This window comes from Carassius gibelio, chromosome B10 (assembly GCF_023724105.1).
Source record: "Carassius gibelio isolate Cgi1373 ecotype wild population from Czech Republic chromosome B10, carGib1.2-hapl.c, whole genome shotgun sequence".
NCBI classification, from domain to species: domain Eukaryota; kingdom Metazoa; phylum Chordata; class Actinopteri; order Cypriniformes; family Cyprinidae; genus Carassius; species Carassius gibelio.
Genome location: NC_068405.1, coordinates 6,893,205 through 6,994,742, shown reverse-complemented (window position 1 = coordinate 6,994,742; position 101,538 = coordinate 6,893,205). Strand labels below are relative to the sequence as shown.

Genomic DNA, 101,538 nt, shown 5'->3' with positions numbered 1-101,538 from the left:
ATTGTCAATTTAAAAAGTGGTTTATTAATATACATTTTTATGTTTGAATTACTAAATCAATAAATTGATTCTTCATTTTATTTTTAAATGGCACTTTTGGCTTCCATACACAGTAGGCTACGTATCATCAGGTGAGTGGATGTTAAGAACTACAACTATCTCAAAAGTGTTAAGCTACTCCTTAAAAATACTATAATTTTAATGTAAAATGTGGTCTTGAATCTTACTCAGCAAGTGTCAAGTAATGTTCGACTCGTGAACGATTCATTCAATTCAATTTAAATTCAAGTTTATTTGTTTAATAGGTTTATTAGCACTTTTTACGACACAAATCATTCCAAAGCAACTTTACATAAAAATTAAGTTTCTACAATATTTAGTAGGAGCTTATAAGTGTGACTGTCAGGATATGACAGGATTTTTCAGAAAAAATTAATACAAGACGTAGTCAGCCAGACGATGAACATTATTAACAGCAATTATTATATGACGCAATCACACTTTTTGTTAGTTCTGTTTGTTGATTCAGGGTTAGCATCATCTGAGGTCCTCTGAGGGTTAGCATCATCTCTTCTCAGGTGTTCTGGATCCAGACTGGAGCTTGTGTAAATCCCGTGGCAAAACAGAGAAACAAATAAAGACATCATTAGCATAGCTGCTGTTCCAACAAAGTAATATTAATTTAACCCAAGTTAAAGAATAAGAATGCACATTTGATCAGATACAACTGCAGTCACAATTTAAGATATGCATTATTCGAATGCTTGGCGAAAGAGATGTGTTTTTAATCTAGATTTAAACAGAGAGAGTGTGTCTGATCCCCAAAGATAATTCTAATTCTATTCTTAAAAAAATCCAACTACCTTTCTAATCTTTTTGTATTCTATTTTTCTTTTCGTTTATTATGCAATTATATATATATATATATATATATATATATATATATATATATATATATATATATATAATGTGTGTATATGTGTAAAGACCTCTAACTAGCTTGCTCTATTCTTTTTTTTTATTCTATCCGTTTTCTTTTTCTTTTTTATATTATTTAAAATCCCATGCTACGTGCACTGTTAACCTAACTAAGACTTTTTATAGCACTTATATATCATTGCTCTTTTTGATTGCTGCCACTGTCTTCATCTGCAAGTCGCTTTGGATAAAAGCGTCTGCTAAATGAATAAATGTAAATAAATGTAAGGCTATTCCAGAGTTTGGGAGCCAAATGTGAGAAAGCTCTACCTCCTGTAGTGGACTTTGCTATCCTAGTAACTACCAAAAGTCCAGCTTTTTGTGACCTTAGGGAGCGTGATGGATCGATCCATCACGCTCCCTAAGGTCACAAAAAGCTGGACTTTTTGTCCAAAAAAAATTATTTTTCCCTTTTGTTCACTGAACAATTCATGTTGAATTAATGCCATTTTGGCTATTTTTCATTTCAACATGATTGTGTCATGTTAAACTGACTTAAAACTGTCACTCGTTGGTTTAACAATGTTTTCATTTTGAAAGAACATGTTTCAATCAAGTACCTCAAAATAAGTTTTACACTTCCCATCATGCTTTGCACAGGACTGGATATGGGGAGAGAAAATGTTGAAATAGTGTTATTTTATGCAGTTTTTAGTAAAATGTGATGAGACTTTTTCATGTCTAATGCTCTATTATGTGGGCATTTTAAAAGACTTCATATTGGTGCATTTTGTGCGAGCTACCATTGTGGTGAAGTGTGGAGCTTGTGGTTAGGTTGAGGACCTGGTTAAAAGAAAGTCTAAAATAATTAATAATAAAAAAAAGCAACTTTAATGAGAGTGCTAGTGCATGATGTACTTGCTAATGTTTTTATAACACTTTGGCTAAACTTGCATGGACAGTGGTTCTACATGATGTAAAATATTATCTCTACTCAGATATTTCATGAAGGATGAACTAAAGCAAACTGAGTAAACTCAACTTAAAGTAGACATGCCCTTATAACTTGATTTATTCATGTCCAAATAACATGGTACAAACATGTGGAACCACTGTCCATGAAAGAATCACTTTTTGAGTGTGGTAGAAGGCTAGTTAGGTACGCAGGAGCTAAACCATTTAGGGCCTTATAGGTAAGTAATGATAATTTGTAACTGATACAGAACTTAATAGGTAGCCAGTGCAGAGACTGTAGAATTGGGGTAATATGATCATTTTCTTGACCTGGTAAAGACTCTAGCTGCTGCATTTTGGACTAGCTGTAGCTTGTTTATAGAACAAGAAGCAGGACAACCACCTAGAAGTGCATTACAATAGTCCAGTCTAGAGGTCATAAATGCATGAACTAGCTTTTCTGCATCAGAAACAGATAACATGTTTCGTAGCTTGGCAATGTTTCGAAGATGGAAGAATGCAGTTGTTGTAACATGGGAAATATGATTTTCAAAAGACAAGTTGCTGTCTAATATAACACCCAGATTGACTGTAGAGGAAGTAACAGTACATCCGTCTAGTTGCAAACTGTAGTCTGCTAGATTCTGTGTCCAAAAATCAATATCTCAGTCTTAACTGAATTTAATAGGAGAAAATTATTGGTCATCCAATCTTTTACATTTTTAACACACTCTGTTAGCTTAGATAATTGGGAAGTTTCATCTGGTCTCGTTGAGATATATAGCGGAGTATCATCAGCATAATAGTGGAAGCTAATTCCGTATTTTCTAATAATATTACCAAGAGGCAACATGTACACTGAAAATTTGATTAAGTTGCAAGATCCTTTTTGGCCTTAAGATTATTTGAATAGAAACACATGTTTTACTATATAAATTGGATTGTACTCTGCTTTATGCAGTTGTAAATGTTAACATTCCTATCTTATGATTATTATTTTTAAAAGGGTCACGACTTGGATTTATTATTTTAATATGTTCCTAGAGGTTTAATTATAATGTAAAGAGTGTTTTTTTTTTTTTGCCTCCAAAAAATTATTTTCACCCCTCATACCTACCCTGTCTAAAGGGACCTGCTTTAAGGGGCGTGTCAGTAATCAGCCACTGTTATGATTGGCCAACATCATTGCATGGGACACAGTTTCAACGCCCCCTCCATATTACATGTGAGCGTTTTCAGTGTTCACAGCGTGATATAAAACAAAATTGTCTTTCCAGACGAAGCATTAATATGAAATCATTACCTTACGGTTTTTGAGACGGCTGCAGTCAGATCTAATACCGCTGCATCTTAAAACAATGTTCCTTTGTGAACCCTCCTTGACACCGTGCCTCATTTACAAAAACAAAATGCTCCGATCAAGCTTCTGACACGATCTGGGATGATTATAAATAAACGATCCACTTGTTCTTTAGGCTGGGATCCTTCTCATATCTGTAGACACAATAGAGCGATTTAAACCAAGTGAACTTAAGAGTTATAGGAAACACACAACTACAAAACGAGAAAGACTGTAGAATTACATTTGTAAAGTGTGTGATAGAACAACATGCCTTGCACAAGAATAGGACACAAGACCGCAGATCTGCTTCTTGCATGTGAAAGTACAAGTAGTTTCAGGCTATAATTTATTATAATTACTTTAAGACTTCCAATACAAACGAGACTCTCTTTGGTTTCACAATCCCATTAGATCTCTGTTCTGGCATTAACCCTGCGGCTTCTTTAGTGAAATGCTGTGTAAATATTTCTTGAGAAAGTACCTGCTGTTTCGACATCTTTGGCAAGTTTATATGCAACAAGCTCTTTTCTTGACATTGGACTTTGCATGTTAAAAAATAATATGAAATGGTAGATTTGTTTTACAATAATTTTTACTGAAATAAAAGTGAAGCACACCATATTTATTGCAAATAATATGTTTTATTAGACCAAATAAATAAATAAAAATGCATTAGCTGACAACAGTAGTGGTAATGGCTGGAGTAATCGGAGCCTACAGGAAAGAGAAAAAGAGTCATAAGATTAAATTATGAATTAATGTAAGAAAAAATTCTTAATTCTTTACAAAATGATTTTATCATTCCCAAGATCTATTATCATATTTTCCATGTGGAACACAAAAGGAGAGGTTTAGCAGAATGTCCAGGCTGCTCCTTTCCATACAATGAAATTTGTAGGAAAATAAAAAGATAAATGTTCCACACTTTTGGATAAATGGATTAGGCTATTATAGAAGTAAAAAAAAAAATATAATAATAATAATAATAATAATAATAATATTATATATATATATATATATATATATATATATATATATATATATATATATATATATATATATTTTTTTTTTTTTTTTTTTTTTTTTTGAAAAATAGAGATCAAAAAATGTATATTTACAAATTTAACTCACAAATCTTACCCTATTTTTTGTGAATGTTTATTTCTTTTGTACATTTCTCATTTATTTGTGGAGCATAATCTATTTATCAGGAATTAAACAACATAAAAAGAAAACTATTCTAATCCCATACAATTTACCGTCATTGTACTTTATGGAAAACAGCGGTGTAAACATTCTCTTTCTGTTCTCCAAAAGAATGTCATACATATAAATACACACACGTTACTAGTATAAGATTATAGGAACCTCATCGTACCTCATCAGGATCGTACAACTCATTAACAAAGTTTTGAGAGTAGGTTGTGCACTCTTCCACTTCAGTCACAAGTGTTTGTTTTTCTGTGGCCTCTTCCCTCGATGCTTGTGCCCTTCTGCAAATATAATGGGGGGGGGGGGTGAAATGCAGTTAGCAGAGTGCAGAGTAAGTGAAGCTATGATTTACAGAATGAACAGTGGAGTTGCTGTATACAGTATTAAGCAGAGTATGTACAGAATTTAAATAGAAATACAATGTAGGATTACATATCCATTATGAACTGCAGCAGCGTAAGGCAGTGGTAATAAATACAGTTGGTTGAGTGTACAACAGTATTGTTAAACAATATTCTATGCAAAATAACAGTAGTGCAATTATATTTTTATAGAAATAATGTACTGTGCTTTAGACCGTTACAGTGTAATAGCTTGAACAATGTGCAGTGAGTAGTGCATTACACACATACATACAGTATTGTTCAAAATATTAGCAGTACAATGTGACTAACCAGAATAATCAAGGTTTTTCGTATATTTTTTTATTGCTACGTGGCAAACAAGTTACCAGTAGGTTCAGTAGATTCTCAGAAAACAAATGAGACCCAGCATTCATGATATGCACGCTCTTAAGGCTGTGCAATTGGGCAATTAGTTGAATTAGTTGAAAGGGACGTGTTCAAAAAAATAGCAGTGTGGCATTCAATCACTGAGGTCATCAATTTTGTGAAGAAACAGGTGTGAATCAGGTGGCCCCTATTTAAGGATGAAGCCAACACTTGTTGAACATGCATTTGAAAGCTGAGGAAAATGGGTCGTTCAAGACATTGTTCAGAAGAACAGCGTACTTTGATTAAAAAGTTGATTAGAGAGGGGAAAACCTATAAAGAGGTGCAAAAAATGATAGGCTGTTCAGCTAAAATGATCTCCAATGCCTTAAAATGGAGAGCAAAACCAGAGAGACGTGGAAGAAAACGGAAGACAACCATCAAAATGGATAGAAGAATAACCAGAATGGCAAAGGCTCAGCCAATGATCACCTCCAGGATGATCAAAGACAGTCTGGAGTTACCTGTAAGTACTGTGACAGTTAGAAGACGTCTGTGTGAAGCTAATCTATTTTCAAGAATCCCCCGCAAAGTCCCTCTGTTAAAAAAAAGGCATGTGCAGAAGAGGTTACAATTTGCCAAAGAACACATCAACTGGCCTAAAGAGAAATGGAGGAACATTTTGTGGACTGATGAGAGTAAAATTGTTCTTTTTGGGTCCAAGGGCCACAGGCAGTTTGTGAGACGACCCCCAAACTCTGAATTCAAGCCACAGTACACAGTGAAGACAGTGAAGCATGGAGGTGCAAGCATCATGATATGGGCATGTTTCTCCTACTATGGTGTTGGGCCTATTTATCGCATACCAGGGATCATGGATCAGTTTGCATATGTTAAAATACTTGAAGAGGTCATGTTGCCCTATGCTGAAGAGGACATGCCCTTGAAATGGTTGTTTCAACAAGACAATGACCCAAAACACACTAGTAAACGGGCAAAGTCTTGGTTCCAAACCAACAAAATTAATGTTATGGAGTGGCCAGCCCAATCTCCAGACCTTAATCCAATTGAGAACTTGTGGGGTGATATCAAAAATGCTGTTTCTGAAGCAAAACCAAGAAATGTGAATGAATTGTGGAATGTTGTTAAAGAAATCATGGAGTGGAATAACAGCTGAGAGGTGCCACAAGTTGGTTGACTCCATGCCACACAGATGTCAAGCAGTTTTAAAAAACTGTGGTCATACAACTAAATATTAGTTTAGTGATTCACAGGATTGCTAAATCCCAGAAAAAAAAAATGTTTGTACAAAATAGTTTTGAGTTTGTACAGTCAAAGGTAGACACTGCTATTTTTTTGAACACACCCCTTTCAACTAATTGCCCAATTGCACAGCCTTAAGAGCGTGCATATCATGAATGCTGGGTCTTGTTTGTTTTCTGACAATCTACTGAACCTACTGGTAACTTGTTTGCCACGTAGCAATAAAAAATATACTAAAAACCTTGATTATTCTGGTTAGTCACATTGTACTGCTATTATTTTGAACAAAACTGTACATACATACATACATACATACATACATACATACATACATACACATACATATAAGTATGTGCTCAATAAAAATCCAGATCTATTATAATTAAGAAATGATGCACCTCCTCTTGAGGATGACGGCGGCTATCAGAGCCCCTCCGAAGAGAAAGGTGAGTGTGATGGCGAGCGCAGTGCTGCTGGAGGCGGCGTTCTGACACAGATCCCCGCTGTATCCCTCCTCACACTCACACACCGCCTCACCCTCCACACTCACACACGTCCCGTGACCGCTGCAGCGCTCCGCCTCACACGACTCACTGCCAACAGCAGAGTCCAGAGCAGGCAGACGGGCCGCTCCAGGTTTGATTCTCACACTGCCACCTGTCAACAAGCAGCACGTTACGGAGGAGTTCAAACAGCCGAGAAAAACACCGCAATAATCCACACGTCACGTCTTGTGAAGTGAAAAGCTGCCTAAGAAACAAATCCATCATGAAGATGTTTTCGACTTCAAATCTCCATCCAATATACTTCCTCCGGTGAGAAATTCATCTGGTCTCAAACAGGTGAGGAATATGCACAGTTTACAAGCCAAAACATTCCTAAACCGCTCTAAACATACATGTGGAAGAACAACAGGGGATGGAGTTTTCCACTGAAGGAAGCATTGTTGTATGTACTTTTACATTTTGTTTGAACATACATGTGTTAGCCGTGTACAAACCTGCTCCTTGCTTTTTTTTTTTATCCCAATAAATCATAAGCAATGACGAGCCGATCACAGAATCTGTAAAAATGACATCACATTTTACAAGCCCCGCCCACAACTGTTAACAGACACTGCTGTATTAGCAGAAAAAAAAAGGCTACAGCATATAAAAGCAGAATCCTAGGAAGAAATGTGTTAAATCTACAGAAGTTATTCAGTCCAGAGCAGTGAGGGATTTCTGCTTTTATTTGATTGTTTGGTTCATATTAACAGCATAGACAGCAGTAGGTATTGTATATTACGCTGCTTTCACCTAACACACAGACCGAATATAAAAATGGGATTTCTTTCCCAGCGGTTTACCTTCACAAACTCACTTTGTGTGTTTTTAACTTAAACTTGTGTGTATTTGACAGTTTAAGCGCAAAGAGACATGAAAGAGAACAGCCTGTTTCTGCTTCCACTCAAAATGATATAATAAGTGATCTCCGACACATTCTGGGGGACCTGATATAACATCTTGGCATAGTGATGGATTTGTTTTGTTTTTTTACAATCACTCAGCTTTTTGCTTCACAAGTCGTTGATGGACTGGAGTGCTTTGGATTGCATGTGGATTATGGTGATGTTTTTATCAGATGTTCAGATGCTCATTCTGATGGCACCCATTCACAGCAGAGGATCTATTGGTGAGCAAGACATGTAATGCTATGTACATTTCTCCAGATTTGATGAAGAAACAAACTCCTCTACATCTTGGATGACCTGAGAGTGAAGTACGTTTTCAGCATTTTCTTTATTTTTTTGGTGAACTGTTCTTTTAAGACACAAAAGGATCTGCTGGTCAGATAACATAAAAAAAAAAATTCTCCTTTCTCCTAGCAATGCCCAAGAAACCATCTAGAACACCTTTGCAACCAATAAGAACGCTCAAGCATCGCTTACTGGCTATGTACTAACAACTGCCTAGCAGTTACTCAGGACACATTAACACTGTTGCAGTGAGTCTTTAAACTAATCTATAATATTGCAAAATAGAAATCTGAGAACGACAGTCGTGCAGAAGAATGAAGAATCACTCACACTCCTCATCCGAGCCGTCCAGGCAGTCTGGGATCTGGTCACAGAACTTGGCCAGAGCGATGCACTTGAGGCCGTCTCTGCATGCTTTACTGCCCATGGGACACTTGAGGTTGGAAACACATTTGGTTTTGTTGACAGAGAGGTAGTCCTGTGCGCAGCGACACGAGCGTCCACCTGGATACGCCAGACACAGGTGACTGCAGCCCCCGTTGTTTTCAGAACAGACATTGGTCCCTGGTCAGGAAGAGAAAACCACTGTTATTCTCCCTTGTTCAGTTCACTCTGTCACAGAGATGCAACCGGTCTTCAGACTAACACACTGTGAAACATGGGGAATTTTTTTTATTTTATTTTATTTCATACTGAATGAATATATATGAAATATGTAAACCAATAATATTTGCTTATTTTATTAATTTTTTTATCTTATTCATAAATATAAAATAAGTGAAATAGAAATAATAAAAAAAAACATGCATACAAACATAGTATATGATAAAAATAAACACATGCATAGTTAAATTAGATCAAATTACAAGTAAAAGAAAATAGTTACAAACAAATGACTAAAAGGTTCAAATAAAAAGGTTGAGAGAAAAACAAAAAACAAATACTGTATATTAAATAAAAATGTATATATTTTATAAAAGAATTAACCAAATACAAAAGATTAAAATAAGATCAAATGAATGATATAGATAAACAAAACCTACAAAAAAAGGAACTATAAAAATACAATACATAAAAGCGAGAGAGATAACGAACAACAAAAAAAAATATAGAAAGTTTACATAGAATTATTATTATTTTTATTTAAATATAAAAGAAACAAATAAAAAAATTATAATAATCAGATTAACATTTAAATATTTTAATTCAATTATGTACCTATACCTTTTGTCAGACCAATGAATTTGTTGTTAATAGTAATAATAATAATTCTGCAATCACTTTGGTTTATTCATCAGACTGGAAAGGTAAGGCCAAATCAAACACACAGTGGGAAACAGTACTAGGTGCAGTGTACTTTGTGTAGGGTGCATTTTGGTAAATGTATTCGGTGATCTGGGGATTTCAAATATACAGGACATTCATGCACCAAAAACAACACGCATACTACCGTATTGTCCGGACTATAAGTCACACTTTTTTTTTTTCATAGTTTGGCTGGTCCTGTGACTTATAGTCAGGTGCGACTTATCAAAATTAATTTTACATGAACCGAGAGAAATGAACCAAGAGAAAACATTACCGTCTCCAGCCGCGAGAGGGCGCTCTATGCTGCTCAGTGCTCCTGTAGTCTACACTGAAAACAGAGCGCCCTCTAGCGGCGGGAGACGGTAATGTTTTCTCTTGGACTTATAGTCCAGTGCGACTTATATTCCGAAAAATACGGTACATACTGTACAAAACAGAGCAGTAAGAGTCAAGCTGAGGAGCGGCGAGTGAGTCCGTGCTGCACGGCTTCCCTCCACACACACACACACACACACCTTTCTGACTGGACCTGCTGTAGGCCTTCAGCTCAATGACATTAGCCTTCACCTCAAACCACATGTGTTTGGGCTGGAAACCATCCGTGTACCACACTTGAGCAGTACCTAAAAAAGATGAAGATCAAGTTTTAACTGATAGAATATTTTAAGGTTGAAAGACAGGAAGTTGATGGCTTCATGCCATTTAGCGGTTCTACACAAAACATCATTCAGTGGAAACTAGCTTTCTGGAGGTCTGAGATGGTTACCGTTGTCCAGAGTGATCCAGAAGAAGATGTTCTCAACACGAGCAAAAGACAGAATGAAGGCAGATCCGGTGCTGTACTCCTTATAATCAGAGCCGTCCATGTTAACAGAGCTAATCATTTCATTCCCTTGGATAAAAGAAAAGAAAAAAAATAAATCAGTTAGCATTATAGATTGGTTTGGAAGAGATCATTTTCACAACATTAGATAAGACATTAGATGTTCAACACACAAAAACTTTATCAAAAAAAAAAAAAGCAAAACGATTAGTTTACAAGTAAGAGTTAGCCTGATTTAACAAAGCTAGCTAAAGACCAAATATTAGTTTGTAGTCCTAGATCAACTTTCTCAGATGACAATAAACCGTATTAGTGTTTTTAATATTAATGATAATATTCATAAATGTGTATTTTTCAAGAAACAAAAACCGTTTTCCTAATAATAATAATGATACATTTTTATTTTTCAAATTAAATGCATTTTGTACAATAAATAAAAATACTACTACAAGTGTATTTCCCAAAATAAATGAATAAATGTACAAAATATAACATAAAATGTATTAGTGCTTTTATAAGAATAATTATTATTCCAAATAAATTAAATTGTATTTTATAATAAGAATAATAATATAAATAAAAAATACAACAAATATAGAAGACTATCTCCCAAACAAACAAAAATTTATATTTATTTTTATATATATATATATATATATATATATATATTTATTTTTATATATATATATATATATATATATATATATATATATATATATATATATATATATATATATATATATATATATATATATATATATATATATATATATATATATATATATATATATATATATATATATATATATATATATATATATATATATATATATATACACACATACACACACACACATATATACACACACACACACACACTAGTGTTTTAAATTTTTATATCATATATAATATAGATTATACTAGTACTAATAAGTGTTCTTGTTTTCTTAAAGTGTATAAAATTATATATTTTTGTTTTAATATTGGGACATCAATCTGTACCCAAATGTGGAAAGTGTAATTAAATGTTTGTTTTTAACGCACCAACATCTGCCCAATACAGCGTTGTTCCCTTCTCAGAAAAGGCGAGTGAAGCAGGCATCTTTGCTTTGCTCCACAGCAGCGTGCGATTGTTCCCGTCCATGTGAGCGCAGTCCACCTGAGGCAGAGTTTGGGCTGCCCTCCGTCTCACTGCGGTGAAGCACAGGCGGCCCGTGGGAGGGTGCAGGGCGATGGAGACCGTTCCCTCCAGCTCAGCTTGCAGCACCAGGCTGGTGTATTTCCCTCCAGGGGACGTGACGTACAGCTGGGGGCTCTTGACGCTGCTCCAGTAGAGGTTTCGGGTGACCCAGTCCACAGCCAGAGCGGTCAGCAGGTCTCCTTTGAGCTGAAGCAAGTGACCGATGGGTGTGAACCCAGAGCTGCTGAGTTTGAGCTGAGCTATAGATCCTCGTCCGGCGTCAGCTACAGAGACGGTGCGGTCCTTGAGGAGCAGATCGAAGTCTGAAGCTTGATTCACGGCCGGCAGAGTCAGAGCACGGTGCTCCGGCCACGTCTTCAGCCCCAATCCTGCCTGGAGGCTCTTAGTGAAGATCTGAGCGGGGGACAACGGCTTATCATTGAGGGGTTAGGAAAACTGAAGCTTAATCGATGGCATTTTGGAAAAAAAATTAAATAAAATCCTTAATTTATTATAAAATAATGGTTTAGAATTATACATTATACATTTTTACAGATTGGCCAAACTTCCATTCCAGGTGACTTAATGTAACCCATTTAATTTCTTATTTTTTTACAAATAAACTAAAAATGCTGTATAAATTAGAACTCCACTTTGCACTTTTTAAAATCATTTTTAAATCTATTTACCATTTTATTTTAGAAATTTATTCAATGAGAAAAAAGTTGAATGTTTTTTTCTCAATATAATTTAATTAGATTTAACAACAATTATATTATACATAATTTAGAAGTAGTTATATATATATATATATATATATATATACACATACATACACACACACACACACACACAACAATTATAAATGACACATTTAAACAAAAGAAAATATTAAATGATATACCATTACAAATAATTACATTTGACTATGGATAAATGTAATTAGATTTAAATTAATACGATTAAGACATTGTTTAATTTAATTCAACATTAATCATACATACCTTTATAAACAAAATGATTACATTTGTAATTCAAAATAATTCAAATTACACATTTATGTAATTAAAATGTTATAAACTGAATTATAATTTAATTAGATCATAGTTCATTTGTTAGTTGCCAATTTATAAATAAACAATTTTGGCTTTTGGTTAACTAGGCAATGTCAGCCAGAAAGGATGGAAAAACAAAATGAATTAAATATTCCACATTATTGATCAATTATGCACAGCAAGACTAGGAATGTGCATACAAGTAAATAAGGTCAATTTAGATTTCATGTTGAATTTAAAACCATCAAATACTTAAGAATATAATGCAGTGTGATGCCAAAGGTTTTACTCTGTAATCAGGAAAAGCCATTAAATGACAGTTCTGGAGTGGAGCACCTGTGTAATCATGGTCGGAGACAGCAGCATAAGGAAAGAGGAGGAGTCCACAGGTGTGGTGCAGGTGAAGCCGTCCGAGGCTAAGAGAAGCCCCGCCGGACAGCGACAGACCGCCCTGGGCCCCGGAGCCAGCAGACACACGTGAGAGCACCGGAGCGTCTCACACGGGCCGGACACATTGGGCTGCAAGAGCGCGTGCACAACCTAGAACAGGACGGGACGGGGAAACGATCAGGAACAGCAGATGTAGAAGACGACTGCGACGACATTCAGTAACGTGTACAGCATGTGTCCTCACTTTGAGGTCGAAGGGCTGTCCGGGTCTCTTGAGAAGAACTTTGCGGTTCTTGCCCGTCAGTTTATTGGCCCCTTGAACAGATCGTCTGTGCGTGTCGGACCAGTAGACCATGTCATTAAACACCGCCACAGAGAACAGACTGGGCATCTCCGACAGCTGCAGCAACTGAAAACACAAAAATGATTCAAAAACGTAAATGGATCCATTTATTGTTTGTGCCCTCTTGTCGCATTCTGTATTACCTTTATGTTTTCTCCATCCAGCGTCGCCGAGCCTATACACCGGAGCTTCTCGTCAGTCCAGTATAGTCTGTCAGTCAGTGTGTCCACCGTCACGCTGACTGGCCGCTCCAGACCGCGGCTGACCACCACCTTCCTGTCGGAGCCGTCCATGCCCGAGCGCTCGATCTGTGCCTGACCTCCGATCTCGGACCAGAACATTACCCTGCAGACAGCATCAGGAAACATTCATCTACATCCGTACTCCGAGACTCTAAACTCCTGTAAGTGGGGCTTCTTACCCCTTCTGAGGCAGCAGCACAAGCGAGCGAGGCTGATGCAAATCCTCTTCCACAACGATTACGTAGTTTTGCGCCTTTACAATACTGCTGGTCAATCTCACAGCTAGAATCTGCCCAGCAACACCGTCCACCCAGTAAAGGTTCCTTCCCATCCAGTCGACAGCAATGGAGTCTGACTTCACTCCTGAACGTGCAACATTATTTGGTTAGAGCAGGGATTTCCAAACCTTTTTTCTGGTAAGCCGAAGACTTTCTAAAATATATTTCCATATTTTTTTTTTCCAAATATATATTTTCATATTTTTTTTTACCTACATTCTAAAACCACTTCCAAAATGCATTTAACATCAAGCAAATGTTACTTCTAATTGAGGCCATACTTCACTCCACAATAAACCACCTTTACAATAATAATAATAAAAAAAAAGACTAACACACATTAGCGTAATATAAAATAATTGTATCTATGTTTATTTCTATGTATTTTTACCTTTGACGATCGTTCCAGTGTTGTCCTTTTCTCTGTGAAAGGCGTATTTGATGCTCTGGTCCTCCAGACTGACCCAGTACACCCTCTGCTCTCTCCGGTCGTAGTCCAGAGAGAAGATGGCCATCCGTCCCGGTGCGATCAGGGCTTGAATACTGGAGCTTCGCAGACCCACATTTAACAGCTCATACTGTTCAGAGATCAAAAGACTGGGTTCCTCTGCACACAGAAAACATGACTTAAATCATAAGAACAATGATATTAAGAGAGAAGAATAATAGTGAGAATATAAATACTATTGGATTGCAAGTAGATACGGTTTATGTACATTTTCAGCATCTCCTGTGTGCATCACCCATGTGTGCAGTTATTTTAATTCATTTTAAATATATTATTGTAACATTTCAGGTGAGACCATCCCTTAAAAAAGGCAAGCAAGTGTAATTGTGGTTGGTCACTTTCAAAAAAAGAAAAGAAAGTTACTGTACTTCCTGGTAATACTTGACAGGACACAGCAGCAAAGTGAATGAGATGTTGCAGTGATAATCAAAAGTTTGGCTATGCTAGGCTAGCTAGCTGCTTTAGACCGATACCTGCAGTCTTGCAGCTGCGCCCGTCCGGCTCCAGTATAAACTCAGGGTGGCACTGGCACAGGTAGGAGCCCAGTGTGTTGAGGCACTTGTGACTGCAGGCAGCAGGCTGAATCTCTTTACATTCATCTATGTCATCGCAGGTTAAACCGTCAGACTGAAGCCTGAAGCCAGTCTTACAGCCACATCTCTGGAAACACAAGAGGATGTTTGAACACACAGCTTTTTGCATTCCACTAAATCTTGCAAATTAAGGTTATGATAAAGCTTTTCTATAAAGCAATAAGTGAATGTTTAACTGCTCCGTGTGGAGTGTTGATGCAGTAGTGCTGGCATGATGGGCGGCTGGGACTGGAGCAGTTGTTCTTCAGACACCCCACACCCTCATCAGAGCCGTCTGCACAGTCAGACGCCCCGTTACACACCAGATCTGGCTCCACACACTCCCCACTTCCACACTGGAACAAGTGTGTCGGGCATTTCACTTGACCACCTACAAAACAAGCACATTAGTATTATTGAACAGATTCTAATACGGAGTTTAGAGCTGATTTCAGATGCCCACTCACATCCAGATTCATCGCTCTCATCTTTGCAGTCCTTTACGCCGTCACACCTCCATGTCATCGCAATGCATTGAGTTTTAGATGCACACGACCACTGGAACTCTCCACACTTCAGTGCAGTCACCTCGCAGTTCTACACGGGGAAAGAAGAGGGTGTATGGGGCAGATGGATACCTTGCAATCATGTGTAACCTTCGGAAAACATGTCTTCTTAGGACTACTTTGTTTGAAATACACTTGTTTTAGAGAAACTGCATTTAAAAAAAAAAAAAAAAAAAGCTACTAATTAACACAAACACCACCAAACAATACTCCACAGGCACCAAGCAAAACACCAATAACGAACCACAAACACCAAACAAAAATACCACAAACAAACCATTACACTGCAAAAACAATATACAAAAACACCAACACCACAAACACAACCCAAAAAAAGAAACACTAAACAAATCTCACATATGAAACAATGGCAAAAACAAAAACAAACAACAAAAGCAGTAGGTTCTCGTAGACCAGGATGACTGGATCAGTGTGGTTCCTCACCCTCTCATCAAACCCATCACTGCAGTCCTGTTCTCCATCACAGAGCCATTCTTTCAGCAGACACTCGTGTGTGTGGGGGCAGCGCTGCTCCATGGGACAGTGTGGGGGCTGAGGACAGCCCTTCTCATCCGAGTGATCACGACAGTCAGCGTGCCCATCACAGCGGAGAGCCAGCGCCACACACTGACCGTTACTGCACTGGAACCGCTCTCCAGAACAGAGCTCTACAACTGCAGGACGAACAAAGCCCATGTGTGAGTACAACCGTCCAAGCTGAACGAAGTATTAAAAAGATGACAATGTCCGATCTATTGATTCGAACCAGATGATTTCAATTTAAAAAGGTACACTTTAACCATCTCATCACCAGTGACAACAACAAGCCTTTTATCAGAGCCGACACCACTGACTGCAATGACTGACAACTATAACATTTGAAAGGATACTATGACAAAGCTATTGCTTGCTTTATTCAAACTGATTTTTCTTTTTCATGAATATATGGTTCATCTGAAGAATGAAAGCGGTGTCATACAACTGGAAAATCATGAGATATATCATCGTTAATCGACACTAGGGTTTGACGATACACTTGGCTCACGAGAGGAGACAAAATACAGATACTTGGTTCACTAGAACATGACATAACTGTTTAAATGACAATATTTGTCTCTTAATTACAAAAAGTAAAACAATGCAGTTGTATTTAGAAATATTTTAATCTAGGGCTGTACAATGATTATTTTGGTAATCCAGTAATCTACTGATTATTTTGACGACTGAGTAATCAGGTCTTTTTCTGTAACTAAAAAAAGTGAAACCAGGCTTCAGTATAACTATTTATATATAAACTAACAATGACTGACTGAAAATATCAAAACCAAGAAATTACATGATTGCACTGAATACTGTTAAAATACATTATGTTATTTGCGCGCATATAAATATATAATAAATAAATAAAATATGAACAAATAACTTAAAGGGGGGGTTCAATGGTGTTTCGTGTATTCGGAGTTGTTCACAGTGTTAAAGAGATGGATTGTCATGCTAAACAGTTATATGCTAAAAAAAAATAATTTAGAAGAATGACAATTTCTGTACTGAGAATCTTACTTCAGGGTTGGTACAAGTTTCGGCAGTTTTTTTTTTTCGATCGTGGATCTAATGACGTAGACGAGAATAGTCCTTATATGAGCATTTCTCCCAGAAAAGCACGCCTGCCCACACGTTAACCAGAGGAGAGTGATACTGCGCACATCAACGCGCTTCAAAATCGTCAGCAGTGCTGCATGGGATTTGTTCGAGAATGCCTCCAAATAAGTGCATTTTTGGATGTGAGGGAAAGTTTACCGTGTTCAGCTTCCCAAAGAACCTGATACATGAACCACTGCTGCCTGGAAAAACAAACTGCATCCACTGAGCGCATCATGTGCGTTTGTGTGTTCTGGTCATTTGAGTGACAAATGTTTTATAAACAAGGCCAAAGTCAACGCTGGATTTGCACATCGTTTGCTATTAAAACATGGAGCCGTCCCTGTGTAAGTACAATTGCATCAGATTTTTGTCTTTTGTTGGAAATCAGCACATAAGTGAATATATGTTAATGGGAACAACACCAAACATCAGTGTTATAGCTCCGCCCACCTCATGCCTCCAGGAGCTCGGCTTTTTCCAGAAAGAATCGAAAAGCTGTATTTTTCTTTTACAAATATGATAAAACTAAAGACTTTTTGGATATATGAAGGATGCAGTACTACTCTATAGGTACTCAAGATTAGGTGAAACAATGCATAATGTACTTAAAGGGTACATAACAAAAACATCTGCAGAGGGCGCCAACGGCCTGGTGACGTTTCACTTTACAGCACGATTAAACAAAATATATTTACATCCATCTAGTTTCAATATTTGGCCACATGCAGAAACTTATTTTGAAATTGTGATGTACAATTCATCGCATATTTAGACATGGGTTGATATATTATCTTGTGTTGGCAAAGGTTTATAAATGTTTTACATTACGAATCTAGTGAGTTAATGCACACTGTTTTTCCAGATAAACGTTAATTCAAATTCACAGCATATACAGAGGAAGAGTTTAGCCCCTTTCACACATACGGTCTTCACTGGTAAAGTTCATGTGTGAACAGGATCATTCATCAGGGCTGCGATTGGATACTATCATGCACGTCTCATGTTTATAAGAGCAAAACATTCTGAATGGCTAGTAAATGTTAGTCTGGTTGAGAGACTGAGTCAAATGTTTTTTCCGCAGCCCTGTGATCTAATACTCATCAACTCTGGGGTCTTTGAGACTGAACCCAGATCCGGATCCATTAATGTGCTACTATAAACACTTCCTGCCGTTGACCTACCACAGTTGTCTTCATCAGTGCCATCCGCACAGTCTCTCTCTCCGTCACAGAGGAAGGTCTCAGGAACGCAGCGGGTTTTATTGTCACACGGGTGCCTGCACTCCTCGGAGAGCTTCATGCAGTTGATTTCATCTGATCGGTCCTGACACTGAGGTGTGCCGTCACACACAAGCTTCAGGTCTATACACTTCTTGCCGTGAGCGCATTGGAACTGGCCTAGAAGGTTGAATAAATAATATATCTAAAAAAAAGTCCAGTTTAATTCCTCATCGAATAAGGATAAATTGTATTTCTACTGTACCTTTTTTACATTTACGCTCACAGTTCCTCTCATCAGACCCATCTTTGCAATCTTTCTCTCCATCACAAACATGGCTGTACAGGACACACTCTTTCCCATCACTACAAGGTTTGGATCCCAACGGACATTTCAGTGGTAATGCAGCACTCGCAGCCACACGACTAGTGTCTGAAGAAAAAAAAAGATTGGAAAGTTGCAATTAAACCTATATAGTTCACCAAAAATTGTAATCATACAACTCGTCTCATGTCACTCACTAAAAAAAAAAAAAAAAAGTTATAATACTACTACTAAAAGATATTTATGCATGCACAGGGACTTACAGCAGATGTTCTCATCTGAACCGTCTCTACAGTCTGGTTTTCGGTCACAGATCTGCTGACTCGTCAGGCAAACACTCTTCTGGTCACAAAGCAAAGCACAGGTGGGGCACTGTTTCTCATCTGAGCCGTCAGCACAGTGTGGATGACCGTCACACACCAGAGCGCTCTCGACACACTTCCGTCTGTCCTTGCACAGAAACTGGCCTGATTGGAGTACAGTGTCATCATTTCAACAATTCAGAATTTACTTATAAATATAACATTTAAGAAAAGGACAGATTCCATCTGTTACCTAGATCTGGACATGAATATATACAAGACTGCTCATCGGCTCCACTGGGACAGTCCGTCTTTCCATCACACAGTTGGGACGGTGAGATGCATTTTGAGGTTTCATGACAAAATACAGAAGGGCTCAAGCAGACTGGCTGGTCTGTGACAGATGGGCCAGTGATAGGAGCTACAAAACAAATCATTGAGTGAGTACAGTTAACTTTTTTTATATATAACTTTTTTTTCTGAAATGCATACCAAAAGATAAATAACAGGACACAGATACATAATTTTCATGTATTGATTCATCAGTATGTGGTTCTTTTTTTCTGAATTTCAAAAGTTTAACATTTACTTAGATCAAATTTACCTGAGCACTATATCAAACCATGCCATTTAACTACAGATAGTGTAAGTTTTAGGTGAACCAGTGGTTAAATATAGCCACATATCTATGAAATTATGCATAGAGAACCTCGAAAGAATGAACTCAGAAACACAAACATGCGCCCTCTGCACTCTGGGCACTCTTGTTTTTGGGAGGTGTTCATTTGCTCTGCCACAGTACTTTAGGATCGATATTTTCTCGTTCTGAAGGCTTCAAGTGCCAGTAAAACCAAGTAAAAATGCATATGTATATACAGCTGTAATTTTCGCTGCATTGCATGTAGGCGTTCTGCACATGCGCAGTGTGAAACACAGGACGCTATAACAGGAAGAAGCTCCAGCGTATCAACTACCAAAGTCGTCTCTGTTTATCGAGCTTGGCATGAATGTATTTGTTAGTAAACGGGGTAAAACCTTAAGCTTCTTCTGTGTTTTCGTTGCGGTGCTCGCCGCTGTTTTTTACTATCTTGAGAATTCAGAGATCGACGAGACTTTCCTAACCTGAATAATTTGTCCCACTGCGCATGCGTGAAATGCGTTAAAAAATTTGACGTAATTAACAAACAACTAATTAACGTTGTTAACGCGCTATTTTTGACAGCCCTAATATTAATATATATATATTATTTTTTTTATTTATAAAATAAACAAATATACAAACAAATATATATATATATAATATTGTACATTTTATTTTTATTTTCTTAAACAGAAAAGTTTAAAACTTAAGCTTTGCATTTAATTTCCATAATCAAGAAGTTAAAACACTTACCACAGTTGTCTTCGTCAGTGGCATCCACGCAGTCTTTCTCTCCGTCACAGAGGAAGCTCTCTGGGATGCAGCGAGTTTTATTATCACACTGATGTCTGCATTCGTGTGAGCGACTGAAACAGTCCAGTTCATCAGAGCGATCCTGACACTGAGGTGTGCCGTCACACACCTGCTTTCTGTCGATACACATCCTCCCATGAGCGCACTGGAACTGATCTACGAGGAAACATCGTCAGTGACACTCGCCTGAGTTACACCAGACAGTTATGTGTTCACTTCATGAGCTTTACCTGCTTTACACCGATATTCACAGCCGTGTTCATCTGATCCATCTTTACAGTCCATCTCTCCATCACACACATGACTGTACAGCACACACTCACGGCCGTCCTCACAGGGTTTAGAGCCCACACGACACTTTAATGCTGTGGAGACGGTTTCAGGAGCAGTGGTGGGACATCCCGTCTCATCTGAGCCGTCAGTGCAGTGAGAGCGACCGTCACACACCAGATCCCTCGCCACACACTTCCTCCTGTCCGCACACAGGAAGTCACCTATAAGAAAAAAATAAATAGAATTGTGTCTACACATGCTTTAATATAGCCATATTTTGAACAATTAAGGAATTGAACTGAGTACCTGCATTTGGACAATGGTCAAAGCAAAAGGTTTCATCATATCCATCAGGACAGTCTCTCTTCCCATCACAGAGACTGGTGTGAGGGATGCACAGCGACCCGTCACGACACAACACCGCAGGACTCTCACACTTCACCACCTCTGTGGGGTACCCTGAAGACCAAACCAGTAAAATTGATTAATTTCGTTAAATGTGTAAAATCAAAAATCACATGTAGCACAGAAGGAACGATTCCCACCGCAGTCAGATTCATCCGTGCCGTCCACACAGTCTTTCTCTCCGTCACACAGAAAGTTTTCTGGGATGCAGCGGGTTTTATTATCACAGCGATGGCTGCAGCTCTTGCTGCGAATGAAGCAGTCCCTCTCATCTGAAAAATCCTGACACTGCGGTTTGCCATCGCACACTAGTTTTGAGTCTATGCATTTCCTCCCATGGGCACACTGAAATTCCCCTGAGGAACAACAATACCACCAAGCCAGAGATGTGAAATCAGTAATCAGAACACATATTTTTGAAGAGAGACTTGGTAAAAACTAAGAAAGGTATAACTTCTCTGCCACTGAGATACAACTATTGTAAATTAATAAATAAATAAACATTAACATAGTTCGAAAACAAATATATATATAAAAACATACACACTATATACATGTACATATATACACATACATACATACAGACAAATACATATGAGAATACAGAAATAAGTACAAAAAAAAAACTGCTCAAACAACTAACACGATTATTATTAACTTAAACAAATTATCCTTTTGATTATAAAGGGTTTGTTTGTCTGTATAAAATGATCTCTGGCTAAACTACCTTCTTTACAATTAAAATCGCAGTCGCGTTCGTCTGATCCATCTTTACAGTCCATCTCTCCATCACACACATGACTGTACAGCACACACTCACGGCCGTCCGCACAGGGTTTAGAGCCCACACGACACTTTAACAGCACTGTGGTTGATGTTTTAGGTGCTGTAGTGGGACATCCCATCTCATCCGAACGGTCAAGGCAGTGAGAACGACCGTCACACACCAGATCCCTCGCCACACACTTTGTCCTGTCTTTACACATGAAATCACCTGGAAGAAAACGTAATTGCGAAGCTGTAAGACAGCAAGAACCTCATCCCAAGCAAAGAATGTTACCAGTAAAAAAAAAAAACGGTGTTCATTACTGCGATATGGGCAGTTGCGAAGACACGGTCTCTCATCAGAGCCATCAGGACAGTCTTTTCTCCCATCGCAGAGATATCGCTGCAGGATGCACAGAGATGTCCCTTGACAAGCCACGTATGGGCTTTTACAAGGTGATGGTGGAGTGGGCATAGCTTAAAAAAAAAAAAAAAAATTAAACTTGAAATTAATCTTCTAATCATTTTTTTTGATTCCATATGTAAAAGCAAACGTGTAATTTCTGATGCTTCTACAGCAAACTCACCACAGTCTGCCTCATCTGAGCCATCCCAGCAGTCCCTCATCCCGTTACAGACAAACACCTCTGGGATACAGCGGCTGTTCCCATCGCAGCGGATGCTGCAGCTCTTGGTGGGCTTCCAGCAGCCCGCTTCATCCGAATGATCAGGACACTGAGGAGTCCCATCACACACCTGCCGGAAGTCAATACACTTCTTCCCCTGAACACACTGAAACATCCCTGGAAACAGATAAGTGTAAGTCAAGACTCTTTAAACATCATATATTTATTATTTAGTGATATTCATAAAATACTAACATTCTGAAGGACATTCTAAAATTGTTGGTATTTGGATATTTTCCAACTCGATGGAATTATCCTTAAGTTTATAAAAAAAAACATTTAATTAAAAAGCAAAAGAATCTGTGACTATCATACACTGTGACTTTACATGAAATCTGGAGATTGGGTCTAAGGTTTGGAAGCTGGCATCTATTTGGCCAGATTGTAAATCGGTGCAAAAATCTGGGCAAAAGTTAGTGTATTCAAGCTTTTAGTCAAAATTGTTGAAAATGGGTCAGAGTTGAGATTGGGAAATCATGATTGCACCTGGATTGCACTGAAGTTCACATTGTTCTTCATCAGAGCCGTCCTTACAGTCCATCTCTCCATCACACACATGACTGTACAGCACACACTCACGGCCGTCCTCACAGGGTTTAGTCCCCACACGACACTTGAAGGGTGCAGTGGTGGTGGTTTTATCTGCTATGGTAGAACATCCCATCTCATCAGAACCATCAAGGCAGTGAGAACGACCGTCACAGACTAGAGATCCCTCAATACACTTCCTCCTGTCCTCACACAGAAAGTCACCTGTATGAACACAGCACAGTATATTAGGCACAAGTCATGACATATCTCTTTGGTATAATGACCTGCTGGAGGAGAACTAACAGGAGAGGGTAAAGAGGAGGAGAGAAAACTAGCAGGAGAGGGAACAAGTAGGAGAAGAACAATGGTTGAAGGAGAACTAGAGGATCGAGAAGGACAAAGAAGGTAAAGCAGGAGCAGGAGAAAGGGAAGAACAAACCTAAGGAGGAGGAAAGATCAAGGAGGAAGAAGAAGAGAAGAAAGAGTAGATAAACAACGAAGAAGAGAAAAATAAGGGTTGAAAAAAAAAAAAGCCCAAAATGAATAAGGTTAGGGTGAAGGGAAGAGGAAGAAAAGGAAAAGAAGAAAGGTGGTTTGCTGGTCTTTGCGCAAAATTAGTTTTGATAGTTTTAGAAAGGTTTTGAGCTATTTAGGGTGAGAGATGAACTAAACCAGACTAAACCAACCAAGGCTTAAACCACAAAAGCAGTTTTGCTTTTCTAGCTGAGAGAAGTTGACTTCTTTTACCTGGAGCAGCACATGCGTCTATACAAGAAGCTTCATCAGATCCATCGAGACAGTCTCTTGTGCCGTCACACATCTGGGCCGGAGACACACACACTGACGTCCCCGGACACAGGACCGAGGGACTCTCACAGCTGGTCTGAGCTGGTCTGGAAACAGCTGTCAACAAAACATGGAGCAGGTGGAACCGTACAAGGTTATTTACAGCTTTGGGTAATATTTCATTCTTCCACCAGACTATGTATTTGGAAAGTGGAGTATAACACTTATATTGAGCAAATGCTGGAACGTAACGAGCAACTAGTGATTGACTAATAAAGTCACACTTTTTGAAGTTTGGTCCAATCCCACTGTAGTCAATTCTGGTTCAGACCAAAGATCCAAAGGTGGCTAAATCAAGGATCCAAGGGAAGACTGGATAGAGGAGGGCTGTGAAACAGGAGGCAGGTGAAAGTGGGCCGAGGAGTCCACAGGGGTGTTGAAAGTAATAGGAGAAAGCATGAACTGGCCCACACATCCAAAGACTACCTTCTTTCTTTATCTAGACTTCTGCAGGGAACAGGTAGTTGTTGGTGGATCTCAAACAGCAGCTGATGTTCCCTCAAGATGTTGCAGCCACTACCCTGGAATTGGACATTGTTTCTGTGTCCGAATCTACGAAGCAGGTTGTGTTGATGAAGCTGACAGTCCTGTGGGAAGATTGTTTAGAGAGGAAGTTCTCCAAACAAACAGGACAGGCCAGCGATTGTTAGCAGGCTGGATGGAGGACTAAGGGTCTCCTAGTGGAGCTGGGACAAAGGATTTGCAACCCATTTGTTAGTCAGAGCCTTCAGAATTTGGGTATTGCAAGAGAGACATCTGCAGTACTAATGAAGTGGCATTGAGGGCATTACGTTTCTCTCCATCTAGACACAAACTGGGGTCACCTTGAGCGAGGTGCATGATGTTTAAAAGACCTGAAATGCCCAGAGATTTCAGGAACGTCACTGGACATGTGACGAGAAGAATCAGTAGGTGTACCCATACAATGTTGGTCAAAATATGAAAGAAAGACCACAAGCGACCTCAGTTTCTTTATATTGCCAACTTTGACCCTCTCTGTCAGTTTTTGTGCAGTGTTTTTCAACCATTTACACCCAGTCATGACATATTCTTAGATGAACTAATCATTCTGCATGATCAGGAGAGCTGTTGGCTTACCACAGTTTGCTTCATCAGTGCCATCGAGACAGTCCCTAATCCCATTGCAGATGAGGACTTCAGGAATACAGTGAGTGTCCCGGTCACAGCGCATGCTGCAGCTCCTTGAGGGTTTCCAGCATCCGGCTTCATCTGACTTATCCAGACACTGAGGAGTGCCATCACACACCTGATTCATTTCAATACACCTCCCAACAGAAGTGCACTGGAACTGCCCTGCGATGGAGGAACAAGGACACCGTGAGGTCAATGACTTGGATATAATGGCCAAAATGTTGATATGAAGGTTAGAGTACTGGGATTTGTCTAACCAGGTTGGCACTGACGACCACAGTCGCGTTCATCTGATCCATCTTTACAGTCCATCTCTCCATCACACACATGACTGAGCAGCACACACTCACGGCCGTCCTCACAGGGTTTAGAGCCCACACGACACTTTAATGGTGCCGGTTTTGAACTTCTAGCCACCAAGTAACATGCTACTTCATCAGAGCCGTCAAGGCAGTGAGAGCGGCCGTCACACACCAGATTCCCATCAACACACTTCCTTCGGTCCTTACACAGGAAGTCACCTGGCACAACATTACAGATGTCAGGGCTTTGCTTTTTCTTTGGAATAAAATATAATTAACACTGAAGATAAAGCAAAGATTTACCAGGTTTTGAACAAGTGTCTACACATGAAACTTCATCAGAACCATCCGGACAATCGATCTTTCCATCACACAATCGAGTGTGGGAAATGCACAGTGATGTTCCCGGACACATCATGGATGGACTTCTACAGACTGGAGGAGGAGGTTGCAAAGGAGGTTGTTCCTTGTTGCCTTTCAGTGTCACCAAATTTATATCCCCTCTTTTTATCTCAGCTGTGAACACAAATAGATCAGGCATGATTAAATAAAGGTTAAACACAGAACCACACACACAAAAAAAAACGTTCTACTCATTCCAGATGTAAAGATCATGCAATTGGTAACCTAATCATAACAGATCCTAAAGATCCTAAAGGTATAGCAGCAAAACAGAAGTTGCAATTGACCTATCAGTAAACTCATGCCCTTAAACGCAGATTAGCCAATGGCAAGGGGCTGTTTTAGGAGCCTTTATACAGTCTATGGTAATGGCAAAGATGTTGAAACAAATATTCACACAATCAGCTTTTCCACATGCCCCGATAATCAAACTTCTGTTTAGCATCTGCTCCATTTCTGCAGATCAGTTTTTGTGACTGTATTACTTAATCTATGGTTGCTTTGTTCTTAATCAGCAGCCACTTACACCACCTGCTGGTGAGCGACTGACAGCAGATGGAAATCATGCCTCTGTGCTCTACTGCTATTCCTAGAGCTCCCGGATGTGAAAGGGCGAATTATCTGCCGAATTTTAACCACTGAATTTGTGGAAGCTAATTTGGAAAGTGAAATAAAATGGACCGAAATTTGCCTGTCGAATATTATACATCATATTTTTAAACCGATTGGATATTTTGGAAGTGAATTCTGGAACATGAATATGAATTTATTTTTTAATTATGAAAAGGTGAGAGATATTTTTAATTGAAATATTCACAGCTTAAACAAACAAATGTTAAAATTTCAGGACCTAAAAATGCAAGCCCTGTAAATACAAGGCATTAAAATGCAAGTACTGTTAATGTAATGCATTATTTTTCAGTTAGTGCTTTTTTGTTTCAAAAGACATGTCATTATTTAACTTGGATAGTTAATATTTTCATCTGCTACAACTGAATGTTAATGTCATCTTGTGCTTCAACAAGGTGTCTCTGGCTAACATTAAAGTTAGGGAGTCCATGCTAACATACAAACCTATAGCTAACTGTTCTCTCGTCAAGTACAGTGGACGTCAAAAACACAAATGAAGGTCTACATTTCAGTGCCTCCATATTAAATTGGTTCAATGTAAATTAATTTAATCTCACTCTGCTGTACATCTTCCTACTAAGATGCAACAAGCAGTGCGAGAGGAAGCTGAAGAGGGGTAAGCGCGGAGGTATCCGGGCTAGGCTAACGGCTAACCCACACAAGCCATCTATCCCCACCATCATACTGGCTAACGTACGCTCGTTGGACAATAAACTGGACTACATTCGTTTACTTGCGCTCAACTGAGAGGACTGTAAGAGACTGTTGTGTTTGTGTTCACGGAAACATGGCTCAGCAACAGCGTTCCAGACTGCGCTATTCCGCTCGACAGCTGACGTGCTATCGTCGCGGGAGGAAAAACCCTCGCCAGAGGGCTTCATGTTTACATCAATGACACGTGGTGCCGCGATACTGTTGTGATCAGAAAACACTGCTCACCCCTGGTGGAGTTTATGATTATTAAGTGCCTGTTCTATCTGCCGAGGAAATATACTGCCCATTTTGGTGTACATTCCCCCGTTCAACATCATCAGCAACAGCAACGACGCACTAAATGAACTGTACCAGCACATCAGTGAGCAGCAGACAGCACACCCCAATGCTTTTCTCATTATAGCTGGGGATTTCCACCATGCTGTCTTAGAGTGTGTTTCCAAAAATACACCAACACATTAACTTTCCAACATGAGGTAATAACATTTTGGACTTTGTTTACACCACACACACAGACGAGCTTACAAAGCCCTCCCCCACCTCGGAGCCTCAGACCACTTCACTGTCATGCGAATGCCTGCATACAGACACGGAACATTGCCTTCAGAGCTGGAGATGAGGTGGCCCTGAGGACAGCCAGGCCCAACCTGTCCCACGGCATCAGAGAGGCTAAGAGACAGCACTCCAGGAGGATTGCTCACCAATTCAGCGACAGCAGAGACACTAGGAACCTGTGGCAGGGGATACAGACCATTACGGACTACAAGCCCCCAACACGGACCTGTGACAACAACATCACTCTGCTAAATGAGCTGAACACCTTCTTCGCTCGCTTTGAGCAACGAAAAAACAGCACCACTGCACAGAAGACTCCACCTCCTCCCAGCGACCAGGTGATGATGCTGACCCCAGACAGCGTGAGGAGATCCTTCAGCAGGATCAATGCACGCAAAGCTCCGGGTCCTGACAACATCCCTGGTCGTGTACTGAGAGACTGAACTCACTGATGTCTTCAAACATTTTCAACATCTCACTGAGTCGGGCTGTTGTTCCCACATGTTTTAAAACTACCACCATCATCTCAGTCCCGAAGAAGCCATCTCCATCCTGCTTCAATGACTACCGTCCTGTTGCACTTACCCCAATCCTCATGAAATGCTTTGAACGGCTAGTCATGCACCACATCAAGTCTGCCCTCCCCCCTCCCTGGACCCCTTCCAGTTTGCATATCGGTCCAACCGCTCGACCAATGATGATCTCCACTACCCTCCACTCAGCACTCACACATCTGGACAAAAGGAATCAAACGTCAGAATGCCGTTCATTGACTTTAGTTCAGGATTTTATTTACAAACTGATCCAACTGGGGCTCAACACTTCGCTGAGCAACCGGCTGTTGGACTTTCTGACGGGAAGACCTCAGGCAGAATGGGTCGGCAGCAACACATCCAGCACCATCACACTGAACACTGGGGACCCCCAAGGATGTGTGCTGAGCCCCCTCCTCTTCACTCTGCTGACCCATGACTGCATACCTTCACACAACTCCAACCTTTTTATTAAGTTTGCAGATGACATGACTGTGGTGGGTCTCATTAGCAACAAAGAGGAGACAAACTACAGGAGCGAGGTGAGCCACCTGACCGGGTGGTGCAGTGACATCACTCTCTCTCTGAACGTGGAGAAGATGAAGGAGATTGTTATAGACTTCAGGAGAGCACACACTCTGCACTTTCCTCTGACCATCAACGGTGCAACTGTGGAGAGAGTGAGCAGTACCAAGTTCCTGGGTGTGCACATCACAGAGGACCTCTCCTGGACTAAAAAGACAGCAGCACTGGCCAAGAAATCAAATCAGCATCTACTTCCTCCACAAACTGAGGAGAGCCAGAGCCCCACGCCCTATCATGTACACCTTCTACAGAGAGCATCCTTTTGAGCTGCATCATTGTGTGGTATGGCGCCTGCGACGCGTCCTGCCGAAAGACTCTGCAACGCATAGTGAGAGCAGTTGAGAAGATCATTGGTGTCTCTCTCCCCTCGGCATATTTTAGTCCCACTTGAATGCTTTTTGATGAGAGGTGGTCGCATGACCTATATTTATCAAAAACATCCTGGGACAAGGTTTTCAGAGTGACAGCTGTCATTGTAAGACAGTTGGCAACTCTTTATCTGAGTCAGCAACAGTAATTAAGGGGGCGGGGCTTAACGATAGGTCAATTATTTTACAAGAAACAAATAAAACTTAATCAGGGCTCCAAACTGCAACTAAAATGGTCTCATTTGCAAACAAATTACATTGTGAGTGAAGTTTTTGCTGAGGTTGTCACTTGCAACTAGGCCTATGTATTTGCGCATACAACTTAAACATTTGCATGTAATGCCCTTTTTCCTTATTGTTTTGTGATCGCATCATTTGCTATGTTCACATATTAAACAGATGATGCACATTAAAGTTTTAATAGGAGACGAAAAAAAAAAAGTCACTGCTGTGCAGCAGCACTGACACACACATGATAAACAGCTCAGCTGTGCAGCATGAGAGAGAGAGAGCGAGAGGGCGATCGAGCGAGGGAGAGAGGGAGAGAGAGAGAGAGAGAGGATCGAAGTGAGAATTATTTTACCCATCCCAGCTTTATATCGAAACAGTAAAGCATTTGTAGGTAAATTGTTCAAATGAGTGTACGGATTGAAAATTGAAGAAGAAGAAAAAAAAAATGACCTAACCAGAGATGCGAGTTTGAAACTAATGAAATGTGGAATTCTTGGGGAAACTTATTGGGAGACCTGTTTGTAATTCTGCTGGTGATGTTGGCGATTATTTCTCCTTTAAATACTCACTGACTGGGATAAATATGAAAATGCACTTACAACAATGTAAGTTATTTCTAGGATGATTTTCACAGTAACACTGCTGCACAATAATAATAAAAATAAAAAAAAACTCACAGCAGTTGTGTTCATCAGTGGCGTCCACGCAGTCTTTCTCTCCGTCACAGAGGAAGCTCTCTGGGATGCAGCGAGTTTTATTATCACACTGATGTCTGCATTCGTGTGAGCGACTGAAACAGTCCAGTTCATCAGAGCGATCCTGACACTGAGGTGTGCCGTCACACACCTGCTTTCTGTCGATACACATCCTCCCATGAGCGCACTGGAACTGATCTACGAGGAAACATCGTCAGTGACACTCGCCTGAGTTACACCAGACAGTTATGTGTTCACTTCATGAGCTTTACCTGCTTTACACCGATATTCACAGTCGCGTTCATCTGATCCATCTTTACAGTCCATCTCTCCATCACACACATGACTGTACAGCACACACTCACGGCCGTCCTCACAGGGTTTAGAGCCCACACGACACTTTAATGGTGCCGGTTTTGAACTTCTAGCCACCAAGTAACATGCTAATTCATCGGAGCCGTCAAGGCAGTGAGAGCGGCCGTCACACACCAGATTCCCATCAACACACTTCCTTCGGTCCTTACACAGGAAGTCACCTGGCACAACATTACAGATGTCAGGGCTTTGCTTTTTCTTTGGAATAAAATATCATTAACACTGAAGATAAAGCAAAGATTTACCAGGTTTTGAACAAGTGTCTACACACGAAACTTCATCAGAACCATCCGGACAATCTATCTTTCCATCACACAATCGAGTGTGGGAAATGCACAGTGATGTTCCCGGACACATCATGGATGGACTTCTACAGACTGGAGGAGGAGGTTGCAAACTTTGTTCCTTTTTGCCTTTCAGTGTCACCAAATTTATATCCCCTCTTTTAATCTCAGCTGTGAACACAAATAGATCAGGCATGATTAAATAAAGGTTAAACACAGAACCATAAATAAGACTGTGCTACTCATTCCACATGTAAAGAGGTCAGTCATAACGGAGTATATTTTTAAGACCAGCATTCAAATGACCTATTAAAAAAAAAAAAAGCTTTTTTTTTTTTTTTTTTAGCAGAATAAACCTCATTAAAACATTACAGGACTTCAGGTGAAAGGACATGGCCACTTTTAAAGGTACACCTGTAATTTTTTTGATGATACTTTCACCAGGTGTTGACAGATACTTGGGTTACTAGAACGTTACAGTATTTAATACTAGAAGAAATTAATGACAAAATATTTGTCTTAAATTACAAAAAGTAAAACAATGCGGTTGTATTTTGAAATTTTAAAGCTGCAGTCCGTAAGTTGCCGCTTTGTCGCCATCTATGTTTGAAAACCTGGAAATACAGTTCTTTGCAGAATTATATTACATGCATGATATACCAATAGTGATTTACTCTAATGATCGATTAGCTCCTATCACATCAAACCCTGCAAGTTATTATCATTGTTCTACTTTCTCAATTTATTAATGTTAACTACATCAGCATTGAGTGACCGAGTACAGTGTATATTAGCGTGTAGATTTACATTTCTGTACAGTCTAATCTCTAATTGTCCCATCATTTGAATTTCATTAAGAAATTATAACCCAGAAAGCAAACTGGGAAAAAAATGCTCCCATCGAAATTGCGTAAACCCAGTCTATCTGTAATCAGAAGCATATTTAAAACTGGAATATAAATCTAATTTACCTGCGTTTCATGTAATCTTTCTCCATTACAATCCGCCATCAAATTTTTTTTTTTTTACATTTAATTATCCCAGCTGCTTTGGGGATAGCCTATACTTAAACGATGCTCCACCTGCAGGATCCTCAAATGTGATAACCTTGTAGACGGGGCAACTTCATGTTTATAGACTTGACACAATGATGCAGTGCCATGCTCGAATTTCCCGCGAAATCCTCCCTGAACCACTCATATTAGAAAACATTATAATAATTTAACCATTGTGAATCGGCTAAAGATGATGGTTTTAAACACTGGCTGGTTATGTACTTGCTCAAATATCGATTTTGGATAATATTTAACCCAAAGGTCTTACTGACTGCAGCTTTAACTTATCTAGGGCAGCAACTAATGATTATTTTGGTAATCTAAAATATTTTCAGTAACAAAAATAGACCTAAGTGAAGGCTTTAGTATGACTTAATATTTTAAACTAACGATGAGGCAAATAAATAATTGGCTCAAATAAAATAAGTTAGTTATTATATGATAAACTTAAAATACATAAATGTAACATTCCTATACATAATATAAACTTATGTTTAAGTACATTCTGTATTATAACCATCACATGCAGAGGGCGCCAACGGTCTGGCAATCATATCATTCTTCTGGCGATGACGTGATTGCTCAGCTGTTTACAAATGCTCCACTTTTTAATTAGTTTTCCTATAAAAATATGCTTTAGAAAGACATCTGCAATTGGATACTCTTGTGTTTATAAGAGCAACAAATTCTGATTGGCTAGTGATATTAGTTTGGTTGAGAGTGAAAGCTGTGCTCCTCTCATATCATTGGTAGGTGAACTCATGGACTCGAAAGGGAAAAATACGTTTTTTGTTTTTAGATGTAGGATTTTTTTTTTTTTTTGTGCCGAGACCTTTAAGCCCCGTTTCACATATTCCAGAAAAATACCGTAGGAAACAATGTAAGTTATTTCTAGGATGATTTTCACAGTAACACTTCTGCACAATAATAATAATAATAATAATAAAAATAAAAAAACTCACAGCAGTTGTGTTCGTCAGTGGCATCCACGCAGTCTTTCTCTCCATCACAGAGGAAGCTCTCTGGGATGCAGCGAGTTTTATTATCACACTGATGTCTGCATTCGTGTGAGCGACTGAAACAGTCCAGTTCATCAGAGCGATCCTGACACTGAGGTGTGCCGTCACACACCTGCTTTCTGTCGATACACATCCTCCCATGAGCGCACTGGAACTGATCTACGAGAAACATCGTCAGTGACACTCGCCTGAGTTACACCAGACAGTTATGTGTTCACTTCATGAGCTTTACCTGCTTTACACCGATATTCACAGCCGTGTTCATCTGATCCATCTTTACAGTCCATCTCTCCATCACACACATGACTGTACAGCACACACTCACGGCCGTCCGCACAGGGTTTAGAGCCCACACGACACTTTAATGCTGTGGAGATGGTTTCAGGAGCAGTGGTGGGACATCCCGTCTCATCTGAGCCGTCAGTGCAGTGAGAGCGACCGTCACACACCAGATCCCTCGCCACACACTTCCTCCTGTCCGCACACAGGAAGTCACCTAGTGAAGCACAGGTTTAGATGCTAAAGATGTCAGCTATTTACCTCGTGTTTGCAAAGTAGTTTAATATTTAAAGTAGTTTACCAGGTTTTACACAAGTGTCAATGCATGAGCCTTCATCAGATCCATCAGGACAGTCTCTCCTCCCGTCACACAGCTGAGTCAGGGAAATGCACAACGACGCTCCAGGACACATGATAGATGGAGCTGTACAGACCGGAGGCAGAGACGCCACAAAACCTGAGCTTGCTTTGTTCACTGGAAACACATTTACGTCCCCTCTGTTAGTCTTCACTGTGCAGAGAAGAGACAAAGAGCATTGATCAGTAAATGTTAATGTAACAAGTGAATACAGTGTTGGCATTAGACAGCGCAAAAATAGGCATAAATTACTAGAGCAACAAAACCATCAGTTTAAAGTCAACATAAAACAGCACTCACTTGTAAAAAACCTGGAAATTGTTGTTTATAAAAACACATTTGTGCAGAAAATAATGTATTTATAAGGTGTAAAATTTAAATAAAATTTATTAAATAAAATGCATCTTTTATTACATGAAAAATAATGAAATTGTGTTTACCTGTGAAAGGAGTGAAATTATTGCTTTATGAAATTTACTTCTCAAGCCAAAACTCAGGAACTCACAGAAAACAGATACCATGCTGCCATGCAATAAAACTGATTTTTAAAAGCTCTTTAAGGAGTGTAAACAACACACATCTCTATGCTCATTTCTGACCCCCTCCCCCTCCTCTCCCATCCCTGCCTCAGAGTCTCACTCTTCTCCCCCAAAAGCAAGAATATCCATAAGCCATGTTATATCTTGTGAAAATGTTTTTTTCCACTTCATGTTTAGTATCATTTTAAAAGGTCTCTGTGCGATTGGTAAATTGGTCTCAATTTCACAGTAAGAAAGATTGAGGGGGGTGTGTCTTTGAGAAGGTTTAACTCCAGCCAGGTTTGACCCTGATGTGATCACGGGAACCTAAAGAAACCAAAAGGACTTATGGTTTTACAACTGCTTTGAAGATTTCTGTTGTCTGGTCTGAGTATTTAAGGGAAGTGACGACAGTACGGGGTGATTCTGTAGTCAGATCAGCCCATAGTGTGGAGTATATCTCATATGCTACATATTATGTGTCTTTCTGAAGTCAGGTATATTAGTATTTATTTAAAAACGTAATTGCGTTGAACACATTGTGCCCATAAGAGCACACTGTATAGTTGTTTGTGCTACTACCTGTGCACACCGACTAGTTAAGTTTATTCTCTAAAACACCCGAGTGCTTTGCTATACGTTTTAGACCATGTGTCTTAAATCAGAATAACTGTTACATGTGTGACTTATGTTAGATTTGTTTGTCTCCTGCGTGGATCACGTGGTCGTTCCCCGTATGGTTACAGTGTCTGTGCAGGAGCAAGGTTACCACATGGTTACAAAGCGATTCACAATTGCACTATCCTTTCTAAATCGGCTTCTAATCGTTTCGTTATGTAATTGATGCGATACAATTTTACCTCACTAATAATAAATTATCTGTCTGAAATTATTATGACTAGTAAACTGTGAGGAGCCTTTTGTTACCACAGATTTATGGCTAGGATAGATCAAACTGAAGGCTGGAGAATGATAGGAGCAGTAGGCACGTCATCGGAGACCTTCTGATTTCTGTCTGTCGCTGATGTTAGCAAGCTGTATGGGAAATGACTAAATAAACTACACTTTTGTCATAAGCAAGCAGTAGGCGGCATGCAAAACGTGTATTAGTCTAGCAACATCCTCTGACTAGCATCAGATTGGCGAGTTTGATCGTAAGATCCACGTGAAGCTAGCGTGAGACTGGCGGGTAGATCCTTACACCTGCATGTCGTGTAACACGTAACAATCTGTACCTTAGTGCAATCAGGACTGACAAATCCCACAGAAAGAGGAAAACTCACTCATCAAAAGGTGTTTGGAAAAACGATAAATTCAAATAGAATCTATAATCATAGATTAGGCAAAAACCTCAAAACTCATTAAAAATAAAAAAAAACTCCATATCTTCAAAAACTCACAGCAGTTGTGTTCATCAGTGGCGTCCACACAGTCTTTCTCTCCGTCACAGAGGAAGCTCTCTGGGATGCAGCGAGTTTTATTATCACACTGATGTCTGCATTCGTGTGAGCGACTGAAACAGTCCAGTTCATCAGAGCGATCCTGACACTGAGGTGTGCCGTCACACACCTGCTTTCTGTCGATACACATCCTCCCATGAGCGCACTGGAACTGATCTACGAGAAACATCGTCAGTGACACTCGCCTGAGTTACACCAGACAGTTATGTGTTCACTTCATGAGCTTTACCTGCTTTACACCGATATTCACAGCCGTGTTCATCTGATCCATCTTTACAGTCCATCTCTCCATCACACACATGACTGTACAGCACACACTCACGGCCGTCCGCACAGGGTTTAGAGCCCACACGACACTTTAATGCTGTGGAGACGGTTTCAGGAGCAGTGGTGGGACATCCCGTCTCATCTGAGCCGTCAGTGCAGTGAGAGCGACCGTCACACACCAGATCCCTCGCCACACACTTCCTCCTGTCCGCACACAGGAAGTCACCTGAAGGAACACGTCTCAAGCATTTAGAAAACTTGAAAGGAAAGTCATCGAGGATTCAAGCAACATTAAGTTTAACAAATGACTTTTACTAAAGGATTTGAGTGAACCATGCATGCATGCATATCAAAGTATACCTGGCTTTGCACACATGTGCACACACGAGGCTTCATCAGATCCATCCGGACAGTCTTTGTTCCCATCACACCACTGAGATCGGCTGATACAAACAGCTGATCCTTGACAAATGACTAGGGGACTTTTGCAAGTCACCTCGGTAGGACGCACATCTTCCGCTGTTGTATCTAAAAAGCATACAAAACTAAAAATAAATAAAGTGTAAAGACACAAAATAAATCCCAGTTGAACATTACAAACCTTGTTGGACTTCCCTAAGGGCTACAGATAAGCTAACAACTCCATTCTCTACCGCCACTCCAGAGACACGAGCTCGATCTTTGCGATTCCACACGGTCAGGATGTTATTGAACAAGGTCACCGTGTAGGGTTCATAAGCAGCCATGAGTGAGCCAGGAACGACCCAGTCTTTACCAGCAGAGTACCTTCTCATCTTCAGTAGACTCATAACCTGCAAGTCTGAAGCAAACAGCATCAATGAAAACCTGTAACGTGCAGACTAGCAGTTAACTCAGAAGGAAAAGCCACTAACAAGACTCCATGCTCCAAAGGAAGCCATTCGCTTTATGATCAAACACAACGCGGTCGACTCCATCCTCCTCGAAGCTGAAGGCAGTTTCGACATTTCCACCAATCAGACCCAGTTTCATCCTCATGACCTGCTTTCCCTCCAGCCAGTACAGCTTTCCTCTCTGCCAGTCCACAAAGAGGTCTAGGATTGCGGTTCTGGTTTGATACAGCTGTCTGGAGATACTCTGGTCGAGGGGGCCAATGGTAGAAACCCCAATGGAAAGTTCGTCACAGGCCAGCCAATACAGATTCCCAGTCCTCTGGTCAACTCTGACGATACAGGCTAGAGGAAGGGACACAAGCCAAGAAAGGTTTATAGTCTCAGTCTAGGCCATCTCCATGAAGTATTCAAAACAAATCCATCCACAATGCACTGAAGCAAAGTGTAAACTCAAATCAAACTCCAAGCCAGAAGCTGATTTTTTTTCCCCACAAGTACACAAACACCAAAGATTAGCCAATCCCTCATGAGCCCATGTTCTCTCAGTACATGACAAAATAAATAAAATACCAAAAAATACAAATGCAGTGTAATGATCAGGCGAAAGTAATACATTTTTCCTTACATCTACACATCCGAGTATACAAATCAGTTTTCACACATTTAATATATTTTTAAGGTAAATAAATGCTTTTACAAAGATCAAATTACATTATACAATCTGGTGCTAACATTGCAATGTCAAAGAAAATGTCATATATAATTTCTTTAAGTGCTTGAGAATGAAATCATTGTTACACTTTCTTCTCTTAGAAAACCGTAACAATTGCGACAAACTACTTTGAGAATTTAATTCTTTTAATAAGGCATTTTCCCCATTAGTAAATACATATGCACTTTTACAAAAAAAAAAAAAGCATATTTTTAGCTTAATTAAAAGAAAGACTACAGAACAAGAATAGGCTACATGTAAAAGTATGGTTTACGTAAACAATCAGAATTTCATTATTAATTCACTAGCTGATTCTTTGTAATTAATTTACCAGCAAAAAAAAAAAAAAAAAAAAAAAGACTGTACTTGTATGGAGTATGTTTCAAGGTTTTAGTTGAAATCGTAACATCATACCAGGTTTTAAAGTCAGGATGTACTCAGACAAGTCCTGAGACTGTATGTTAGTCTTCACGTGGCCCGTCCCATTAGACCACACCACACATCCTCTCCTCCAGTACATGTCAAACGACTGGATGTCTTCATCTGAAGTAAAGAGTTCAGTTTTCACAGGAGTCTCTCCTGCAAACTCCAAACTGTATACAGCTGTGGCTGTTGCATAGGCGACCTTAAAATCTGACAATGAGAAGAGATGAACTCATCATCTAGAGGCAGCTCATTTTGAACTAAAATGCTAAATATTGGATGCTAAACAAACGACACACTTTCACAAGCTCCCCAAGACATGGGCAGCGCTCCCTCAGGACACAGACAGGTGAATCCAGCAGGAGTTTTCTTGGACGGCAAACACAGCTGGCAGCCCGAGTCTTTACACGGAGCAAAACCTACATCACAAAACACAAAGCTTGGAGCCAGTGATGTGGGTGTAACCACTACGACCAAGTTCACAAAAAATAACTCACCTCTGGGCTGCTGAAGCACATGGTAGATGTTCAAGACAGGAAGCGAGGCTTTTAAGATGAAGCCATTTAGTGTGTCAGAAGATCTATTTTGAGGAGCCTGCCAGAGTTTTTTCTCATCAGCCAAGTAAAACCAGCCGTTAAACACAGCCAGGGTCTGAGCAGGACGTCCTTGAAAGAAATCCCAGAAGGTGAACCGTCCAGTGCCATCTGTCCTGATGCTCTCAATTGACTGGAATACCAATAATAATAAAAAATAAAAAAAACCCACTAAATATAAACACACAATCAATAAACTGAGGTTTTTGACGAAACACACCGCTTTGTAAACACTGATCCAATACAGCCGGCGCGCCGCCACATCCATCGTAAGACTCCTCGGGAGCTGTGCAGTGATGAAAACCAGTGTAGTCCGGTTCAGACCGTCCATCTCCACCCTCTCGATGGTCAGCTCGTCATTCGCTCCTTTATTAATCCAAAATATGAAACTACAGGGGGAAAAACAATCAGACATATAACTGTGCTCCTCAAATCTGTGCTTATACAGTCAAAATCAGTTTGTACCTCTCAGTTGGGCTGAGGACCATCTCTCTCGGGTCCATTTCTTTGGACATGACCGTCCCTACAGCACTGCCATCAGCTGCACCGGTGAGGATGGCTTTCTGGGTAACACTCGTCCAGTACAGCTGTCCAGTAAACCAGTCGATGGCTAGACTGTGCAAACCAGACTGCCCTAGCAAGGGGAGAAATAAAAATGCATACGGTTTAGGCCAACATTTTTAGACAGTTATGCATGCATGTAGCGCACAACTGACCTTTATAAAGAATCGTGCTCTTCCGGTTCAAAGCCTGGTAGATATTCCCATCTTTATCAGCCCAGTAGATGAAGTTTCTCTGGATATCGTAGGTCATGGCTATAGGTTCGCTCTCAATTGCAAAGAGCGGTTCATAGACTCTGGTCTTCACATTCACTAACCCAATCAACCCCTTCCTGGAGGTCAAGATCTTCGTCATGGCTCCTAGTAAAAACAGTTTGATGTTACTGAATGTGTGTATACTTGATATTAATAGTAAAATCTCAAAAAACATGCCATAAGTTACCTTGAGGTTCACAAGAGCCGTTTCCAAGAGCTTTGAAACCATTCTGGCACAGACACCGAAAAGAGCCGGGTGTGTTTGTGCACAAGTGCATGCAAGGTCCGAAAGACTGGGCACACTCATTGACATCTAGAATAATAAAATGAGCAAAAACACTTAAGTCAAACTGAAAACACTGCACTATATTTGGACTACCATTCATATCAAGTGGGAAATTAACATTAACAATAAGAGTATATTTGGAACTAAAAGTATATAGACTTAATTCATATCTTGTATCCTAGCTTAACATTACAATTATACACTTTTAAAAAGTAATTAAGTAGCAATACACCAAATGCAATGATGCACAATCATATGTAGAACAGAATATGGGGTTATTACATTTTCAAAACAAAACATTAAAATGCATTAGAATCATTTCCCAAATAAAACTTAAATTAATTTTTTTTTTAATATTCTATGGAAATTTTGTACATTTGAGGTGTGCAGATTTGGGCTACCTTAGAAACAAATATGGCCGTTTCGTTTTTTTGATCGAGTTATATGCTCTGCCTCAATCAAAAATCAAGAAAGATCCAGAACACATTGTAAGCAGTATTACCCAGTATTGTGCACATCTAGAGAATATTATATGCTGCATATTGCACAAATGATAAGACTGCACAGTTCAGAAAATATTCTGCTTGGAGGCAAAAAGTGCAGCTACTGTACCTTCACAATCAAGTCCATTTGCAGAAAGGGTCATCCCAGTGGGACAAGTGCACAAAGCTCCCCAAACCTGGTCAATGCAAGCATGACTACAGCCACCGTTCCCATTAAGACAACTTTTACCTAGGACATACAAGGATGAAACAAAAATAAATCAATCAAGCTAACCTTGCGCCGGTTTTATAAAACAACCTTTACCAAATAAGCCAAGTATTCTCAGTCAATTTGGTTTTAAAGTTAGACTAACTGAAATTAGACTGGCTTATTTGGTAAACTTGTTTTATGAACAGCCCCCTGTTGTCTACAGCAAAAAAAATAAATAAAAAAAATAATTAAAATAAAAACGAGGGTGTTTATGTACCACATGTAAGAGGCTCATCTCTCTTATCTGAACACTGAGCAACTCCGTCACACCTCTGTCTCGGGGTTAGACACGTGCCATCAGGACAGCGGAGGTTCATCTTCCCACAGGAAGCTAGAAACATGATCAGGCAAATACAACATGACTCTCAGACATCATCAATAAAAGGCTATGTGATATTCTAAATATCAACAGAAATACGTTAAATATAAATAATGTGTGTGTGTACAAGGTGCTGATGAACATTTTGTGTGAATCGAGTTTTGTAATGGAAGCTGTAATGGGAGTGTGACAAGGTTAGCCCAACTTTGTGTTTTATTTTTTAAACTTTGTTTAGGTTTAAAATGTTTTTTAATATCAACTAGGAGACTTCCTAGAGTTTGCTATAAATGGAACCAGGACAATAAAACTGTGCATTTACATGCACAATCATAATGCAATGTGTAAAAATGTGACATTTTTATCCATTTATCTGAATCTTTCCTTTTTTGCATTTTTGCCCGCTTTCATTTTTGGTAGAGCCCAGATAATTAGGTCATGCCTCTTGCATTTATTTTAAACAAGTGCTCCTACAAAAAGTCACAGGTTTATGCCAGTGCCAGTCATACATTGTTTAATGAGGGCTAGAGCATCTCACCACAGGTTTCTTCATCAGAGTTGTCACCGCAGTCGTTGACGTCATTGCAGAGAAGCTCTTGTGGGATGCAAATGTTGTTCTTGCACTTCCAGTCACCTGCCAGACACCCTAAACGCCTGCTGCAGTCCCACTCATCTGAAGCGTCGGGACACTGTGGACGCCCGTCACAAACACCCGACCCGATCACACACCCGGAGCCATCCGCACACTGCAAATCTCCAGGCTGACATACTAATGGCATAAAATATGATCGTTTATTTGTGTTCTACTTACATAGAAACAACCAGATGCAATCGGATCAATTCAACAAGTGAGCATAAAGCAGTGTTAATTTTGACACGAAATTTTAATTTAGTTTTAGTCTTAGTCTTTTGACTATAATTCTTTTTAGTTTTAGTCAAGTTTTAGTCATCTGATTTGTTTTAATTTTAGTCTTATTTTAGTCGACTAAAATTGCTTGGTATTTTAGTCGACTAAAATTGCTTGGTATTTTAGTCGACTAAAATAAGACTAAAATCAATAACAGATTTACTAGACAATTTTTTACAGCTGGTATAGGAAACAAACTTAACCAAAATATATAAAACACAAATTCAACTTTATTTCAACACAACTGTGTCTTTATTTCGATTCAAAAGCTTTTATGCAGCAACAAACACTTTCATGATAATGTAAACAATAACTAGCTGCCAATTGACCATCAATAAAAGAAAAATAACGTTAGGTCCAGGACCTTAAAGCTTACAGCTGAGCTGAACAATAAGTGCATACATTTAAAGTAAATATTTAATAAGTTGGCAGCTAGGTGGATAAAAAAAGTAACAAGATTTTATAAGGTATTCATTTGTCTAGCAATATTGTATCTTTTAAATACTACAATATTGCTAGATTTGTATGTATAATGATAGGATGTGAACATTCATGTTTCACATGACTAATATAGAAATATTTGTGATATTGTCAACAAGTAGAACATTATAAAATATACTAAACATTAGTATTAATCAAATGTATTTATCATGATATTACGTATTAGTATTGTGCTCGCATCTAATTTGAAGAAGGGGCTATTTTACAGTACTTTTCAGTTCGTAATATTTAATGCTACAACATCTACGCACTGCACTATTCCAATTTTGCTTAGCTCAATAAACAAAAGAACATCGTTGTGAAATTACATTTGAGAAAATGTCCGGGTGGCTCGTCTGTAAATGTCTTTTCAAATTGGTTGTGTTCTTGCCACGAATGAGCGCTCTGCGTGCTTTACACTTTGTTTTGTTTTGTTCGTCGTCAAACGTGAAGTGAGCTGTGGACATTTTGTCGCTCTTTTAGACAGTAGGGAATTTAAGCAACAGCTGCGAATGGAACGGCTACAGCGACCGGAAGTTTGCCGTCACACCGCTGTAGCCAAGAACGTAAAAGTCACTAAGCAACGGTAAAACAGAACAGCGCAACGCAGCATTAATTCATTTATTGAGATCCAAAAAAATATATAATTTAAAAAAGCAAGAGAAGGATTGCTTTTGGCGTTAAATGACAATCTTTTGTCAGAAGAGGAGTTTTTAATATTGTATGATGTAAATAAGTCTAAAAACATAACATTTATTTACCTAACCTCTCACGTTGTAGCGACTCTGGCAAATCAGCTGTTCTCCCGTAGTAGACCGTTAAATTAGAACGTCACAAAGTAGCAGTTAAATTCGCGCAGGCGCAATACAACGCCAGAATGGCGTTGCCGTTCCACCAGAGGCTGTTGCTTAAAGTCCCTCCCTATCACCTCTTCGAATGCCGACTTCCCGGGAGCTCATAAAAACTGAAAACCTTCGCTTCACGTCTCAATAAGTCAGGCTCTGATTGGTTCTCTTCTCTCATGCAGTCTGTTCTTTTTTGCCGGTTCTTTTGCTCATTCCTCGCATCTCTCCCGTCTGCTGATTTGATTTTCGTCACAGTCTATTTTCGTCTCGTCCTTTATTCGTTGACGATAATGTCAATCAATTTAGTCATAGTTTTAGTCTCCATCAGTGCCTTCTATTTTAGTTTTCGTTTCGTTTTCGTCGGCAAAAATATATTCGTGACGAAAATAATGACGAAAATATTTAGTCAACGAAATTAACACTGGCATAAAGACAGACAGGTTTTCAGGAGCAGGTGGTGTCGGATACATACCACAGTCCATCTCATCAGACCCATCCTGGCAGTCACTGACACCGTCACAGCGCCATCTGTGCGACACACACACTCCATCATCACACTGCCACTGATTTCTGCTGCAGCCTCCGTCGACACCTGAAAGAGCCACAGCTGTCACTCACTGCACAGGCTACTCACACATGTGCATTATATGAGCACTCTTTATACAATCTGGAGGAGCCAACTGAAAACGGGAAAAAATTGAAATGAACTAACACAATATAAAGATTTTAATTATTTATGGCCCATTAAATAGTTTTCTTCCTGCAATTATGATATTTAACGATTCATCGCTGACTTCTGAATTGAGGGAAAACTGGAGTCATTTCCAAGGCTGTGAAAGGCATGGTCTCGAAGGAGGTATAAACATTTAACACATGCTGTCTTTGAACAATAATGATTTAACCAGTAAACAATTATGAAACAACTTTATCCAATAAATATTGTAGTTAATAAAAGTAAAAACAGAAAACATGCAGTCTTCAGAGTCACGTGATCTTCAGAAATAATTATAACATACTGATTTGATGCTCAAGAAACATTTCTGATTATTATTGTTAATGTTGAAAACAGTTGTGCTGGTTTCATATATTTGTGGAAAGGTTGATCATTGAAAATCAAACTCTGGAACGTCATTGTTTCTTCTGAACGATAGACTACATGGTTTTATGATGTGAAGTTTACCTGATATTAATATGCTATAAGGAAAATGTCATATTAGAATTTCAGCTTAAAGGGAATAATTCATAAAGTATTCTGGTTTTCGTAAGACATACGAAACCAATCAACAGAACCACACACACAAACGATTTTGAAACTGGATCTTTCGCTCAAAACTGAGATGTAGCTTTGTGACAACTAGCCCCATGTTCTCCTTTATTTATTAGCAGCCTACTATTACGGTTATTTTATTCATTTATTTTAAGAATCGGACGGACCTTTTAAGGCGCATAAATATCACCGTCCGTCAGCTTCAATAAAAGCTTATAAAAGAAAATTACCTGACAGTAAGACAAACAACGCCGCGCAGGAGATTAAACGCCGCAGGTCCATCACACACCTGTTTGAGCCACGCGCGTCTGCGGACCAATCACAATCCTTTATAAGATCCCGCTGCGCGAGACCTGCTCAGTCATGACGTCATGAACACGTTTGTAAACATGTAAGTAAATATACATCGATCAAACGTTTGTAATAATAATAATAATAATAATAATAATAATAATAATAATAATAATATATATATATATATATATATATATATATATAATTTTTTTAACACGCTTATTTGCTCAAAATAGGCTACAGTAAAAAAAGAGTAGGCCTAATATTGTGAAATTAACTTCTTTCTATTTAAAATGTACTTCATTCATGTGATTGTAAAGATGAATTTTCAGCTTCAGAAATCATTTTAATATGCTAATTTGATGTTCCATTATCATCAATTATTATTGGTGCTCATTTGACCTATTAATAATGGTCTTATTATTATTGATGAAAACAGCTTTTGCTGCTTAATGTTTTTTTTTTTTTTTTAGGAAATTGTGATAAAAATGTATTTTAATGATTCTTTGATGAACAAAAAAAGTTAAAAATAAAAGCATTTATTTGTGTTTTGTAACATTATGTTTTACTGACAGTTTTAAATAATGTAACGCTTCATTGCTGAATAAAAGCCTCCATTTCAATATTAACATACCATTTGACAAAAAATTTTTCTTGGGACAGTAAGTAAATAAATACCGAATCTGTGCATATCGTCTATCATTACATCATCACTGCAATATAAAAAGGAAATGATCCGCTTAAAATGAGTCATTCATGGACAACATCACAAACTGCTGTCATTGTTTTACAAATAGTTTCGTTTAATAACTTTTACATAAAAACCCTTCCTAATATAAAATTGCTGGCAATGTCATACAATTTTCACACAATATTTTCGTTTAATTAACTAAATAATATTTATCGTGTTTAAATTGTGAACAATATGACCAGAGTTTGGCCTATTTTTCCAATGTCTTTTTTATGTAGCCTATATATGTCATAATAACATGAAAGTGCATAACACCTTTTGTATGTCTTTTTAATAAATAGCAAAACAGAAAAGCCTGAAACATACTGTACTCGTCCATTGACAGTGATTAATTGTCGGACAATAGCGCCATTTAGTGTCTTCAGCTGGTACTGCTTCGCCTGCTTCATGTTATCCCTGGGATATGACCGGGCTTTGTTTCACCATCAAATACATATTACATTAATTCGCCATCGTGAAAATATATGTAGCACAAACACTTGACGTAATTTTCCATAACCTGTCATGCACACTTCTTACTCTTTTTGCCTGTTGAAGGCATAAACACACTAAATTGTAAAACATTTCTGTGTGCAAGCTTAATATTTTTTTATAGCTGCTGTATTACTGCAAAAAAGCACAGGTGTTTATGCGGTAGTCTTATTTTTACGTGCTGAATGGCGGATGAACACACACAAACTCCACAATCTGATAGTAATGCTATGTAGAGGCAGTAACTCGCTCGCTGAGTCCCTCCCCGCTCGATTCCAGTCTATTATGTCAATAGATTGACAGCAGTATTGACAAACCACTGCCTCCTACCAGAACCTAAACATCACTGATTAGAAGACACCGTCTGATTAGCCAATAAAAATCAATTGTAGTTTGCATATTCAATTTTGATCGAGATCGGTTGTTTTATAAGCCAATCGACGGGAAGATTATTCATGACTGGCTTCTCATTCGACCAATAGAAAGCTAGAAGGCGGGGCTTATGCAGAGCCCGTATCGCGTTACGTGCATTAAGGTTAGGTTGCGCGCGCGCTGGAGGCCGTCGACTGCTGCTGTAATTCGGGTAGAGTGGGAAGGAAAATATTGTTTAAAATCGACTTTTAACTACTCGCGAAGAATCCGTTTCGCTCGGATTTTACGCTACTCCTTCCTTACAGAGAAAGCGGCTCGCTGAAAGGGTGAGTTGATGGGGTAAACGAGAAGATAACGGCTCGTAAACACGTTTGAAAGCTGTTTATTTTTCTGTCAAAGAAAGTAGCGCAGGCTGCTAACGTAGCGGTTTACACAAAATCAATGCTCACACACACTCACACACCGCGCACAAGCGGCCAGATCTCGGCTTTTCGTTCATGCACCGATGAAAGAGTTTGTAATGCAGCGACGAATGTGAATGTATTGATCTTAGGGTTTGTTGTATTGTAGGCAGAACGGGAAAGAGAGTCGGTTAGCGGCCCATGCAGCCATAACGAGCCCGCGATACACCATCAGACTGCTGGAGAAGGTAACAATGCGTTCATTAATCATTTGACAATCATTGTAAGCTTAAGTTACAGATCAGATGATGGTTAGGGTAAGCAAAGTTGATTTATATATATTATTAGAATGATACCAGCGGTTAAATATGGTGATATTTGTTTTGCCCATTTAGTTTGCTAAATATAAAATTGTTTTGCTGAGAGAATATTGGGATATATCTCACACCTGCCTCATTGGCTTCTATGTGTTTCTCAATTCAGTCTCTGGCTGTGTGTCAAAACTTTGAGAGCTGCCTACCTAGACAGCATTCTCGGGCATCTGAGTCGCGTTCATAAATGCTGCCACAGTCGAACATTCCAATACGGCGATTATGGGCGAAAAATGGTTCATTTTAAACCTTTCAAAAACGCATGTGGTGTTTAAATTCTGTGAACGTTCCAAGATACCCGGAAACGCTTGGGGTGTTCCAGAATCCACATCTGGATTTGAACGTTCTGTAAGGGTTTATGATGCCACGGAACTTTAAACGTTCCAATAATACAGGCCTTTCACCCACCCGAAATGATTTGAAGTCAACCGTTCAAATAACCGTTCAGGACCGAAATGATTCCAGTGTTCCATTTACTCTAAAATGCTTTGATCATTTGTTTTGAATCTTCCAAATGCGATGCGCTTGAAATCTGCTAATATTAAATCTGAATGTTCCAAATGTGCTTCTAATATGCAATAAACAATGTAAATTGTTCAAACTGGCATGTGATGTCCAAATTGCTGTCAAGGTTGAGAGGTCACTGGGATCCGTTTTTTATTTATTTATTCAAGTTCTGCATTCTTAAAATCAGAGATGGCAATATCGAATGGTCACCCCTTTTTATTTTATTTTTTATTTTATTTTATACATATGAACAGGCTACACAAAAGCAGAACTTCCTCTGATAGGTCAACATATAAAACACTTTTTTTTCTTTCTTTTTTTTTCTTCTCTCGGCTCTGGCTGGTAAGAAACTCTCACAGCTCAAAACTTCAGGACGCTGAGCCTATTAAATCTTTCCTTATGTCATCCATCTGCAACGCATCTTTTGGTCTGTTTTAAGAGAAAATTGTCATGATCATGCTGTCAAACATCTTCATTTTATCCTCAACTTAAGTGAATTACTTGAAGTAGCATTTCTAAGTATTTACAACAATCTTTTCTCATGGCCCATCGATTTCTTTGTAAGAAATGGCACTCCGAGTATGTTGTAAGCCTGACCAAAGTGATCAAGATGTTTTACTTCCACTTTTCTTATGCTCACAACATGGCAATATTCGACTGGTTTCTCTGAATGGGTTTTGTTGTTTTGTGAAACCTCTTTTTAAATGAAATTATAAATCCTTTTAAATGAAAGATGGCCTTCTGTGGTATTACCTTTTCCTTCTGTATAAAATGATCATTTCAGAGAAATCCCTCGTTTGGTGAATAGGTTTGAGTCACTACCAATATCTGAGTGACTGAGAACAATACCAGAGAAGCAGTTCTTGGTAAACAAGAAAAGTAATTTATACCTATCTTTACTATCCTTTATTTAAAGCTGAAATCTGATTTCTGCTCTACTATTGTTACCAGAACAAATTACAAAAATAAGGATGTTTTAAAACTTGTTTCCCAAAGACTTGCCCCTCTGTCATTGGTCAACAAACAGACATTCCTGACTCAAACTTACAGCATTGGTTACACTCATTTTGCTATGTCAGGTCACTAGAAATGAAGTCTTTGTCTTGGTATATAACTAAAATAAGTATTTACACTACTGGTTAAAAGTTAAGGGTCAGTATGATATTATTATTGAAAGAAATTAATACTTTGATTCAGAAAATATGCTTTCAATTAATCAAATGCGATGGTAAAAAGGTTAGAGATGTTCCCAAAATGTTTTTATTTTAAACTTTGAACTTTTTATTCAAGCTTTTGAAATGTTGCTGTTTTCACAAAAATATTAAGAATCACACTTTTTTTAAACAACTTTTTGTTCCTCAACATTACTAATAATCAGAAATGTTTCTTAAGCAGCACATCATCATATTAGAATGATTTTTGAACATCATGTTGACTGACGACTGGAGTAATGATGAGAATTCAGGAATAAATTACATTTTAAAATATTCCATATTATACCAATCCCAAACTGTATATAAAAACACATCAAAACTAAAAAAAAATAAAAATAATAATCAAACAGTGGTTCAGAGTTTAAGTAATTATTAGATAATAAAGCATCCAAATATGCAAACCCAAAAGCCCCCCCCCCCCCCAAAAACAAACAAACAAACAAAACAACAACAATACTACTAATAATAATAAATAAAAAAAATTGCCAGCCCAGTTGTACAATAGATTTAAAAAATACTACAAAGATGAATGAAAGAGTCAACAATAAACAGGATGTAGTTTGTATTTGACCAAGTCTGTCATTGGCTCGTCTTGATTTCTGCTTCTCTCCAATCAGGTAACTCCTCGCCTCCCCCCCATTCCTCTTCTGTTTGCTAAGCTCCTCTGTCCCCTGCCCCTCATAATCCGCCCAGAGACCCTCTTCCTAAAGACCAGTTAGGAACGTTGGGTCTGTTCCTCCCCATTTTCCCAGCCTCCATCTGTCTCTCTAACTCCACCTGCCCAGTAGGGGGCTGACCGCTTATTGGACTCCCCAAAAACATGTCCTCCATCTTGCCTTTTACTCCGCCCGTGGTGAAGCGTCTGCTGGGCTGGAAGAAGTCGGCCAGTGGTTCGAGCGGAGAGCAGAACGGCCAGGAGGAGAAATGGTGCGAGAAGGCGGTTAAAAGCCTGGTGAAGAAGCTGAAGAAGACGGGCCAGCTGGACGAGCTGGAGAAAGCCATCACCACACAGAACTGCAACACCAAGTGTGTCACCATTCCCAGGTACGCCAACACCAAAAGATCACTGCTGTCCTGCTTTCAGATCAGCGTCCTCTTACATTTGTCAGTCTAACACATTGAAATCAAAAACTTTGGGGAAAGAATGAAAATTGTTGTTTACTCATCCTTGTGTTGTTCAAGAAATAAGCTCTAAGAGAGAATCCGGTTTATTGTTAGAGTTTGCGTAACAATTAGTGGTCGACCGATGTGTCGCCAAGGCTGCAAATTTGACATTTGTGACCCTGGACCACAAAACTAGTTTTAAGTGTACATTTTAAACAAGCTGAATAAATAAGCTTTCCATTGATCTATGATACACCTATTTGAATATCTTGAAACTGAGGGTGCAAAAAAAATCTAAATATTGAGAAAATCGGTGATAAAATTGTCCAAATTAGTTCTTGGCTAATTCTTTTACCAAAAATGAAATGTTTATATATTTAGGGTAGGAAATGTACAAAATATCTTCATGGAACATGATCTTTACTTAATATTCTAAAGATTTTTGGAGTAAAAGAAAAATTGATAATTTTGACCCAAACAGTGTAATATTGACTTTTGTTGCAAATATTCCCCAGCGACTTTTGTGCTCCAGGTTCACATTTAATTATCGGCATCGTCCAATATTTATTTTCTGTTTGGAGGATATGTCTTTTATTTTGACATTGCTGTGAATGGTGCTCTTGTTCTCCGTCTTAATTCGTTTACGGTCTCTGTTTAACAGTTCTGACTAATAAATTATACTTGCACAGAGCAAAGTAAACGGAATACTTTGCTGCTATGACGTGTTAATGTCATATTTGCTGAAATTAACATATTTTTAAAAATATATATATATATATATATTTCAAGTAACAGTTACATTGTGAAATATACTATAATAGGATTGCAGAATCAACTAAATCTAAATAAATCACTTTATTTTACAAAAAGTGTATGATTTACACTATGAAAATGTGTTTTTTTTTTTATTATTAAATTATAGAATTTAGTAAGTAGCAGTGTTGGGGTAATGCATTCTGATATTGAGTTACTCCATTAAAAAGTAACTAGTTTTTATGTAAAGTATTGCATTGCGTTACTTTAGCATTACCTTTTGTTTCATGGGATGCCCTGCTTATTTGTTTTAACTAACAAAAAAACCCAAATGTTACATTTTTGGCAACTTTCTAACCAAAGTGAAATTAATAAGCTTCAGACCAAAACAAAGGAAGTGCCTCTGTATTAGTGAATAAATAGGAAAACAAAGTACCTTATTTGAAAAAGTAACTTGGAAATGTAAAAGGAATGTTACTTTACTAGTTACTTAAAATGTAATATTATGTAACTCGCAATTAATTGTAATGTTACCGCTAACACTGGTTAGTAGATGTCATGTAAATACATTTAATTTCTACAATTATACATGTGCTTTTGCTTTATTATTAATATATATATATATTTTTTTTTAATAACGTGTTTTTACTTTTGAAAAAACACGAGGATGAGTAAGTATTGACTTCCTTTAAGATGTGTAGAATTGCAAGCTAATGGACTTTTTGTTCATTTAAGTCTTAATCTAATTATAAAGCAAGTCCTCTAATGAATCCGAAAAACTTTTATTTGATTTTCGAAGTGACCTTAGCCGTATCATTGCGTGTGTTGCTCCGTGAGTGAAGGTGAAGGCATGACGCTGAGTTGCGTCTACCGTTGCCAAATATCAGCATTACTTCCCTTTGTTTCTTTAAGTGATTTCTGCTCCATCTGTCTTGACTTGAGTTAAGGTCATTCTGTGCAGCTTCACATCACCTCCATTCAGAGCTCACAGAGGCTTCTCATGCTGTATGAATGTCTGCGATATCAACCATCAGGCTGCTTTTATTCCATTTCTCATGACAAATGGTGGAGTATCAGCGCTGCTATTTTAGGGAGATGCTAAGAGGAGAGGATGATGGATGATGGCTCGTGTGCCCGAGCCACAACATATCAATAGATTGAAACCAGTATGGTACAGATACACAAGGGCTGGCTGATATGTCTAATACATTCAATCTGTTTGTCAGCCGTTTGGTGATATTTGAGAGAAATACATTTATTTGCAATGGAATTGCTTTAAAGCATTTACAAATGTATTGATGTACAGATGTACAGTAGGAGCTTAAAAAAAGTACCTTTTTTTATTGTAATAATGATTGAGCTTGATTATATATAGAGCCTGAATTTCAAAATAGATTTTTAGTAACCCTTATAATAAAGTCCCATTTATTAACATTAGTTGACTACATTTGTTAACGTGCTAACAATGAAAAATCATGTTTCATTTGTTAATTTTGATTTTAACAATCTATAAAAACCTGCATTTTTTAATGTGATGTACATACACAACAATGAATTACTGTATTTTTTTTTTTTTAAATAATAAATATACTAACAAATAAATTGCTCATTGTTAAATTCATTAAACGTATTAACTTTAACTTTTTTTTTTTTCGTAAAGTCCTTAGAGCATCCATATTTTGGCCTGTACAGACATTAAATGCACTTACAATTTGAAATGTCAATGCAGAAAAATAATAGTCAATAAATGCAAGCATTTTAATCAGTTTCAAGAATTCTAGTCACTTATTTATATATAAATCAGATTTAATAATGCTAGCGTAATAACACATCAATATTTGTAAACCTTCTATAAACCGTCCATTCCTAAGATACACCACAGCTATTTTTAATGTTTAGATCATCTAGCAGTATTGTAGAAGTCTAGTACGTTCTCATTTAATATGCAGCTTTATTTTGATGCGAGTTTCTAAACGGTCTTGAAAAGGGCATAAGCACATTTCCTGGGTTAATTTAGTGGGAAGGTGATGTTGAAATGGATAATGCTATGCAAGCTTGTTGTATTGGAAAACAGGCTTTATCCCTTTTCCTACAGAGATTTATTTCCACTGAGTTCTTGTTGGATCAATTTTACCATCTGAGATCCACAGAATCATTAGAAGTTTGTAATTTAACAAACCCTGGCCCAAATGTGCATCTCCCTCCACTGTTAGAAAAATTGTGCAATGGTTATTGTGAAAATTGTGCAATTGAATGCTTGATCAGGTTCACTTAGCAAAACCTCTTGGACTGTATGGCCTACCATAAATACAGGTTAAAATGACCTCCCTCCAGTTGAAATTTAATATTAAAATGATGACTTTTCTTTGCCAACTGGGACTTAGATGCAGAGCTCCGGTCAGAAATGTTTCATCCAGAGTGCTTTGTCTTCCCTTGAGAGTGGATTCAAAGGGTGGGAAACTTTGCTCCCAACATGTGTTTTCTGCTGCTAATCTATTCTCTAACCTTGGAGGCTTGTGGGAACGGCTGGATCCGTCATTGTGTTCGTCGCTTGTCATGTTTGGTAATGGCTCCCTGGCTGTCTTCTCCAGCCTCCCTCACATACCTGAGAACTAAACGGCTCAGCTAGACTATTTTGGGGTGTTTTCAATTTGACTGGTCGTTGTTTATGAAAGGTCATAACTTGTAAATGAAACGAAGATTGGTTTCAGATTTGTTCCGTTTTGCTGTAAATCGTGTTTAGTCAGACATCAGAATGAAACATTTTCTCCAGTGTTTTTTCAGTCTTGAGTGCATCGCACAGCATAATTTGGCCAGGGAAGACGTGTAGATCTTATTTAACGCCAGTGTAGTAGTAAGTGAGCTCCAGTGTTGTTTGGTTGCCAATATTTGTCAAAACATCTTAATGATTGAAATAAATTTTTATATTAGGTTGGAGTATTTTTTTTACATTAACGCGTTTAAATACATTCTACAGATTGGCCAATTTTCAATTCAAGTTAGTAGGGATGCACGGAAATTTTGGCCACCAAAAATTTATTACATTTTCGTTTTTGTCCCAAAGAGAAAAACGGCCGAAAATCTATGCTAATGTTATTTAATGTGCTATTTTATTGACCGGTTCAGTATCATGTAAAATTTAGGTAAAAAATGTAATAAAGAATCAGTTACTTGTTTTAATAATTATTGTTATTATATGGTTTTTTTTTTTGCTGTGTCCAGAATTGTTGGTTTCGGTCCAGAATTTTCGGTGTATCCCTATGATTTCTGTGAATGTACAAAGTTTGTTTGTAATTGGCTAGTACACCGTTTTTCATTTTGTTGTACTAGAGCTAAACGGATTCCTGTCTTTGTCGGGAAGTGAATCAGAGCTAAATATGAAATTGCCCTTAACCTCAGGACAAAAGTTGAAATTTGTTTTATTTATTTTTTACGTTAAGCTGTATTATAACTGTAGTGACTAGACTTTTTAAGGTGATGATTGCACAAGCAGCATTGAATGATTTATCATGTGCTTTTAAAATGCCATGTAGAGGCCAGTTTTTGTGCCAGAGTCATGATTAAACCACCCTGTTGCCCTCCCTAAGGGATATTTATCCAGTAATAGTACATCGCTGGCTCAATCAGTTGTGTGTAATCTCGAATGAAAATCAGGAGGTGCATTGTTCACTTGTTCTGTTTGGGAAATCAGTCTTGAAATCTTCCATACCGATCCAGCTGTATGCCGTGTGTCTAATTTGCTCAAAACGAACGCAATCAGAAGATTCCCGCATACGAACATCCAGAACTAAACCACACGAGCAAGCGTTAAATTTGAGCTGATGTCTAGTCCTTTTCATTACTTGTGACGTTTGCCTTGTTTAAAGGGAAAACAAACCCGTATCTGTCTCGACCTGACTTCCTGTTGGAGATCTCAGCAGGCCGTGCTATCAGCGCAGGTCTTTTGTGTAGAAGTGCTGATAGTGTGTCTGCAAGATGCCTTCAGTGAGTGTAAGAATGTGAAGAGGGTTTCTGGTGAGGACCGAGTCGACTGGCGCTGCGGCTTTTTTCAAGTCTATTGATTGTAACCTGAAGACTGTCTGGCTTTCCATGCTATAATTAAGACCCAGCTTTCATTGGGATTCATAAATGATGTTAGAGTTGAGGTTAATGTCCTTCTACCAATGTTTTCTTGATGAAAGCTCAGACCAGAATTTATTTGAAATGCTTGTTTTGTCCGTTAAGTGCTATGAATTAGTCTCTGTATTATGGGAAATAACAAAAATGCAAATCAATACTACTGAAATCAAGAGGAAGAGACTATCAGGTTAGCCATATAAATAAAAGGATACCAGTGTTATGAGTAGGCAAATCGTTTTACGTTGTGAATTAATGAAGCATTTCAGAATATCAAAATAAATAGCTTGTTCAGACGTCTTTCATTTGAATTAAGATGCTGGTCATTTGGCTCAGCCTGAAATGCGACACTCATTGACTTGGTCATTTGCAGGAATCATCCTGAGATTTGACAGAGACATATGGCTTCCTTTGTGAGGCTTTTTTTTTTTTTTTAAATCTGGCCTGGGGTCCATTTTGAAACTTAGAAACCTTTTCACTTTATTTTAAGACTAACTCATTGTCTTCATTAGCTAGTCACCTGGCGCACATAGAAGCCGGTGCTGTAAAAGAAAAGCCTTTTTGCTTTTATCTCGAGCCAAGTGTAGCTGGAGTGAGGGTAGATGGTGGCCAGCAGATGGACTCTCAGTGGTTTAGTGGGGATGGGGTCTTCACACACCAGGATACAAGGGTTAATACCCTCCAAAAGTGTGTCATCCGTCTGGGATGTGGATGCCCAGTCATGCTGGTGTGAGATCCGGGTCTGTCAACTAGATTTTGGGTATTTTATATTGCTAATATGAGCATCCGTCTTGTGCATATGATCAACTAATGGAAGTTGGTAATAATAATGAATAAACCAGTGCATTTTTGGTGCAATTTTGTTAAATTCTTCAAAATGTTGACTAAAATTGTCTAATATTGATGCTAATGGTTCATAATAGGTTTGTGAATTATCATTATCATGCTTGATTGCACAACTGATTGGCCATCTGCTCTATTGTTAATTTGAGGGTTAAAACTGAATCGGGTTTCTGGTGTGTGTGTGTGTGTGTGTGTGTGTTTTAAGACTATTGGGAATCTACTGGTGTTGAAACTGAAGTCCCCATCCCCCTAAAAGGGGTCATGTGAGTTTATCTAAACTCACTGTGGTTTCACTTCATTTAATGGTTTTCATATACATTCACTTTGTTCTTTTTCTTTTTTTTTCTTCCCCTCTTAATGCTGCCTGACATTTCACTTTTAGTATTGGAGCTTTTTTTTTTTTTTTGATGAATTTTTATTGTAGGTTTAATTGTGTATACTAACACTTGAAGTTAATCATTGAAACACGACATTTTAGGTTTTAGTGTAGAAACAAAATATAGAATTTATATAGCCATCATTTAATGGTTATCAGCCATACTATAATCTTCAGAAGAACTGGTCAGAATATATATTGGGTCATTGCTAGCAATTATACTGTTTAAGTAGATGTTAAATTATGTGTAAATACTCAAGTGAATTCTTTCTCTAGTGTCACCATGTGGAATTTAATAAGAAATAAATGGCTGCTTTTTTTAATGCTTTTAATGTTCTACAAATTGAACTCCTCACCTTTTAAAATGTCATTGGCATTTGTCGCTGACTGAAAGTGTCTATTGATCAAGTTCTCTGGGCGTCATGAAAACTTAATTTCCTGAAGGAATAAGTACATGCTGTACTCTGAGCAAGCTTCGCACAATATCTCGGGTGACCTCGTTACATCAGGGTCGGTCTCATTAACTTTTGACATCAGGTAGCAGTGAGTGTACAGGTCGAGGCTTAGCGATACATGCAGTGCTCACATAACCTGCTATAATGTTAATGTGCTCCTCAAGGGTTGTCTTTCTCACTCCTTTTGTCTCCTTAAGTTTTTTTTAATGTTGGTTAGGTTGATTTATAAATGCTCATTCTTATTGTTTGGGATGGCTGCTTTGCGTTTCAAGACACAAACACAACAAACTGTTCTTCAATTGTTAATTAGTTATGAAAATCATCATTTACTCGACCTCTTGTCATTCTAAGCCAGTAAGACTCTATTCATCTTCTAAAAACAAATGAAGACACTTAAGAAAAGCTGAGAGCTTTCTCTCCCTCTTTTGAATGTCCACACAACCAAAACTCTTATACTTCAAAAAGTTGAGTAAAACTTTATAAGAGTACCGGTAAGCCATATGAATTGAATAGTTTAAGGGGTCATTCACATATCGCATCTTTTGCGTGCGCAAGTTCGTTATTTCCAATGTAGGCACGCGGCATGCACGCTCATAATGGAAGCGACGCGGTCGCACCGCATTGAGTTGAAAACATCTCAACTTTTCAGAATGCTGCAAGCGCACCGCGGGTCATGTGACAAGAACTAACCAATCAAATCGATAGATATAATAGAACTAATCAGCTTCATTCTTTCCCGTAACAACGTTGAAAACTCAGCCAAGATGAAGGAACAGCTGTTCATAGCTGTATATTGATTGACATTTTGAAATAAAATTAGTAGTAAAGCTACTGCGAGCGATTTTTAGTGCTGCAAATCGATTTATCCTTTGCTGAAATTTACGCGTCTTCATGGAGAGCGTGTCATGGTTGCTTAACAACGGCAGGCGCCTCAGGAGCGCTTCTGCCCAAGCGCTTTGGAAAGAAGGAGAAAGCGGCGCGCCTAGCGTTTTCCACGCGTTTTTATGCTATGTGAATGGCCCCTAAGCAAGTTCTTGCGCATCAAGCAAGTTTGAGACTCTGTGTTTGCCATATTTGCTGTGCTCTTTATATGCGTTTTGATCAAGGTTGTAGTGGAATGGAGTTTAAATGTAATTACATTTGTTTTATTAATGTCTTCATTTGTGTTTAAAGATCATATGGGTTTGGAATATGACGTTTGGGCGATATGACGTTCAGTAAATGATATCTGGTCTAAGTGACATCAGGTAACTGCGTTAAAAGATTTTAAAGAGCCAATATACTGCATTAACACATTTTTAATAAACTAATAAAACTGTGTCAAACGGTAGTGAACAGCAGTTTAACAAAATATTTATTTTGCTTTAAAACAAAGTTCTGGTAACCTTGAGTAATCACTGTTTTAATAAATTTTTTTTAAAACAATAAAGTCCTTTTGAGACAAGTCGTATTACTCTGCGGCCATCTTTTGAAACACTTCTCAGCATTCACATGCAACTCGTATCTCTTTGAATTGGGAAACATCAAATTCTCCAAAACTATTCACTAAGCTTACGATTAAATTTCATATTTGAAATCACCAAAGAAATCTGACAACAACGGTGTCATAAATATTTATTTTGCACAAATAGCATTATAAAAAGCTTACTTTTCAGGCTAGATCAAGTTTATTAAGTAGATTAAGTAGGTTATCAGCTTTAAAATTCTCTCAAATTCACAACGTAATTCAAACAAATACGGTTTTGGCACTTCTTAATTTAGCGTGATCGACGTTGCTTTAGCGCCTCAGTTTAAGCGGCACATGAACTTATGGCTGCACCATAAATCGAAATGAAATTACGATTCGACAGAAGCTGAAATTGTCATGCGTATCTTTCAGTGAACCAGGGTTCTGTTATCAACAGTAAATCTCCATCCGAAGGCCAGAGGGCGCTCTCGCTCCGAAACTCCAAATACACCCCGCAGAAGAAACCCAGGAATAAACAGAAAATTCAACTGCTTTCATTATTAATTCAACATGACTAATAAATACACAACTAGGATAATATATGGCTTATCTGAGTTTCTTATTATAATTTTTTTTAATAAAAATGTTTGATAATGCAATGCTAATCGACATGGCCTTCATCTCGCTTAGAATACTATGAAATATGTTGCATGCCTTATTCTACGTAAGAAGCCACATCATCTCAATGAAGGATTTATTTCAAACACTCGACTGATGCTATGAAGTGAGTTTGGAGTAAAACATGTTATTAAAGGGATAGTTCACTGAAAAATTATGTCATTAATAACTCACCCTCATGTCGTTCCAAACCCGTAAGACATGATATAATAACAAGTTCATCTCAAGATATTTTAGATTTAGTCCGAGAGCTTTCTGTCCCTCCATTGAAAGTGTATGCACGGTATACTGTCCATGTCCAGAAAGGTAAGAAAGTTGGGTCATTTAGAATTGTTTTGAATCATCAAATACTTTTTGGTCCAAAAATTGCAAAAACTTTGACTTTATTCAGCATTGTCTTCTCTTCCGGGTCTGTTGTGAGATTTCAAAACACTGCAGTTTAGTGTTATCCGGTTTGCGAACGAATCATTGATGTAACCGGATCTTCTTTAACCAGTTCACCAAATCAAACATGAATCATTTAAAACTGTTTGTGTCTCCAAATACGCATTTATGCACAAAAGACTTAAGCTGTTAACTTTTTTTAATGTGGCTGACACTCCCTCTGAGTAAAACAAACCAATATCCCGGAGTAATTCGTTTACTCAAACAGTACACTGACTGAACTGCTGTAAAGAGAGAACTGAAGATGAACACGGAAAACGGTTCACCGGCTGTGTGTCAGTCTGCTTCACTCTGAATCACACACGCGCAGTATCATCAGCTCCTTGGATCTCGAATCGGATGCGTTTCTGAATGACAGAACCTAATGATGCTATGTAGACAGAGAAGAGAAGTGGTCCAAGAACTGAGCCCTGAGGCACCCCAGTAGTTAGATGTTGTGACTTGGACACCTCACCTCTCCAAAATACTTTAAAGGACCTCTCTGATAGGTAAGACTCAAACCATTGAAGTGTGGTTCCTGAGATGCCTTTTGCCAGTAGGGTTGATAGGAGGATCTGGTGGTTAACTGTGTCAAAAGCAGCGGACAGATCAAGCAGAATAAGTACTGAAGATTTGGATTCTGCTCTTGCCGGTTTTAGATCTTTCAACAACTGAGAGCAAGGCAGTCTCCACTTCTGTAGCCAGATTGGTTGCCGTCAAGGAGGTTGTTGTGTGTGAGAAATGTAGAGACTTGGTTGAACACGGCTCGTTCAAGTGTTTGCTAGTGATATGAGCTTGACTGATTGTGGTGTGGAAAATTGTGCACTGAGGTTTAATTTTATTAATGAAAAACATGGCAAAGTCGTCAGCTATTTAGAGTTGAAGCAGGAGGGGGAGGAGGAGGACAAAGAAGTGAGGAAAATGTTTTAAAAAGCACGCGAGAGTTAGACTAATTGTTAATTTTATGGTAGTATGTAATTTTAGCTGTGGAGACATTAGCAGAGAAAGAAGTTAGGAGTGACTGATAAACGTTAAGGTCAGTAGTATTTTTGGATTTTTGCCACACCCTTTCAGCAGCTCTAAGCTTAGAACGGTGTTTGTGTGGAACATCAGATAACCAAGGGGCAGAAGGGGTGTTACGGGCTGGCCTGGAAGACAAGGGGCAAACAGTGTCTAAACAAGATGTAAGCGTGGAGCAGAAAGTATCGGTAGCACTGTTAGCATCCAAAGATGCAAACAGTTTAGGGGAAGGAAGTGAAGATGGAAACCATTGCAGATAGCCGGGAGGGTGAAAGTGTGCATAGGTTTTGTTGAAAGATGACGTGTAGGGTGTAAGTGATGTGTCAGGGAGCATTTTGAGGTTAAGAGTGAGGAGGAAGTGATCCATGTGTGCAGTAGAGTAACCAGAACATGATCAGTAGAGCAATGTTGTGTATAAATAAGGTCCAGTTGGTTGCCTGATTTGTGAGTAGCAGTTGTTGATACTCAGTTGAGAATAAAAGAGGCAAGCAGAGAGTGGAAATCAGCAAACAGAGGTTTATCTAGGTGGATGTTGAAATCTCCAAGCATAACTAGGCGAGTACCATCCTGGGGAAAGGTTGAGAGCAACACATCTAATTCATACAAAAAGTTACCCAGTGGTCTTGGGGGTTGATAGACAACTAAAACATGTATTTTAAGAGGGTAGGTAACAGTAACTGAATGAGATTCAAAGGAGCTGTTGATACCCAAAGATGGTAAAGGATTACATTTCCAATCATTAGAGATGAGCAGACCAGTACCTCCACCTCTTCCAGTCAAACGGGGGGAGTGGGAAAATGATGAATTATTGGAGAGTGCTGCAGGTGTAGCAGTATCCTCTGGTTTGATCCAGGTCTCTGTTAGGGCCATGAGATTAATCTTTGAATGACTAATAATAGAAGTAATGAAATCGGCTTTGTTTACAGCAGACTGGCAATTCCAGAGACCAATAGAAAAAGAAAGTAGTGTATTATCAGATATAGGCAAAGTGTGCAGGTTGTTAAGATTGCGCTGCCTACATTGTGTGATGTGTTGTTTGCGAGTGGTAGTGATAGTAGGGATCTGGAAACACATAGTAAGATTTGGTTCTAAACAAAAAACAACTGAAACAGAAATGAAACCGAGAGAAGGAAAAAGATTAATCAAAACAATACTTATATTCCCTTTGGAACAACATGAGGGTGAGTTATTAATGACACTATTTTCATTTTTCGGTGAACTATCCCTTTTAAATGTGGTATTTTTCAAGTGCTTTCAAATGGAGCAGCATTTGCTACACAGAACTGTAGTTCACTAACAAGCTACACAAACAGCTTTCATTATCGCAGAATTTATCATATATTTCTCATTGCTACTATAGTATGATAAAACATGAATGAACATCAAAGGGTGTTTAAAATAAGAGCCTACACTACTTGATGAAATGTCTCATGTAACTGCTCATTCAGTGTTTCAAACTTGTAAACAACGCCACATAACATTTCCCTCTGAATAACCATCCTGCATAAATAAGTTCCTCAGTCAGCCAGAAAAAATAACTATAAAGTGGAGCTTTTTGCTAGGTTTGTGCTATATTCATATTTTTACTTAACCTGTTGTCCACATGATAAGTGAATGCAAGGAGCTAAAGCTATAATTCAACACCGCCTATATAATAGCATGTTACTAAAGAAGAAAACGGACTGGCTGTGTGAAAGACACGACATAATGTTTATTGAAGAGCCCAAACGACACCCAGATGATGCAGACATTATGGTCCATGACATTGGCAGAGATTCTCTGTTGTTTTTTATATCTGTGTATATAGCTCTCCAGTTGAAAAAGACATTTATCTCTTAAGTGAACCTTATTTCCCAGGGCATCTACAAGAAGAATTAAAATGCTGATAAGACATAAAACAGATGAGACACAAACACATGACCGTATGATTAAAAAAAAAAAAAAAAAACTTATTTTTGACATCTAAACAAATTATTTGATGCCTAATTTTGTTTCTTATAGGAGCCAAAGCATTAGTTTTTTTTTTCTTGTTACCTGTAGGAACATTCTTGCTTTTTTTTTTATATCAATGCATTTAGTTTTTTTTGCTTTGAGGCAATATTCTTAGACTTGAATTGGATTCCTGAGGCTGACTTTCTTTCTCCAGTAAGTGTACAGTACAGCAAAGCTGCATTTATATTCATTTGGTTATTGCCTGTGTATACAGGAAAAATACTTCTGTTGCCCATAGGCCCGCTGCTGCAGGAAAAATGTAAATGAGCAATTTAATAAGTGAAATCACCCAATCTCAGTATTTGGAAAGATATTTTCGAGTGCACTTGTGGTAAGAACAGGCCGCTGGTGGAGTCTGGCACGTGTTTCTGAGTCCCTTTTCAGAGACGGTTAAACCACAGGGGGCCAAAGCTTCATTCATCACATATCAAGTCTGTGCGAGTCGTGTTCCTGTCACGTCACCGTGTCTGTTTCTCATCCCATGTTTCTTTTTCAGAACTACTGAAGGTCTGTGTGCTTGTCTGATCGACTGATAGCCTTCTTTATCTTGAGTGTGATGTAGTCAAACGACAGTAGGTCATAGGCTCCTGTCCTGTGCTGCATGTTTAATGTTGATATCTGATGTGAAATCCAACCCCTGAATGAAACGTCTTTTTATAATGTTAATTGCCCTGTTCATCTCATAACACACCGCATGATGACCGGGGAAGAGATAATGCACTGTAACTAGAGCTGGGCGATGTAGCAGGAAATATTAGCAGATATTAGATATCGACGTAGCATAGAAATGTAAAAAATGACAGGAAACATAAATATTAATCAACTTTAGTGTAATAACTTAATAATTTAGTGTTCCTGTAGCTCAGGTGGTAGAGCATTGCGTTATCAAGCGCAAAGTTGGGGGTTCGAATCCCCGGGAACACATGATGGGTAATAATTGATAGTCTGAATGCACTGTAAGTCGCTTTGGATAAAAACGTCTGCTAAATGCATACATTTAAATTTAATGTAACTAAATTAGTTCTGTTAAAATAAACAAGGCATTGCTTTTTCACTAAATGAACGAGAAAACAATTTTGTACAATTGTCAGAGTAATAAATGACAATTTATCAAAATTTATTACAATGTTTCAGTAAATATGGGAACATTTGAGTACGAATCCGTTAATTTACATGAATTATCTGAGATGACTCATGGAAATGAATGTCTATTTTCCATTGCGAATATATTGTGAATGTTCAATATACATCGCCCAGCCCTATCTGTAACTTTAAATACAATTGTCAGTTTCTCTTCGGTTTTCTCATCTCACTGTTATATGTGAATTTTCCATTAAAGTGGCGTCTTTTATTCGAGGTGGGCCGCGTTGTTCGCCTACTTCAGGTGACCTGCGTGAAACATCTCAAATAAAAGAAACGATGCCCTTCGATTGTCCCGCCATGGTACTTCATCTTGGTATTTTTGAATGAATCATGCCCCATGTTTATCATTTTTTTTGTTTCCTTGTGTTTTTTTCTTTCTTTTTGTTTTTGTTTTTTTTACTTTCTGTGCACAGCAATTGCTCTGAAATTTGGGGACTGAGTACACCAAATACGATAGAACAGTGGGATACCTCAGGCCTTTACAGCTACCCTGACCAAACCAGGTGAATATCCTCTCCTGACACTGTGCCACACTCACCCCACGAGACACAGGTGGGGCTGAACGAGCACAGCGGGCTCCGGGGGCCTCCAAATAAACACTTTAATGTGCTTATAGTTGATGTAGAGTTAATGTCCTGAAGATGGACTTGTTTTGTTGTAGAGTTTTAATTCTAAATGTTACAATAGATTTAAAGCAGATGGATACATTTTCATAATTCCATACATTCCCTTCATTTAAAGCAAGTTTAAAACAGTGGTTCTCAACTGAATTTATAGAATTTTTTTTTTTTTTTTTGACCCAAACAAAATAATGCTGAATTTATGCAGAGGTGAACCGTTCATATTTGCATTCATATATACTAATGTTATATATATGCACTGAGCCAAAGTTTGGGGTCAGTAAGGTGTTTTGTTTATTTTTTATTTTTTTAAAGATTCCAACTAATGCTGCTATTCAGCAAGATTAGACATTTTATAATGTTAAAAAGGTTGTCTGTTTCTTATAAATGTTGTTCTTATGAACTTATGAATCAAAATATATTGAAAAAAAATCACTACAGAAAAAAATTCAAATATTGAGCAATATTTAAAGAATAGAAAAAAAATAGAAAACTGGTATTTAAAGTGTTAATTTTAAAGATTTGTTTTTAATTTAATGTTAAAAATGTATGTATTTATATATCGTAGATATATATAAAGGATTATTTACTTTATGTATTTATTTTTTTGTTTTTTGATGATCAAATAAATGAGGAATTAGTGAGCATAAGAAACTTATACAAACATAAAAAAAACCTGCTGACTCCAAACTTTTGACTGATGTCCTATATGTAACTTAAAATAATAGATTTGGATTGTATGTGCATTAAAATAAACATGAAACACTTTCCACATTGTTAAATGGATTGTTTTTCTTTGTCCCATGATGCATAGCACTCATTTTTGGGGTCACCAACCATTAGTTGAGAACCAGTGATTTTAAAACATTAGTATTCTGTTATTGTAGCTCTCATATGTTTTAATGATAATAGATGAATTGTGCATCTCTGTTGTTACGATGTGCTGTCTAATCTCACCATCTCCCCTCTTCCCTCCATCCATGCATGTCTTTCTCTGCTCATTTGGCACGCTCCCTCTCTTCCATTTCTCTCGCCCTCTCTCTGTGGACGCTCGGGTCAGATCTCTGGACGGCCGTCTGCAGGTGTCTCACCGCAAAGGTCTGCCTCATGTCATCTACTGCCGCCTGTGGCGATGGCCCGACCTGCACAGCCACCACGAGCTGCGCGCCATCGAGACCTGCGAGTACGCCTTCAACCTCAAGAAGGATGAAGTCTGCATCAACCCCTACCACTACCAGCGGGTGGAGACGCCAGGTATGGAAATCGGCAGCTGAATTGCCAAAAACAAATTTTGTCAATATGTATTATTTGAATGGAAATAGCTTTGCTTTTTCCTGTTGAGCGTTCATTCAATCATCTGAACATTGGCTCCTGTAGTTCTTCCTCCTGTCCTCGTGCCAAGACACACGGAGATCCTGACTGAGCTGCCTCCTCTGGACGACTACACCAACTCCATACCTGAAAACACCAACTTCCCAACAGGGATCGAGCCTCCTAACAATTATATACCAGGTAGGAACACACACAAAGACTGTATGTGTTATTGTCTAGTTCAAGAGTATTAACAAGTTGTTTGTGATTTTCTGTGTGTTCAGAAACTCCTCCACCGGGATACATCAGTGAGGATGGGGAGGCCAGCGACCAGCAGATGAATCAAAGTATGGACACAGGTACATTCCCACTGTGACACCACTACATGGGAATGATAGCCACGTGTGTTTGTACTTTAAATCCTGCTTTTACTGCAGTAGTTTGCTTTCTGTGCTCCAGTCAGATTTCCCCTAAATTATCTTCTGATTGAATACTACTTTATAAAGTGTTAGTTCACCCAAAAATGGAAATTCTGTAATGTCTCACAATCATGTCGCCTGCATCAGCAACACCAAGCATCGTGGTACTCTTGTGAACGGGCATCGAAGACTGGCACGGAAGAGATAATATTACGGTTGAACCACTAGTGTCACATGGTCTATTTTAACAATGTTCTTACTACCTTTCTGGGACTTGAAAGTATCAGTTGCATTGTTGTGTATGGAGGGTCAGAAAGTTTTTGGATTTCATCAAAAAATATCTTGATTTTGGTCTGAAGATGAGCAAATGTGGGTGAGTAATTAATGGCAGAATTTTCATTTTTGGGTCAACTATACCTTTAAAATAATGAACTTCTCTAATCTCCCTGGAAAGAACAACTGTTTTTTAGTACACCACACAACTTCACAAAATGTGAACAGTGTTTAGAAACTAGGCATCATACACTTGCCATCTTTGTTAATGTATAGAGGGGAAAGATTAACGACTGAGGACTTTCATGATGTTCCGATCACAACAACTCTTGCAAAAACATGCGCTTCATTGTTAGATGCATGACAAATGAAAACGTGTTCTGAAATCAGCTTAAAATATCAAATATGTTTGATCTCCTCTGACTGGTTTGATTTATAAAAAAATAAAATAAAATAAAATAAAATTAGGCTTCAGGCTATGATCTTGAGGTTATATTATGACAGTAATGCAACCTGAAGGAAGAAAAAGTTTAACTTGGGACCTTACAAGTTACAGATTTCTCTCTGATGATGCCATAATTACAAGTTTGTATTCGGATCTGCCTTGTCCAATCATAAACTAATGAAGAGAACCGACACCATGCCCTGCGTTGCTATTTTAGTTTTTTGTCTCATTACAGAAGAGAAGATCTGTCACTCTTTATTACACTGCAAAATTTTGTTTTCCAGGCTGTTGTGTCCAGAATTTCATTTCTACCAAGAATTTCCATTTTAATGCTTTTTGCTGCCATTCTTACTTAATTTAGTGTTCTGTTTGGAACCTTTAGGAATCATTTCTCAAATCACATGCATATTTTGAGTGAAAGAGGATAAAAAAAATGTGTATATAAATTTTATTTTTTATTTATTTTATTTTTTCAGGTTCTCCTGCGGAACTGTCGCCAAGCATACTCTCGCCCGTCAATCATGGCATGGGTAAGACCTTACCAACTGCTTTAACTCACTCTTAATACATCTTCAGAGACCTTACAATCTTAATAAATTAGTTTTACTACCATAGTCTGAGCTTGTCAGGTTGTTCTTACGTTTGTTCTTTTTCATCTTTCTTTCAGACCTTCAGCCAGTGACTTACTCGGAGCCTGCGTTTTGGTGCTCTATAGCTTACTATGAACTCAACCAGCGGGTCGGAGAAACATTCCACGCCTCTCAGCCATCCCTCACCGTGGACGGCTTCACAGACCCCTCCAACTCCGAGCGCTTCTGCCTGGGCCTGCTGTCCAACGTCAACCGCAACGCCACTGTGGAGATGACCCGGAGACACATAGGTACCAACACCTCTTCAGCTGCTCTGTTATCAAGTGTTTCAGTCAAAGTCATTCCAAACCTGTGTATTACTTACTTGCTTCAATGGAAGATATCCAAAACAATTTTTGTGCTGATGTTTTTTTAATAGGACGAGGGGTCAGGCTGTATTATATTGGTGGTGAAGTGTTTGCCGAATGTCTTAGCGATAGCGCCATCTTTGTTCAAAGCCCTAACTGTAATCAGAGGTATGGCTGGCACCCTGCGACAGTCTGTAAAATCCCTCCAGGTAAGAGATTCACTCACTCTTTACGGTCTTCTGCACAATACAGTTAATTTTTTTATTAACGTCCAACCATTATGACGTAATGATACTCTCTGTCTTAGGCTGTAACCTGAAGATCTTCAATAACCAGGAGTTTGCGGCACTGCTGGCTCAGTCGGTGAACCAGGGCTTTGAGGCAGTATATCAGCTGACGAGGATGTGCACCATTCGCATGAGTTTCGTCAAAGGCTGGGGAGCCGAGTACAGGTGTGCACAATTAAATGGACTTGATCTGAGAGTTTTTAGTAAAAATAAATGGTAAAAACTTCCTATAATTTTGCTTTAAATTTTGATTGCATACGGTTTTTACCTTTTGTTTACATAATAGTAAAAATGTGTAAAAAGGTTGGTTTAAATTACACTTGTAGTGAAATGTCAATTTCTCAATGAATTCACTAAATGAATTACTTTCAAATGTAGTTGATATATGATACAGCCTGTGACCGTTGATTGTTGTGTAGACGGCAGACGGTGACGAGCACCCCCTGCTGGATCGAGCTTCACCTGAACGGCCCCCTGCAGTGGCTGGACAAGGTCCTGACCCAAATGGGCTCGCCCTCCGTACGCTGTTCCAGTATGTCCTAATCGCCATGACCAAGCTCTCTGTCCTCTGCCCCCAAAACGACTGATTCTACAATCACATCAACCGACAACACGAAGAACAACAGACTTACTCGAACCCCGCCCCCTCTTTCTCTTTCATAGTAATCGTGAGCCTTTCTCTATCTCTGTCGTCCTGACACTGATGTTCTCTCCGTTCGGACCTGAACGCAGCACTTGCTGTCTCATCAGCTTCATGCACCTTTAAATCTCTCTTGTTTTCTTTCATAAACCCTCAATATTACATGTATTAGTAGTAGAATTTGAAATGTATATTGGTTTTTATTTTATTTTCATGGTTTTCGAGAAGGAGGGAAGGTGCGTATGTTGTGTGGAAGTTCAAGAAGGCAGTAAATAACTTCACACACTTGTAGCGGCAAGGCTTTTCTCCCCCTGATGAAGTAAATACTCTGAAACTCTTTTAACGATTAATTTTCCTGGATGCCGATCCCAATCCCGTCGTTCAAGGAGGTTACTTTTTCTGGCAAAAAGTCGCATTCTTTGTTTTTATACACGTTATTATTGATGCAGATTGACACGTTAACGTAATCATGGTTTTTGATTTTCTTCAGTAATGCCAAAAGATACTTGTATTTAGTTAATTTTATTTTCATTTCTTTTTTTCTTTTTTTTTTTGCGATTTATTTCCCCAAACCACTATATAAAATGTTGCCTTTGATTTGAGGTATGCTGCATAAGTCATGCTTCTTTTCTTCAGACTTATAGAATGTTTAACGAAAACAAAAACAAAAAAAAGGGCCCACGTTCAATTTGAACTTAACGCCGCCCCTCAGAATTAACTTTTTATTCACTGGGTAAAATATTCACTAGTTAGCTGTGGAGTGGTTTTGGAGTCTGGTTTCTTCAGAAAGTGGCTTCTTTTAGGGACTTTCGAAGGTTATTAAAGCGTCTCACGCAGTCCAGATCTTTAAAATAAAAACGACAAAAGAATAAAAAAAAAAACAAATCAAGTATTTAAGCTTTAAGTGTTTATAAACTAGGTTATCCTTCACAATTACGATATTTTTTTCCCCCACTTTATCTTTCTTTTAGCTACTTTTTGTATTTTCATGTATTTTTATATATAAATATATTTAAGATCTTTAAAGCTCTCTTCCTTTTTATTAGAATTGAATATTTTTTTAGATCATGCCCTCTTTTTAAAGGAACATGGCTTCATAATGAAATGTCCTATCATACGAAAACGTTATTTAGCATGACATTTTTATAAGCGCAAATATCTTTTCTCCTCTGTCTCCGCTTTCTAATTCAAGCTGTTGTCCCGGTTAATGTTTCGCCCTGATCTCGAACCCCATCTGATTTTATTTTTCTCTCAGCTGTTTTCGTCCCATATTCACAACACAATACTGTATAACCCCGCCCCTCAAAGTATGGTTACTTGAAACCATGGCGGTGTTCTATTCGTTTGCAATTGGGGAATAAAAAAAAAAAGACTAAACGGGTTGCTTCTACAGGGAGAACTGTGCAACTTTAGTGTGCGTGCTCGTTGTACAACTTTTGCTAATGACTGTGATATAGCTGTCTGTTATTCTTTACTTGTTGTGGCAGTGACCAGGCGTTGCAAATATCCATTCCCCTCTTCCCACCTCTGTCTCCATATTTTCCTTCATTGATCTTTACTACTCTTGCGATTGTACTTTAAGTGCATCTAGTAAAAAGTTGACGAAGATGTGGTGGCCCGTTTTTAAAGCCGATGAGCAGCCATTTAGACACTGGGAACATTGTTTGCCATTTTTGACTGGGTGTGGAACGAAAACCAAATAGAACTGAAAGTGGACCAGACATATATGCATATAAATGTGTATATATAATTTTATTTGACTTTCTATTATTTTTTTCTCCTATTTTGCAAAGCATTTAACAGTTGGTGAGCTTGTTTTACCATTAGAGAGATGTATTGGTAGGACGTGAACTTCAAGCGATAAGCTTTTCAGGCGTGTTGCATATGCAGACTTCATAAATACACTAATAAAAAGTTTTAATTCTCATGTTAACACCTGTCTGGAGTATTTTCTTGTTGCACTACTGCCATCAAAATTGTTAGTTGATGCCACGTGAATGTTGACTTAAGCTCTTTGCCAACAGTACAGGGTAAATGCGTACAGTGGGGGAAATATTTATTTGATCCCTGGCTGATTTTGTAAGTTTGTCCACTTGCAAAGAAATGAAGGGTCTGTAATGTTTTGGTAGGTTTATTTTAATGGATCGAGACAGAATTCCAACCAAAACGCAAGTCTGCACAATCTGGACCTTTCATTCAAACCTCTCCCACCACCATGGGCAAGACCAGAGAGCTGTCAAAGGATGCCAGAGACATGATTGTATATCTGCACAAGGCTGGAATGGGCTACAAGACCATCAACAAGAAGCTTGGTGAGGAGGAGACAACTGTTGGTGAGATTATTCGGAAAAAGAAGAAATACAAGACAACCATGTCTCAGCCTCTTTCTGGAGCTCTGTGCAGGATCTCGCCTCATGGAGTAAAGATGATCATGAGAAAGATGAGGGGATCAGCCCAGAACTACACAGGAGGAGCTTGTTTATGATCTTAATGCAGTTGGGACCACAGTCACCAATCAAAACATTTGTAACATTAAATAAACTGAATTCCTGCAGCGGGTCCCACAAGGTCCCTACAGTCAAGCACAGAGGTGGAACCATTGTGCTTTGGGGCTGTTTTTCTGCTCCGGTTAAAGGATGACTTTACCGCATTGAGGGGCAAATGGACAGAGCCATGTACTGTAAAATCTTGGAGGAGAACCTCCTTCCCTCAGCCAGAACACTGAAGTTTTCCAGCATGACAATGACCCGAAACATACCGCCAAGCCAACAAAGAGGAGGTTCAAGAAGGGTCAAACGACAACTTAAAGATACCTTAAGGATCTAGAGAGGATCTGTAAAGAGGAGTGGACCAAAGTCCACAAAGTCATGTATTTCTTTGGGGATCAAATACTTATTTCAACGAATGAAATACATTTTTTTTTTTTTTTGGTTGGTATTCCATCTCTATACCTTAAAATAAACCTACCATAAAAATTACAGACCCTTCCTTTCTTTGTAAGTAGGGAAACTTACAAAATCAGCAGGGCGTCAAATATTTTCCCCACTGTACACTTACATTTGAGAGCTTTATTGGAGATGAACTTGGTGGCTGTGGTGTAAGTTAAGCAGCAAATGTGGGACAGTCATAATTTTGGTAAGACTAAATAATTTGTGTATCTACACTTGAAAAGTAGCAAAATGAAATGACTGTCAAAGACTTCATCTTTTAAAAAAGTAAAAGAGTGCCGTTTTGAATGCAAAATGCATTCTCTTGTGTCTACAATATTATGCCTTGGACACAAAATCTGACCTTAACTTATCCAATTTCATGCATTTCTGGAGGAATTTGCCACAAATAAGCCACAATAAGCAGAAGTGTCATTGAGTACCCTACAATAATTTGGTAACTCTCATTTGAGTTTCTTGTTTGCATTAAGACCAGATACCATTCCAAACTGAATCAAACATGATTCTCTAAGATATACTGTATTTGAACTATGGACAAAGGTATTGGGAAACCCTCTTCTAATGAACTGGTTTGACTAAAGTAACCTCAGTGAGTACTAATCTTAATGTATAAGCATATAAAGATATAGGGAATTGTGTGCTTCTAATTGTATAGCAACAGTTTAGACAAGACAAGGTTCAAAAATAAATGATTGATTCAGTCACTGGAAGAACTGCTGTGGCCTGCTCTTATGAAAATTAACCGTGGTTTTACTACAAATAAAACCAAAAAAACCATGGTTACTATAGTTAAACCATGGTAACTTCAAATTAACCATGGTTTTGCTATATTAACCATAGTTTAACCATGGTATTTGTAGTAAATCTGTGGTTATACAAATGGAAGTCAACACGCCAAAAAACCATGGGTTACTACAGTTTCACTATAATAAAACCATGGTTATTTTTCGTAAGGGTGATGAAAGCCAAATCCTAATCCCACCGAACACCTCTGGTGTGACTTGAAATGCAGAGCTTGAGTCAGAAATCGCCAAACACCAATGACATGTATATTCACTATATAGACAAAGGTATTGGATCACCACCTTCTTTAGAACAGAAAAAGGCACTTCCAAAACTGTGGCAACAATGAAACAATTCATGCATTTAAATTGTATTTCCATCTCCGTTTCAACAGTTTTTGAGGTGTCTAAAATGACTGTACCTACATGTACAAGTCATAGGTGATTGGTGATGAGGTTTTGGCTCAAAGTTTGCATTTAAAGTCACACTAGAGGTGTTCAGCTGGGATTAGGATTTAAATAAATTACACCTAACGTCTGAACTGATGTAGAATCTAAATTAGAATAAGATATTTGTTCTGTAATTGAAATAATTGAAAATAATTGCAATTGAAAAACAGCACTAGAATACCATTAGATAAGAAAGGGCTTTTTGGTCAGTGGACTGGCATAGACAGAACTAGGTTGATAAACCTCAAGTAAATAGCTATGGTGCTGTGCTTCCTTTCTTTGACCACCAGGGGGAGCAAGAGCTTCAGTAACATACGGTCGTTTCTGAGATCAGTTTAGCTGCCCATAAAATGCCTGTCTGATAGTATAGTTAATTTTGGTCTGACGATAAGTTTGAGATTTAATTGTCACTTTGTGAGGCTCAATTAATGTAAATATTGTTATAATCATCACGCTTAAATCTTGCCCGTTTCATTTTCATTATAACAAAGCCCTTGGGTCCTTTAACGTTTGGTGACTGTGCATCAATGACGACTTATAAAAACTAATATATGTGCCATTCACTCGTTTGTTTATTAGTAGTTGATGTCACTATTATCAGAAGCAGAAGTGTTTAGGCCACATCCCTCTGAATCAAGGTCTCACCGTTGGTTAGGTCCATAGGGGTCCTGATGTTAGGCAAGACCTCACAAATCGGTTGCTAAAAGCTTGGAGGCATGTATTGCAGCATTCGTTAATCATTCCTCTCTCGTTAAAACCCCTCTCTGTGGTCGGGATAGGCACTAAGTGGTTTCTCCAAGTTACACTGTAATAGTTTATAATTTATGTGGCATGTAGTCTCAAAGTTGCATCTGGTTTGGCAGCATTTCACAGTATAAACCCCAGTGGCTCGTTAATGTGCGCCAGAAAACATTTCCCAAAAACGTATATTTACTTACAAACTGACTTACTGGAAATGTATTGTGAATAGGCCTATTGGGTTTGCATCTCGAATGGGCATACAATCAGAGGACGCTCTTCTCGATACTACTGTGGTCCGTTGGTCCCGGTATGTATTTGGGGTCAAACTGTTATGTCCGACTATCGATAATGTAAGTATGATACTGTTTTCCATTCTGAGCTTGCTGTCTTGGGTCTCTTCATTCACATTTATTTTATTTTTTTTATGTATAATACCCTTACCGACATTCACAATGCCTCCACCTTCTTGTGTTATTGTTCTCGGATCATTCAAGAGTAGCTCCATTGTGGAATTTTGGCCATAGGGAAAGAGCAATCATGTATAAGTTATGGCCAACTAATTAAAACCTCATCCTAACCTATACTTGACCCTGACTCCTTTACAATGGCCTCTACGGATTCTTTTGTGCACTGCCCTCTGACTTGTCCAGTGTGAAGTGTTGGATGTCTTCAGAAGTCTTTTTCCTGGTTCTTTGGCAAAGGTCTGCAGCGGTAACTGGAGCACAAGGGCTCTGCAAAAAATTAATTAGGCTCAAATGAGTTTTTCCAACCATGGTAAGCAGTGACAATGACCAAGGTTTATACAGTCATCAGAGGGGTCATGTAGTCTCCCAGCCCGTGACCCCCAAGAGACCTTCGAAGGCAGGAGTAGTTAATAGGATAGTTTTCCCAGAAATGCGAATTCTCTCATGACCAACTTTACTTAAAAGTATATAAGGTGCCATTTCATTGTCCGGCTGGCAATTCTTAACTCAATTATTTTCGAGAGGTCATATTTAGTGGTGGATGGTTGTTGGAACATGAAAATAAATCTAAAACTATACATACTTTTAGCATAATTTTAATTAGCTGGAAATCACCTACCCTTGTACCTCTTGTGCACTGAACACTGTTATGCACATTGTTACCAGCAGCAGGCAGCAGTTATAAAGTAAATTACTTGGTGGGCCGACAGCCAAAAAATGAGCTGTGAATTTGTGTTGCTCTTTATTGGCAGGGTAATTAAAGCAATTATACAGATTATTGCTGTTTTAACCGATTAATACTGCTTCAGTAATGAACACTTTTATTTGCCAGTGAGATGGCTTTAACTAACAGCTCTGTTTTGGTAATCACAGGAGTCATTTGAAGTGCCTGCTGCTTATTAACCAAGTGCTAGCTGTTTGGGTGTCTTTGAATGGAGAAAAGTAAACCCGTGTTAATGTTACAAAGAGATTGCAAATTACATGACCTTGTTTTGACCTGAACGAGGTGACACTCCACATAGAAGGGAGGTTATTTAACTGACAGTGATGGTTTGACCTTAGGGGTCAAGCTGCATATGAGTAACTGGAGTCTTGGACGAGGATGATTTTGACATGAAAACCTTTTTCAATGGTTATATAGATAATTGCAATGACACTCTGTTCACTTTGCAAGCACTAATAAGAAGATAGTTTTGAAAAGGGCCTAATATATAGCCCTGGTGAACCCCGCAGTTATTTCTGTGCATGAAAGGCTGAATTAAAAAGTATGTGTCATAGTTTCCTAACCTGCTATGTAAACATCGCATTAGAACAAAGGAGACAAGAGCCATGAGTATCAGTGATACTTTGCTACGACGCACGGCACCGCATGTAAGAGATACTGAGAGGTCGTGAAGATCCGAACAAATGTCCTCTCATTTGCAGTTTTCGGAGGTAACACCCAAGCGATTTACCATACCCCACTCCCACCCAAAGAGAAGCAGGGGAGAGTTATAAAAAACTGTTACGCTTAATAATTGATGTGCTGCATTTCAATCAATTTTACCATGGTGCTAGGCTAATTAAGGGTTGTCTCCGACTCCCAGGGGTAATTTAAAGAAAGAACGCAGAAAAGAGTTTATTCTCATTCTTTCTTCTCTCTCTCTCTCATCCTCTTTCTCACTCTCTTTCCCTTCATAGCAGCCCAGTTCAAGGGAATTCGATATTTCAGGAAGCAGAGATCCGTTCCTCTCCGTGCGTCTCCTGAGGTGGAAGCCTAAATGCAATTAATACAGCCGCTTTACTGCCTGCTAATTATTAAATGATAAAAAGAGATTATTTTACACCAGACTAATTTAAAGTTCATAGATGATTGTTTTAATTAATTAAATACGAAAAAGTACACTTTAAGCATGACTAACGGCATTTGCATATGAAGGTAATAATTAGCCACAGCGACGGTTCTCACCTAGCTGGGCGATATGAAGGAGAGGCGTATTAATGAGAGCTGCTTAAAAGTGCTTTTCTTTGGGTATTTAACAGTAAAATTAATAACTAAGGAGCTCAGTTAAGGGAAGGGGGAGTTGCTAATCCTTAAATATACAGAGGCACCTCCTCCCTCCAAAATTCATGCGTGACTCAGGCAAGAAGTCAGCTTGATTGAATCTTTAGGCTTGTTTTTGCTCCGGCATTGACTTCAAATTGATTTCCGTTGAATATTTCAAGGTCAGTTTTGTCAAAGGGCCATATAGTTAATGAACAACATGAACGTTGAGAAGTTTTCTCCAGTAATCACAGTCAGTGATTTGAAAATGTACATACGAATTGCCAGTTGTTTAATAGTGTTATTTATAGCATGTATTTTTATGTAGAACCTTCATGTAGAGCATAGCTCAGGCACCTGACCTCGCTAGGGCTGGTGGAAATGACGGTGTAGTGGACAATCTAATTAAAAAGTGTGTCAGAACAAGAAAGAAAGTTCCCTTGTGAAGTGGCGACTGATACAAGGCCCCTGAGAGAGGAAGCGGGAGAGGACTTGCTCTCGAGTGTTGATCCTTCCTGAACAGCTATTGAGAAGATGAAAAGGGAGCCCTGTGCGACTCTATTAAGCATTGCTTCACTGAGCTTTGTGTTTGTTTGTTTAATTCTGTGTGCTCCTCTCTCTGTCGGTTTGTGGAGGAGATGTCTCCTCACCAAATAGCGAAAAGGAGGCGAAGGGAGGGCTTTGTCAAAGATGAAAGAAAAGCGAGTGTGTTGAGAGGTTTGGTGGCAGGAATGGAGGCCTTGTAAATGCGCGATGGTCTCAGGTGTTGAAGGAGCCTCCCATTAGACTCGGAGCAGTTAGAGGCAGGGGCTGCTGTCAGCCGGACGCCCGCTCTACAGCGTCTTCGGAAATGCCACTTTTGTACGGATAGCTTATTATCCATTTTGAACAACAGCCGTGTGCTGCACGGCATAGCGCTGGCCCTCGTACTTTTGTCTTGAGTGCTTCCTTCTAATCAATTTCATTCTCGGTCTTTTATTCATAATAAAGAAGATACACTTGACAATATATGTACCGACTGTGGCGAAGTTCATTTTCTTAGAGAAGACAGCAGTAATGCACGCTAATAGAATCACTATCAAGGGCTTTTGTTCAAGTTCATTAAAGCCTAAAACACTTTCTTTTAAGACAACATGTTCTCGTTAATTGCAAACATTCTTGACACAGTATGTACACTCTATAGGTGTTATGTTTGCATGCTGTAAGCCTTGGATAAAATGGTGTTCTTTAGTGCACAAATAAACAATTGCATTGGCAAAATAAGCGAGCAGTCTCATTTTGTTACACTGAACATTAGCGATAGTGATCTTGACTAAAATGAACAGAGGACTGGTTGGGTAATTTTGGGACACCGTAAACAAACAAACCAGAAACATATTTATTACCCCGGACTCTCTTGTAGAGGAAGATTTCAATGTCTTCATATCACCATGTTACTGAAACTGCAGGAGATTCTGCAACTTCACATGCAAATACCTTTCTTTATCAAGTCTAATCTAACTTATGATGTGGCCCGATCCCAGACTGTGCATCCTCTGAAGTCCGTCCTCGGAACTGAGGTAAGGACTTGTTTTTTTCCACCAGGAGTTGGCAGCCTTTGGCATGCAACCAAAGGTCATTATGTTCAATTAGCAGTACAGCACTCAGCGAGCTCGTCAAGCCTGACATTGACACCCAGATCGTAATGAAGAACTATGAGATGAGGGGCGCATTAACGTTCCTTTGCATCTAGCTTCCATTCATATGGCTTTATTGGTGGTGTTTGCAAGCGAACCAACATCCTCCCTGCTCTGTCATCCTGACAAATTTTTGCTGTTCATAGCTCAGCTGTTCTACCAACATGTCATTTGCACCATATCTGACATGCATCATATGGACATACTGAGTACAACAAATCTCGTGATATATGATATATGAGTAATATGAACCAGTGGCTAGACCCCTGGACGGTCCCATCCTCTGGCTGGTTAGAGGGTGGTGTTGACCCCAGGCGGGGTCGGGGTGATGACGGATGGCCGTGCTGTAATGTTGGGGGCACATAGTAGAGGCCTCGGGGGTTCACGGTGGCCCTACTCTCTACCCTCGACCGGCCGGGCGTGTGTGTTATTGATGCTTCTGCCCCAGGGGAGGAAAGGAGGAGGGTGGGAAGGGTTAGTGGAAGGGGCTTGTGGGAAATGGATGCACAGGGGCAGCTCACAGTTCTGTCATCAAACAATGGGCTTGTGAAGGATGGGCGGCACTCAGTATGATCAGTCATCTGTTGATCAAGTCTGACGTCGCCACTCTATCGTTTTTATGCATCAGTCCTTTCTTTTTCTTTTGTTTGTCTTTAGTTTGACTTCCTGTTTTTTGGATTGGAGCTGTAAGTCGAGACCGAATTCTGTGTGTGCGCGAGAGATCCACACACTCTACTACACCCACTTCATCTAATATCATATAACTGTGGCTACTGAAGACCTAATGCACACCAACAGGGAGTCTCACTGTGGTGAATAGATAATGCGTTAGATCAAGAGTGAAGTGCTCGGGCTGTTCTGTGGCCTGACCGCAGCGCCTCTGTTTAGTTCCCGCAAAATACATAATGCAGCAGTGCTGACCGCTGCCAAAGTATTTACGCTTCTCCATTCACATTACATTAAGAAGCTCTCCCTGACTTAAGTATCCTGAATAAACATGGGCTGAGGGATTGCAGTTAAACAACAGGACAGATGTAGTCTAACAGCTGAATGCATCCTGCAGGAATATTATCAGCACTTTTTAAGGAAACAGTTGATCAATCTTACAATACCTCTATCTGTCAGAGATGCCCTCCCACTGGCGTTGTGTACTGTGTCATTCTGTAAATTTGGAAGTGTATTTTGCCACACAAGGAGTTTTTGGTATGCCCAGAGTGTTATGCCAGTGCAGGGGTAGGGGCCATGGAAGGAGCTGAGAAAACAATTTCATGCAACTATAAGTCATGATTTGACGAGAGTCTTGCCACAGAAAGAGTGCATGGCCACAGTAAGAGCAATGGCAAAACCACTATGCCACAACAAGAGTTTCACACCATGACAAGAGGCAAGCGCTCCATCATATAGAAAGAACATTTTGCCATGGCACAGAACATCATGCTACAGCAAGTGTTTCCCAGTAATAAGAATGTTTTGCAACTACAAGTATGACATCCACTGATACTTGCCACAGAAAAAAAAGGCCACTAGCAGGAATTTTTGAAAATGCAAAAACATCACATCATGATACAAGCATCACAACATGGCAGGAACATCATGCCACTATAAAAGCAATTTTCTAAGACAAGAATGTCATGCAGCTACAAGTATGTCATCCATCGACAAGATAGTCTTGGCATGGAAAGAGCACACAAGGGGCATGTCATGACAAAAAAGGTCAAACCACGTTGGGAGCGTCATGACGTGGCAAGAAAATTTCGCCATGGCAAGAACATCAGGGTTTACTGCAAGTACATCATCCATCGACGGCCACATTAAGAGCACTATGGAAAACACACTATGCCGTGCCAAAAATTTCACATGAGTGGCATGCCATCGCAAGAAAGTCAAGCCCTGGTTGAGAGGGTCATGACATGCCAAGGATATTTTGACATGGCAGGAACATCACAGCATGACTGTTTACCTGTGCCAAGACTATCGTGCAGCTGCAAGAGTCTTGCCAAAAAAAGAAAACACGGCCACAGCAAGAATTTTCACTCTATGACATGAGCAGCACGTCAGTTCATTGGGAGACCGTAATGACACAGCAAGAAGGTGGTATGGTATATTTTGAAATGACATGCTATGCCAGAGTAAGGATATTTCAGAAGGAACATGCCACAACAATAGTGTGTTAGCTATAAGCATGCAATGACAAGTGCCCTGCTACGTTAAGAGCATGTGAAAGACTGCAAAAGAATGTCAAATCAAACCATAGCAAGATACTTTTTCCACAACAAAAGCATTGTTTCGTGTAAAGATATTAGCAACCATATCAATTTTGACAGTGTATTGACTGAGAACAGAAAGAACTGAACTCATTTAACATCATTAAATCTACTGATAGCAATGCATTAGTGTCTAAGAGGGAAGAGGCAGTGATTAAACTGCCATTAATGAATGAGCTTTGTGAATATTATGAAAAACATAAACATAAAGCTCTAATTATGACTGCATAAGCATAATTATGAGTCATATCTAGGGACTAGACGCTCTTTTGACTCGGGCCAGTAAGGAATCACCAAGAAGATTACAGTAGCAACACAATAAACACTCACTCAGAGATCTGGCAACCACCGACAACACTATGGAGGCGACTTGTCTTATCCAAATGTAAAAATATAGTTGTGCTTATGTTTGTTTCCTCAAATCTCAATTCTTCTTAAGGAATGCCCTTTTTCACTCAAATAAACTTGAAAGTTCAACCAAAAATGAAAATTCTGTCATTAATTACTCACCCACATGTATAGACCCTGCCCAGACAGCAACACAACTAGCACGTTCAAGAACCAGAAATAAAGTAAGGACATTGTTAAAATAGTCCATGTGACATCAGTGGTTCAACCGCAATGCAATGAAGCTGCAAGAATATGTTTTCGTGCACGGAGAAAACAAAAATAAAAACTTTATTTAATGTTTTCTTCTCTTTCGTGTCGACTTTGTTTGGCGTTGGTACGACAGTACCATGATGCATGTATGCGCATTCCTCTGCTTGCCTTCATACATTTTAAAAAAGTCATAATTTTCACACCTTCAAGTTGTTTTAAATCTGTAAAAGTTTCTTTCTTCTGTTGAACACAATCAAAGAGATTTTGAAGAATGCTGGTAACCAAACAATTGCTGGTAGCCATTGACTTCCATTGTATTTTTTCAGTTTTATGTTTTTCCTTATAATGAAAGTCAACAGAACACTGGACAAATTGGACAAAAAAAGTCTAAAGAATGAATCTTGAAAATATTTTCTTTAGAGTTCCAAAGAAGAGAGCGACATGAAGCTGATTAAACGATCACAGAAATATATATATATATATTTTTTTTTTTGAGTGAACTATCTCTTTAAATAAAGGACAAGAAACAACTGCATACAATGCTATAACTCACTGTGACACATGAAGTCTCTAAAGAGGTCTATTAGCCTGACGGCTCTCACTATACTTCTGGGGCAATGTGTGCCTTTTTGCCCTGTAACATTATCCGTCTCTTTAAAGCTGGAAGCATACGCCTTTGGCTGACCCTACTGTCTGACCCTAGTGTAAACACCATGTCATGTTTAGCCCTCTTAAATAGCCAGAGCTCTCATCAATGTTTCATCCTGGGGTAAATATCATATGCTCTTGACTTATTTACATCCGCTCGAGGAGCTCTGAAACCCTTGTCCACATGAAATATTCATCATCATTTTAGCAAATGCATGTCTTTGTCAATACGGTTGGCTTTGGGTGCCCACCCTACCCCACTCTGCCCGGCCCTCCGCTCTATAGCCTGGATCAGGGCTTTATGACTTCATAGATGTGGGAGCCGTCCGGTTACGATGAATTACATCAGCACGAGGTATCCTCCGCGTCCCGTCGGCGCAAAACACGATCCTGCTTTTATAGGGCCACGTTTGCTGATAGTTCATTTTAGTTGGGAATCAATGTGATCCAGGGACGAAATGCCACATTAATTTGATTTCTGGTGATCCGTCTACAATGGAGAAATGAATATATGAGATGGTAAAGAGATCTTTAGAGCTTATTTTTTTTCCTGAAACAATATCTGGAGGTTTGGTGCAATGATAAGCATCGTCTTTAGAGCTGATTTTAATGAGCGGACGTCTTTCTTCTGTTGTTAAATCACTACGCTCCCAGCAGCCTCAGGTGTTAGATTAGACTTCATGAATACAGTCTATTTAACACTGGATTCGTTTTAACCATCACCTGTCTCTTCGTTTTCATCTTCGTGCTTTTATGTTCGCTCAGTCTTTCTTCGCACTTTTTCCTCCACAGACTCGGTCTCTGTCTTTGATTTTAAATTCAAAACGCTTTGTGAGCTTTGCTCTTTGTGTCGCCCTTTTTTGGTGGACTGATATAAAGAGGAGACATATTACTCTATTTAGCAGGGTCCATTTTCAAGTGGCAGATGTGTCAAAGAAGCTTCAAGCCAAAAGTACACACGTTTCTCTGGAAAACATTTTAGTGATTTAAAAGGAAAAGATATGTAAAAAAAGAAAAGAAAAGTGTGACGGAGAAGTGGGTTTCCTCTGGTTATGCTCCCTTGTGTTGCATCTGTAGTGTTTGTGCACTTGACTTTTTTTAGTGTCAGTGAAATGCTTGTACTGATTGCAGAGCAGTGTCTTCCTCTCCATAAATCTGAGTTTGCAGTATGACAGGCGTCAGCGTCAGATCGGCGTCCCTGCAGCTTTCTGTGCATTTAGCTTCAGACCGCAGGGACAGACAGTAAGTGAAGCAGCTTACCAAGCTTCACATTTCAGCTCCAGCGCTCATTTTAAGTGTTTTGCTTTTGGTTTGAATTATTTAAACAAGATTTTGAGTATTTGTTTTTAATTCTCTATATTAATAGATGCACTAGTGTGATAGATATATCTTTAGGTTGCTTTTAGATAACATTTTAATGTCCTAAATGGTGTAAAAAAATGTTCACTCTGAAAGATTTGTTTTTAATCAGTTTTCCTTTATTATTTCCTCCTTATAAGATGCTCTGTGTGTATGAAACAAAGATTAGATATAGAGCAATATAGCAGAATAACAGCCGGTGTTGCATCAGAGGTATTTCTGAAAGCATGTGGACTGAAGGTAGAACTGGAGCTATGACATTATTCCCTGCATATTCCTTTCTTTGTCTTTAAAAATGATTTTGAGATGAATTAACCAGGTGTTGTTGAATTCATGTGTTCTAGCAGGTAGTTCACATTTACTACACTGTAAAAATGACTTTTCAATGGTTTTAGGAGTATGTTTTACAAGAAAATACTATTATTGTAATGAAAACAAAAAACAAAAACTAAAAAAAAAATTGTTATAAAATGTTTTATTTAATTAAGGGTGGGATGTGGAAAAGGGGAAAAAATTATTTAAATTAAAATTGTGTTCTTCCTTTAATAAATTAATAAATAAATAAGTGTTTGTGTGTGTGTGTGTGTGTGTGTGCGTGCGTGCGTGTGTATACATTAAATAAATAAAAAACCAACAAATAAAAATTATTAATATAAAATATAATATAAATATAAAATATTTTAGGAGAAATTATTATGAAGTCTGCACTATTTCTACACTGTAAAATTATTAGTAAAAATAATAAGAAAATACTATTTCAGTTCAAAATTTCATGTTTTGCAATTAGTTGTGGAATTTACTAGCAGTTTCTAAATGAAATGTTCTTTTTGAACCAGTTCACCAAATCGAACTGAATCGTTTTAAACGGTTCGCGTCTCCAATACGCATTAATCCACAAATAACTTAAGATGTTAACTTTTTTTAATGTGGCTGAAATCCTACCAACAGTAATTACCAATACCAAATCACAATCAGCCATAATGCATACCATTTTGAATAATACAGAAATACTACTTCAAATTACATCCTACTTTATCTATCTATTAAGATGAATAGAAGACAAACAAAAACAAAATCAAGCAGCATTAACAACAATGTTGAAATTCTCAATCTCACCCCCCACTTCTGTATTTATCAAAAATAAATATTTTATACTTTCTTTTAAATTGCAACAAATGAACAATTTCTTTGATATATCCGTTTAATCTATTCCACGATATCACGCCACAAATCGAAATACACATACTTTTGTGATTTGTCCGTGCATTTTGCTGTTTCATATTTAAAGGCCCTCTCAAATTATAACACCACTGTCTATTTGTGAATAATTGTTGTATATTTCTAGGCAGCTGTTTATTTTTTGCTTATATATATAAAATATTTGTGCAGTTTTGAAATTACTTCAATACTCCGTGCTACTTTTGCTCTCACATGTTTAATGTGGGGTTTCCAACAGATTTTGTAATCAAGAATCACCCCAAACAATTTATTTTCATATACTCTTTCTATTTCAACATTATTAATAATTACTTTTTCTTGTGTATAAGTTTTATGGTTTCCAAACAGCATGAATTTAGTTTTACCGAAATGTATTGATCATTTATTCAAGTCAAACCACATTTTTATCTTATTAATTTCTGCTGTGACCACCTCCAAAAGCTGCTGCAAATTTTCCCCAGCACTGAAAATATTAGTATCATCAGCGAAAATCACAAATTTTATGAGATTTGTCACCCTACATATGTAATTTATATACAATATAAATAAAATCGGACCCAAAATCGACCCCTGTGGGACTCCGCATGTAACATCTAAACACTCTGATTTGACAATGGGAAAGGTGCATTTTTTATTTACATTTTTTATTTCAAACTTGTAAATTCATATATGACTGTGTGTCATTTGCTCATAAAGGCCTCTTTATTTCCAAGTTCTTGTACATGTGTAAATGTAATGTCATTCGGCCCGTGTCTGAAGGTGACTTGTTCTGTGTGATGGTACGACTTTGTCTCTGAGTTTGTCCGAGGTAATGAGGAGACGTGGTGGCGGTCTTCTCTGCCCAGGGTGAAATTATGATAATAAGAGAAAGCAAAGCTATTACTGGCGCTGGGCTTTCATTATGCAAATGATATTAAAACAGGCCGCATGGATGGCCTCTGGCTACAGGCTAATCTCCATGCAGTGATTACAATGTGTCAAACTCAGTCATTTTGATTATGACATGTTAATTACACGCCATGTTTGCACCTGCACAAATGATAGGTGCACTTTAAAACAAAAAGAAGCCACAGCCAGACAAATATCAGTTTTGGAGATCAAAACACAATTAATTGTTAATTAATCAATTAATTGTGGGGGGATCTGTCACACCGGAGGTGCTCTGATGGAGGGATCAAGGCCCAACAAAGCAACGATTTAGTTACTTGAGGAGAAATGGCTAGTAAAATATTAAAATGTACAATAATTTTACAACCTGGAATTTATTTATTGTTTGTTTTGTCTGTATTTTAGGTAATGCTAAGACATCAATTCTCATTTTCATTTATTTTAACTTGAACTAATGAAAAAACTACAATTAAAATAAATAAATAAATATGAGTAAAACTATATAGGAACATTAAAAAAATAATAAAAATAGGCAAAACATTTATTTTTGTTGTTCTTTAAGCTTTATATATATATATATATATTTTTTTTTATTTATTATTATTATTATTATTATTATTATTTTTCTCATTGAATATAATTTATTTTACAAAGTGTTTTTACTGAATTTGATTTGTATTTAATTTATTTTCGAGTTTTACAAACAATCAAATGGAATAAATCTTGTGTCAGAAGTGAAAGACAAGAAAAAGATCAAATGATGCATGTGCTCAATTATTACAAATCAATAAGAGCCTCCAAAACGAATGAAAACAGCATTTCATTTCAAAGCGGAGTATTTTCAATATAGTCTAAGTGTTCCATTATTTCTAAAGAGCATTACAAACACGCCGCGGAGCGAATAAAATCAGCCCGAGTAATACAAATCCCTCAAAGATCTTCCGAGACCTTTCCCTGCGTCATTAACTTCTTCAGTTACAAAAATATGAATTTCCATCTATATATGGACAGGTTTCCTCACAGCAAGAGTGCCTCCAAACTCCAGGCCAGCATCTGGCATCACTGTGCTCTGTGTGGACTGACCTCTTCCCTCCCACAATGCATTGTGTTTAGGCCTCTCGCTCCGAATGCAGTGGTTAGGGCTTCTTCAGCCGCGCACACACTGACTGTTTATGTGCTTCATTCTGCTAAATCCTCGGGGATTCATAAATATTGATTGGAGGCAGAAAATGGATGGAGTCCAGGCCCAGGGAATCAAGTCGATTTCTCAGACTAGCCCGAGACCACACACAACGGGATTAATGCTTCACAAATTGCTCTTGATATGTGTTTTTCTTTCTTTCTTTCTTTCTTTCTTTCTTTCTTTCTTTCCCCCCCTTTTCATATCATGTCTCTCTTTTCTACTTGTGACATTTCCAGCTTGTCACCGTGGTAAGCAGGAGAGCGTGTTGATTTCAGTCCTTCATGCTGCATTTCAAGCGTTATATCCTCTGGGGATATTCCTATCACTGATCAATCGAGGTGCCTGCTATTTAATGAGATTTACATGTAATATTTGCTACATTTTATCTGTTCCTTTTAATAGAGAGCAAACTATCTAATTATGTGAACTGTATGATAAATGTCTGGTCTGATTCGAGTCTCTTTATAGAGGTTTGTATTAGATTAGACTGTAAATTTGACATAAGATGCAGTGTGAGCACAAATCCTCCCTCATGTGTCAGAGAAATATTATGTATGTACATGATTAGTCCTGTCCTCTTCATGAATGCTTGTGTGATGACTGGCGTCCTCTAATATCCTATGCGTTATTTTTTTTATTTTTTTTGGGTGGGGGGACAAACAGGGCCAATCCATAAATATTTAGCTCTGAATTATTGAAAATAAATCATTAGCACATATCCTTATAAGTCCCATACTTGTACTAATGATTATATGTTAAGATGATGAAGTTTGTAATTCATTCTTATGTGTAAGAACAGTTTTTCTTTTTTATTATAATTTTAGTATAATTAATTCATTGCTTAGATATATGTGCTGATATGTGTAAATGTGACATATATTTAATATGCAAAATATTACAAATCATCTAAAATTTAAAAAATATGTAGGCCTACTTCTTTCTTTTGGCAAATAGTTATAAAGAACAGGTTCATATGTATAAAAAAAATTATATATATATATATATATATATATATATAAAATATTAACTGTACTAAAACTTTTTATGTTATGAGAGGTTTGAACACTATTTTTTTAATTTATAAACAAATAACCACAAAAATATATGTACTGATAATGTTTAAGCATGAAATATATTATGTATTTTATGACGTATATTAAAATTATTTTTTTATATAAATTTTAACATACGTCATAAAATACATAATATATTCAATTAATAAAAAATGATTGTGTATATTAATATATCAGATATAAAAATATATATTTTAATTCTTTATGTGAACAAATAAATTGCTAAAAGTTAACAAATTATTAAATGAATTAAAAGTTATAAATGACTAAATCTTTATTTCTGAAAATGTTTTCATATGGACTGTTTGTTTGTTTAAAGAAATGCTTCTTGTGTTAATTCATAAAACAATATCTGGTTCTGTGCCAGTTATGAAAATTCTGTATTGCAAATAAAAATGTGCTAATCCTTAAGACAAAAGTATTTTTTTTGCAATATAACTGGTATCTGACAGTTATGAAAATGTTTTGACTTTAAAAAATACTATTTTTTTAATAAGCACTATATACAGTTATGTACAAATCACTTTATTTTCATTCAATTAATTCACAATTTTTTGCCAACACTATAAAAACATATTTCCTGTTGTATCACACAATATTGTATGTCTAAAATCGATAGCTTCAGCTGCACTTGTGCACTCTTTACAGTGCAGGTAGATTTCCAGTCCATCTTTGAACAAAATGGTTTGTTTTTTAAAGTTGTGTAAGTGCTAATGTTTACGGACAGCTAACTCGTCCCGACGCAGCGCTGTCAGCTCTGCTTTAGACAGACACCTTCTCCCAAATTAGAGCCCTTCATAAGCAAACCCTGCAATTTTGTGCTGGAGAACAGCAGCGTGGGCCGAAATGGGAACAACAACAACTTATTCAGTACCTGTCACCTCCCGTTAATAAATAAGAATCTCTTTTTCAGAGGGCGCTCTCGGCGTCCCGGGCCGTCGCTAGATTAAACATCTTGTCTAGTCCGGCAGTGTGTTAATGAATAGCAATAGAGATTCACTGTGTTTTAATGAAGAAGACACAGCTTTTACAGGGTGCAATTTATTGGGCCAATTCCCCCTGTCCATCACGGCGTGGGACCCCGTCCCCTCACACTGTCAGGGAGAGCGCGGTGGAAATTGGGCGAGTGTCTGATGTAAGGCCAGGGCCTCTGACTCAATTTACCCACTGACATCTCTGATCTTGCTCCCTGGATCAGTAAGCACTTCTGGCAATGAGATGCATGGAAATTAATTACTTATTTGTGACCCCGACACACACGGGCGATGTTGGCGGTCACCCGTTCTGCTGAACTGGATTGCTTTACATACGCTCGTGTACTCAGGATTGCATGCTCAGTCTGAGTGGAAGTGACACGAACACCAGTTTGAGTTTCTCCTCTAACATTATGGATCTGGACTGCAATTCTAATTGTTTGACTTTACTTTGGTCTCTTCATTTTTGGGCCACACTTGGTACCTTAAGTGTAAAATGTGACTAAGGTTTTTTAGCTATATTGTGATTATTATTTAGATTTTTGAGGGGATTTTATGACATGTGCAATATTTACTTTGTGTTTGATAAAATAAAAGGTATTTATCCTTTGACATGTTGGAGTATGTCACCCAAAAATGGGATAGTTTACCCAAGAATGACAATTCTGTCGTCATTTACTTGACATCATGTTTTTTCAAACCTGGATGAGTTTTTTCTTCTGCTGAACACATAAGAACATTGTTTGAAGAATGTCCAAACTGACGTTATCTTTGACGTCCACAGTATTTTTTCCCATATACTGTAGAAGTCAATGGCTACCAACAATTGTTTGGTTACAAACATTCTTCAAAATATGTCCAACAGAAGAAAGAAACTCATACAGGGTGAGAAAATGATGGCACAACTTTCATTTTGGGTGAACTATCCTTTTAAGTTTTAGCTTTGCAACTAAACCATTGAAGTAATGAAATAAAGTTAACTAGTTGCGAGGAAAGACAAGACTTTTGCATTGGTCCTTTTTATATACTGTATATTTGAGTCTTTGCTACTATAACATGTATTCTGACTAGTTGAAACTAGATGAAGTGTTATTTTATATCACTTTATCTGTTTGCCTCCATAGATCAATTAATTGATTCATTAATTGATTCATTGATTGATTGATTCATTCATTTGTTGATTCATTCATTGATTGATTCATTCATTCATTTGTTGATTCATTGATTCATTCATTGATTCATTCATAGATTAATTGATTAATTGATTAATTGATTGATTCATTGATTCATTGATTCATTGATTGATTGATTCATTCATTTGTTGATTGATTCATTGATTCATTCATTCACAGACATTGTGGTGTTATTAATATCTATATTCTGGTTGTTTTTATAGAGGGGTTTATTCATATATTGCTTTCTTGATTTTTGTATTTAACATTTTCTTTTTTTTTTGCAAATTTGCTATTCCACTGTGGTGTCTTTATGTAACTTAGATATGTTATTAAATATTATTGACTTTGCTTATTCTATTAGCTCAAAATTATTTAATTATTTTAAAATATTCATATTATATTGTGCGTATATTAAAGGGGATAAGACTAGACTCGAGGCCATAAACACTTTCTTGACATCAGCAGTGTAGTTTAGTGTGTATCATTTATATGAAGAAGCAATTATTTATACATTGAGTTTGAGTTATTAATTACCAGTTATCCTAGTTTTATGGATTTTAAAAATGGATTTAAATGGATTTTTTAATGGATTTTAATGACCAAAACTCTTAATGGTTCAGAATTATTATTATTATTATTATTATTTTTCAGCCTACAATCAAATTTATATCATGCTGGGTGCTTTCTGTTTTGAAAAAGTAATATATAATAATTAATTTTCAATGATAAATGTTAAAATGTACTATTAAATGTAATTTCTCAAAACATAGATTTTCAATTCTTTTTTTTGTTTATTAAACAAGTTGAAACTCTTTATTACGTTTCCTTACAATTTAATTCATTTGTAAATATCTATATACTCAAAAAGAGCAAATACACACAGTTTCTAAATCATAAATGTCACAAAAACATGACAGGACATGTTTTAGTCCTATATTGTACTGACACACTACAAATGTGAATCAAGTAAATGAAGTAGTACACTCACTATCAGTCTCAGTATGTCCGAGTCTGTCATTCGTTACATTCATGCAGCATGTTTTGTTCCAATTAAGACACAGACACACAAGTCCTGAATCTGTGGTTCTTCTGACTCGGGTGCTGCGCTGCGCTGACGTCCCGATGTTTCAGCATGAAGCAATTAACCCAGCAGCGCCTCTCCAGCGCTGAAGGACAGCAGGTTAATTGGCAGCTTGGCTTAGACAATTTGCTGGAGTCTCAGGCTGGGTTTAAGGGGCCACGCTCTGCTTCGTAGGAATCCAGGAGGCACACGAACATCACACATGTCCCTAAAGAGCCATGCTTTTACAGATGATGAGTTCTGCCAACTTACAATTTACCCCCAAATTACTCCATTTTAAACATGACTCCAACCTGGACAGAAATGACCACAGAGGTTCAATCGGGGACACTTATTATGAGCCTGCAATAATGATTTTTCTTTTTAGGGCAGGTGAAAATATATTATTCCTTTATCGGAATTAGTTTAAATCAGGAGAGTCTAGCAATTATAGCAGAGACACTCACGGTTTTTAATAAAAGGATGTTAGTGTACTCCCTACTGTATGTGGACTAATAGTCAACATGACATGGCATTAAATGAGAATGACATGGCATTAAATGGCAATGAGACTTTTTATTTATTGTATTTAGTCACTGGGACAACTTGTTGTCATTATTACATTATAATATGGTGGCATTGTTTTATTTTTCCCTTCTAAAATCATCTACATTTGTATGACCAAAAACTGCAAAAGGTCACATGAAATTATAAACATGCAATTAAAACAAATACGTATGATCCCATGGCTCCATGGCTTCTGTTTTGAATAAATAATATGTGGCAATTAATAATACATTCTACATATAAAATTCTCACAGCACTATAAATAACGTTTGAATTGTTTTTATGATCATTTCATTATATTTGAATATTTAATTGGCACTCCATTGGCTGGCACTCGAGTTTCTATTTTAGATTTGATAAAAACTATGCCGCAATATTATTAATAATATTATTATTCAGATTTAATGCTCAGCCAGTAGCACATATTAAATTTTTAATCATGCAAAGTTAACTTTGACCCTATGCAAATATAATGCCATGCTTCATAGTTTCTGTTTTGAATAAATAATACATAATAATTTATAAAAAAAAAATCAAAATGTTAAAGTGTACTATTAAATCCCAGTTCTAACAGCAATAAATTAAGCTCTTTTTTATTAACATAACATTCTAATTATTTATGTGTAAATACTGTAGGTTGGCACTTGAGCTTCTCCGTTGGATTTGATTGGCTCATAAAAACTATATGCCATGATTTTGTTGGTTATTATTATTTAGTTTCAATATTCAGCAACAGGAAAAACTTATGCACCTTGTGCATTTTACCTCACACTTTTTCCCATTAGTGTGAGAAAAAGGCTTCATGGTTTGTATATAATGCATATATTCTTCCTATGACTTAATGTAAATATAGGAATTGTCTATTGTCTTTTATTTTGAAATTTGGTCATTGTCAGTTTGTCACTTGGGTTGAGGTGACTAGGTCTATACCTGAGCGTTATGGAGGTAAAGGGGGTGAGTTGGGACACTAACTTCCTGTTGAGAGTTTTATTTCATTTTGTATTGTTCCTTCCTCCAATAATTGCTGTTTATTTATCATCAAAGGCAAAAATAAATACATAAATTAATAATAGTATGAATGCTATCAGCACACAGCTGCACCTTGTTTTAGTTCAGTCATAGTCATGTTGCAGTAATAAGTCCTGGGAACAAATTCTAAACTTGTGGCCACAAAATACATTTGTTCTCCTTATGACAAATGCAGGGCTCTATACTAAGACCCATAACTTTTCTTATATGCAGCTTTCAGTGATGGTGCTCTCTAACACAGCATTATATATTTAAGCTTATAAAGACAATGTTTCTCTGTAGCTGATGTCATGACGCTGCTCTTTGTCTTGACACTGCGTCATCAGTCATCTGATCTGCTAGCTGTCAGCGCTAATCTCCGCGCAGTGGAAACCGATGATCGCTAAATCGGTATTTAACGCTCACTAATTGCTACTTAGCAACTTTAGCTGACTCACCACGGCTCAGCTGCTCAAGCTGTGAAACGCCAACTCAGGGTTTTATTTGCTTGAAGAGGTCAGAAGCAGAAGCTCAAATATACTGTTAAAAACAAAGCGTATGTAGCAGTTAACTGGTTTGGAATGTGTAAAAAAAAAAAAGAATTTCTTTAAAGAAACAGTTACTGTAACTGAAACAAATAAATAAATAAAAAATAAATAAAATGGGATTTTCAGGATCAGGATTTTTCTGTACTCTTAATTTCTTGTTTTGATGATAGTTTAACATTAACTGTATAATTTCACCCTAATATAAAATGTAATTATTTTATTTCATTTTCCAGTGATTTAATAAAGAAACTAAATACAATAATATTAATGCTATGATTTTAATTAAAACATAGTATGTTTGTGCATGTGGGTATTTTATTGTACTACTTTTAATTTATGAAACAAATTAATAAATAAAACCTAGCACAACGAGAATGGCCTGAAACAACGTACTGAAAACAACAAGCTGCATCAGTCTAATTTCCTTAATTTCCAAGAAAGTAATTTTACAATTATTATTTTTTCAATGCAATCCAGATGTTTTTGTGAGATTTGTCCTTAAATAATTTTTTTAACCTGTAAAAAAGAACAATTTAATAAGAGTCTCGCTCTCATTTAGTGGCCACTAAACCCCCTGTGGAAATGATTCGGGGGGCTATTCAGGACTATCTGGATGGGGTCTTGAATCACATTTGGATCATATGGAGATTTTCCAGTTAACCTGCCAGATTTCCGAATCCCCTGGCTGTTTGAGCAGAGAGGAGGAAGCAGGCCCTCATTCAGGTTCAGCCGCTGGAAGCACAGGGCAGCTCTGAGGGGGTTAAGCAGCGAGTGGCCCGCGGCTCTCTCTCTCTCTCCACCCCCCGTCTGCAGGCCGTCCCGCTGAGCCCCATCAGGCTGCGCTCTGAGTACTAAATGGGGGGAGACTGTGGAGTGGCATTGTCTCTGCTCTGGGGAGGAGGACAGGCTTGTGAACCATGGCTTGCTTGAATTAGCATCCGTCTCATTGGTGTCTTTGCTTTGCCGCACTTTCATTCTCGTTAGCAGCACACTCTCTGACATTGTCACTTCAGAAGGTGTAACAAAACAATGAATGAAAATGAGTCCAATAGTAATTAAAGCATGTTTCTATAGGTTGAATTTATAGTAATTATCAGTTAATCACTGTTCTCAGTTAATCTGATACATAATACTTTGTTAGGCCTCAGAAAATCTAACTTTTACTATAGTAACAGCAAATGCAGGTGGAGTATTTTGTACTTTGTTTTTTACAAAAATCAATATTCATTTCGATTACTTCTGTGGTATTTAGTGCACAGAAAATAAAGATACTTAAAAAAAACACAATAAGATAAGAGTGTTTCATAGATACATAAATAATAATAATAATTCAGTGTAGACCTTGACCTTTTTGTAATTAATTGTGAAATTTAGCAATTTTTGAAAAGGACAATTTAAAAAAAAAAGTGTTTTAAGAATAATCCAACATATATATTATTATATGTATTATATATTTGTTTTCTTTCTTACTTTATAGCATTCATATTTTTAAAGAACAACATTTTAACCATGCAAAATAATTTTATGAATATGTTACACAACTTCTGTTTTGAATAAGCAAGATATAATAATTAATAAGTTTAAATAAATAAATACATAATAATTTTACATTAATTAATTAACGCATATGTTTTCATTTTAAAATATACCATTAACTCCAAATTCTGACAACACTATAAATAAAAACAATTTTTATCATATTTTTTTTAATAAAATACTTTGTTTAGATTTAATTACAATAATTGCATTTATTTATAAGTTAATATTCTTTTAAATATAATCATATAATTGTGAAACAGCCAAAACGAACATTTCCGCAATATCAGATTCATAGCCAAGAATCGAATCAACAAGCTTGAACCTTATACCCAACAAAATATGAAACTGACACAAATGCTTGCGTATCCATTCTGATGCACATGCTCAGTTCAATCAAAACACTCAGACCGCCTCCATATTCATCTGATTCATCCATTGACATTGATCTACTTTAACATCACATAGAAGAGATTCACATTCGGGTTTCATGAATTTAGGCCTTAGTTCGCACTCCCAAACTAAAACTTTGTATGAAGACTAGCTGTCTTCAGCATTGCTGTGCGCTCCACTAGCCTTGCTGTCCTTTGAGAATTAGCCCTTGTGTTCTCCGACCCCTTTTTGCTCGTCTCTGAGCCTTTACTGGCCTGTATCGCCAATAAAAGCTCCGCCAACAGTCTGAGAGTAATTAAGTGACTGATCCACACAAGCAGCCTTCACAAAGACGCAGCAAATTGCCCATTCATTAGCAAGGCGACATGGAAGGAGAATTCCAAATAGACAATAGAGCCCCTAGTAATTCAATCTAAGCTTACTTACTTACAGAAAACACTGAGATAATGAACTGCCAGATAACACACCACGACTGAACTGGGATGAGAGGCCAAGAATATGGGGGAAATATCCATTGGAGAATAGACAGCACACACACACACACATGTGTTCTGTTAATATTGTCACTCAAGCTATGAAAATATCCATCTGAACATCTCACACAATTGTACTTGTAGCCCCGGGGGACGCTATTAAAGGTGTAGTTTGCAGAGAGATATGAGGAAAAAGGGGGATTTGAGCCGGCGCGGGAAAAGGAAAGGAGATGTAGTGAGAGTAAAAGTAATTTATAGGCGTCTGAGGAATAGAATTTATCATACGATCTGCTCTACACCGCTCAATTGATATGTAGTTGATTTCAAACACCAGCCCTCGGGCTCCCACCGGGGACACTTTCAGATTTTACGCTTGGATATATCTGTTTAACTCCCCATTTACCAAAACAACGGCCCCTGACAGCACAAACAACACACTGCGGGGTCCGAGCTCCCTAGAGTCCACGGAGATACCATAAAGCAGCCACAGAAAGCCAGAAACGTGCTTTAGGACAGACTCGTTTATGGCCCTGTGAAGCGAGTGCACATACATTATTGTGGATTTAATTAAGGTGGATGCAAATGTGTGTAATAACGGAAATGATGAGACAAATATGTTCCACTTTAATGAATGCAGTGGATTTATCAGTCAGCCGTCGTGGATTTATGAGCTGTACACATCCACTGTCATCAGCCGTCTGCCTTTATATAAGAGCCTCATTTGCTGTCTTTCACATAGTACGTGATGACTTCTGCTAGCAACCATCTCTACACAACATCCTTGCAACATCTGAGCAACAATACTAAAAGCTACATCAATGACTACAGCGAACAACCTAAAACACATTCAACAAGCGTGCACAAGCAGCAACCACAAACACACAGCAACTGCGTATCAATGCTCTAGAAACAACCTAGAACACACTAGCAACCACACAGAACATAATGATACATCTGAATACACATAGAAATGATACTGTGATGATGATAGTCATAGAGATGACTAATGATACATAGAAATGTGCTATAAACACACCGAATTCTTTAAAAACATCCAGACACCTAGCAACAATACCAAAAACTTAAGCAACCACCCATAAAACTTCAACAACTCTGAACACCTGGGAACCACGTTGCATTACTTTACTTGAGTACTGTAGCTACACTTTTTGAGTATCTGAACTTTACTCGAGTATAATTTTTTTCTGGAAACTTTTTACTTTAACTGCACTACATTTGAAAGACAAATCTTACTTTTTACTCCATTACATTTCTGTCAAGGTCCTTGAGTAGAAAGTAGTTTTGAACACGCTATCTCACGGCCAATTCGTATGTATTTTACGAGGGGGCTTATGCGTACGAATTTTTACGACCTCACTTGTACGATTTTATATGATTTGTCTAAACCCCAGTGACGGTTAGGTTTAGGGGAGGGGTTAGCTGTAGGTCATTCGTACAAATTCATACAAATTGTGCAACTCGTAAAATACATACGATTTGGCAACAATCGTATGAATTTGTACGAGTGTGGTCGTTCCAATTCGTACGAATAAGCCACCTTGTGAAAAATTTACGAATTGTCGTGAGATCAGGTTGGTTTTGACGTCAAACCATTCTCATTTTCAACCAAAGTACAACATCTGTCCAACGTTGGAGATTAACATCAATGCGACGTTGGATTCGGACATCAACCAGATTTTCATTGGGTTTGGTCTTCTAAATGTGTATTTTGTCATTGTTTTGTAGCACACTAGCTTTTAGGTAACAGTAAGGCTAACATTATTCATACTAAAAGCCACAAAACATAAATAAATAGGGAACTATTTGAGGGAACGATTGTGGACGTTACTGAGTGCATTAATCTCACATTCAATCCCATTTACTGGAACTGTGTTCTAGAAATATATTTGATATTGATATGAAGGAAGGCAGGCATAGATTCAGAGGCATATGGTACTGTAAGTATTACATACAGCAATGTAACAAAAACAAAACAATGCAATGACATTTACTTTTGATACTTAAGTACTTTTAAAAACAAGTACTTCTGTACTTTAAGTTAATTACAAATCAGTCCTTACACCTTTTAGTTGTAATGGAGTAATATTTGACCAGTAGTTTTACTCAAGTAAGGAAGTTGTGTACTTTGTCCACCTCTGCATAGCAACTCCATATAAACTACACAGAACATAGCAATGTCCTAACAAACAATCAGAAAACATTAGAAACTGCATAGCAACACCCTGGAAACTACCCAAAACACCTTTAGAAAAACTAAGCAACAATACCAAAAACTCAAGCAACCACCCAAAACATCTTTTACAACATAGCAACTACATATCAACACCATAGACAGTAAAAGAAATGGACACAGTGATCCCATTGGATTCAACGGAGACAAGTGAAGTCAATTAGAAGCACACACTTCCTGCGCAGACTCAAACTGAGCTTGATGACGTAGATGTCATGTGAGCAACCTGTACGTCTTCTAACCGCTGTGCCAAGAGAAATCTGAATCACCCACCGAATCTTGCAGAGAAGGCGAGCGTGAACAGGAGCAGATATTGGTAAGTATTGTGATTAATTATCTCCCTTGACTCATGCCGCCACGTCCCCCCGATAGCCTCATAGACAGTAAAAGATTGCCTGCGAGCTTCTCCTCCTGTCAATACGGTAATTTCTCTACTGTGCGACAGAGGGTCGCTAGTTATGACGCAATCTTTAGTCTATTTTTACAAAAACTGCTTCTACAGGGCCATAACGTATCATACAATGTAATGGGGCCTTTTATACATTTTCATGTTTCTTTAGAAATAATTAATGGACAAATGGAGTATTTAAACACCTCAGATGTAAAGTTATACACTGTCAAAGTGACGCCAAAATGAATGGGAGTCAATAGATACTAACAGCAGGTGGGGGTCCATTAGCCAATGGCGGCGCCCAGGGACGCTGTAATAAAATATGAAACCCTGCCCCCCTGATCAAATGAAACATAGAAATGTGCGAAAAATACTCTTCCTTTAGCAACACCCTACCAAAACCAGACACCAAGCAACAATACCAAAGACTTTAGCACCCAACACCTTCAACAACTCTGAACACCTGGCAACCACGTATTGACTCCCTAGAAACTACTCAAAACAGTGCTAAAACACACTCCAAATACATTACTAAATTCACCCTGGAAACCACACAGAAGCATCACTGGCTGAAAGTGTTGCAAAAGTCACACAACAATGGTGATCTAGTTCATGATTTTGTAAATATGTGCTGGGTTTATTTAAAAATCTATTCAAATGAAACGATTGTTGTATTTATAATCTGCATTGCAACTAAATGTGTTATCAGTTTATTTGGGTTAGATTTCCCATTTGAATGACTTTTCTATCATTTATAAATATTGCTATAAACTCACATTGATTATGCGTTCATTCCTGAATTCAAACTTTTACATTTCACCCCCTCCTCTTGCCTTCTTTCATCCAAAAACTCCTTCTTTGACCCCCTCTTCGTGTCTTACTTTAGATTGACATTTCATTAGCACAGGAGTGCATTCCGAGTGGAAGTCGAATGTGTCAAGCTTTAATACAAATAAATATATAATGTCTTTTTTTATACAAGGTGAAGTGACCCCAGCAGTGGCTATTGATCCTGTTGACTCCGGTGTGTCAGCTGGGCCCATGACACCACAGATCAGAGGTCACTGGTGGAAATCGGATTGGTGACACCATGGCCTAGAAATCTCTCCAAGCGCTTTTGCTTAGAAGGCCAATGTGATTCTCACCTAGATTGATTGGTTTGCAGACGCAGAGCAAACCCCCACCCGCTCCAACAACAATGCATTTGAAGAGCTGTAATGTGAAAGCTGCCAATACTTTTGATTCAGTCTGAAATGATTTCTAGAGCACCTCGCTTTTGGGCAGCCAACTGGGCCGATCTATAAGCAATCTCCGTGAGTTATGATTATTTTAGACTTATTATATCAGTCAAATACAGCATAATAATCTAATTGCCATTGATGCATGATCTCGGTTTAAGGTGAGTATTAAGCAAAAGCATAGCATATGGTAATCAGCTTCTACATTGACGGGACAATATTCATATCAGTCTATGAAACTGGGTGTCTTTTCCAATTATTTTAGGAAATATTTTAAACATTCAGACAAAGAAAAATATTCAGACAAAGAATTACATCTCAAAATTTATTATTATTATTATTATTATTATTATTATTATTATTAAATAATTGGGGATACTCTTTGATTGGTGGGTGGGGAATTTTGACAAGCCCTGGATGATCTGAATTATTAATGTTTTTTATTATTCTTATTCTTATTTTAATATTATTTTATTTGTAATTAATCAGCATATTAAATATATAATATTTCAGAACGATCATGTGATGGTGGAGACTGCAGTAATTATGGTGAAAATTCAGCTTTGCATCACAGAAATAAATGGCATTTTAAAGCATATTAAAACAGAAAACCATTGTTTAAAAATTTTAATTATATTTCACAACATTACTGTTTTACTGTTGTATTTTTGATCAAATGAATGCTTCCTTGGTGAGCATAAAATACTTGTTTTAAAAAAAGAAAGAAAGAAAAGAAAACTTATTGATTGATGCTTCTTGATTTTTGTAATATAAATATTAAAAATATAATTTGTATGGCTAACTTTATTCATTGTTTTTAATATTTATTTAAAAAAATAATAAAATACAATATTTTTTTATTAGTTTATAAATTCTTTTGAAATAATTTGTGTGTGTAAACCCCCTTTTTACCCTTAATTTTAATCAGATTGTGTTTAGTGCAAATAATGGGGACACAAATGAAACTGATTTTATGGAATAACATGTTTTGGTCAAACAACTTGCCTTTTTTCATTTTTTTATTTTTTTTATTTTTTTATTTCTTTAAAGATATTTCTAGCCTTGTGACGGAATATATTTATCCATTTGAAATATATATGATTCTTTCATTACTTTATTTCAATTTAACAGCCATCTGTACTAAATCACTTGACATTGACCATATGGTTAATATTCAACATCCCACAAACGTTACACCAAACGTCCAGTGGTTTATCATTTAATGACTCTATTATCATTTAACAAACCCACAATGAAACTGCAGAACTGCACAAAATGCAAAGGACATGATCTATAATGAATGAAAGGGAACTGTAGTCCTTCATCCATATGTTCTCATGCACCTCAGTTTGTTGCAGTCAAATCCCTGAGGTCATTTGTAAATCTCTGGAAAATCCCCACCAAGTTTGATTTAACTTCAACTAGCCATTGGCGTTTATTTACTGTCTATTGCTGGCCAAATGACACCTTATAAAGATAGTTTATTCATAACCAGCGGGAGCTGAGCTTCTCTATTCAGGGGACATTTTTACACGGCCTCCATAAACCTACTCGCCAACTTGCAGTTGGGAGAAATGTAAAAATCAATAAAGCCAGTCACAAGCACATCAAAATATTCCATTTAAAACAGGCTGCAGCATGAGAATTGTTGTGTGTTTTGTTAAAAGACCGAACAGGTATCAAGTCTCTCGAGTTTGATTCCTCACTGATGCAAAATGAGTAATCAAAGGTAGTAAGTTAGCAAATTTGGCTCCGCGAGTGACAGCCGAATCTAACTACACCAGCATAATTTGCACTCTTTCAGCAGGCGTTTTAAAATGTAAATTATTGCTTGTTTTCTAACAGAGAAAGCATTTTATTGAACAACATAATCATATCTGTCCTGATAATAGGGAGTGTGAGCTTCGGTTGTTGACTCTTGATGATACAACAGAATATGAAATCCTTTCCTTTCATTGATATGCACTCATAACACGCAGTGAAGAAAATCAAATCCATGAATTTGCATTTCGGGTACACTTCTACAAATAATACATATCAGCGCTGATATGATTACAGCTAAATGCAAATGGGGCGGCCAAACTTCTCTGTGTAGCTAGACTCATTAAATTAGAGTACAAGGTACCAATTTTATGTTTTTTTTTTGTGCATCTTCTCTTTATTACTTTGCTATGATTATAGTCTAGGTTTGATTTTCACTCTTAGCTCTGCAATGCACCCAGAGACCAGTGCAAATTCGAGTCAGTTGATGAATTTAAATATCACCATGTGCCCCCTTTCCAGAGACAAAGCAAATGAAGGCAAATCTCAGAAGCAGGCTTGTTCGTTTTCTGCTGATGTCTGCTGCTTTTCCAATGATGAATACAGTGTCAGAAGTTACTCGATTAAACGCCGCTTCACACTGCATAGATCCCTATTTAAAAGTCTCAAGACTCGTAATTATTTATTGATGTCTGCTTCAATCTACATTCTACCTCGAGGAACCTGTTTGCCGTGAGCATCCGTTCAGCCGCTGCTGTAATGGACTCTGTGGGAAGGGATGTGGATGGGTGATAGGCCAGACACGGGAAAATTGCATTGAGGCACAAATGTTACTTGCTGGTTTGTTTAGTCCCCAAAGACAAGAGAAATACGTACACAACTCTGTTAGAAGGTGAAAAAAGTTAAGAATGGTATAGCAGTCGTTTTACAACAGCTGTTGTTCACACAAGCAATGGATTTTCATGCTTTATATGTACCGGTCACAATCCACCACCAAAATCATCTGCTAGGAATTAGCTGACAGTCCCGTTGGATTCCAGTATTTGAAAGAGCTTGAACTATGTCAATTATGTCAATTAAAGGGTTAGTTCACCCCAAAATGAAAATTGTTTTATTCACCCTCAAAGCATCCTAGGTGTGTACTACTTTCTTCTCTCAGACGAATCCAATCGGAGTTATACTGAAAGTTTTTCTGGCTCTTCCGAGCTTTAGAATGGGAGTAGATGGGTGTTTTTGTTCAACAGTCCAAAATTAGTCAAATAAAGTGCATCCATCCATAATAAAATGTGTCTCTAATGGCTCTGAGGTGAGGTGGGCTTGGGTGGGGGTTTAGTGAATAAAGGCCTCCTGTAGTGAATCCATGTGTTTTTGTAAGAAAATTATCTATAATTAAAATGTTATAAATATGTTTTTCTCACCTCTGCTGTAAATACTTTAATGTTGTGAAAAGTTCAGTCTTATTATGTTCATTTTAGGCTTTACAATATAAGACACAACAATTTATTCAATGTAAACAATATATTAAAACAATTAATAGTAGTGAAAGTGATGTGACACCCATACACAGAATTCGTGCTCTGCATTTAAGCCATCCAAAGTGCACAGACACACACACACACACACACACACACACACACACACTTTGTCAAAAGTAGTTTTGTCAGTTTTCTCTCCTGTTTTCTGAAGTTCATTCTGGCTCTTTGTTCTTGGATGGGAGTCAAGGTTGGAGTGAGATAGCACTCAGTGCATTAACACGGATACACCAGGCCCTCAGGTGAGGCAGAGATGAATGGACCAGACCTGCTCGCATTAACCCGATCCAATCCTTCAGATCCCGAATCGAGGAGAAAATGGCTTTTGAATAAATAGAAAATGTGTTTGGAATGAGAGGGAAACCGAACTGAACGGAGGATGAATAAGTAATGTGTCTTGAGTGAGAACAATGGGTTTAACAGCAAGATGCATGCAAAGGTAACACTATGGATAGACCTAAATAATAACCAAGAATTTAGTTGTTAGGGTGTACTGAGTGGTTGCTATGTGGTTGCTAGTGTTTGATGTATGGTTGCCAGGGAATTTATGCTAAATGTTTCTATGGTATTCGGAGTTGTTGCTAGTGCATTGGTATTTTTTCAAAGTAGTTGCTAAATGCTTGCCCAGACACGCCAAACCACCATCAAAGAATTAGCTGCAAAGATAGTAGACTGCTTTGTCACATCACAACTAATTAGCACTTACATTCTGCGTCTGCCCGAGAGGAAAAACTCTCCACACCAGCAGGTGTCA

The 101,538-nt window shown here is 37.9% G+C and overlaps 2 protein-coding genes across 10 annotated transcripts; one reads left to right on the top strand and one right to left on the bottom strand.

The window, feature by feature from the left end:
- Positions 1 to 3,835: 3,835 nt before the first annotated feature.
- si:dkey-88l16.3 (low-density lipoprotein receptor-related protein 2) lies at positions 3,836 to 44,204 on the bottom strand. 8 transcript variants are annotated; one of them, XM_052567938.1, is made up of 55 exons: positions 44,128 to 44,204; positions 43,103 to 43,222; positions 40,937 to 41,167; positions 40,300 to 40,413; positions 39,942 to 40,061; positions 39,231 to 39,356; positions 38,945 to 39,148; positions 38,694 to 38,862; positions 38,449 to 38,617; positions 38,133 to 38,361; positions 37,935 to 38,054; positions 37,627 to 37,845; positions 36,522 to 36,842; positions 36,230 to 36,448; positions 35,989 to 36,156; positions 35,591 to 35,854; positions 35,302 to 35,517; positions 33,327 to 33,536; positions 32,979 to 33,242; positions 32,690 to 32,905; positions 30,634 to 30,843; positions 30,286 to 30,549; positions 29,996 to 30,211; positions 25,604 to 25,816; positions 25,256 to 25,519; positions 24,945 to 25,160; positions 23,748 to 23,903; positions 22,956 to 23,222; positions 22,371 to 22,586; positions 22,108 to 22,260; positions 21,746 to 22,012; positions 21,159 to 21,374; positions 20,920 to 21,072; positions 20,571 to 20,834; positions 20,281 to 20,496; positions 19,141 to 19,308; positions 18,849 to 19,052; positions 18,526 to 18,693; positions 18,225 to 18,440; positions 15,847 to 16,076; positions 15,304 to 15,433; positions 15,034 to 15,227; positions 14,738 to 14,924; positions 14,148 to 14,363; positions 13,658 to 13,841; positions 13,380 to 13,581; positions 13,138 to 13,302; positions 12,840 to 13,043; positions 11,313 to 11,862; positions 10,212 to 10,337; positions 9,961 to 10,068; positions 8,468 to 8,701; positions 6,798 to 7,056; positions 4,593 to 4,707; positions 3,836 to 3,928 (listed from the first exon to the last, which is right to left on the bottom strand). In XM_052567938.1, the coding sequence occupies exons 1-55, from the start codon at positions 44,177 to 44,179 to the stop codon at positions 3,887 to 3,889; spliced, it is 10,944 nt and encodes a 3,647-aa protein (XP_052423898.1). In that variant the 5' UTR covers positions 44,180 to 44,204; the 3' UTR covers positions 3,836 to 3,886. The 8 variants fall into 8 exon arrangements, with proteins under 8 accessions (XP_052423898.1, XP_052423903.1, XP_052423899.1 ...); XM_052567943.1 differs by lacking the exons at positions 25,604 to 25,816; positions 29,996 to 30,211; positions 30,286 to 30,549; XM_052567939.1 differs by lacking the exons at positions 30,286 to 30,549; positions 30,634 to 30,843; positions 32,690 to 32,905.
- A 1,739-nt stretch (positions 44,205 to 45,943) lies between these two features.
- Positions 45,944 to 69,493, top strand: smad2 (SMAD family member 2). 2 transcript variants are annotated; one of them, XM_052567138.1, is made up of 12 exons: positions 45,944 to 46,111; positions 46,356 to 46,434; positions 48,896 to 49,322; positions 63,042 to 63,131; positions 64,309 to 64,502; positions 64,626 to 64,760; positions 64,844 to 64,906; positions 66,173 to 66,226; positions 66,364 to 66,576; positions 66,705 to 66,842; positions 66,941 to 67,085; positions 67,340 to 69,493. In XM_052567138.1, the coding sequence occupies exons 3-12, from the start codon at positions 49,099 to 49,101 to the stop codon at positions 67,461 to 67,463; spliced, it is 1,380 nt and encodes a 459-aa protein (XP_052423098.1). In that variant the 5' UTR covers positions 45,944 to 46,111; positions 46,356 to 46,434; positions 48,896 to 49,098; the 3' UTR covers positions 67,464 to 69,493. The 2 variants fall into 2 exon arrangements, with proteins under 2 accessions (XP_052423098.1, XP_052423097.1); XM_052567137.1 differs by having other exon boundaries at positions 64,844 to 64,918.
- The last annotated feature ends 32,045 nt before the right edge of the window (positions 69,494 to 101,538 follow it).

Coding starts and splice junctions, on each gene's coding strand:
- si:dkey-88l16.3 (XM_052567938.1), bottom strand. CDS start 44,179: ATGGACCTGCGGCGTTTAATCTCCTGCGCGGCGTTGTTTGTCTTACTG. Junction 36,843..37,626: donor CATCCTGACTTTAAAACCTG/GTATGATGTTAC, acceptor CCCTTCCTCTAG/CCTGTATCGTCAGAGTTGAC. Junction 25,817..29,995: donor CACTGATGAACACAACTGCT/GTGAGTTTTTTT, acceptor TTGTGTTCACAG/CTGAGATAAAAAGAGGGGAT.
- smad2 (XM_052567137.1), top strand. CDS start 49,099: ATGTCCTCCATCTTGCCTTTTACTCCGCCCGTGGTGAAGCGTCTGCTG. Junction 63,132..64,308: donor AGCTACCCTGACCAAACCAG/GTGAATATCCTC, acceptor CGCTCGGGTCAG/ATCTCTGGACGGCCGTCTGC. Junction 64,503..64,625: donor CCAGCGGGTGGAGACGCCAG/GTATGGAAATCG, acceptor TGGCTCCTGTAG/TTCTTCCTCCTGTCCTCGTG.